Source organism: Nyctereutes procyonoides, unplaced genomic scaffold (assembly GCF_905146905.1).
Source record: "Nyctereutes procyonoides isolate TBG_1078 unplaced genomic scaffold, NYPRO_anot_genome, whole genome shotgun sequence".
Classification (NCBI taxonomy): domain Eukaryota; kingdom Metazoa; phylum Chordata; class Mammalia; order Carnivora; family Canidae; genus Nyctereutes; species Nyctereutes procyonoides.
The window spans coordinates 39637459-39773838 of NW_026575126.1; the positions used below are offsets into that span (position 1 = coordinate 39637459).

Genomic DNA, 136380 nt, shown 5'->3' on the forward strand with positions numbered 1-136380 from the left:
AATTGGCAAAGGGGGCACCTGGGTGGCTCAGTTGGTTAAGCGTCTATCTTTTTTTTTTTTTTTTAAGCGTCTGTCTTAGGCCCAGGCCATGATCTCAGAGTCCTGGGATTGAGTCCTGCATCAGGCTCCCTGTACAGAGGAGAGTCTGCTTCTCCCTCAACCCCCCCCACTTGTGATCTCTCTCTCTCTCTCATACGCTCCCCCCTCTCTAAAGTAAATAAATAGAATCTTTTAAAAAATAAAAATGAGCAAAGCATCAGAACAGACATTTCTCCAAGGAGGATACACAAGTGGTCAATAAGCACATGGAAAGATACTCCACCTGACTAGTCCTAAGGAGAATGCAAATCAAAACCACACTGGGATAGAATTTCACACCCAATAGGGTGGGTGGCTAGGCTCAAAGTGACACCAAGTGTTGATAAGGATGTGGAGAAATCGGAACCCTCGTACACTACTGCTGGGAAATTTGTGCTTTCTTAAAAGTTGAAACCATAGTTACCATATGAACCAGCCATTCCTCTCATCGGTGTCTCCACCTTAGGAAGGAAGAAGGAAGAATCAATCTCTACACAGAAACTAGTACATAGGGACGCCGGTGGCTCAGTGGTTGAGCGTCTGCCTTTGGCTCAGGGCATGGTCCTGGAGTCCCAGGATTGAGTCCCGCATCGGGTTCCCTTCGAGAAGCCAGCTTCTCCCTCTGTCTGTGTCTCTGCCTCTCTCTCTCTGTCTCTCATGAATAAACAAATAAAATCTTTAAAAAAGAAAGAAAGAAACACGTACATACATGTTTACAGCAGCAAGACTGATAATAACTGAAAGATAGAAACCACCCAAGCATCCCAGCAATAGGTGAAAGGATGCATAAGGTGGCATATCCATGCAGAACAAATTTCTCAGCCATCAAAAGGAACAAAGTTTCTTTTCTTTTTTAAAGATTTATTTACGGGCAGCCCAGGTGGCTCAGCGGTTTGGTGCCTCCTTCGGCCTGGGGCGTGATCCTGGAGACCCGGGATCAAGTCCCACATCGGGCTCCCTGCATGGGGCCTGCTTATCCCTCTGCCTGTGTCTCTGCCTGTCTCACTCTCTCTCTCTGTGTCTCTCATGAATAAATAAATAAAATATTTAAAAATATATAAAGATTTATTTATTTATTCACGAGAGACAGAGAGAAGTAGAGACATAAACAGGTTCCCAGCAGGGAGCCTGATGCGGGACTCATCCTGGATCCCAGGATCATGCCCTGAGCCAAAGGCAGATGCTCAACTGCTGGTGTTCCAGGAATGAAGTTCTGATTGATATCGCCACTCAGATGGATCAAAAATACTGTGCTAAGTGCAAGAAGCCAGATACAAAAGGTCACATGACTGTGACCATTTCCATGTGATTCTATTTATATGAAATCTCTAGAACAGGAAAACCCGGGGACGGATAGTAGATGAGGGGCTACCTAGGACTAGTGGGGATGGGGTTTGGGGATTGGGAAGTTCTGGCTAATGGGTAGAGGATTTCTATTTGAGGTAATGAAAATCTTCCAAAATTGGTTGTGGTGAAGGTGGAACAGTTCTGTGCATTGAGTTATTTATTTATTTATTTATTTATTTATTTATTTATTTATTATTGGGGTTCAATTTGCCAAAAGTCATCCACTTTAATGGGTGAATTGTATGTGAATTATTTCTCACTGGAACACTAAAGAGAATGGTAGAGTCCTCAATGAAGCAAAAATACCTTCAGACAGTAGTCTTTGTGAGCCAGTTGTGGAGGGGCCAACTGTTCCATGGGATCAGGGAGCCAGGCTTTCCCAGTTGAAGCCCAGAAATATTACAGGTAGGTGAAGCAGGAGCAGCTGTCTTCTGTCTTCCCATCTGGAATTTATAGATGGCTCAGGGAAGGGTCTGGACTCCTAGGTGTGCTTGATGGGCTCCTAGGGGGTGGGGAGACACCAGCCGAGGTCTAGTTAATGCAAGTGAGACTTTCACTGAGGAAATGTGCAATACAGTTCTGTCCTTCTGGTGGCCCCCTAGGAGCCCAGGTCCTCTTTGAGGGTATTAGGGGCTGAGTTGTGTCCCCCACAAACTCATATGTTGAAGTCCTTACCCCCAGCACCTCAGAATGCAACCTGATTTGAAGATAGGGTCTTTATAGAGGGAATCAAGGTAATGAGGCCATTGGATAGGCCCTAATCCAACAGGACTGGTGTCCCTATAAAAACGGGAGATTAGAGGACAGGCATGCATACAAGGACAAGGACTTGGACATGGAGACGGTTGTATGCGGGTCTGGGAGACAGGCCCTTCCCCCAAGGCCCTCAGAAGGGATACCTTGATTTCTACTTCCAGCCTCCAGAACTGGGAGAGAATACATTTCTGTATAGGAACCCAGAAGGAGGTACTTTGTTGTGCCAGCCCCGGGACACAATAGAGAGGGCAGACAGAGGCTGTGCTGAACTGGGAGGGGCTTTGGTCCCGGAGTGGGGTGAGGGAAGAGCAGAGGGTGAGCCTGGCTGTGTGAGAGGACCCCCAAGGGCCTGGCCAGGATCTGGAGGCCCCCTGCATGGGTGCCCGAGGGTTGCAGGACCATGACACCCCCCTACCTACCCCAGGCCTCAGGGGACCTCAGGATAGCCTGGTCAGCTGGGCCTAGGTCGACAGTAAGTCATCCTGAACCTCTCCTGGGGGCTTTACCCTGTCCCCTGGCAGATAGGCTCCCCTCCAGCCACCCCTGCAGGGACCCATGGGGCAGTCTGTTCAGGTACCTGGCCTGGTAGGCCCATGCTAGGTGGCTTGCAGCTCCTGCTATACCCTGGGCCAGTTGGTTCTTGGAAACTTCTCTGGACTTTGGAGCTGGGATACATTCCATTTCAAGTGACCCGGTCGGCATTCCCCAGGCCCTTGGCCCCCAACTGGATTACTTCATTTCACAGAGCTCAGCAGGCATCAAAATCTGCTTTCCCAAAGCCTAGACTTTCCCACCGCCCCTCGCCTGGCTCAGGCTGAGGATGAGGATGGGGAAGGCCTGTTCCCAGGCTCTGAGATCCCTGCCCTAGCTCAGAGTGAAGGGGCCACAGCAAGGGCCCGGGGCGCCCACCCCCACCCAGGCCCCTCAGTGTTCCTGTCTGACCTTTGCTTCCATCTCTGTGTGTCACACACACACACACACACACACACACACACACACAAACACTCACATCCCCATATCTTGCCTTTAGGACAGGCTCCACCCTCCCTAATCCCGCCCCCCTCCCTCCCACCTCCAACTTCTTAAAAGAGGGGCTCTCTCTAGAGCTCCAACCTTGTCTGGAGAAACAGCAAGAAGGTAACTGACTCAGTGGAGGCCGGGGAGGGAGCTGCAGCCAAAGGGACTTTCTGTGGGGGTAGCAGAGGGGCCGCTTCTCTTTTCCTAACATGTGTTCCTCCCCTTCAGGTCATAGCCCCTGGAGTCTTTTCCTAACATGTGTTCCTCCCCTTCAGGTCATAGCCCCTGGAGCCCTGAAAGATCAAACCATGCACTTGGCCAATGTAAGCTAGAGCGGCAGGCCGGGGTGGGGGGATGAGGGGGTGGGGGGTGGTATGTCTGGGTGATGGTGGTGGTAGGAGTGGGGGGGAGGGGGCGGGAGGGGAAGGGGGTCATGGGGGAACCACTTCCCTGTGGAGCATCCCTCCCTCCCACTGCGCTGGCCCCAGGCCTGCTGATCCCTCCACATGCACCTGGCTCTGTCCCATTCTCTGGGGCCAGTGGGGTATCCCACTGGGGAGGCAGGAGTCTGAGGCTCTCAACAGGGCCCCAGTCTCATAATGACCCTGACCTTGTTTGGTCGAATCTCTGCCCTCACCATCTGGAAATTCTAAGTAATTGTTGACAAAAAAAACTCAGTCTCATTTTGTTCTGAGTCATTCACTTTATACAGCAAGTCCTGATTGTGGGTGATTTTCTGTCTGGGGTGAGCTATGGGGGCAGCTCTGTGTGTGTGTCTTTGGTTGTGTGAGGGGCACTGAGAACAGCGCAAGCTATGGGACAAGCAGTTACTCTAGGAGTTAGACACCACATGTTTGTGGGGCAGCTGGAGGATGGAAGGTCCAGAGGGCCAGAAAAAGCACCAATCCCCAAAGACTCTATACCCTAGAAACCTGAGGGGTGGGGGGCAGTGTTATCCTGCAAGTTGGTTTTGGTTTCCTTTTAAGATTTTATTTATTTATTTATTCATGAGAGACACAGGGAGAGGCAGAGACACAGGCAGAGGGAGAAGCAGGCTCCATGCAGGGACCCCGATGCGGCACTCGATCCTGGGACCCCAGGATCACAACCTGAGCCCAAGGCAGACTGTCAATCACTGAGCCCCCCCAGGCACCCCATCCTGCAAAGTTTTCAAATTCCTCTCAGATGCCTGGACCCGCAGCCCAGGACTTGAATCAGCCTCTGTGTCTATTCCTTCCTTTCGGGGTGGCCTGTAGCCTCCCCTACACCCTACCGGTCTCCTGCTACCACAAGTTTGACCAGATGCTCCAGGCGTCTCCTGGCCTTGTGGCAATGGGATTAGGGAATGACCCCAGGCTCGGTGGCCAGGCCCAGTCTGGGAGGATGGATTGAAGAGCAAATTGTTCCCACCGGCCCCTTGGGTCCTTCTTTTGCCCCATTTCATGTGACAACGGGCTGACAGGATCACTGACTGAAAAAGCGTGTGGACAGATGCCTGGGGACAGATGCCTGGGGAAAGGTGTTTGCCCACGGCCTGCGTGTGGCACTGATTCCCCGGGGCCGCGGAAACCAGCACCGCGGTTCACCCTCAGGTAGAGCCTTTTTTAAAAAAAAGTCAGCAGTCAGGAAGAGCTGCTGGCCACAGGCGTGTCTCTGTCACCGCCTCGGAGGACCGGATGCCACCACCTGTCCTCACCTCCACCAACCGAAGGGACAGAGAGGGTCAGGTATCGGGGGCCCCGGTCCACCTTGCACTCTCCACAGCAATGTTCCTACCTCTGCGTGTGTGTGTACATGTGCTTGTGTATGACACACAGGGTGGGGGTGGCAAGGTCACACGAGCCTGGATGTCACTGTTACCCCACAGAGACGCAGAACTCCCATGGAAATTCTACGTATCCAATTGGTAAGAAGCTCTTCCCGACGTGTGGTTGGGGGAGTGAGGGGTGTTGGGGCCCTGCGGGTGGACCTGGGACCCTGAGGGAGAAGGACCAGGTCTCTCCCATCTCTGCCTCTCCTCTCCGCACAGCGCAGGGTGGTAGATGATTTCTGCGACCAAAATCGAGATCAACCAGAAGGACAAGAACAGGTGGGTCACCGTGCCCCCACTCCCGTGCTCCCTCTGATTTGGCGTGGGTGGCTGGTTTCACGGTGATGGTGAAGATGGGGAAGAGGACGTGCTGCCCCAGGCTTCCTCGTTCCTTCCGCCGCAGAGAAATACTCTCTCAGTTCACACCTGTGTGGCAGGTGTGTGTGCCCAGGTGAGGAATGCCGGGGCCCAGGGGGGCTTAAGAAGGCATCCGAGTCACTGGGCATATTGATGACAGGCAGAGATGCCAGATGCCTGTCCCCAGAGCCCCAGGGCTGGAGCCAGTTACTGGGGACCGGCGCACAGGGAACAGGCTGGGGCTTGGGGATCAAACGGTGTGGGAGAAGCTGGGAGGTTTTAACTGGTGTGGCTTCTCCCCAACAGGAGCAGTTAGCGCTGATGGAGCTGGAGGTGAGAGTTTTGGGCCTCGGCCTCCTACCAAAGCTTAGCCCCTGGGGTGGTGCTCAGCCATGTCATTGGGTCTGAGCTCCTAGCTCCCTGGGGACTCACCTGGACCCCTGGAGGCCCCAGAGGGACTGCAAGACCGCAGGGGCAGGAGCAGGGCTGCAGCCTCCCACCCGCCCCTCCCCAGGACAGCATCAATGAGGCCTTGATTAACACCATGGATCTGCACTACCAGAGCAATAGTGAGGTGAGCGGGATGTGCCCACCGCGGCCCTCCTTGCTTCCCCTCCCCGTCCCCACCTGTCCTGAGCAGGGGGTGAACGGATGCTCCCAGGATGGGAGGTGGCAACCTTCCTGCCCGGCCTCAGTTCCATGTGTGAGCTAGGCGTGGACACGGGCACGCACGAGCGCCGTGTTTTATGCCACGGAGAGGAATCCGGGCCTGAGTCCTCGCGCGTGTGGCGCTGTTGGCAGGAAAGCCACAGCCTCCATTGGCAGGCTTCCATCTCCCAGAGTCTCACAAAGATTGAGAGTCCTCAGCCAGGGCCACAAACTGGACCTGGGGCTGCAACCCCCAGGGGGACCCTGAACAGCCCCCACCCCACCCCTGCAGGAACCTGCCCTTCCTGAGACGCTGTGGATGGAATTGCGCTCCAGAGTCTGCAGATCCTCTGTCCCTGTTCTGGAAGGGGAGGGTCCAGAGGCCTGTGACCCCGAAGAGCTTTTGTGACAAAGCCCTGAGGTTCTTTCTAAGGCTGCTATGCTACCTGCACCAGAAGTGGCAGTTGGCACTGGCCTGGGTGCGGGAGGTGGCTGCTGGTGTGCAGACCTTTTGCAGGGCGGTGGAGGTCATTATGCAGTGTTCTGCAGGAGGTGTTGCAGGATTTCTACTATGGTGTGACACAGGTCTTCAGGAGCACCATGCAGGCCTGATTAAGGCCCCTGCTCCCCACCCCTGGCCAGCCTCCTGCTCCAGGTCTGACCCATTGCTCTGGCTCTAGTGTCTTAATAAAAGCTGCTCGAATCATGAAGCACCTGGGTGGCTCAGTGGTTGAGCATCTGCCTTTGGCTCAGAATCACAACCCCCCCTCCCCGGACTCCCGCATCAGGCTCCCTCCCTGCAGGGAGCCTGCTTCTCCCTCTGCCTATGTCTCTGCCTCTCTCTTTGTCTCTCATGAATAAATAAATAAATCTTTCAAAAAAAAGCAAGTTGGTTGAATCAAATCTCAAATCGGGTGCTTGTTGGGTTGGGACCAGGGGTCCCCAGTGGTTGGCATGGGGCCGGGGCATGTGTCACATGAACCTGAGCTGGGGTCTCTTGACCTCTCTAATCTGATCTATACATGGGACACTGGTTACAGCTGGTCATGGACTTGTGCTGAGGACTGGAAGGTTATGGCCTTGCTTGCTGCATAGTAGAGACCCTGAATCTGTTTCTGGAGCAGCAGGGAGCCCAGGCCTGAGGAGCTCTCAGTCCTCATCTCCTGCCCTGGGTCTTCATCCTTCCCCAGGCCACGGAAACTCCATTCACCTTCCAAGATCAGAGACTTTGGGTTGGGGGGCACAGAGAGGGAGGGAGGGGGAAGGAGGATGGACCCCTGGCTGGGCCCTGCAGAAAGGCAACCTAGGGCCTAGGGCAGGGCAAGAGGCCCACAGGCCACTCAGGCCTGTGGCCTAGTGTGGGCCTACAAATGCTGGAACTGGGGAGAGGAGGCCAGGGCTGGAGGGGTGCAGCCAACTCATCATTTCTTTTCTTTTCTTTTCTTTTTAAGATTTATTTATTTAGGGGATCCCTGGGTGGCGCAGCGGTTTGGCGCCTGCCTTTGGCCCAGGGCCCGATCCTGGAGACCCAGGATGGAATCCCACATCGGGCTCCCGGTGCATGGAGCCTGCTTCTCCCTCTGCCTGTGTCTCTGCCTCTCTCTCTCTCTCTGTGTGACTATCATAAAAAAAAAAAAAAAAAAAAAAAAAAAGATTTATTTACTTATTTTTGTTTGTTTTGTTTTTAATTTATTTATTCATGATAGTCACAGAGAGAGAGAGAGGCAGAGACACAGGCAGAAGGAGAAGCAGGCTCCATGCACCGGGAGCCCGACGTGGGATTCGATCCTGGGTCTCTAGGATCGGGCCCTGGGCCAAAGGCAGGCGCCAAACCACTGCGCCACCCAGTGATCCCGATTTATTTATTTATTAATGAGAGACACAAACTGAGGGAGAGAGGCAGAGACATAGGGAGAGGGAGAAGCAGGCTTCCCACAGGGACCCTGACGTGGGACTTGAACCCAGATCCTGGGATCACGACCTGAGTCGAAGGCAGGCGCCCAACCACTGAACCACCCAGGCATCCCTCTTTTCTTTCTTTTTTTAAAATATTTATTTATGAGCGCGGGAGATAGCACATACCCATGGCTGCAAGAGTGTGTGGGGAGGTGCAGAGAGAGTTTCTTTCTCATCTGCTGAGTTTGGAGCCCAAAGCAATTCTGGACTAGACTTCCTGAGATGATGACCTCATCTGAAACTGACTGAGCTTCAACGAGCCCCACCTCCCTTTCCCCAAGCTTCTCCATCCCCCACTGAATTCCTGCCTCTGGCCCTGCACATAGATTTTGCATTGAGACTGTCTGGCAGCAGCTGAGGTGCAGCTTGTGGGGGGGGGGGGCTCCAGGGCCCTAAGAACAACGGGCCAGGTGGGAAGGGGCTTGGGAGCCAGGGGCCTCAAGGTCTGGGGGCATTTCTGTGACTCAGCATCCCAATTCCCTGGGTCCCAATTCTCTGTCCGCCAGCTTCTTCAGACCCTTTGGATCATAGGAATAAACTCTTGATTCTTAGAAAAATCACCTCCCTGGAGGCCACCTGTGAGTGCAGCAGGAGGTAATGGCTAGACCATACATAACCTGATCATCTTCAAGGACCCTGGTTGCTCACAGACCCTGACCTGCAGGAAGAGGACGAGGGAGTACTTATTGACCATGGCCCTTTCTTTCCAAGTCAAAAGACCCCCCAATATGTGGGTTCCTGTTGACAGAGGCCCGTGCAAGCCTACATCTTCTTTTACTTTCAGGAGAAACTTCTGACAGCCTTTTACACAGGAAGGCCCATCTCATGCCTGGGTCCCCAGCTCCAAGGGGTCACCCAGTGCCAGGGCCTGATCCAGCACTTACTTCCCCTTGACCATGTCCTCTTCCTACTTGCTGTCAGCATCCAGGTTCTAGATCCTTGCCTTGCATTTTCAAGTGACCCTGTGTCAAACTGCCACTTCATCTTATGACTTCACACTGAACTCCCTTGACAAAACCCTCCTCCTGTGCTGAAGCCATCAGGGGCTTTTATGACCCCATGGCCCCATCAAGCTTACCATCATCTGGAGCCTAGACAGCTTCTAGGGTCTTCTAATTGATCTCCCTGGTTTTAGCTCTTTCAAGCCAAATCTATCTAGCACCAGGGTCAAAGCAATTTCATTGCAAAGTGAAGTAACTCACGGTCTAAAACCCTCCCCTCTTCCTATCACAAATATACTCTGACCTTGGCCTATAAGGCCCCCGTTTGTGTCATTGGGTTCCTACAGAGCTCCCCCATAGACAGTGTTCTTCAGCTGCCTGCTCAGTAGCTCAGGACGTTTGCACATACTGTTTGTTCCCTCTGCTGGGGGTGGCCTTCCCCCAGTTCTTCTCTGGCTGCCTCCCCCTTCTATTTCAGGCCTGTTCTCCTCAATAGCCCAGCACATTCCCTAGTACATAGTAGGTACTCAAGAAATAATAAAGCCTTCAAATGATCTGGGTCCTCCCAGTTCCTTACTCTCATTCTTTGTTGACTCAAAAAATTTCCTTCTCTGAGGTCTTCCATTAGTCTGATTTCCTCTATGACATCTGGTGACTTGCTCTACCCTATCTAACTTTCCTCCCAACCCCCAAAAGCATAGACCTTCCCCAGGCTCAGAGTTTCCCACTCAGTTGTGCCCAAGAACCATCTCTACTTTCCCAGATTTGGGGCCAAAGCTTCCCCAAGTCCTGTGAGCCCCTGTTGACAAGTTCACTTTATATTCGAAGCATCTGCTAAACAGCAGCTATGTGTTAGGTGGAGGGACAAAGACAACCTAGAAATAGAATATGGGTAAAAAGCCACAGACAGAAGCAAGAAGGGTGTGTGTGCATTCTGTAGTTGAGGGAGGCGGTTTTCTTTCCTGTAGCCTTTTTTAAAAAGATTTATTTGGATCCCAGGACCCTGGGATCATGCCCTGAGCCAAAGGTAGATGCTCAACCATTGAGCCACCCAGACACCCCTCTTTCCTGTAGTCTTAGAAGTGACATGATTTTAGGGATACCTAAAAAGGCAGACACTCAACTGCTGAGCCACCCAGGTGTCCTGAATAAAGTCTTTTCTTTTAAGGTTTTATTTATTTATTCATTCATGAAAGACAGAGAGGCAGAGACCTAGGCAGAGGGAGAAACAGGCTCCCTGAGGGGAGCCCGATGTGGGACTCAATCCCAGGACTCTGGGATCACGACCTGAGTCAAAGGCAGATGCTCAACCACTGGGCCACTCAGGCATCTCCAAATAAATAAAATCTTAAAAAAAAAAAAAAAGTCACATGATTTTAAACCTGTCTACTAGTCTGGAAAAAAATCTATCCTCTAGAGTGGAGAACAGGCCAAGATTGTCCGGTGGGTAGGAGGGGAAATTGGCCAAACCAGGTTTGGGTTTACAGGATTATGGGTTGTTAGGGCTCTCCAGCCCACGACCATACCTGGCCACCAGGCAGGTTTCATTTCATCTGCTAGCATCTTCACTTTGAACTGGTCATACCTCCATTCCAAAAACAAGGTTTCCCGCAATAAGCCAGGATCTGGGATGTTAATTTTATTCCATTTTAATTAATTTAAATTGCCACATATGACTAGAGGATACTGTATGGGACAGCACAGATTAGGGGCAGACTCCAGAGAAGGAAGAATTATAGGGTGGCATTCCTTGGCCTTACTCACAACTGGCTCTGACAGCTGGCACACCTGTCACACACCCCTGACTCTGGGCCTTTCTGGGTGTAGGGGTGGTGGTGGACTCCCTCCAGGCCTACTTCTTTTTTTTTTTTTTTTTAATTTATTTATGATAGTCACAGAGAGAGAGAGAGAGAGAGAGAGAGAGAGAGAGAGAGGCAGAGACACAGGCAGAGGGAGAAGCAGGCCCCATGCACCGGGAGCCCGACGTGGGACTCGATCCCGGGTCTCCAGGATCCCGCCCTGGGCCAAAGGCAGGCGCCAAACCGCTGCGCCACCCAGGGATCCCCGGGCCTACTTCTATCTTGAATACTATGGTAGGTGCTAGGGGTAGGGAAGGGGAAAAGGCATCCCTGTCACAGCGGTGACGGTAACAGCGTTTGGATGGATCTCGAAAAAATAAGAGTCATTTTTCAAGTAGGCTGTGTTACTCTAGGCACTTTGAGATGCACCCCCGGGGCCAGGGAGACATGCCTCCGGGGAAGAACCAGCCTACAGGGTTGGCGGAGCGGTGGCCCAGGACACCAGGGAGAGGTGCGCAGGGCAGGCCTGGCGGAACCCAGGCAAGGCTAGTACAGCGTCTCACGGGCGTGGGTTCTCAGGTGGCGCAGCAGGTGGGAGTTGCGGCTGAAGCTGCGGCCACACTGCGCGCACGAGTAGGGCCTGGCGCCGGTGTGCACCAGCATGTGGCGCAGCAGATTACAGCTGCGGCTGAAGCTCTTGCCGCACTCCCGGCACTCCTGGGGGGGCTCGGCCTGCCTGGACGCCGCCTCGGCGCCGGCGCCCCCGTGGGTGGCCAGGTGCCGCTGCAGGTGCGCATTGCGCCGGAAGCTGCGGCCGCAAGTCGGGCAGCTGTAGGGCCGCTCGCCCGTGTGGCTGCGGCGGTGGCGGGCCAGGTTGGAGCTGTTTCGGAAGCGGTAGCCGCAGGTGTCGCAGGCGTGGGGCTTCTCCCCGGTGTGGATGCGCTGGTGGCGCGCCAGGTGGGCGCTCTGGCTGAAACCCTCGCCGCACTCGCTGCAGCGGCAGGGCTTCTCACCCGTGTGGCTGCGCCGGTGGCGGGCGAGGTCCTGCGTCTGGCTGAAGGTCTTGCCGCACTGGGTGCAATGGTGGGGCCTCGGGCCACCGTGGGTCAGGAGGTGGCGTGCGAGACCCGCCCGCCGCACGAAGCGCTTCCCGCAGTGGGGGCAGCTGTAGGGCTTCTCGCCCGTGTGCACTCGCTGGTGGCAGACCAGCTGCGAGCTCTGGCTGAAGCTGCGGCCGCAGACCTGGCAGGCAAAGGGCCGCTCGCCCGTGTGCACGCGCCGGTGGGCCCCCAGGTGCTCGCTGCGCCGGAAGGCCTTGCCGCAGTCGCCGCACACATAGGGCCTGCGCTCGGGGCAGGGGCGCAGGCTGCCCGAGCACTCGGAGCACTGGTGGCCCTTGTCCTTGGCGTGGATCCGCAGGTGGCGCTTGAGGCTGGAGCGGCACTGGAAGGTTTGGCCACAGTGAGAGCACAGGACAACGGCCGGCTCGCGTGCTTCGGGCTTGGGCTCGGGGACGCGCGGGGACTCGCGGTCCCGGGCGTGTGCCAGCAGGTGCTGCATGAGGTGGGCGCGGCGCTGGAAGCCCTGCCCGCACTCCGCACACAGGAAGGCGGGCTCCGAGGTGTGCGTCTGCAGGTGTTTGTTCAGGTGTGAGCTCTGGCGGAAGCGGTGGCCGCAGAGGTGGCAGGCGTGTGGCCGCTCGTCCGTGTGCGTGCGCATGTGCAGCTTGAGGATGGAGCTGCGGCCGAAGCTCTTGCCACAGCACTGGCACGGGAAGGAGCGAGCGCTGGGGTGAGACCGCAGCTGGTGCGCCTCCAGGCGGGCCAGCTGTCGGAAGCTCACGCCGCAGTCCGTGCAGATGAATTTCATCTCTGGTTCCGACCTGGAGGTGCCCCCCACCACTTTGACTTCCAGAATGCCACTCTTGTCGGGAGGGGACCCTCCTTCACCGGTGCCACTCACTTCAGGGGCCGGCCCCAGCAGCTGACCATGGGGCTCTTCTGCTGCCCCAGGAACATCTGTCCCGGCCTCTGTTGAGATGCCAATGGGCCAGGCAACCCCTTTGGGCTCTTCTTTAAACTCCTCATCTGGGGTTCTGTTTTCAAACCCTAGGAAAGAAGCAGAAAACAGAGATGGGCAGGCCTATTCCTAGATGCTCCCAGGAATTGCCTTGAACCTCAAGGTATCAAAGCAGAAAGAAACCTGGGATCCTGCAAAGCTGGGAGGTGCACAGAAGGTGAGGGTTTAATAAACAGACAACAAAAAGTTTACTATAGTAACCACTTTTTTTTTTTTAAAGTAGGTTTCCTGCTCAGTGTGGAGCCTAAATGGGGGCTTGAACTCACTAGCCTGAGATCAAGACCTGAGCTGAGGTCAGGTGGAAGTTTAACCCACTGAGCCACCCAGGTGCCCCAATGACTATCCACTTTAAAAGCTCAAAGTTAGGGGCACCTGACTGGCTCAGTCACTTAAGTGTCTGCCTTCGGCTCATCTCCTGATCTCAGGGTCTTGGGATGAAGCCCCGGGTTGGGCTCTCGGCTCGGCGGGGAGACTGCTTCTCCCTCTCCCTCTGCCTGCTTTCCCCCCTGCTTGTGTTCCCTCTCTCAAATAAATAAATATTCAAAGTTAACAGGGTTGATGATTAATTCAGACACAATGAGCCTCTAAAATAAATGAATGAATGACTAATGAAGGAAGAAATGAATGAATCCACATCGAAATAGCCCATTTTTATTTTTATATATTTTTAAAGATTTTATTTATTTATTTGAGAGAAAGGCACAAGCGCATGAGTGCAGGAGGAAGGGGCAGAGGAAGAAGCGACTCCCCCCTGAGCAGAGGCTCTGAGATCGTGACCTGAGCTGAAGGCAGCTGCCTAACTGACTGAGCCACTCAGGTGCCCCCCAAATAGCCCATTTTTAGGCAAAGAGGCCAAAAAGTCAGGTGGGACCTGAGCTTCATTGACCACTCCTGAAACAGAAAGAGCGAGCAGTGGTTGTTAAGCCAGAAGGGCCTCTTACCCAGAGGGTGTGTGGGCCAGACCTTCTTTGCTGGGACATCTTCAAAGGTCAGAGACTCCTGTAACAAAAGGATGGGCAGAGACCCTCGGTGACAGAGAATGGGGCTCTATGACCCAAGGGGGATGAAGAGCTGTTAAGGTTTAAATTAAGGAAGACATGAATTTGCTACAACGCAGAGGCTGAGGGCAACTGGGGCATAAGAACCATCTGGGGTGAGGGTAGCAGTCCAGCTCACCAGCACAGCTGCCAGCTCCTGATCTCGAGAGTTTTCTTCCAGCCATAGGACAGGGCCCTGGGGGACTGTTAGCACTGAGGAGAAAGAGCTGTTAGAAGCCAGACTTACCCTCCACATGCCTCCAGCAGGGCACCTGCTGCCAGGGCCCCTAGGGGGACATTAGCTGCCTCCCATCCCTGTCAGAGAGGGAGGCTGCCTCCTTCTCACCCCACCCGCACATACTGGGCTTCCTAGCTCCCACCTTCCTAGGGTACCAGCTCCTCACCAGTCTCCTGCAGGACTTGGAATGTCATCTTGGGACCTGGGCTCAGGGGTTGCTTGGAACTAGGGGGGTGTCTCCAGGTCTCCAGCTCAGCAGGCTTGGAGGGCCGTGGCTGGGATGGCGGGGGTTCCTTTGGTGGCTCCAGGGCTGCAGTTCCTTCGGAGGGCACTTCCTTTTTGGGGCTGTGACTGGAGACCTGGGAAGAGCCTCCCTGTCCCTCCAGAGCAATGTCTGCACGGGGATAGTTCTTGCCAGTATTAAAACTAAAATCCTGTTCAAAATACATCTGTTAGATGACAGGCAGGCCAGGGGGATAATCCTCGTCCTACTGACTCCCAAGGGAAATGCGACCAAGGAAGGGTGGGAGTCAGAGGAGTTAAGAGGTTAGAAAGGAATTAGCAGAGGGAGGGAAATGGGGTGCACTGAGGTCCCCGTCTCCCTACCCGCCGTCCGGCCCTCCTGACCCCCACCTCTTACCAGGGGCGCCACGGTGGCGGGCTCCCTCTGGACGCCCTCCAGCAGCAGCACCACCTCCTCGCCGTCCCGGAGTTGCTGGCCCTGGAGCCGAGCCAGGAGGTGCGGGGGCAGCACGCTCAGGAACTGCTCCAGCACCAGCAGCTCCAAGATCTGCTTCTTGGTGTGCAGGGCCGGCCGCAGCCAGTGGTGGCACAGCTCGCGGAGCCGGCTCAGGGACGCCCTCGGGCCCATGTCCTCCTGGTACTGGAAGCATCTGAAGAGCTGGTGAGCCACCTCGGGCCGGGGCCTGGCCTGGGCGTGCTGGAGGTCCTCCTGCCCAGCGGTGTCCTCTTCTTCCAGTTTGACGGCTCCAAGCTGCTCTGGCTCCCGGGCAGCCGGGACGGGCTCCTCAGGCATCTTTCAGCTGGGGGATGGCTCACAGTAGCTGGTCCCTCTCGGGTGGCACCTGTGGTATAAGAAATGCCTAACGGTGTGACCTCCACGAGAATCCATTCTCCCATTGGTCAGAGGTAATGGTTCGGAGAGCAGGACGCTGACAGGCAGAGAACACTGTTCTGGCTCTACGTTCCCTCCTGCAGCACTTAGAACCCCACATTCACTCCCCCCCAGGGATCAAAACTGGCATTCCCGAGACAGGACCGTTTAGTTTCCCTGCCTCTTGATGCTGGGCCACGGGGAGTATGCGGCACCACCAAACGTGGGCCCTTGTACCAGCGGGCCATCGCCTGCGATCCAGCTCTACTTTCCCAGCTTCACACTGCCAGGGACGGGGGCATGGTGGGTGAGCGATGGAGTTTACGGTACAAATGTGTAACTAGGAGTAGTAATCCAGAGATTTAATGCACAATATGATGAATACAGGCAATAGTGTGCTGCAATTATGTGGTGTGATAAGTAGCACTCCACCAGCAGTCATACTATTATACATGAGTGTGTCAAAGTACCAGGCTGTGCATCTTTAAGGTACACAATGTTACACATCACATTTATTCAATTAAAAAAAAAGAGAGAGAATAGGGTCCTGGATGGCCTAGTCCGTTGAGCTTGAGCACCTGACTCTTGGTTTCGACTCAGGTGATGATCTGGGGGGTGGGTTGGAGGCTCTTCACTTGTCACAGAATTGGCTTGCGGTTCTCTTTCCCTTTCCCTCTGGCTCTCCCACTTGTGCTCTCTCTCGCTCGCTCGAATAAATACATAAATAATTAAAAACAAACAAGTGAAATGATCCGTTAAGGAAACAACAGAATAATTGCAAATACAGGACATTCCCTTAAAGGAACGGTTTCTTCCGTGTTGTTTTAAAATAGCGCATGTAGGGGGCGCATTGCTCCTGAGGAAACTAACAGCCACGCATCCAAATGAATGAACCTGGACTGACTGCAGCCTGACGTCTTTATTTTATTTTTTAACTTAAAAAAAAAAAAAAGATTTTATTCAATTCTTTGAGAGAGAGAGAGAGAGAGAGAGAGAGCATGAGCAGGGGAAGGGGCAAAGGGAGAAGCAGATTCAGGGAGCCCACTTTGGGGTTTGATTCCACCTCTCTGAGATCATGACCTGAGCCAAAATTAAGGGTTGGCAGCTTATCTGACTGAGCCACCCAGGCGCCCCCGTTGTGTTGCTCTTTCAATGTCTCTGGAAGTTTGAAATTTTGAAGATAATAGGTGTGCGTGTGTGGGTGAGGGCAGGGGGGTTCATGCATCTCATTTCTCCTTGACCAGACATCCTGACTCTCACTTTATGGCTCTAGAGATGGCGCTCAGCAGTCAAGGCCAAAGCCACCAGGTAGTCAGTGCACAGCTGAACACCCACCCAGGGTTCCAATCTCCTCACCAACTGGGGTCCCACCAGAGACAGAGGCCGTGATGAGCCAGAGAGCGGGGATGGGTGGGTGTGTCTCCACAGGAGAGACCAAGACGAAGGCTTACAACTTGCAGAGATCTGTGACTGCTCTGATCCTGAGGAGGCCTCTAGGGGGTTCACTCTTGGGAGCTGGGTGATGGGCAGTGGAGGCAATCATTTCTCTTTCTTTCCTAATTTTTTTCCTAAGATTTTGTTTATTTATTAAAGACACAGAGAGAAAGGCTGAGACACAGGCAGAGGGAGAAGCAGGCTCCATGCAGGGAGCCCAATGCAGGACTCAATCCCGGGTTTCCAGGATCATGGCCTGAACCAAAGGCAGATGCTCAGCCACTGAGCCACCCAGCTGTCCCTCTTCCCTAATTTTTTAAAAAAAGATTTTATTTATTGATTAGAGAGAGAGAGAGCACAAGCACGGGGAGCAGCAGAGGGAGAGAGAGAAGCAGACTCCCCCGCAGTGTAGGGAGCCCCATTCAGGGATCTATCCTAGGACATGCAGATCATGACCCGAGCTGAAGGCAGATGCTTTAACCGACTGAGCCACCCAGGCGTCCCTAAATTTTTTTTAAATTCTGGATTCTTCCTTGGTTTACCCCTCTGGAAGGTGTGGGGCTACTGTTTCCTTGTGGGACTGCCCACATCTACCAACAGGGAGATGCCTTGAGTTCAGCCTCACCCAGAGGACTCAGTTCCCTCCTTCAGCACAATCCAGTGGGCTTATGTCATTCTGAATAGGCCAGCACTTCTGCTCCAGAGTTTTGAGGCACTTTTATATTTTAATTTTGGTCAAAATTATTTTATAGAAACAAAAACCCAAGTTCCAACATCTGTCTGCCTTTCCCCACCCCTTTGCCTCAGGGCTACAAATGAACTTCTTCCAAATCTGACCCCTGACCCCCACGCATGGACAGTCCAAGCAGGGGCAAGGTTGGAAAGCCTCTGGCATCACTCTCCACCACGTAAAGGGGGGAAGGAGAGCAGGGCCGGGCCCCTGGAGGGCAACACATGGGTGTGCAGGACTGCTAGCAATTGCTGTTCTCATTACTACTGAGCAAGAACACACATGGCCACAGCCAACACAGCTATTTGGTCCCATCACTGACCCATTTTATATCTGAGGACACCAAGGCTCAGAGGTACAGGCAAATGCCTAAGGAGCTAACTCGGCCTTGGCAATGCAGCCAGGGAGAAGTCGGCCTGGCCAAGAGCTTTGTTGAGCCCCTTTGTGGCATTGCTGCGGGGCTAAGGGTTCCCTGAAGCTCCTGTTCATGCGGGGGCAGTGAGGTGTGGCAGAAAAGAGGAAATCGTGTTTTTTTTAAACCTGGCCAAGCAGTTCCTACCCCAAAGGAGGCGGATGATAGGGATGCTAAAGACCCAGGCTTTGGGGCAGTGGGTTAGCGCCGCCTTCGGCCCAGGATGTGATCCTGGAGACCCAGGATCGAGTCCTGCATCGGGCTCCTGGCCTGGAGCCTGCTTCTCCCTCTGCCTGTGTCTCTGCCTCTCTGTGTGTGTGTCTTTCATGAATAAATAAATAAAGTCTTAAAAAAAAAAAAACACCCAGGCTTCCATCACGGCCACCTGACCAGGCCAGCCCTCGTCTCTCCAGCCTCCCTCCCCCTTCCTGCTTCTCCATTCTCCTACCTAGCCTCCGAGCCAACGTTCTTTCCCGCATTTGGCATCTGGCCCCACACGGGGCACCTTCCACCCCTGGCACCTCTCTTCAGGGACTGCACCAGCAACCTGTCTCTTGCCGTCTACTGTCACTCTGCCACAATCATGGTTGGGTGTCTCTCTGCCCTTGGCAAGTAAGAACCGCATCTCGTTCAAAACTGTTCCCCTAGTACCTGGAGTGGCTTCAGTGTTTGTGAGTAGAAGTAATAAGACGAAAATGATAACGCCTACCTGGCAGGTGTGATGATTGAGGAAAGCATGCAAAAATGTCTGGTGCAGAGAAGCTCTCTGAGAAGTGTTCGAGTAAACGGGCTTTTTGTATCATTATGTTTTGGTGGCACGAGCAAAATAATAGAACCAATCACGGGTAATCAGTCACCTTATAATAACAGCTGGCAGGTAGGAGTGCAAGGATGTATGGGCTCTCTGCTCAGGGTTGCTTAATCCCACCCCAGCCCACATGGTAAATTATAACTTCTCCATTTGACAAGGGCAAAGACCACGCTCCAGAAGGATGGGTGACTTGCTCAAGGTCACACCAAGTAGAATCAAGATTTTCTTTAAGGTAAGAACACTGATCTTGACCTCTATGGAAAACCTCAGAGGCAGAAAAGGACCCAATTTCCTGCCCCACCCCTTGCCCCATGCAATTTGCCTAATTTTAGCCAGAAGATGACTGCATGAATCAGGAAAAAAATAAGATGCCAAATTCTAGCCCCCAGGCCTAGACACACATTCAAGGGTGCCCGGAACCTCCAGGTGAGGTCTTGCCAAAAGGTTTGAAAGAGACGGAATTTAGGGGAAGTTGGCCAGAGACTCTCTCCCTCCCCCCTCAGTCTTCAAGACAAAAGCTCTGTTCATATGCACATCTGTGGGGGGTGGGAGGCTCTTCAGCCTCCCTCCAGCGTACGACCAGCTTAATCTGGAGCAGAGAGGTGGGGAAGCAATGGCTGGACCTGCTAAAGGTTGAGGTGCTGCCACCAGACCCACCCAGACAGCAGGAGAGCCCAGAGCTGGGATCCTGGGCCAGGAGCCTCCCTTTCTCCCTGGACACAGCCGGCAAGAGATGGATTGGCTTGTTTTTGTTAACCAGGCTCCCTTCCCAGTGCCGGGGTGAGTCGATGAGACCGGCCGGTCCTCCCGGGGGCACATGGAACCTGCCTTTCCCTCCCCAGTGGGTACAGCAAACCCATGTTTCAAGAAGTCCCGCCACCCTCCTTGACGACCTCACCCCGCAGCTTTAGGGCCGCAGAGCTGGCTGGCACGGCCAGCTGGCATAGACCACCCACATCCCCCCGAGACTTTGTTTCCAGCTCCCTAATCCCCCATCCCATTGCTGAGGCCCAGGGTCCCTTTTTCCCTCCAAGCTGCTAGGAACTCCTTATGTCTCTCCTGGCAGCCTGCACCCCAGGCTTCCCTTCAACTCACCACTCGTGGTCCCCACTCCAGAGGTGGAAGTGCTAGGGGTTCTTTGAGGGCCCTAGGGCCAGAGCCAGCCTCTGCCAGACCGGGAAAGGACTCCGGGAAAATTAAACAGGAAGTTTCCTGCTCTAGTCCCGTCCAGGTAATGAAGGGGCTTCCTACAGTTAACCCTTAACCTTCCAGTTTGGGAGTGGGGTGGGGAGAGGGCGGGGCCAGAGAAATGAGGACGGAGTGGCTAATCTGGAATCTAGCCTTGGACCCCGCGAGTCTGACTACCCCTCCAGGTTAAGAACTGCCCGCCTCCTAATCAGGACTGGTCTTGTTCTCTTTGGGGGAGTCTGTCAGCCTGTGTTTTCTGGGGGACCAGAGCTGCCCTTTAAAAATGCTTATTAAACGGGCAGCCCGGGTGCCTCAGTGGTTTAGCCCCGCCTTCAGACCAGGGCATGATCCTGGAGTCCCGGGATCAAGTCCCACATCGGGCTCCCTGCAGGGAGCCTGCTTCTCCCTCTGCCCGTGTCTCTGCCTCTCTCTATGTGTCTCTCATGAATAAATAAATAAAATCTAATAAATAAATAAATAAAAATGCCTATTATGCGTTGGGGCTCTTTGCTAGGCATTTCATTCATGCGACAAATCTTTGCTGAGGTTAACAGGGGGAGCAGGTTCTGACCTCAGAGCGCTAACACGCATGTGTGTAGGAGCAGTCCCGGGTAAGAAGAGGACAGGACCACCCGATGGGGAAGAAGCGCACCATCAGCGCAACCTGAGATCTTCCTAAGAATCTCTCCAGGTGGCTTTTGTCCGGACTTTCCCAAAGACAAAGCAGGGGCTTCCGGGAGGGGAAGTGACCTCACCACTGGCCTTGAGCCCAGCTCGACCTCCAAAGTCAAGCCTTTCCCTTGCCTCTAAGGGTTCATGCTCTTTGCCGCGGGGCCGAGGGCACTTTCCTCCGGTTCAGAGCTCGCGAGCACCACCTGTCCTGGGGACCCGGGCCACCTGCTATGTGGCCCGGGGCTGGGCGTGGGCCGCCCCTCGGCGAGGCCCGTGGATCCGTCGGGGCCACACCCTGCGCCCGCTCTGGCTCCGCTGCTGGATCGTCGTCTTCCTGGGCTTATCTCGTCCCTTTATTGTCTAGCGTGAGCCTCACGGGAATACAAGCTGCTGCTCCGCGCCCTCCACACCTAGCGCAGGGCTGGCGTGTGTCAAGACGGACGAAATGGGCAATGGGCTGGGAGCAGGCCCGCGGGCCCCCGCGCTCGGAAGTGCGCAGCGGGCGCGCCCGGCACCCGGGGCTCCACCTCCCGGACTCTGCCCGCCACAGTCCCCACACCACTCCCACCCCCGGCAGTTACTGCGAAACCCCACCTACCGGCCCGGGCCTGGTAAGCCCACCCTAGGGTGGAGCCGGGACACCCCCATCTCCTGGGCGCCGCCGGGAGACCCCCCATCTCCTGGACGCAGCCCGGAGACCCCACCCCTTGGGCGGAGGCGCCTTCGGCGCTCCCAGATCTGGACTCCTCCCCACGGTCCCCGCCTCCGCCTCCGCCCCCCAGACCAACCTGCGCGGGGCTGGCTGTGGCCTCGGTGGACGTGGCCACGTGTGAGCCCTGGCAGCGGGGACTGCGCTGCGGGGAAGGGGGCCTGGGCGGCTAGGATGGGGAGAACTGGGCTCTCCGGTGAGGACAGGAGTCCGCACCGAGGGCCCGCTGGCTCAGAGCTGGGCGGGGAGGCTCCGCCTTCGGGTTAGCACGGATTTCCAGGCCTCTGACTCCGAAGTGATCCCCCTTTTCTGGAAATGTGTCAGAAAAGCAGAGACCAGCTGGAGCAAACCACCGGAAACAGCACCCGGGCAGAAGGGCCGGCGCCCGCACGGACGCCAGAGCAACACTAGCTTTGGGTGTTCGTCATCCCCAGCCGCTCCCAGTCCTCGGCTCGTCCCCGGCTCCCGGCCCACCGCCAGCCCGCGCCCTGCATTCCCTCGGGGAATGTTCGCTCCCCTCCCGAGCGCGGCCCGGCCCTGGCCCTGGGGACCCGGCGCGGAGCGGAGCGGACAGGTGCTGCCCCCGTGAAGCTTTATAGCTGGGCAGCGCGGGGCTACCAAGCTCGGATTCCTTTGGACTTCTATTGAGTAAAGTGACTTTGCTGAGAAAAGGGCTTAATGAACATTGAAGTCCTTCCATTCCTGCCTCCGCTCTCCCAGCGTTACCCCCTAACAGATGAAAATTCTTGTGAAGTTGCTGAATTGTTACTTATTTCCACCTAACAAGAAGATAAACCTCCAAAGGAGAGACTTGTAATAAAAAATCTATCTGTTTGGGGTATATATATTTCAATATCTCCTAAAATTATTTTGAAAAGGCACACAAACTATTCTAATTGTTACCTACCTTAGAATTCTTTTTTTTTTGAAGTAGCTGGTGTCTAAAAGGCAAAAAAAACGCACTATTTTTTGTTTTGATATAGTAATTCTTTTTTTTATTTTATTTTATTTTTTTTTTAATTTTTATTTATTTATGATAGTCACACACAGAGAGAGAGAGGCAGAGACACAGGCAGAGGGAGAAGCAGGCTCCATGCACAGGTGAGCCCGATGTGGGATTTGATCCCGGGTCTCCAGGATCGCTCCCTGGGCCAAAGGCAGGCGCCAAACCGCAGCGCCACCCAGGGATCCCTCTTTTTTTTATTTTAGTAATTCTTTTTTTAATTAAGTTTTTAATTTTAATTCCAGCATGGTTAACACTCCGTGTTATGTTAGTTTCAAGCGTTTAACAACTTTACTTATCAAATGTGAAGATGTCTAGTGTCAGCCAGTTAGAGCACCTGATGGGAATCTTCCTCTCATCTCTCATCTTCTCAGAGATTGCAAACGAAAGACAAATTTTCCTGTATTTTCTGTTTCCGTAGAATTCCCCCATTTAGGATAATTGACGGCAAAGGGAGAAATCCTCCTCCAGCTCAGGGAAAGACTACTATACAGATCTCTATTATCTGTTGTTAAATAGCCTCTGGTTATTCCAGCGGCTTAAATGCCTGTCTCTGAACCGCGTGTTAAGTAACATCCTCACCTGGAGCTGTAACCGCAGCATTTTCCTCTCGTGCTTGCAGTGAAGGATTGCAGGGTGTCGAGGGCACAGCCCTCACTGAGGACCAGCCCTGGGACAGAGGTGCTAGGGATGTTGAGAGGGGGACACGAGGTGAGCCTTGTGTCAAGCCCCATTATTTCTTTGGCGTCTGTAAAGTTGCACCCCCCATGCCTCTCTGGTCTGTCTCGCTGGCTCCAGAGGCCTGAGCAGTGGCAGCAGAGGCTTTGCTACTTGGCCCCATCCACGTGACTTCAACATCATTTAGTGGAATCCTTTTTCTGCTGCTCATGGCTCCCCCATGTGCGTTAGCCCTGCACCCAGACAGCTCACCCCTGCACCCATCCACAATCACATCTGCTCTCTTCCTTTGCCTTTCTTTTTCTTTTTCTTTTTTTTTTTTTAAGATTTTATTCATTTATGCATGAGAGACACACACAGAGAGAGAGAGAGAGGCAGAGACACAGGCAGAGGGAGGAGCAGGCTCCATGCAGGGGGCCCGATGTGGGACTGGGTCCCCGGTCTCCAGGATCACGCCCTGGGCTGAAGGCCGCGCTAAACCGCTGAACCACCCAGGCTGCCCTCTTTTTTTTTTTTTTCTTTTAATTAAATTATTTATTTATTTGAGACACAGAGAAAGAGCACAAGCAGAAGGAGGGCAGAGGGAGAGGGAGAAGCAGACTCTCCAACAAGCAGGGAACCCAGAGCAGGGCTTGAACCCAGGACCCAGGAACCAAGACCTGAGCCAAAGGCAGACAGTTCACCCACTGAGCCACCCAGGTACTCCCCCCACCCCCACTTCATTCTTTTTTTTAAATTTTTATTTATTTATGATAGTCACACACACACACACAGAGAGAGAGAGAGAGAAAGAGGCAGAGACACAGGCAGAGGGAGAAGCAGGTTCCATGCAGGGAGTCTGATGTGGGACTCAATCCTGGGACTCCAGGATCACACCCCAGGCTGAAGGCAGACGTTAAACCGCTGAGCCACCTGGGGATCCCCAGTAATAAATAATTAATACACCTCCCTTGCTGGTTTCTTTCTTTTTTTTTTTAAGATTTTATTTATTTATTCATAGAGACACAGAGAGAGAGGCAGAGACACAGGCAGAGGGACAAGCAGGCTCCATGCAGAGAGCCTGACATGGGACTCGATCCAGGGTCTCCGGTATCACGCCCTGGGCTGCAGGCGGCGCTAAACCGCTGCACCACCAGGGCTGCCCCCCTTGCTGGTTTCAAAGCGGCTGTGGCCTCCATAAGCATTCTCAGTGCCAATATCCCCATAATTTATATTTTGTGTCTCAATTCTGTCCATTTGATGTTGCTACCTGGATGTCTCCTAATTGCCCTGAAGTGTTCATGTTCAAGACCAAACAAATGCACCCACATAAATGCAAACTCCATGGCACCGTTTCTGTTGCCCTTTACCGCTTTGTCCCCAGTGCCCTGCTCGTACCAAATCCTCATTAAATGTGGGTCCAATGAATCTTCCACATGACATCTCCGTGTCTCTGGTAATTTGGTAAACATGGGACAATCTATTCAGTCAGTCAAGCCAGAAATTGGAATTAATCCTGGATCACCTCGCTTTACCTCATTCTCACATCTCATCAGTCTCCAAGTTCTGTAGGGTTTACCTCAATATTTTTCAAATCTGGGATCCCTGGGTGGCGCAGCGGTTTGGCGCCTGCCTTTGGCCCAGGGCGCGATCCGGGAGACCCGGGATCGAATCCCACGTCGGGCTCCCGGTGCATGGAGTCTGCTTCTCCCTCTGCCTGTGTCTCTGCCTCTCTCTCTCTCTGTGACTATCATAACTAAATAAAAAAAAAATCTAAAAAACAAGAAACTTTAAAAAAAAATATTTTTCAAATCTGCCTGTTTCTCTACTTCCACTGCTTGTCATCCAAGTCCAGGCCACCATTGTCACCCTCCTGGACCATTGCAATGGTCTGACTGGTTTCTCTTCATTTACTTTTTTAAAAAGAAAAGTTTTAGGTGTAACATACAGAAATGTACACAAACCAAAAATGAGGAGTGATGATTTTCCACCAAGCAAAGACAGCGCTTGCCTTCCCGGCCTACTCGGGTGCCCCCTTCTGGCCACTTCCCTCCCCCATAATTACCGACTTGACTTTCAACCATATAGCAAATACCTTTGGTCTAGTTTTGAACTTCATGTAAACGAAGTCACACAGTAGGATTTTTTAAAAGATTTTATTTATTTACTTGACAGAGCACAAGCAGGCAGAGCAGCAGGCAGAGGGAGAGGGAGAAGCTGACGCTCCCCTGGGCCCGACACGGGGTTCAAGCCCACGACTCTGGGATCATGACCTGAGCTACCCAAGTGCCCGCAACAGGATTTTTTTAAAGATCTTATTTATTTTTATTTTAAGATTTTTTAACTTATTTGAGAGAGTGAGCGAGCGCATGAGCTGCGGGGAAGGAGCAGATGGAGAGGGAGAAGCAGACTCCCCACTAAGAAAGCCTAATGTGAGCCTGGATCCTGGACCCCTGGATCATGACCTGAGCTAAAGGCAGACGCTTAAGCGACTGAGCCATCCAGGCACCCCTAAGATTTTATTTTTACATAATCTCTAAACCCAAGGTGGGGCTCAAACACACAACCCCAAAATCAAGAGTCACACACTGTACCCCCTGAGCCAGTCAGGCTCCCAAGGAATTCTTCATCTCACTTACTCCACAGTGGGATACTCAATCCACGTGCTGCTTGTTTCCTGAATGGTATTGCCTGTTGCATATTTGTTCACCCCACCTACCTAGACAGTGGGTGGTTTTCCGTTTGGGGCTACATCTAGCAGTTCTTGTACGTCTGGTGAGCGTGCATGTGAGTTACCGCAGGGTTTCTACCCAGGAGTGAATTACTATGTCACAGGATGTACTGTGGGTGTTCAGCTTCAGAATATTTGGCCCCACACTTGTCTAGAGAGCTTGTGCTGTTTCCCCTCCCACCATCTACAGACTCGTTTGGTGTATGTCTTGCCCTGGTCCTAGAAGCAGCCATTTCTCCAAGGGCCTGATTCTTACTACTAGTGATTCCCACCACCACACACACACACACACACACACACACACACACACACACACACACATACACACACTATAAAAATATTCACAAAGGGGGATCCCTGGGTGGCGCAGCAGTTTGGTGCCTGTCTTTGGCCCGGGGCACGATCCCAGAGACCCGGGATCGAGTCCCACATCGGGCTCCCGGTGTATGGAGCCTGCTTCTCCCTCTGCCTGTGTCTCTGCCTCTCTCTCTCTCTCTCTCTCTCTCTCTCTCTCTGTGACTATCATAAGTAAATTAAAAATATATATATTTTTTTAAAAAAATATTCACAAAGGGCCGTTATCAGTTAAGCAGCTGACTCTTGATCTCAGGGATGTAAGTTCAAGCTCTGCGTTGGGCTCCACGCCCAGTGTGGAGACAACTCAAATTTTTTTCACAAAAATTGATTTTTTCCTTTTTTTTTTTTCTTTTAAGATTTTACTTATTTAGGGATCCCTGGGTGGCGCAGTGGTTTGGCGCCTGCCTTTGGCCCAGGGCGCGATCCTGGTGACCCGGGATCGAATCCCACGTCAGGCTCCCGGTGCATGGAGCCTGCTTCTCCCTCTGCCTATGTCTCTGCCTCTCTCTCTCTCTGTGTGACTATCATAAATAATTTTTTTAAAAAAGATTTTATTTATTTATTCATGAGAGACACAGAGGGAGGTAGAGACATAGGCAGAGGGAGAAGCAGGCTCCTCACAGGGAGCCTGATGTGGGACTTGATCCCAGGACACTGGGATCATGGCCTGAGCCAAAGGTGGATGCTCAACCACTGAGCCACCCAGGCATCCCAAAAATTGAACTTTTCAAAGTATGAGATAAAGTAAAAACAAATGGAAACTCTACTTTTTTTTTTCACATTCAGTGAAGTAAAAAGAATATAAAAGATTCTGTGCGACACCACATGACAAGTAGAGGAGGGAGTCTGAGGCTGGTGGGTGGGGAAAGGAGACTGCTGCAGGACGAGGGCTGTAAGCATCAGCTGAAAAGGCCCTCAAGTATGGGTGCTGGGTGCCATCGCCGTTTGCTCCTGTGAGGGCCTCCGGTAAGGGTCCTCCGGCTGAACCAAGCAGAATGCCTTCTGAGTGCCCGTGTCACCACCGGCCACCTGCCTCAGCGTCTTAGGCTTGCATCAGTGAGGGAATGTAACCTGCAACTTTACCCAAGACTTGGGGACACTTTAGGTATGAGATAGTAGGAGGTGGCAGCGGCAACAAAGGGCATTTTGGGATGAGGACACTGTCCTGGTTTCCTAAAAATGCACCAATCTCTAAAGAAAAATTAACTTGATTTACTCTAATTTCCACACCGAAGGGCCAGCCGGAGTGAGTCTTGAGCTCTGGAGCCTGGTTTCACTAGAGTGACCCCTCCCTTCCTGTGCTGGGAACTGACTTAAGGTCCCAGGCAGAAACAGTGTTCTGGAAGTTGGGATGTAGGGGCTTGTGGACCCCAGCAGTCAATTCTTCTAGATTTGGGGGGATCTCTGGCCTTGGAGTCCACAGCTTGCCTGGCCAGGACTGAGGTTGCTAGCCCTGACAGAGCCGGAAGGAAGCGCTTGGTGTTGCTGCCTAGGAAGAAGCCTCATGCCCTTGTCTGGAGCTTGCCCAGGGCAGGAAAAGGCCATTTCTGCTGACTGTGTTGGGCAGGCTGCCCGGTGAGCCCCACAAGGCAATACGCCACAGCTTAAAAACAACAAGGCATCGCTTGAGTTTTACAGAACTCTCAGCACATAACCGCTCTGTCCAAACCAGCATTAAGAGACTGGACCAGACTCTAGAAAGGCCTCCAGCAGCAGGCGGCTAGGAGGACCCCAGCCCCCACTGAAATGCCTGCCTGATCAGGGAAGCTCAATGCTGCAGGAGAATTTAGGGTCTCATCCAGCCAACACCTGACCTGCCTTTCTTAGGGCATTTACAGAAAAGGGTTTATTATTGTAAGCATGTGTCTTACAGCCCAGAAGCATCTGCAGGGGGCCTCGGAGCCATTCCTTTGGAATGTTCCCATCGGGAAGGACCCGTCCTGTCTCCCTTCTCCTGACTTCCATACCTGCGGGTGGACACACCTGGCCCAGTCCCACCCACGCTGAGCCCCGGCTCTTTGTGATCCTCACGACTCTGACTCTGCTCTCCCCCTCACTCCTCCTCCCTGTAAAACCCCAGTCAGCTCTGCACAAACCAGAGCTCAGCTCTGTCCCCTGCTGTCAGCTGTTAGGGAATAAAGTCTGCTTTCACTGCTTCCACGAACGTCTGGTTACTTGGTTTTTGACGCAGCATGTTTTTTTAATTCTCCGTATGTTTTTATATTGAACAAGGTATATTGAACAAGGAACAAGGTCACAGAGGGGGCAGGTCAGCAGCTATATTTTCGTTGTGGGTTTTTTTATACTTTCATTTTTGAGACAAAATTCAGAACAGGTATATGATGAGATGAGCACTGGGTGTTTTTTTTTTAATTTTTTTTTATTTTTATTTATTTATGATAGTCACACACACACACACACACACACACACAGAGAGAGAGGCAGAGACACAGGCAGAGGGAGAAGCAGGCTCCATGCACCGGGAGCCCGACGTGGGACTCGATCCCGGGTCTCCGGGATCGCGCCCTGGGCCAAAGGCAGGCGCCAAACCGCTGTGCCACCCAGGGATCCCAGCACTGGGTGTTACATTCCATGTTGGCAAATTATAAAAAATATTAAAAAACTTTTTCAAAAGAAAAAAAATTTTCAGAACAGGTGAGTGTCAGGGAAGGAGGCCCAGCCCCGCCCGCTCTCCGGCAAAGGGCCCTGGCGCAGCCAGCCTCAGTTTCCCCGCGGGGTTCGCCGACTGGGGGGCTCGTGGCTATCGGCGCCGCGGTCTCCCCGCTCCGGCCGTCCTCGCGCACGATGCCCACGGGCGGGCGCCGCGAGAGAACCGGGAAACAGGAAGTTGAGATGGGGCAGCCGGACGGGAAACGCGGGCACACCGGCCCGGGGCAGGCGGCAGCAGGGCGACCCCCTCCTCGGCGGGGCCGTCCCTCGAGGGCGCGGGCGGGAGCGCGCAGGTAAGGGCCGCCGGGAGGAGCCAAGGACCGCCGGGTGGGCGGGGCCGTCGGGCGCCAGCCAATCACCGGCGTCTCCCGTGGGCGGGGCGGTGGCGTTGCCTGGGCGACGCGCTCCCGCGTCGGTGTTCCGCGGGCGCGGGGCTGGAAGGAGCCGACTCCCGGGCGCGGGGCTCAGGGGCGTCCGGCGGCAGCGAACGCTGGCTCCTGCGGCCGCCTGGCGTCAGGGTGGGAGGGCTCGGGTTCGCCGCTCAGCGGCCCTGGGAGTTCTTGTTATTTTCTTTAAAAAATTTGTTTTCCTGGGGCTCCACCGGATTTCCCTTTTTTTTCGTAGTCTGCTTTACATCTGCTCTGCTGTTTATTCGATTATTCCTGTTTTTCTTGGCCTCTCTCGCATTCCTGTATCTACCTACCCCTCTTCTCTTCCTAAGGCTAGCTCTGCTTTACCGTCTCCAGCCTGGCTGAACAGCCTTAATTAGTGCAAACTTTTTTTTTTCCTTTTTTAAACATTTTTTCCTTCTTCAGATGATTTCCTTTGTCTAGTTTTTCTTTTTTTTAAGATTGTATGTATTTATTCATGAGAGATGCAGAGAGGCGGACAGGACAAGCAGGCTGCATGCGGGGAGCGGGATATGAGACTCGATCCCCACTCTGGGATCACGCCCTGAGCTGAAGGCAGACGCTCAACCACTGAGCCAGCCAGGCGTCCCTCTAGTTTTTCTTATTCCGAGTGTTTTTGTAAGACCTGAGTTAGTTCTCAAGTCAATGTCTTAGTTCTCAAGTCAATGTCTCAAGTCAATGTCTGAAAGTAGATCATGATTTTTTTTTTTTTAAGATTTTATTTATTCTTCACGACACACAGAGAGAGGCAGAGGGAGAAGCAGGCTCCATGCCGGATCCGGGATCTCGCCCTGGGCCAAAGGCAGGTGCTAAACTGCTGAGCCAGCCAGGGATCCCAGATCATGATTTATTTACAGAATGTAACCTCTTCTTCTTCTTCTTTTTTTTAAGATTATTTACTTATCCTTCTTTTTTTTTAAGATTATTTACTTATCCTTCTTTTTTTAAGATTATTTATTCTTCTTTTTTAAGATTATTTATTCTTCTTTTTTAAGATTATTTATTTATTCATGAGAGACAGAGAGAGAGAGAGAGAGGCAGAGACACAGGCGGAGGGAGAAGCAGGCTCCACGAAAGGAGCCCGACATGGGACTGGATCCCGGGTCTCCAGGATCACACCTCGGGCTGCAGGCAGCACTAAACCGCTGCGCCACCGGGCTGCCCAAAGGTAATAATCTCTTCTTAAACTCAGCGAAGCCACCAGATTTGGGAGTTGGCATACGTTGAGTGTTTGCTCTGTCTAAAGCTCAGGGGGATCCCTGGGTTTAGTGGTTTAGTGCCTGCCTTGCACCCACGGAGCGATCCTGGAGTCTCTGGATGGAGTCCTGCATCAGGCTCCCTCTGGCTGTGTCTCTGCTTCTCTCTCCGTCTGTGTCTCTCATGAATAAATAAATAAAATCTTAAAAAAAAAATAAAGCTCAGACAGGCACTACCATCCATGGTAGTTTTCCTTGTGACAGTCTCCTGAGGTGAGTACATCCCTAAACTGGTGCCCTGTGAGCTAAACAGCAGGTGTTTTCTGCTGCAGTTCTATGGGGTTCTTAAATTTTATATTTGAATCATCAACATTTAAAAGTCAGGATACTTCACATATAAACCTAATTCTTCTCTTCCTTCTACTTCTTTTTCTTCTGGTTTCTTTTGAAAAATCTTCAAGAATTGACAATACTGAACCCCCAACTGCCCCCTTTGAACAAAAGATGATTTCTTGAAGCCCCTGAAGCTCCTCCATGAATACCATCTGGCACCCAAGCCACTGGTCATCTATGGTGCTACCTGCTTGCTGGAGGCGTTTTTGATCTATGCTTTCCCAGGGACCTTTCTGAAATCTTTTAGGGACTGCATTTCCCGCACAGTAAATGTGAAGACTCTTCCTCCTAGACCTGCTTGGTCCTAGAGCCAGCCCTGGAAGTATTTCCGCTCATCTCCAAGAAGAGGCTAAAGTCTGTCACATAGTAAGTGCTCAATAAATATTTTCTGAGTAGTTAAATCAATGTTGAGACTCCATTGGTCTAGTTTTTTTTTTCAAGAGAATATTAAATCGTTTATTGATTACACATGATAATGGACGATACACAAGCTTTAATCCCATCTATAATTTTATCTGATACCATAATTCGATTTAGATATATTGCATAGGATGTGTCAAGAATCATAATAACCAAATAAACTCCAGGACTTTGCTTGGGTGACCCTTTTTTTTTATTTTTTAAATTTTTTTTTAATTTTTATTTATTTATGATAGTCACACACAGAGAGAGAGAGAGGCAGAGACATAGGCAGAGGGAGAAGCAGGCTCCATGCACCAGGAGCCTGATGTGGGATTCGATCCCGGGTCTCCAGGATCGGGCCCTGGGCCAAAAGCAGGCGCCAAACCGCTGCGCCACCCAGGGATCCCCTTGGGTGACCCTTTTAACGATGAACTCCAGGTCACAACACATTAACTGTCAATTCAACCACACCAAGGTTTGTGGAGACAATGGCTTCTGTGCCCAAGCAGGTTGCAAATAAATTTTGAGTGGAACCTGGCATCACCCTGATGGAATTCTAACTTCACACTGTTGGGGTAGTTTACCAAGATGGCTTCAGAGTAGACTAACTTTACACAGCACATTTAAAAAAAGACACATTTATTCAGCGTCATGATCAGACTGTTATATTTAGCAGTCAATTTAGCACCATTTAGCATGGGTGCAAAAAAAAAATCTACATTAAAACCCTTTGTTGGAATGCTTTACACTTTCCATAGAACAGAAACTAAAATAACCTGTTATACAATTAGTCACAAATACAGTCCTCGAGTTTTTTGCCCATACACATGAGTATTGTCTAAAACATGTCTTCTTTGTAGCAGCTAGGCCCTGCCACCACTGTGCTTGGCTGAGTTCACAAAGCTGTTGTAACCTGTAGCTTCCCTGTCACTTCTCTGGCTCTCCTCTCCTGCTAAGCTTTGTTTCCTGGCAGTAATTAAAACCTTCTGCCACTGCCATAGCTGCTGCTGCTGCTGGAACCGCCATAGCCACCTTGGTTTTTGGTTTGGCAAAGTATTGGCCTCCACCACCATAGGGGCCAGAGCTTCTGCCTCCAAAATTTCCTCCTTTCATGGGTCCAAAATTTGAGGATTGATTGTTGTAATTGCCAAAATCGTTATAGCTTCTGCCACCTCCAAAGTTGCTTCCGTCATTACCAAATCTGTTATAGCTATCCCCACTGTCACCGTATCCACCACCACCTCGACTGCCACCGAAGCCACCTCGACCACTGAAGTTCCCTCCACGACCAAAGTTGTCATTCCCACCAAAACCACCTCCATGACCACCACCAAAGTTTCCAGAACCACTTCGGCCTCTTTGGCTGGACAAAGCACTAGCCATCTCTTGCTTCAATAGGGCTTTCCTTACTTCACAGTTGTGGCCATTCACAGTATGGTATTTTTGAATGACAATCTTGTCTACAGAGTCGTGGTCGTCAAAGGTCACAAAAGCAAAACCTGTCTTTTTGCCACTGCCTCGGTCAGTCATGATCTCAATCACTTCAATTTTCCCATACTGTTCAAAATAATCTCTTAGATGATGTTCTTCAGTGTCTTCTTTAATGCCACCGACAAAAATCTTTTTCACAGTTAAGTGGGCACCTGGTCTTTGAGAATCTTCTCGGGAGACAGCCCTCTTTGGTTCCACGACTCTTCCGTCCACCTTGTGCGGCTGCGCGTTCATGGCCACGGCCACCTCCTCCACGGTGGCGTACGTGACGAACCCAAAGCCTCTGGAGCGCTTGGTGTTGGGGTCTATCATTACCACACAGTCCGTAAGCGTCCCCCATTGCTCAAAATGGCTCCTCAGACTCTCATCGGTTGTTTTGAAGCTCAAACCTCCGATGAAGAGCTTCCGCAGCTGCTCGGGCTCTTTGGGAGACTCTGACTTAGACATGATGGCAGTGGGAGGGGAGACTTTAACGATGCTTACTCGGTGGCGTCCAGGGGCAGAAAGCCATTTGGTCTAGTTTAGGTGACCCCGTGGTGGGATCTAAACTGCTGGGCTTCCCCCACTGTCCCTGAAAGTAGCCCCTTTTGTGTGGTAGAGAAACATTTGCCCAAGAATCAGGACACACACACTTTTTTGAGACTCAGATCCTCCTGGAACTGCTGTGGCTGAAATGGCCTATGTCAGGAATGAATTCCCTTACTCTGGACGTTGGTCATGCTCCTCGTTGATGGAGAACCATTCGCAGGCTGAGTAGTTGATCTTTTTCCACAGCCCCCTGGGACTTCTCAGTTTGTAGCTCTCTGGCTTGACAATAGTATTTTTTAATTTTTTTTAATTTTTATTTATTTATGATAGTCACACACACACACACACACAGAGAGAGAGAGAGACAGAGACACAGGCAGAGGGAGAAGCAGGCTCCATGCACCAGGAGCCCGATGTGGGATTCGATTCCGGGTCCCCAGGATCGGGCCCCGGGCCAAAGGCAGGTGCCAAACCGCTGCACCACCCAGGGATCCCTGGCTTGACGATAGTATTGACTGTATTGACTTTTGCTACAACTTTGGACATACCTCTTTACCTTGAGGATTAAAACGCCTGGAAATACTGACCAGAGACAAACTCCAAGGCTCTCATTTTTTAAAAGTATTTATTTAGTCAGGAGAGACATATATAGAGAGGCAGAGACACAGGCAGAGGGAGAAGCAGGCTCTCTGTGGGGAGCCCGATATGGCACTTGATCCCAGGACCCCGGGCTCATGACCTGAGCTCAACCACTGAGCCACCCAGGTCTTCCCCCAGGCTCATATGTTTTATTCCTCAAACTGACAGTAGCATAGATCAGAATCCTAAAAGATGTTTAACTCCAAAAGCAGAGTCACAAATTCAAAATGCTTCAGGGGTAAAGTGGGGACCAAATGCAGCAACGTGAGAGCAGATCCTGCACGTGGGGAATATGAGTCCAGGGTTGCCCGGTGTTCTGATTTTTCAAGAAAATCAATTTTATGAGAACTTTACTAATTTTTAAAAATATTTTATTTAGGGATCTCCAAGTGGCTCAGTGGTTTAGAGCCTGCCTTTGGCCCAGGGCGTCATCATGGAATCCTGGGATCAAGTCCCATGTAAGGGGCTCCCTGCATGGAGCCTGCTTCTCCCTCTGCCTGTGTCTCTGCCTCTCTGTGTCTCTCATGAATAAATAAATAAAATCTTAAATATTTTACTTATTTGTTTGACAGAAAGAGCCAGAGAGCACAAGTGCGGGTGGAGGATGGCAGAGGGAGAGGGAGAAGCAGGCTCCCCTCTCGACAGGGAGCTCAATACCAGGACGCTGAGATCATGATCTGAGCCAAAGGCAAATGCTTAACCAACTGGGGAGAGGAGGTCTAGAACAATCCGCGTGGTGCTGTGTCTTTTCAAGGTGTGGGGCCTGGGGCTGGGGGTAGGAGAACTCCATGCCAGTATTGGGGAGAGCCCAGAGGACCGGCTCATCGGCCTGGGGGCCTTAAGTGAAATCCAGGAACGTCTCCACGGAGACACCAGAAGCCCTGTGTGTCCAGGAGCATCGTGCCCCCTTCCCGGGCGGTGCCCTTCCTCCTGTGAGGACGGCTTCGAGGCCCTCTTTGGAAGTCAAATGTCAGAATCCTTCCACAGAATTTATTTTCCCGTTTTGTTGTCCCTGCTTTGCTGGTGCCACAAGTGAACGCCAGGTAGAGCGACCGTGAGCTGGCGGTGCGGACCTCGGGCTCGCCCCTTGGCCGAGGCAGGTGCAGCCGGGCCGGGGCCTCCAGACCCCGGAACCCTTGAAGCCGGGACCCTGTAGGCTGCAGCTGCGTGGGGAACGGGATCTGGGAGGGACTTCCTGTTGTCCCTAATCCCAGTCTCCACCTGGCTCCCCGGCCCGGTGCAGGCTGAGGAGTCTCCCTTCCTGGGGGCGGGGGCCCCGCCGACCAAGCTGCCCCCTCCGCCTCCACCTCGGTGAGAGGGCCACCGGGCGGGGGGCGTGTGGATCCCGAGATCCACGCGCGTGGCCGGCTGGCAGGAGGGGCCGGGGTCAGAGGTGGAAGGCTTCAGGCTGGTGGGGAGGGAGGGGGGCTGGACCCAGGTTCAGGAAGGGGAGGGCACGGCCAGGCCCGTGAGCGGACGTGAGCGGCGGACCTGGCGGGAGGTTGCCGCCGCGGGCTGCTCTGTTTCTGGAGCCCAGGTGGGGCTGGGCCAGGCGGAGCGCAGGGTGCGTGTGTCCTGGGCCTGGGAGACAGTGGGGCCTCGATTCTCCAGCTGAGCCGCCTGTGACGGCTGCGGACACGCGCAGCACCCGTTTTGTGGGATCTCTGCAGACCTTTCGGGTCCAGCCCTGGCTCTCCCTAACGGGGCTGCTCTGAGAAGCAGAGTTCTGACTTAAGTGATAAAGGGGACAAAGCAAGATAGCATTCTGTCCAGTGAGGAACCAAAAAACCTCAGAGAGAGTGAGCGAGGTCACTGGAAGGCATCAGGGAGGCTTTATTTCTAATCGGGACCAAGGATGGGTCTGGTCCTGCGTGGGCATCTTCACGGTGCTTTTCGAGGTGCCCAAGAGAGGCTGGCTGATTTCTTCCTCTTCTTCCAGGCTTCTGGCCAGAAGCTGGAGACGGCTTGGCCAACAAGAGGGAGAAACGACCCAGCCGTGCTTTCTACCTCTGATAGAAATGTCTGCAGACGGCAGAGGCACCCGGGCCACCCAGGACAAGGAGAGAGCCCGAGAGGTATGGACGGGGCGCTGGGTGAGGGATGCATGCCCCGGAAGGAATTGGAGCAGGAACAGATTTTCAAGACAAGGTTTCTAGGCCAGTGGGAGAGTTAGGCTCACCTGGGTGCAGGGCTGGTGGATGGGCTTGTGGGAGGTGTTGAAGAGCTGGTGGTATGACAGGAAATGCCTTCCACCTGGGAATTGACAGCTATCAAACTGCTTTGCTTTGCCTGGTGAGCCAAAGGCTACCAGAAATAGCAAGGAGGTACGTGGGGGTCCTCCTGGTGAGGGTGCTCTCTGAACAGTGCCCAGAGCACACGGGGAAGCCCCCGTCTACCCTCCCTTCTGCCTAGGACCACCCCCTCCCCTCTCTCTGGGTCTCAGCACCTAGGCCTTCCCATACCTGTTGCCCACGGGTGTGATTACAAACTGCGTGGGGACCAGGGCCACTGGCCTTGGAATCAAAGGAATATGAATCAGCTGCAGCCAGGTGTGTGACCTTGGGCAAGTCCCCTGGCCTCTGGGAACCAGGTGTGTCATGTATAAAATGTCTATCATACATCTGCTGTTCTCACCTGTCTCATCCAGGAGGTTGGGAGGCTCCGAGAAGTTAATTATTGTAACACATAAAATAACATGCACAGCCCCTAGAACCTAGGTTAGAGAAACCTATGGCACCTCAACTAGTATTTCCAGGGGCTGTAAGTTCAAACACACATCAAGTGCAGGTCTTCCCCGACTTACAATGGGGTTACAACCAGAAGTCAAGAATGCATCTAACACGCTAACCTACTGAGCATCACAGCTTCATCTCGCCTACTCAGACGTGCTCAGGACACTTACAGCAGCCTGCGGCTGGGCAAAATCACCTCACACAAAATCTATTCTATAAAAGAGCGCTGAGCATCTCATGGAATATACTGGACGCCATACTGAGAGAGAAAAACAGAATGGCAGGAGAGACAGCCCTGGTCAGTCTGCTGGTCGCTGACGCTCATGACCGCGGGGCTGACAGAGCTGTGGCACCTGCCGCCTGGCAGCCCCAGGGACAACCGAGCCACACACCGCCAGCCCGGCAGAGGAGACTGTTGCAAAGTTTGAAGTACGGTTTCTAATGAGTGTGTGTCACTTCCATGCCATCGTGAAGTTGAAAGCCGGTTATGTTGGGCCGTTGTAAGTCAGGGACCGTGTGTCTTAGTTGTCCTGTATCCATACCATAGAGGCACAAAGGGGTGTCCACACTGTTTCCTTTCCCTTCCGTGATGCCTTTGTAGACTGACGGCTTCAGAGTCCCTGACATTCTTTGCTGCTGTTTGGTTCTGTCAGCTTACACGGTAGCATGGTAATGATTACTGGCACCACTTTGTTTATCCAGAATGTTCCAGTGCGCAGCTCTTTGTCACAGCTTATCTGTGCGCGAGGCAGAGCAGCTGGGTTTCGGAGGCTGTCTGGCCCAAGGGGCTCCCAGGCACTCCAGCTCCTGGTCTAGGGTCCTTCCCTTGGAGACCCTGCTGTAGACGGAGCTCAGGGGGCTGGACAGAGATGCCTGGCCAGTCCCTGTGCTGTGGATGGCAGTGAGGCGTCCCCAGGGGCCTCCCCGTGCAAAGGAAGTGACTTTCCCCAAACTGAAGAGGTTTGTGGGAAGGCAGTGCCCACTCCAGGTTCAGCAGCGAGTGAGGGGCTGGCCTGGATTTGAGTCCTGGTTGCCTGAGTCTGTCCCGGGGACCTGGAGCTGAGGCTGCTGTGAGGATGCAAGGACCAGGGGGGAGGACCCTGGAAGTGCCCTTGTGCTGGGTGGGTGGTGCCAGACATGAGCCAGGAGGTTTTCCTTCCATCAGACCAAGGTGGGCGCAGGTCCGGGCACGGTTAGTGGTACCCTTGGGCTTTCTTCTTTTTTCTACAAACCCCAAAACTCCCACTTCTGAGACCAAATTGAATCAGCCTGGAAATGGCCCAAGGCCACATGCTACCTCCCTGTCATCTTCAAGAAATGGTGGCCCTGGAGTTGACTTGTGAGTTACCTTGAGTTCCAGTCCCTGCCGAGCACTCGCAGGCCCTGTGATCTTCGGCCGTTGTCTCATCTCTGAGCCTGAGTGTGTCAGTTTCCTGTGTCTGTGTAACAACCAGAATTTATTCCCTTAGTTCTGGAGGCCAGAAACCCCAAATCAAGGTGTTGGCAGGGCCTCCTCCCAAGACTCTAGGGGAGGACCCTTCTTCCTCTCAGCATCTGGTGGCTCCAGGTGTCCCTTGGCTTCACCCCAGCTCTGCTGCCATCTTCACGTGGCTTTTTCTGTGTTTCTGTGTCTTTTCCTCTTATAAGGACACTAGTCATTGGGTTTAGGGTCCGGTCTAAATGCAGGATGATTTCATTTCTAGATCATTAACTAATTACATCAGCAAAGACCTTTCCAAATAAGGTAACATTCTGAGGTTTTGAGCAGACATGAAATTTGGGGGGACTCCATTCAATACATGGCACTTGTTTTCCTCAATGTTTTCTTTTTTTTAATTAAAAAAAATATTTTTTTACAGATTTGGGAGAGCATGAGCAGGGTAGGTGGGTGGGGGAGCAGAGGGAGAGGGAGAAGCAGATCCCTTGCTGAGCAGGGACTCCCATGTAGGACTTGATCCCGGGACCCTGGGGATCACGACCTGAGCCGAAGGCAGACACCTAACTCAACTGAGCCACTCAGGCACCCGGTTTCCTCAATGTAAAAGAATAACAGTCCACACTTCTGTGGGAGGCACGAGGCTGGAATTGAGAAGGAGCATCTGCTCTGTGGGCACCTGGCCAGCCTGCCCCTGGCCTGGCCTTGAGCCTTCTTGCCCTCCCCTGCTGCCCCAGCTTGTGGAGGTGAACTAGAGATGTGTGGGTCCCCAGGACCAGCAGAAGGAAGCAAGGCCATTCCTTCAAGCTGTGCCTTGTATTTGGGTGTGTGTGGCCACCCTGGGTGTTGGCCCCAGGACCTCAGGTGGGGAGCTAGGCTGTGTCTCCTATTCTCTGCCCAGGTGCTAATGGGGGCTGTCATTCCTAGGTTCCAGGTCATGGGCATCCTTGTCAAGAAATGCTCTCTGAGTCAGAGGAGACGGTGCCTTTGGGAGCTGCTTGGGACTCAACCCATATCAAGATGGAGCCAGAAGAGCCCCACCCTGAGGGTGCATTGCAGGGGGACGGGGTACCAGGAGTGCCAAGCTGGATGTCCCTAAGCCAGGGCTCTAAGGAGAAAACTCTTTTCCTGCCTAGTGGAGGTGAGGAGAGGGATGGAGAGGGACGTTTCAAGAGGCACTTTCTCGGGTGGCAGCTGTGGGGAAAGGCAGAGGCTCGCAGCATAGGTGGAGAGGGCACGAGCTCTCTGGCCATGGAGATGCCTGGATGTCCACCCACCTGCCCCTCAGAGGCCGCTCCCGGACAGCCTCAGAGCCTGCTGACCCTTTTCTTGGGTCAGGTCGGGGGTGGAGTTTGAAGCAGCTGTGGTGTCCCTGGTGAGCCAGGCCCGAGTCCCCTCAGGGGAGCAGCGGGGCCCAGCAGGATGAGGTGGCCTCCCTGAGGACCTCTCTCCTCTCTCAGCCCTCCCCTCCCCCCAGATCCCTGTGCTTTCTCGGGAGGAGAGGACCAGGGACCGGCAGATGGCTGCGGCACTCCTCAGCGCCTGGTCCCAGGTGAGTGTCCCTGCTCCGGTGTGAGGCTGGAGCAGGAGCAGAGGGGTGTGGGGGAAAAGCATCTCCGGCTGTGGATCACCCTGTGGATACTTGTCTGGGTCTGAGCGCCGGGCCCGAGGGAGGGGCCAGAGGGGAATGTGCTCAGAGAGCCTGAGCTTTGCCTGCGGTGCCCAGAAAGGACCCTTGGCTTTGTCTCTGGTCGTCTGTGGTACACAGCTGCCTGGGCGGCTGTCCTGTTTCACCCTCGGACGTGACGACAGGCCTCACTCTTGGTCCGCAGCGGGTTGGGGGCCAGGGGGCTCCCCTCATCCTGGAGCCATCGCGCCCCATCAGGGTGTCCCGACATGTCCTGGAGAGTGGGCATTTTGTGTGGTTTCAGATGCCAGTGACCTTTGAGGATGTGGCTCTGTACCTCTCCCGGGAGGAGTGGGGGCGGCTGGACCACACGCAGCAGAGCTTCTACAGGGACGTCCTGCAGAAGAGGAATGGGCTGGCCTTGGGTAAGGGCCCGAGAGGTGCTGGCGGTGGCCACCTCCTGAGGCCCGAAGCCAGAGGGAGGCCGTGGCTCCGTCATCTCCTCCTCGCCTTCCGGGGCTTAAGCTCCTTCTCATTGTTCATCTGGGCCACTCTGTTCTGTGCTGACATGGGAACCACCAGCCAGGGGTGGCTGCTCAGCACTAGAAATGTGGCTGGAGCTACCAAGTTTATATTTTATTTTGTTCTAATTGGCTCAAGTTTGAATTGCAATAGCCCCATGTGGCTAGTGGCCGCTGCGTCCGGCAGTGCTGACCTAGAGGTCCTGCTCCTCGGTCCCACCGTCCTGCTCCTCAGAGCCCCACCTGAGAGGCGTCTGTCCAGAGAGCAGGGGCTGCCTGCCGGGGCTGGGGGGTACTGGTGCCAGCTAATGTCCCCAGGCCCCCGGATCCTGAGCTGTCACATCCACCCCGAGGGGCCTTGTTTCTCGTGGTAAGTAAAGTCCCAGCACCTTGACTCCTCAGTTTCAGACTCTGGTTGTGTTGGCAGAATTTAGGAAGTCTTATGGACAACTGCTGGTGCTAATTCCTTCATTGCCATTCATTTACACGTCCCGTCTGTGTCCGTCTGTACACACCAGGGGCACACTTGCTAGCCCAGGGGAGCCGGGGGCTGGTCACTCCACCCTTGACTTCGGGGGTGGGCCTCAGAGTCAGGGCAGTTCACTCCTTTAATTATTTGCTCACCACCCATTGTTAGCATTCCCCAGGGCACAGGCCAGCAGGTCTAGGCAAGTCCTGGGAAATTAGAGGGAACTTAGCACCCATTTGCAGCCCGACAGCAAGCCTCACAAATGCCCTAAACTCACTGCTGGGTCCAGCGTATTCTTTCCCTCCCACAGGGCGTGGGTCAGGGCATGGAACCTGGGCCCTGCTGCTCTCTTGCTGACTAGACCAGAATCCCCAAGCCCTGGCCCCAGGGGACTTGGCCAGTGGGCCATTTGTCCTTGACTTCGGGGTGGTCTGCACCCCCAGCCTCTTACCCCAAACCCCCTTCGCTGGGCTTCCTCCACCCACTGTCCCTCCTCCAGGAGTCCTTTTTGCTCGTGGTCTGGGAAGATGCAGGTCTGGGAGACATTGCTGGGCCCGCTGCCAGGGGCCCGTGTGACGGAAGGGGGTTTGTTGGCAGCTGACCTCACCAGCCCTCTCCCTTTACTCCTGGTGCTCGCTCAGGGAAACAAGATGGAGCCCCTTAGGAGACTGTGTCTGGCAGTCAGCCTGCAGTGTGCTTCCTAGAGAGGGGTGGACACCTGACCCCAAGTGAAGTAGCTCATATAGTTTTACCCCATGTTTGCAGAGCTGTCTCCCCATTTTTCCCTCTTCAAGTGGCGTTTCCTGGGGGTGGTGGGCGTTTCCTGCTGTACAGCATCTCCTGTCTCTTTTTGGCCAGGATTTCCCTTCAGCAGACCTTTCTGGACCTCCCAAGGACAGGGCAAGGGTGAGGCCTCGAGCTCATGCCAGCGGATGGGAGATGAGGAGGAAGAGAAGACAGGTACGTGCAGAGGTGGCAGGTGGGTGGGTGCCATGGCATGGGGGTGCTGTGGGGTGCCCCTTGTCAGCATGGCTGTTTCGCCTGGGGCACAGACACGTGGTCCTGCCAGGCGCAGGGCTGCCAGCTTCCTGTCCTCTGCAGGGAGTGGCTTTTACTTCTGGGATCCTCGCTCTTATCTCCATTTCCAGAATTACCCTGGGTCCCTCACGAAAGTCTCTCTCTCGCTGGAAACCCTCTCTCTCCAGGAGCCATTGAGGTGGGGAAGGAGGAGCCGGCCCTGTCCCTGGCAGCCTTTGGGGAGGTGAAGTCTTTCAGAAGCAGGGTGGGGAGAGCCCAGGGGGATGTCCTGCAGTGCGGGCAGCAAGTAGGCAGCGGCCAGAGCTCCAGGCCAGCCAAAGACGATGGGCAGCCAGGTCCCCCAGAGGAGAGACAGGCAAAACCAGCCCCGCCTGACACCAGCCTCACAAAAGCCCAGGAGGGCCGCCTCCCAGAGAAACCCCGAGAGAGGCGGATGGGCACCCCTGAGAGCAGTGAGGAGGGCCTGACCCCCGACGGTGACGCCAACAAGAAGACTTACAAGTGCGAGCAGTGCGGCAAGGGCTTCAGCTGGCACTCCCACCTGGTCACCCACCGGCGCACACACACGGGCGAGAAGCCGTATGCCTGCACAGACTGCGGCAAGCGCTTTGGCCGCAGCTCACACCTCATCCAGCACCAGATCATCCACACGGGTGAGAAGCCCTATACCTGCCCCTCCTGCTGGAAGAGCTTCAGTCACCATTCGACGCTGATCCAGCACCAGCGCATCCACACGGGTGAGAAGCCCTACGTGTGCGACCGCTGTGCCAAGCGCTTCACCCGCCGCTCGGACCTGGTCACCCACCAGGGCACCCACACGGGCGCCAAGCCCCACAAGTGCCCCATCTGCAGCAAGTGCTTCACGCAGAGCTCGGCCCTGGTCACCCATCAGCGCACCCACACCGGGGTCAAGCCCTACCCGTGCCCTGAGTGCGGCAAGTGCTTCAGCCAGCGCTCCAACCTCATTGCTCACAACCGCACGCACACGGGCGAGAAGCCCTACCACTGCCTCGACTGTGGCAAGAGCTTCAGCCACAGCTCACACCTCACGGCCCACCAGCGCACCCATCGTGGCGTCCGGCCCTACTCCTGCCCTCTCTGTGGCAAGAGCTTCAGTCGGCGCTCCAACCTGCACCGGCACGAGAAGATCCACACAACAGGGCCCAAGGCCCTGGCCATGCTGATGCTGGGGGCAGCGGGGGCTCTGGCTGCACCCCCGCCTGCTCCCACTTAGGAGGCCGGGAGGGGGGGCCAGCATGGGGGAGGCACAAGGGCAGTGTGAGAGGGGGTGTGGGAAGGGAGTGGGAGGTGCTGGCATGGGGTGGGGCATGGCAACACAGGAGCTAGGGTGAGGCGCAGGCTCACGAGGTACGAATTAAAGGCCTTGGAATTCCCACCACCGTTCATGCTCTGTCTCCTGGGGCCCTGGTGGTGAGTCCAACTTGGGGGGCTCCTGGGGCAGCCGTGTCAGCATGGCTGAGGCATCCCTTAGTCACCGCTTGGGGGTTGATACTCTCCTTTCCAGGCCTGACCTGACTTGGGGCCATTCCAGAGCATCTGTATCACAAGCAGACGCTTCTGGGCAAAGAGGTTTCCAAACCTGAAGCCAACCAGCCACTTCTGAGGCCATGGATCCCCCTGGAAGGGCAGTCCAGTGCTGCGGCCATCAGTCTCCGTCCCTGGGCATTGCCTGAGCCCAGGACCCTCTGTTGGCTCTTCTGTTTGGGAGCTGGAGCAGGGCTGAGCCCTCCCCGTCTCCTGTCACAGGCACTGGGAGCCTATTTTGTGACTGGACATTTTCTATGTATTTCCAATGGAGCCCGGCCGTAACCCAGTGAGGATTCCTCCCTTACCAGGGACCGCCGTCCCTTCTGGTGCCTTCTGAGGCTGCTGCCACCTCCCTCTGCTACTTCTCACCACTTTGTACATGTCCTTTATAATTTGCCCTACCTGTCCCTGTCTGGATCTTTTAGCCTTTCGCTTTTTGACCTCTGTAGCTATTTTCCTTTTTTTTTTTTTAATTTTTATTTATTTATGATAGTCACACACACACAGAGAGAGAGAGAGGGAGAGAGAGAGAGAGAGGCAGAGACATAGCCAGAGGGAGAAGCAGGCTCCATGCACTCGGAGCCCGACGTGGGATTCGATCCCGGGTCTCCAGGATCGCGCCCTGGGCCAAAGGCAGGCACTAAACCGCTGCGCCACCCAGGGATCCCCTGTAGCTATTTTCCATTCTCTTTTTTTTCCCCCTGGGGAGGAATGGGCTCAGCCTGCTTATTTTATTTTATTTTAATTTTATTATTATTATTTATTTATGATAGTCATACAGAGAGAGAGAGAGGCAGAGACATAGGCAGAGGGAGAAGCAGGCTCCATGCACCGGGAGCCCGACGTGGGACTCGATCCCGGGTCTCCAGGATCGCGCCCTGGGCCAAAGGCAGGCGTCAAACCGCTGCGCCACCCAGGGATCCCATTAGCCTGCTTATTATCCAGGATTTGCAGCTCAAATTTCAGTTCTGACACCAACTGACCTTGGGGACATCTGCATGAGGGAGGCCGTTGAAACTCCACCTGCCTCCCTGGATCAGGGGGCCCGCGGGGTGGCTCAAACAAGGGAAGGGATCGACAATAGTAATAGCTGACAGTCGAGCAGCTGCCCTGCCGGGCGTGTGGCCAACTGCTGTGGATATGTCACTTCTGATCTCCACAATGCTGAGCAGTGGACTCCATCCCGGTCCTATAGATGAGGAAACAGCTGAGAGGCCCAATAACTTAGCCAACAACCAGACAGCTGGAAGGTGGGTGCAGGTCCAGGAATTTCATGGTGTCAATCCCCCAGATTCCATGCACTCAGACAACTATTATGAGGTAGGGCTGTCTAAAAAGGGCGCAACAGGCCGTAGACTCAACCTTCAGGGGGGCTGGACTCCGCTGGAGATGGCGTCGGGGAGCAGGTCATCAGCCAGGTGCCAGAAAGCTGCTGACTAGCGGGAGCCCAGGCAGAACTTGGTTGTGTCTGGGAGGTCTCCCTGGGATCTAGGGTTGGGTTGCTGGCAGGACTGAGTGAATTAGATGGCTCTTTCTTGAAGAGGTGAGAAAGAAAGCTGTTTCCTCCCTTTCAGCTTGTCTTCATGGCTCCCATCACTCAGAAATGGGATTTCTCTGCTTGGCTCCGTGTAAGGGGCTGAGGGGGACTTGATCACATAAAGCAAGCCTGCTGCTCTTCGGAGCTTGAGATGAAAGAGGTGGGAAAGACACTTGTTAAAACGGTACCGGGAACTTTGGTACTTGGTGCAAGCTTAGCACAGAGCACTTACTTGCACAATGGGTGTTTGCTTCCTTGGTCTTTCTGGCCACTGTGCCAGGTCTTAAACCACTTAGAGACCTGTGGAGTGAGCCAGGGGATCATTTAAAGACTCCACTCTGGCCCCTGAGAAACTCAGAGACCTGGAAAAACTGTTTCCCCTTCTCATGGCACCAGAGGAACATGATTCCGAGGGCCCCGTGAGTCTCAGTCCACCTGTCTCTAGAGGCCCATCAAGAGGTCACCATTCTGGGACAGAGCGGGCGAGAACGTTTTAGGAGTGGTACTTGACAGTTTAGAAAATGTCTAACAAGAGAAACCAAGACTGCAGAGGTAGTGGAGGTGTCGTGGAAAGGCCTGGCGAGGCTGACGGCTGTTCGTGACCTGGCTGGGCGGGGGACGCCCGGGAAGGGCTCGGCGTCTCTGGCCTGCTTCCTCCGGGCTTCTGGGCCTCGGGGAGCCCCACCCGGATGCTCACCGTTCGCCTGCCCGGGAGGGCAGAGGTGGGACTAGCCCCTCGGAGTGCCCACCCTCTCGGAGCGGCCCCAAGGCACGGCCCAGGACTGCCCTCCCCGGGCCGGGGTTGTCTCCCCAGCTAGGGGCGACTCCGCGGATAGCACGGCCGGGACGGGGGCGGAAGAGCTGGTTTGGAGGGCCAACCTCGCTGAGTGGCCTCGCAGTGCGGAGGGTGGGTTTCCGGAAGCCCCGCCCACCAGCGTTGCCCTTAGCCAATCGGGTGTCTGGGCGGGGTGAGGGGCGGACGTTCCCTTCTCTCCTCTCCCACGCAGCGCGGTTGCCCGGCAACGTCCGAACTCTTCGACGCTCCCCTTTATGCGCTCAGCCGAGCGGCAGTTGCCGGGGGGACCCACCAGCGGGAGCTGGACTCCCTCACAGCCGGCCCTGGGCCTACCACAGAGATGCCGAACCTCCCGCATTCCTAGAGAGGGCGCGGGCGGAGGCCCCGGCCGGAGCCGCTTCCGGCTTCCAGCTCCCAGCTCGGGTGTCTCGCGGCTGGCGGGAGGCCGGGCCCGGCCACCAGCTGCGGCCTCTGCCCTGGAGCTCGGGGGCTCGGGGACATCTGCCGCCGGCGCCCTGGCACCTTCCGAGGCCAGGGCAGGGAGCGGGGGGAGGTAAAAGGGGGGGGATAAAGGGCGGGAAACGTTAGGTGGAGGCTTCGCTGCATTCACTTCTTCACTCATTCACTTCGCTGCATTCACTCCTTCGCTTTTCTTTAATTTTTTAAATTTATGATAGTCACACACAGAGAGAGGCAGAGACACAGGCAGAGGGAGAAGCAGGCTCCATGCACCGGGAGCCGGACGTGGGATTCGATTCCCGGTCTCCAGGATCGCGCCCTGGGCCAAAGGCAGGCGCCAAACCGCTGCGCCACCCAGGGACAGGGAGTCCCTCCTTCGCTTTTCAAATACAAAATGAATGCCTGCGTTCCAGGTTCTTTGCTAAACGTCGAGGAATATGCGATGCCAGAGCCAGACGGGATCTCTGCCCGCACGGGGTTCCGGCCTAGTGAGGGAGACCACCGAGCCCGTGAGTGGCACAAACACTGCTCTCAAGTAGTGACAGGTACCTGAAGGAACGGAGCGGGGAGGCAATGGAGCCTGTTAGGAGCGGACTGTCAGAGGACCCCGCTCAAGGCGGGAGCATTAAGCCGGGACTTGGAGAATGACAAGAGGCCATTTTACAAGGATTTGGGGACAACCTTCCAAGCAAGGGGGGCAGAATGAATAAAGACCCTGCCACGAGGAAGAGACTGATGTGCCAGGAGCTAAAATGACACCTCCGGTGGGAGGGAAGGGGGGAGGTGACCTAGGCCACTTGCCAGGGGCTATGGTCTGGGGTTTCTCCTTGGTGTACGGCAGAGGATGGAGGAAGGGAGGTTATGAGAATGCTCCAACTTCCCTCATCCTCATGCTCCTCCGCCAGCCTGTGATGTGTGGCCTGCACCTCTGTCACCTCCTGGAGCACCCCAGGTTTTCTGTTCTCAACTGACAAAGGTTGAGGCTAGTCGTGAAGATTAATACCACAACCCGATAGGCCACTGACCAGAACAATTTGGGCTCAAATCTTCACGGGAAAGTGGAAAAATGCTTGGAAGGCCTAAATTCTGCAGCCTCTCATGCCCATTGGGATGCTCCTGTGGGCATGTCCCTGTGACAGGTTCCTGGCAATGCGTAACTCCCTGGGACGAACTGCTCTTTATTGAGCACTTCCTATGTGTTAAGAGTTCTGGGCTAAGTGGTCTACATGTCTTCCTCATTTATTTAATCCTTTTTTTTTTTTAAGATTTTATTTGAGAGAGAGTACGAGAGCACGAGTGAGGGGGAGAAGAACAGGGTGAGGGAAAAGCAGACACCTCGCTGAGCAGGGAGCCTGATGTGTGGCTCCATCCCAGGACTCTGAGATCATGATGAGCTGAAGGCTGATGCTTAACCAACTGAGCCACCACCCAGGCACCCCTCATTTATTTAATCCTTATAACAACCCTGAGAGACAGTGGATCACTTAGGATTCAATTCAACTATGAATAACAGAGATCCAAAATAGGATCTTAACCAAGGTGTAAGTGCATTTCTCAAGATAATATGTGCAGGTGGGCTGGAAGTAGGCAGCTTTATGTCAGGACTGGTATGGCAGGCCTATCCTACAAAGTCAACAGACCCCCAGGCTCTTCCTAGCCTACTGCTCCACCACCATTAAAGCACCATCCTATGATCCCAACCAAAGAAGATTTAACCACACATGCTGATTTTTAACATTTTAGTTAAATGGGAATGCTATGTACACTTTTATATTAAGAAATTTGGGGATCCCTGGGTGGTGCAGTGGTTTAGCGCCTGCCTTTGGCCCAGGGCGTGATCCTGGAGACCCGGGATTGAATCCCACGTCGGGCTCTCGGTGCATGGAGCCTGCTTCTCCCTCTGCCTATGTTTCTGCCTCTCTCTCTCTGTGTGTGTGTGACTATCATAAATAAAAAAAATTTAAAAAAGAAATTTGAAGTTGTAGATGAACGGGATGATTTCCTAGAAAAACAAAAAAACTATCAAAATTTAGTCAGGAAGACATGGAAGTCCCGTGGGAGAAATTATAAAAAAATATATTTTTATGTCCTATTCTTTTTTTTTAAAGATTTTATTTATTTACTCATGAGAGACACACAGAGAGAGAGAAAGAGAGAGAGAGGCAGTGACACAGGCAGAGGGAGAAGCAGGCTCCATGTAGGGAGCCCGATGTGGGACTCAACCCTTGGTCTCCAGGATCACGCCCTGGCAGAAGGCAGCGCTAAACCACTGAGCCACCCAGGCTGCCCTTATGTTCTATTCTTTTGTTTTGTTTTGTTTTTCCTTATGTTCTATTCTTAATGAAAAAACAAAAGACAAAACCTCATAGGCAGTAATGCTAGTGTGTACATTGGTTGTAATGGAAGTCTGAAATAACAGTGGCTTAAACGTGGTATCTATTTCTCACATCACTGCCTGCATATAAACCTGGAGCTAGTTTGGTGGCTTCACAATCATCAGGAATCCAGTACTTTCTCTCTTACTGCTTTGATACCTCGGTGTTACTCATCTGCATGGTCCCTGCCACAATGTCCAAATTCCTGCTAGCAGGTAGGGAAAAAAGAATAGGAAGCAGGACCCATCCTTTTCTATGTAAGATATATACATCATGTCTGGTCACATCTCATTGCCTTCAATTCAATTACATGACCATACTTAGCTGCAGAGAAGCCTGGGAAAATATGCTCCTTATTCTGAATCACCATGTGCCCATTGAAAAATTCTTACTGTAGAAGGAGAAAACTGATATTGGGGGAACAGCTGGTAGTCTTTTTGCTGCAAATGGGAATAGATGCTCCTTAATACAGGCAATAGATATATATCAGAGAAAAACAATGGGCAACTGTAGACCATTAAAATATTTTCATTAACCAAGACAGTGATGCCTTCTGTTCTCAATTTTTAACATTGTTTAGAGAGTTCTGGACTAAGAAAAATAATGAGTATAAATCCTGGAAATGAGTATAAGTTTCCCAGAAAGGAAATTTTGACTTTTTCATTATTTACAGATTATAGTTCCTAGTTAGAAAAATAAACTAAAATGCTTTCAGAAAGAAAAGAAAATGGGTGCCTGGGTGGCTCAGTCAGTTGAACATCTGCTTTCTTTCTGCTCAGGTCATGATCCCAAGGTCCTGGGATGGAGTCCCACGTTGGGCTCCCTGCTCAGCGGGGAGTCTGCTTTTCCCTCCTCCCTACTCGTGCTCTCTTTGTCTCTGTCTCTCAAATATATAAATAAAAATCTTTTTTAAAAAAGTGTTATTGGGTGGTCAATGTAATTGTTGTATACAAGTAATTTGCCCTATACCAGCAGTACCCAGTAAAATATATGGTAAGTGTACCAGCTATTAATTTGTTTCTCAGCACCCAATATATTTTTTTGTCTGGTTTTGTGATATTAGAGCTTGTAGACCTCCTTAGCTCGCCAACTTGATGTTAGCCTTTGCCAATAGAGGGCGATGGAAGAACACTAAGTCTACACCTAGAAGAAGGGACTTTTTTCAGGTTCCTTTTCCCTTGTGCAGTTTTCCACGGGGCCGGTAGAGGGAGGGGAGGGAGCCCAGAAACATTCACTCCAGCAGTCTTCACAGAACAGTTTTGACACAAGCCCTCCAGTAAATTGTTCAAGCAAATGTTGGAAGGCGGGTGTTTGTATAAATGATCTACAAATACATAAAAAAAGGAAACAATATAAATGTCCAAGAGTAAGGAACTTTAAATAAAATATGGCACTTCCATGCTATGGAAACTATGCGGTCTGCAAAACAGCTACCTTTTATTTATACACGGTGCTATGGAAAGCAATCCTTGATAGACTTTTGAATCATCAACAAAACACTTACATAGAAATATTCCAGACTTACATTAGAAATATCCATAGATGTAGGAGTGTAAGAACAGATTAAAACAATGCTCACTTCTTTTTTTTTTTTAAATGAGCAGGGTTTTTTGTTTGTTTTTAATTCATGAGAGACACACAGAGAGAGAGGGAAGAGACACACGCAGAGGGAGAAGCAGGCTCCATGCAGGGAGTCCGATGTGGGACTTGATCCCAGGACTCCAGGATCAGGCCCCAAGCCAAAGGCAGACGCTCAACCGCTGAGCCACCCAGGGATCCCCAACAATGATTACTTTTTAAAAATTTATTTATTTATGATAGTCACAGAGAGAGAGAGAGAGAGAGGCAGAGACACAGGCAGAGGGAGAAGCAGGCTCCATGCACCGGGAGCCCAACGTGGGATTCAATCCCGGGTCTCCAGGATCGCACCCTGGGCCAAAGGCAGGCGCCAAACCGCTGCGCCACCCAGGGATCCCCAATGCTCACTTCTGAATGGCCTTATTAGAAATATTTTTTACCTCCAGTTTTCTTTGCCTTCAGTCCATAAATACTGCGCCAGGCACAAATCCAGGTGCTAGGAGTAGGGCAGTGAAAACACTGACCTCACGGAGCTTATAGTCCAGTACTAGGGGACAAATCTTACACAAGGATGTCAGGTAATGATGGAGAAATAAGGCACAAGCATGACGGGGGTGCTGTTTACATAGGGTTAGCGAAAACCAATTGGAGGGAGCGACGTTTGAGCAGATCGAGGGTGTTAGCCTTGTGGGTATAGACAGCTTCATCATTTTCCACAGTTTACTCATTTTTTTTTCTCCACTAGGCATGCAATGCTTGCATAATCAACAAATCACGAGAGCTCTTGGTTTCAGGAACGGATCCGGAGTCTCAGATCCGCAGGCAGAGAGGCAGAGTGTGGGTGCAGGTAAAAATGCCTGGGAAGGAGAACTCAGAGCTGCCCAGCCGCAGGGACCCCGCAGTCCCGCAGACGAGGCTGCCGGTGGGAGAGCGGGGTGCGCCCCGGGGTCAGGGAATCCGCGGGCCGTGTCCTGCCGCACGACCCCGGCCAGCGCTGCGCTCGGCGGCGTAGAAGGGAGGCTCCGCGACCCTCACTGCACTGCATTTCCCAGGAAGCTCCGCGCCCCGCTAGGAGCCGCTAGGGACTTCGGCGAGGGCGGGACCTAAGAGGCTAGAAAGGAGTCTCCGGGCCCGAGCCGCGCCAGCCTCTGGCCTTCCTCCCTCCACCCATTCGAGACAAGAGCGGGTGGCAGAAGGCAGGGTCCGCTTTCAGCGGATCTCTTCCGGCGGATCGGGTAGTCTACTCGTGGCTGGGCCAGACACCGTCTCGACCCACTCGGCCAACCTCGGCTTGGCCTTTTCGCCTGTCACCCGCCAGGAAGGCGGAGAAATCTGAAAGATCGAAGTCCAGACGCAGAACTCAGCTCGGGGTCACAGGTGTGGATGCGCGGGGAGCCGCTGCCTCCTGATTGGCCAACTCTGGGGATTCTCCTCGTTCATTGGCTATTCCTCGGACTTAGTGGGCAGCGGCCTTCTGGGGCGTGTAGCGCGAGTGCTGGCTGCGGCGCATGCGCCGTGCTGTTTCCCGGCGAGCCCCGCGCGAACTTCCGGCGCAGGGACCTGGTGGCGGAACCAGAACGCCTGGGCGGCTGTGGGCGGTGTGTATCCCGGGGGCGGGACCGGCGACGCGGGCCGCCGAGCTCTGCTCTCGAGCGCGGGGCTCCGGGCGTCCGCAGACGGCGCCCGGAGACAGAGGCCGGAGGGGGCGCGCGCTGCTGGGAAGCGCCGCGGGTGGGGCGCCTGCGCTCGCCCAGCCCGCCCGCCGCCGCCTCTCAGCTGCGCGCAGGCGAGGCTGCTGGGGTCTGAGCGCGGGGCTCCGGCCAGGTCCGCCGTCCCGCCCGCCGCGTCCTGCCGAGCGACCCTGGTGAGTCCCTGGCCCTCCGAGCGGAGCCTTCTCCTCGGTCACTGGAGGATGAGAACGGAGCGCGTACCTTTCGGGGGTGTTGTGAGGCGTGGAAGAATAAAGTAAAGCAGGCGCTTAGCGCGTGGGAGAGGACTGCAAACCAACCCGGTGCCTCACCCGGGTACCTGTTAACCTGGAGCGCGTCCACCCCGTGGAGTCTCCCAGAGCGGCCAATGAAGAAGCATTGTTAGGCAGAAAAGCAAGATACAAAATAGTGCGTGCAGGAGGACCTCATTTACGTAAAACACACAAAAACACTTGGTTTTCCCCGTTTCTGTAGATAAGTTTTCAGTAAATGGACAGGGAAAAAGTCCAGGAGGTCACATGTCCTACTGTTCACGGGAGGTTGCAACTGCATTTGGAAGGGGGTTTCTATTTTACGTGTTTCTGTATTGTTTAAATCCTCTCACCTTATTAAAATTATAATGCTCTATGTCACCTTTTGTTGGAAAAAAAGAGCAATTAAAGGGAATTTCAAAATACACACTTTTCAGGACTATTGTAAGGAGTAGCAACGTAGGGTATAAGTATGTCATTCATACCTACCTGTGGATAAATGGCTTAGCTGGTGTCTGTGAGCTCTTTGCTGACACCCCAGGGCCAAGATGTGTTTTGGAATTCTGAAATTTTCAAACTTGAAGAAGCTAATACAGCACACGTGGCATATCGAGTGACCCCACCAGCAGAATCTGCAGCAGTTCTCAGTAATCAAATGTATTAATTAAATTTTTTATTGAAGTGTAGCGCACATACAGAAATACACATAGTAAGTATAGCTCGGTGAATATTTCCAAACAGAAGAAACACATAAAGGTTTTTGCTGTGAACCATATGAACATGAAATTAAATGAGATAAGTGGAGATCATAAATATGCTCACATCAGTAGGCCAGGGAGTAAATATGCCTACATCAGGAGGCCAGGGAGTAAAAACCTGGGAGTTTTGGATTTCAGAGCTGAGGATAAAGGGCTGTAGCTGGTGTGGGTAAAGAGCTTGTCATAGGAGTGAGGCATTACGGGAGAGCCTAAAAAGACTTCAGGGCCAGGAAAGGACAGGAGCAGACTGGCTGGTGTTTGCTCATGTACTGCCCCCCTCCTGCTTTTTGCTCTTTCCCCAGGAATGCGTGTCCAGATGCCCACCCGGCGGCCACAGGGGATCCCTCTGGGAGACTGAAGGACTGGCTCCCAGGCCCGGTGAGGCCAAGCAGTCCTGAGCTTTAGGCCAGGGGAATGGCAGCCCCCCCGGAGTCTCAGGAGGAGGCTCCTGGGGAGGGAGCAGGTCTGCTGATCGTGAAGGTGGAAGATTCTTCCTGGGAGCAGGACTCTGTCCAGCAAGAAGACAGCAGGGATTCTGAGGCCTGCCGCCAGCGCTTTCGGCATTTCTGCTATAGGGACGTGGGTGGGCCCCACGAGGCCTTCAGCCAGCTCTGGGAGCTCTGCTGCCGCTGGCTGCGGCCGGAGCTTCACACCAAGGAGCAGATCCTGGAGCTGCTGGTGCTGGAGCAGTTCCTGAGCGTGCTGCCTGGAGATGTCCAGGACTGGGTGCGGGAGCGGAGTCCGGGGAGCGGCGAGGAGGCCGTCGCCCTGGTGGAGGTCCTGCAGAAGCAGCCAGTGAAAGCCCAGCGGCAGGTGAGGAGCCCCTCCCACACCCGGTGGCACCTGGGCGGCACCTGACTGAGGAGCGGTGGCTGTCTCCATAAACAAGTCCTCCAGGGATGGTGGGATGCAGGGCCACAAGGAGCATCAACAGGAGCACATCATGACAGGTGTTGCCTTTCTGAGTGACCCTGTCCAAGTGACTCTGGTTTCTTTTTGGAAAGGCTTTGGAGGGTGGCAGCAGGACCAAAGTAGGCGTGCTCCAGAAAGGCACTTTTAGCGCCACACAGCTTCTGCAAATATTTTTTTTATGTTCTGCTGTAGACCAGGCCCTGGGGATACAATGATATGTGTAATGACAGCAGCAGACTGGGTGTGAGAAGGTAGCTGTCCACGGGAACCCTGTTCTCGGTGGGGCATTGGATTCTTGACACTTGGGGGGGGGTGCTAACGAGCGGCTGGCTGGCGTGTGGAGGTCTGCCTTTGGCATGGAGGTCTGTCCCCACACCCTCTTACTAAGTGGCTCTGTGATTTTGGCCTTTGGGATCTGTTCCTGCCTCATGCTTGATCAGGGACTATCCTTGGGCACACGGCACTGCCTGGTGTCACATTCTCGGGATTTTTCTGGGACCCCATGTTCTCCTTCCCCACCCCCCTACATCCTGAGGGATGTGTCCTGTGTCTCCTTCCCAGGGATTAAGCTCTGTCTCCCCCATCTGGTCTCGGTGCTGATGAGCATGTTGTGGTTCCTGCACAGGAAGTGCCCTCAGAGGAGGTGGAACCTGAGGCTACAGTCCAGGGATCCCAGGCCAAGGGGCTTCCCATGAAGGTGGGGGCACGAAGCTGGCCACCTGTACCTTGGGAGCAGCACAGCCCTGGTGGTGAGTAAGCTTGTAGGCCACAATCGCTGGGCGGAGGCCTGGTTCCTTCCTGGGCGCGTTGCCCTGTAGTAGGAAGGCCATGTGTGTTCTAAGAAGCCTAGGAATGTGTATGTGTGTGTATGTGTGAGGTCTCACTCCTGGCCTGGGCTGGCCTCTGTGAGGCTCTGTTCTTTTCCCTCAGCCCTGCTTCCTGCTCTTAAAGAGGGGAGTGCCAGAGGGCCAACAGATACCTGCTTTGCCTCCAAGGTCCACGTGAGTTACAGTCCACTTGTCCCCTCCGAGGCCCTCGGAGCTGTTGAGTCCCACAAATGGACCTTGTCTTTTCATCAAGAAAAGTGCCTTTTCCACCCACCCTGGTCCTGCCTGAACCCATCCTGGTCTCCATCCCAGCCCCCTTCCCACCCATGGCTGCCTGGGGGAGTCCAGAGTGGCAGTCCTGAGCCAGGTCATTGTTTTTTTTAACCTCATTCTAGGGATCTGTGACATTTGGAGACATTCCTTTCTATTTCTCCCGGGAAGAATGGGGATCTCTGGACCCTGCCCAGAGGGAACTCTTCTGGGACATAAAGCGAGAGAACTCCCGGAATGTCACCCTGGGTAAGCAGTGGGTGCAGACAGGACCCTTGGGGGTCCCAGTGACAGAGGGTGGGCTCAGGCAGGCCGTACACCGAGTCTTCCTACCCCCTCCTTAGGTGGCTCAGAAGTGGGCTTTCACTGGGTCTTTTCAAGAGCCCTGGATGATTTTTCTTTGGGTTAATGTTTGTTTGTCTTTGCCCATAAGTGTGTGTTACCATATCATGGGCGCTTGCAACGTGCCAGCACTGTGCTGAGCTCGCAAACGGGCATCTTCTTGTGATTCTCACAACCTGCTGCATAGAAGGGTTGTCCCCGTTCACAGACGAGAGATCAGAAACTTAGAGGGGTCAGTGGACACTGGAGGGGCTGAGCTAGGACTCTGTCTAGACAGTGGTTGTGAGGAGAGGTGCTGACAGTGAGAACACCTGCTGTCTGTGCGCCGAGGCCTGGGCCCTGCTCTTCGGAGGCCACTCCACGCTAGAGCCTCTCTGAGCACCCATTTGGAGATTGTCTCATTTAATCTGCATGACCCAGTGGGAGGGCTAGGATCCTTCCCTGTCCAAATCTGCCCTTGAGTTTAGGGGACAAGAGCTTGTGGGGTGAGAACAGCCACAGAGGCTGAACCCATGTGGGTTCTCAGTTTTGTGTAAGAATAACTGGGAGTTTGGCTACTTTACGAACTACCTGAACGTGTTCCGCTTTGGACTTTGAATAGCCAGGGTTCAGAGGGTGGGACATTGGGTGCCACTGTGGCCCCGCCATGGGTGTGGTAGGGTTAGGTATATCCTTAGTGCCTGTGGAGCAGGATCAGCCCAGCTGGACCCCTTGCCACTGCCTCTGAAGTGGTGCTCTGCTGGCATTTTATCACATCCCTGTTTTACGGATAAGGAAACTGAGGCTGGGGTGTGTGCAGCTCAGGGCTTTCGGAACCTGAGTCTTTTTTCTGCCTCGCCCCAGCTCTGGTCCCAGAACCCAGTGGAACTGAAGAGGCCAACCCCTCTCGGCTTGCAGGTTTGGGGCTCAAGAGCCAAGGCCAGCAGGCTGGGCTGGAGGAGACAGTGGCATCTGCAGGCCAGGCCGGCAGCAGCAGCAGTGGCGGTGGGCGCGGGGATGTGACTGTGTCCTGGAGCCCCAAGGAGCAGCCGGAGGTCTGGGAGGGTGAAGCCCGGTCAGGGGCGCCCCTGGCCTGTGCTGCGGGGGCACGGAGGGGGCGGCCGCCGACCCGCCGGCGACAGCTGCGGGACCTGGCAGCGGAGAAGCCACACAGCTGCGGCCAGTGTGGCAAGCGCTTCCGCTGGGGCTCGGACCTGGCGCGCCACCAGCGCACACACACGGGCGAAAAGCCGCACAAGTGCCAGGAGTGCGGGAAGAGCTTCCGCAGCTCCTCGGACCTGGTGCGCCACCAGGGCGTGCACACGGGCCAGAAGCCCTTCTCCTGCTCGCAGTGCGGCAAGAGCTTCAGCCGCAGCGCCTACCTGGCCGACCACCAGCGCATCCACACGGGCGAGAAGCCCTTTGGCTGCAGCGAGTGTGGCAAGAGCTTCTCGCTGCGCTCCTACCTGCTGGACCACCGGCGGGTGCACACGGGCGAGCGGCCCTTCGGCTGCGGCGAGTGCGACAAGAGCTTCAAGCAGCGCGCCCACCTCATCGCCCACCAGAGCCTGCACGCCAAGATGGCCCAGCCTGTGGGCTGAGGGCTGGCAAGGGCCCTGCGGCCCACGGGGGTGCTAGGCTAGGCTGGGGTCACCTCAGGGTGCCGCGGCCGCTGGCTTCCATCCCGGCTGCCTTCCCGCCTGCACCCGTGCCTGGCACACACTCCAGAGTGGAAAGCCCCAACCACCTCGTGGCCATTCCTCTTCTGGCTTCATGAAGCCCCAGCACATTCCTAGCCCATGGCCTCTGCGTGGGAGGAAGGCTGGGGCACCAGGTTGGGGTGAGGACTCTGGCAGGACTGGGGTCCCCTGCCCCCAGCCTTGCTTGGCTCCTCTGTTCCCTGCCCGCCCTATGGGCTGAGTCCGTGGGCCTGGCCCTCTGCCCTGCCAAGCTGTGCCTTCCGGTGGGTGTAGAGGACGGGCCTTGACCTGCAGGATGCTGCTGGGCCCTGGGAGGGACAGCCCATCTCTGTGAGGATCTGGGTCCTGGGTGTGGCCACAGGGGCTTTCCGGCCACATCCCCTCCCATTTCCAGGCCATGACCACTTTGCCCCGTCTGGAGACGTGGAAACTGCCTAACTCTGCTCTTAGCTGACTTGCCCCCAAGTTAGTCCCAAAGAGCAGCCCCCTACTGATCTGGTGACGGTGGTGGTGGCTCTGGGGACTGGAGTCCGACACCGAAGACCAAGGGCAGGGCTGGCAGAGGCTGGCTGCTCCCTGAGGCTCCTCTCTCCAGAGGTGTGGGGTTTGTGATATTTAACACTAGCACTCTGTCAGCGGTTAGTCGTTGGTTCCTTAAGCACTGCATTCCACGGTGCCCTCTGCGTTGCCGGCAGAGTGGCATTCCCAGGGACAGACCACAGGCTCTCCTGAGGAGCTCCGCCCTGCTGGTCTCAAAAGGGCAGCAGAGGACTTTGAATAAATATGGAAACTTCCTCTGGGCTGTGCTGTTGTTTATGTGGTTGCTGGGCCAGGGCCCTGGCATTCAGACCTCTCTGCCTCCTGGTTCAGTAGTCCTGGTGGCACTGGTGCTGGGTGGTCACCAGGTGGAGCCACATTCTTGGCTTCCAGGTTGGCTGGGTCCGAAGGACAGCCCGGAGTCTTAGGACTCTCATCTGCCTGTGTCAGCCAATGCCTGCCCGGGCTGGGGCAGCCCATACCACCCCAGCAGGGCAGTGGGGAGCTGAGCAGGCCTGCGCCAGGCCACCCCCTTTCTCCTTGTTGGTGCCGTGAAGAAACAGGCTTGGGTGTGGGGTGACTGGCTGGGGGCAGTATGCTCTTGCTGTTCACGGGGATCCAGAACTCTAAGCTGGTGCTTGTGCTCAGATCCCTCCGTGGAAGAGGACTGCTGGGTCAGCGTGGGCCCTGCCCCATACCCCACACAGCCTTTGACCTCTGACCCCCACCCGGCCGAGGCCCCAGCCTAGAGCCTGCACAGAACTGGTGGGTGCATGGGCACAGTTTGCCTGGTAGTGGCCTCTGCAGGCCGCCTACAGGGTGGTGGGGGCAGACTGACACAGAATGTTCTGTCCCTTGGTCTGTGTGCCAGCCCCGCTGGCCCCAGGGCCCTTCCTCAGCCAGCCCCCCATTTAACACTTGCTTCATCCTGAGCTCCCTTCGATGGGTCTCATTTCCGGAATGAAACAGCTGGGGTCCCATTGTGGACAGGTGACTCCAGTTGGGGGTTTCCGCCTCAGAGGCAGCACCCTTCACCGCCCCTCGTACCTGTAAGCGCCAGGCTGCAGTGTGCACAGGTGTGGGTGCTGTGCATGAGTGGGTAGGGGATGGGAACAGGGACTTTTGGTGCTGGTGGCCGGCTCAGAAGGGAGACACTGCTGTATAACTAGATCAGATAGGAGGTGGGCCAGGAACTAAGAATAGGATTGGGCATAGGCTCCTGGCTCAGGTGGGGGCGTGCCGATGTCAGCCAGGAAGTAGCCCGCTGGAGCCAGAACAGGGCAGGGACAGGGGCAGTGGGGCCCAAGACCCAGGCTTCCAGGGAAGGAGCAGAGTCCAGCTCGGCTCATAAACAGAGCTGATAGGACAGGGCTCAGGGAAACGGCAAGTACTGGGACCCGGGGCATTGGTGCTGGGGTCAGGGGTTAAGCTCTGTGCTCAGAGGAAGCCCCCACCCGGCCCCCATGGCCTTCCTGGTGGCTGGGACCCTGCAGGTGGCCTCGCTGTTGGCAGATACCCGACAGAGTCTGGAAAGAAAGGTAGTAGGAGGCCCCACGTGGCCCCGCCCACTCCTGGCTCTCAGGGGAGCCCCTCCGCAGCCCACTCTGGCCTTGCCTCCCCAGGGGAAGTACAGCTTGCAGGGTCCCAGGGTGGCCCTGACGCTCAGCACCCCTGAGGTGTCAGCCTCTACCGTGGCTGTCCTGGAAGCCGTGTTCCGGACCCTAGGCTTCGAGCGCTGCCAGAGGACCGAGGCCTCTGTCCAGGTGGGTCCTCACCTGTCTCCCACCCATCCACCCTCAGCCCGCACCCACCTCGAGCCCCACCCTCGGGCTTCCCTGGACTCAGCCCTGGCCTTTGCTCTTGCCCTAGGGCTTCCTCGGGGAGCTGGCTGGGTTCCGGGAGCAGCTGGACGGCCTCGGGGGCCCTGTGGGCTGTGCCCTAGTGGCTCTGCTGGCCCCCCGTGGGCAGCTGGGGCAGCCCCAGCAGCTGGTCCGGGAGCTGAGCCACTGTAGGGCCCTGTGGGGCCGCCCCAAGGTTTTCCTGCTGCTCTCGAGTGCTCCTGGGGGTGAGTGGCCCAGGGAGACTGGGGATGGGACGGCGCGAAGCAGGGCGGGGGCGGCGGGGGCCACCAGCTGCCTCCGGCCCACGTGCTGGTCCCCCCGCAGGTGCCCCGGAGCGCGGAGCCTTCCTCACGGGCCTGAGCCGGCTCTGTGGCCGCTGTCGGCGCTGGTCCCTGCTGCAGCTGCTGACGGAGGTGGGGGCCCAGACGGGACGTCCCTGGGTCGGGGGCCGGCCGGCCCCTTGCCCTGGCTCTGCTGTGCTCTCCTGAGCCTGTTCGGCAGATTCCCGTGCCCCCCCCACAACCCACTCAGGATCCCCCAGACCCTCCACACTGCTCCTCAGCTCCGTGCCTTGCCCATGCTGCTCCGTCTGTTTGGCCCGCCCTCCTGTTGTCTCGGCCAGCCCCACACATTCCCTTCCAGGCTGCCAGTGATGCCCGTCCTTGGGCTCCCCGAGTCAACGCTTGTGCTTTGGCCCACCCTGTTCACACTCACACAGGCAGGGACCGTCCCGTCGGACTGCAGGTGAACGGTCCAGCTCTGGTCTGGGCTGGAGGCCCAGAGGTCTCACTGGGCAGTCGGGTAGCCACTGGTGAGCCCGGGTGAAGGGTGGGCCCTGGCTCCACCCCACAGCTTTCCACAGCCTGCTGCCCTCCGCAGGGGGAACCTGCCCTGTGAGCCTCCCCAGACAGGCCCCAGCTGCTCTAGGGAGCGCCCCTGCTCTGGGCACACTGATCCCGAGGGTGGCGAGTGGCGTGGTTAATGGCATGGCCACTGGCCACTTCAGGCCGTCCATGTGCAGGGAAGCCCATGACATTGAACCTGAGAAGGACACCCTTCATGCTCTCCCCTTCTTTTGTCTGTCTTCTCCCTACAATCTGGACTCAAGAGAGACTGGTAGCCATGAGCTAGCCAAGCTGTTCCCTGGATCTGGTGGCCTGTTCCCTCCCCAAACTGCACCTCCATGGAGCAGCCCCCCAGGGGTTCTCTGGTCTCCCCCCAGGTCTTCTACAGGACAGCTGAAGAGTCAGAGGCCACCTACTGCCCAGTCTTTCGGAGCTCCTTGCGGGGCACACTGTGCCTGGGGGATGTGGAACCCTGGGAGCCGCAGGTGAGGGGGACAGGGTGGGGTGAACCATGTGACAGCAGTTGCAAGTGGGAAAAAGGCTCAGGGAGACCTGAGATGGGGGACATGAGGTGCTGGGAGGCTCTCAGACCACTCTGAATGCTCCTTGTCTGTAGCCGGAACCCAGCCCCAGGGCTCAGTATGACCTGTCCGGGACCAGGGCCGTCCTCCTCCTGTCGGTGATCCGCAACCGGCCCGGGGCCCAGCACGATGTGGAGGCACTGGGGAGCCTGTGCCAGGCCCTGAACTTCAAGATCACCCTAAGGACAAACCCTACAGCCCAGGTGAGGTGAAGGCCAGAGCTCTGGTGGTGCTCTGGAGGAAGGGCACCCCCCACCACAGGCCTGGAGCTACTCTCGGGGCCTCTTCCCCCACCATCTGGCTTCCATCCTCTCTGCTGCATGCGGTGGGGCTCACCTCCCTGCCTCTGGAAGCCTGCTCTCCCAGAAACACTGGCTGTTGCTCCACTCCTTGGGCCAGGCCCCAGCTGGACCCTCCAGCTTTTCCTGGGAAGGTCTCAGCTTCCTTCCCAGACACCTGTCAGCTGTTTGCTTTCCCCTCATGCCTTTTCACTTTTTGGAGCATTTTCCCTGCCCTGGCCCAGCCGCCAGAGGCTAGATCCACATGTCACCCCCAATTAGGCCATGCCAGCTCTCCTCTGCGGGCCTGAGGCTGGCAGGCGGTGGGAAGTAGGGTAGGCAGGGACTGGAGAAGCCTCCTTGGAGGGCCCTCAGGCCCTGGGGAGGCAGGAGCCTTGGCCTAGGCCTCAATTTCGTCCCCACCCCAGGCTTTCCAAGAGGAGATGGTGCAGTTCCGAGAGTGCCTGGATGCCCTCAGCGCCCCGGTGAGCTGTGCCCTAGTGGCCCTGATGGCCCACGGGGGGCCCCAGGGGCAGCTGCTGGGGGCTGATGGCCAGGAGGTACAGCCAGAGGCACTGGTGCAGGAGCTGAACCGCTGCAGGGCCTTGTGGGGCTGCCCCAAGATCTTCCTGCTTCAGGCCTGCCGTGGGGGTGAGTGGGGCCCGGGGCCTCCCTCCTGCCTCCTCCTGCCCTAGCTGTACACACGCAGCCCTCAGCCTCCCAGGATTTGCTGTCCACCTTCTTCGGGAAGCCTCATCGTTGGCACTTTACCTGCCCCGTCTCCTAGCCTGTCCTAGAAGTCAAGTCCACCAGCTTGAGCTTTACCCGCAGCACATGCTAATCCATGCTCTGAGTGCTTCCAGCCTGGCAGGCCTGCCCTGGAGCCCTGGGGGCTGGGCTGTGCACACCTGGGAGCACCCCCAGGTATCTGCTGAGCAGTACACACCTGCGTGTCCCCCACTTCCAGGGCATAGGGATGCCGGCGTGGGGCCCACAGCTCTCTCCTGGTTTCGGCGCTGGCTGCAGGCATCACCGACCACCCCGTCACACGCCGATGTCCTTGAGATCTATGCTGATGCCCAAGGTGGGGTGTGCCTTCCTCTGGAGCCTGGGCTTGGGAGGCCTTGGTGGGAGGGCTGTCTGGCGTACTTTTCCAGTGCTCTGACCTGGGGTCCTGCCACTACCTGCATCCTCTTTGCCAAGAGGCTGGGAAGGAAAACCTTCCTACACTGCGAGGGCCTTTGAAAATCGAGGGCTTCTGGCCCTACTTGAGCCTTGAAACAACCCTGGAGGAGGAGGGTGATACAGCTTTTCTAGGGTCACACAGCTGGTAGGGGACAGAGCTGGATTTGAGTTCTGATTTGCCTCTTCTGCTCTGGGCTCGTTCCACTGACTGCCCTGTGGGCCCCTGAGTCAGACTTGGGGGCACCCCTGGGGCTGATAGAGCCCCAGGATGCTGGGTAAATGCAGTGGATCCTTCTTGCAGGCAGCGCCTCCCGGGGCCCCACTGCCGGGAGCTCTGACCAAGCAGACATCCTGATGGTCTATGCAGCTGCCAAGGGTAAGGGGACAGCTCACCAAGGAAGCCTGCTACCTAGGGCCCTGCATCCTGGCTGGACACGGGGAGGGGCTTTAGGGGCAGCCAGGGCTGGGCAGGGGGGCACAGAGGCAGCAGCCCAGTTGCAGTTCAGCCATCCTCCTTCCACGTTTATCATTTATAATCATAGTAACCACGGGGAGCTCATAGGGGCGGCCTGTGCCAAGCATCAGAATTTCCATGGGGGATCTGCCTCAGGCCCTGCTCAGCCCTTGGCACAGGGGCTTCACAGCGGGCATGTGCCCTGTGCATTCGGACTGTGTACTCCCTAAATAGCCAGCAGGAAGTCGTTCTAGACGCAAGAAGTTCCCGCTCTTTGTGCAGTCCCCTTGCCTGACCCCTGGGGTCCTGCCTGCCGGGCCCCCTCCCGCCCCTCTGCCCTCTTTGCACCGAAAGAGTCGCTGGGGCCTGGAAGGCAGCCGCAGGGGCCCAAGTCTGACGCTCTGCCCCATCCTCTGGCCTAGGCTGCGTAGCCTATCGCGACGAGAAGGGCTCGGACTTTATCCAGACTCTGGCCGAGGTCCTCAGAGCTGACCCTGGGGGGGACCTCCTGGAGCTGCTGACCGAGGTGGGCTGGGGCTAGGGGCAGGGACCTGGGGAGAGGGGTGGGTGGGATTCTGCCCTGTGCTGGGCCGGGGCTCTGATCACCTCCTACTCGCCTGTTGGTGGGCCAGACGCAGGTCACGCTGCGCACCCAGCGCTCCCGCACTGGCCAGGTGACAGCCACAGCAGTTCCCAGGGCACACACTCCCGGGGGAGGAGGAGTCCCCCCCTCCAGGGCCACTCAGGGCTGCAGTCAGGAGCAGTGACCCAGCAGGCTCCACAGTAAGAGTGGGTGGGATTCCCTGGTTCCTGCAGGAGGATGTGACTGGCTTGCTTGAATAATTTCATGGCCTGGCAGGGAACTGAACCCCAGAGACTGAGGACAGTGGAGTGTGGCTGGTCGGACTGGGGGGGAACCAACCGGCTGGGCGGCCTCTCCTGCCATTTGGGGGGCACATCTGACAGGAAGGAGCAGGGCGCGCACGGGGAGGGCCGATCACGGCAAGGCAGCACTTGAAATGTTAGGCCTTACCATCCCCGGGGCCCCAGGCTGGGTGCCAAGGGACCCGGGAGTCCTGGGCACAGGCTGGGTGCGGTCCTCGCAGGTCAACCGGCGGGTGTGCGAACTGGACGTGCTGGGTCCCGACTGCCCGGAGCGCCGCAAGGCTTGCCTGGAGATCCGCAGCTCGCTGCGGCGGCCGCTCTGCCTGCGGGCCTGACTGCGCGCGCTGCTCCCCGGGGGGACGCGGGGTGGGGTGCAAAGGGCTCGGCGCTCCGTCTAGGTGCTCCGTCTGGGTGCACTGGCGCTCCTGCGAGGGGCGGAGGGACGGGGGAAGCCCGCACGGGCTGGGCTGGACGTCCCGAGAGCGGGCAGCCGGGGCCCACAGCTCCGCCTCTGCTCACGCACCCACTCGCGCCAGCGCCGGGCCGTGGAAATGCGGGAGATGCGCCGCTCAGCGTCGCGTCTGGGGCCACAAGACTGGCCCGAGCACTGCCCACCGAGGGCTGCTGCGATGCGGGGCGGCGGGGGCGGCAGGAGCAGTGGGCAGCCCCTGACCCGGCGCGCCCAGGGCCACGCGGGGGAAGCGCTCGCAGCGTCCCGAGAGCGCAGTGGGGGCCTGCGCGGCTTCACCCGGGCTCGAACTCGCAGCGCAGGTCGGGAGGGCGGTCCTCGCCCCGCCCGCGAGCTCATTTCCGCGCAGGCCCGGCTCGTGGCCTCGCCCACCAGGGCCCGAGGGGCGGAGCTCCTGGCCGGTACGCAGGAGCCTGCAGCAGCTTTGTGAGAGAAGCTGTGAGAGCGTCAGTGGTGGGGCCGCGTGGCCTAATGGATAAGGCGTCTGATTCCGGATCAGAAGATTGAGGGTTCGAGTCCCTTCGTGGTCGCTGCAGTGATCGTTTTTTCCAAACCCTCGACTTTAAATTTTCCCTGCGTCGGGACCCTGCCCCCCGCGGAACCTCAGGAAGCTCGGGCGGTGCGCCCCGCCCCGCGGCACCGGAAAGCGGCTCCGCGTGTCCAGGCTCGGGGCTCCGGAGCTAGGCCCGGCCTGCACCCCGGAGCCCCCGCGGGCGTGGCGGGGCCAACGCCGGCCGGAGCCCGAAGGCACCCTCAGCAAGTGCAGGAGCCCCTCGGGGACCGGCTGCAGGACAGTGCAGACGACCGGAGCTGTGACAGACCAGGGGGGGATGGACTGCTGCGAGGGGCGGGGGGAGTTGTCCCATGGGCTCAGGGGACAGGTGCATTTCAAAATATAATAGTTGTGACAAAAAGGTTTTGGAAATAGTGGTGGTGGTTGGATGATTTTGTGCATGTAACTGTTGCCACTGAATACGTACACTTAAAAATGGCTTAATTGGTCTATTTAGCGTTATATATGTATTTTTAGATATATAACATTATATATCTATTTTTATATTTTTTAACATAAAAGATATTTTAAAATATCTAAGATTACTTCGATTTCTTGCAATGATAGTGCCCAGAATTGTGTTACCATTTTACCTGGGAAAAGTGTCTTTACCTGAGGAACCGAGTTCTCGCCAAGAGACTCTGGCTAAGCCAGGTGACCTAGGTGATGTGACCGCCGAGGGGCGGCAGCCGGGGCGCACATTTCTGGAAGGTGGGCGCCGGTGACCTGGGGCCCTACGGGGTCCTACTTTATCGTTTTTGTGATGCTTCAGCGTCATTAAGTCATTGAGGTAAACGTTCCGGAGATGGGAAGAGCACGCTGGGTTCTCTCCCCGAGGAGACCCCTGCGCCGGGCGCGTAGCCCGAAGACCTTAGGCCGCTGGGCTCTGTTAAAACCGCGGACACCTGGGCGCAGGTGACACCTCCTGTCTCCGGGGCAGTGTAGGGAGGAGCACAAGGACAGGGATGGCACTTTGCCCAGGCGCCGACCTGGTACCCCTCTTCTCGCCCACATTTTGCAGAGCCAACTCCTCGCTAAATTATCACCCGGAGTCTCCTACACGGAGAAGGAACGGCTCGCCCAGGATTTGAACCCCCGGTTCTCGCACCCTAAGCGAGGATCACACCCTAGTCCACGAGCTGAGCTGATACCTGTGGACCGAGTTCCCTGGGCTCCATCTGCGCGTGCGCGGTCTCTCCGGGGTCCGAGGATGCTCTAGGGGCGCCTAGTCCCGAGCGTCGGCGGGACGCGGGTGCGGAGACCCCGGGATGGAGCCGGGAAGGAGACGGGAAGGAGCCGGGAAGCTGTGTGGAACCGGTGGGAACCACGGGGAGGTGATGGAGAGACTGCTCTAGAACCATCGCAGAGCCTCTTCTGCCGGCCCCGGTGGCCTAATGGATAAGGCATTGGCCTCCTAAGCCAGGGATTGTGGGTTCGAGTCCCACCCGGGGTACAGAAGGTTAAATTTTAGACCTCCCCCAAGGAAAGAAAGCCAAGTTAAGGGTTTCCTGGAGATTTTCCAGATGCAGTCCTAAACTATTAAACTGTTTCGCCTTATTTTCTAATAAGGGGTGCACGTTTCCAGCTTTCAGAAAGGAATACTGGCATCATTCACATTTTAAAAATAACCATTCATTCTACTTGATGACAAAAAGGAATAATTGTTCATTTTTCCAGGTGTGTTCATTTTACCAGGGTTCCATATACTTTTAAAAGTTCTTACCTTTTATAAACAGACCCAATTATTTAAAGATTAAATTGTATGACAGCTGTTTTGCTTTAATACAATGGGCTGGGGGCTGACAATGGTTATTCTTATTCTTATTCTTATTCTTCTTATTCTTATTCTTATTCTTATTCTTATTCTTATTCTTATTCTTATTCTTATTCTTTTAAGATTTTATTTATCCATTCATAGAGACCAGAGAGAGAAGCAGAGGGAGAAGCAGGCTCCATGCAGGGAGCCCTACACGGGTCTCCAGGATCACACCCCGGGCTGCAGGCAGCGCCAAACTGCTGCAACACCAGGGCTGCCCTGACAATGGTTATTAATACAGTATTGGAATACTTGCAAGTTGTTCTGAAACAAGATCACCACACACAGAGAAAAGGCAACTATTTGAAGGGATGGATGTGTTAACTTGATGGTGGTAAATATTTCACAAATGCCTATGTGTATCAAATCATCACATTGTACACCTTCAATATATATTTTTATTTGTCAATTATATTTCAATAACTAGGGAAAATATAATGGGTGGAGTGGAGATATAGACAAAACAAGGGTATTTGTGAGTCGATAATGCCTTAAGCAGGGGGACACGAGGACACGTTATACTATTTCTCTGCTTTAGTGCATGTTTGAAATAGTCCAAATAAAGCTTTCTCTTTTTTTAATCCATAGAATCCCTGTCTTCATTCTAGAGGTAAAAGTCTCCCAAACTACAGGACATGGTGTGGAGTAATATCAGAAGCCTCCTCTACCACGTGCCCATAGAGGGGAAGACCACTGGAGTTTTGTCCTATACACAAATAAAAACAGTTTTCTTTTGCCTTTAAAAACTGGCGCTGGCCTTACTTCTCCCACTTTCCCAAATATCCGGGGCCCCGTTACTCCACTGGAATCAACAGCCTCATCTCAATGCAGCGTCTCCCACCGTCATGGGCCACCCGAGGAGAATGGGGACCACAGAGCTCTCCAGGATGCTGGTGTTCCCCTTGCCAATGTTTCTCAATGTCTTATTGAACAGAATGTCCTCTGGGCACTGTCAGTGGGCAGTGGGGGTGTACATCGTGTGTGATGGATCCACTCCAGCATTCCCATTGCACTAAGTCTTTGGCTTCCTTCCTCTACTTGAGGCCAGGGACATTCTCACATCTCAGTCTCAGTAAACATAAGCTACCGCTGAGTTCAAAGCTCAGCCAACCAACCAAGAAACACAGCAGAGCCACATTCAGCGGCACACACACAATAGCGTGTGAAATACAGGATTTCTGCGAAGTGCTCCCAGGTCAATAAATTCACCAGAAGCAAAATTGTATCTCATCCTCCTTACTCCAACATGCTTAGATTCATTCCCACATATATTTCCTGGGTTTCTACTGGCATAAGTGAGCAACACATGCATAATTCAGTGATGTGTTTGATCTTTAGCAACATCAGCCCTGCAGCCATAAGATTATTCTATGGTGGCCATGAAATGTCCCTGGGCCTCTGACCATGACTTAGGCTGCAAGTTTAAAGGAAAAAAAGTTTATTTTTTTTTATTTTTAAAGATTTATTTATTCATGATAGACATAGAGAGAGAGAGGCAGAGAGAGAAGCAGGCTCCATGCAGGGAGCCTGAAGTGGGACTTGGTCCCGGGACTCCAGGATTGCGCCCTGGGCCGAAGGCAGGCGCCAAACTGCTGAGCCACCCAGGGATCCCCCAAAAGAAGGAAAGTTTAAAGGAAAAGGTCTTGTCATTTCCTGTCAGTGAGCAAACCAGTGCTCCAGAAGAATTCATTCCAGGCCACAGTCCCGGTAGTCGCCTTTATTGCCTCAACAGTCTAGGACAGCAGCCAGCAGCCACGTGGTCACTGCTTCTTCATAACCAACCAGGTGATACGGGCTCGATCATGATGCCCCCGTGTGCCATGAGTGACCAGCGTCCCATTTCCCATGGGCAAGGAGCTCAGCTGGGTTCAAGCCCAAACTCATTACCAAATCAAGGTCCAGGCAGTGGACGCCTCCGTGAGAAAACCCATCCGTGGGTATTGCTGGTCAAAGGGTACAAACTTTCCGTTGTAAGATGAAAAAGTTGTGGGGATCTAATACCCGGCAAGGTGGTGATAGTAATAGGGTAGCAGATGCCTGAAAGTTTCCAAGGGAATAACTTCTAGGGCAGCCCTGGTGGTGCAGTGGTTTAGCACCGCCTGCAGCCTGGGGTGTGATCCTGGAGACCCAGGATCGGGTCCCACGTTGGGCTCCCTGCATGGAGCCTGCTTCTCCCTCTGCCTGTGTCTCTGCCCCCCTCTCTCTCTGTGTCTCTCATGAATGAATAAATAAATAAATTCTAAAAAAAAAAAACCAAAGTTTTTAAAATTTATTTATTTATTTATGAAAGTGAGAGAATGAGCGAGCACAAGCAGGGGTAAGGGATAGAGAGAAGGGGAGAAGTGGACTCTCCCACTGAGCAGAGAGCGGACTTGGGGCTCCATCCCAGGACCCTGGGATCATGACCTGAGCCAAAGGCAGACACTTAACTGACTGAACCACCCAGGCATAGAGTTTTAAAAACATTTTTTTTAAAAGGGGTTTTTAAAAGATTTTATTTTGGGGAGAATCCCTGTATGGCTCAATGGTTTGGTGCCTGCCATCAGCCCGGGACATGATCCTGGGGACCTGGGATCAAGTCCTATGTCAGGCTGCTTCTCCCTCTGCCTGCGTCTCTGCCTCTCTCTCTGTGTCTCTTATGAATAAATAAATAAAAACCTTAAAAAATTTTTTTTTGAATTTTCAAGCCATTACCAAACATGGGTCTCAAACTCACAACCCTGAGATGGAGAGTCACATGTTCCACTGACTGAGCCAGCCGGGTTCCCTCTGCTCATTTTTAAAGTAGATTATTTATTTTTGGGGGTGTTGAGTTTTTTAAGTTTTAAATATATTTTGGATACTAACCCTTTATCAATCATGTCATTTGCCAACATCTTCCATTCCATGGGTTTATTGCTTTCTTCACTGTGCAGAAGTTTTTGTTTTTTCATTTTTTGTTTTGATGTAGTCTCAATAATTTATTTTTGCTTTTGTTTCCCTTGCTTCTGGAGACATCTAGAAAGATGTTGCTACGGCTGATGTCAAAGAAATTACTGCCTATGTTCTCTAGGATTTTGATGGTTTCATATCTCACACTTAGGTCTGTAATCCACTTTGAATTTATTTTTGTGTATGGTGTAGGAAAGTGGTCCACAGTTTCATTCTTTTGCATGTAGCTGACCAGTTTTACCAGCACCATTTGTCAAAGAGACGGTCTTTTTTCCGTTGGATATTCTTTCCTGCTTTATGAAAGATTAATTGATCATATAATTGTAGGTTTATTTGGGACACCTGGCTGTCTCAGTCAGAAGAGCATGCAACTCTTGATCTTGAACCCCACCTTGGTGGTAGAGATTATTTGAATATTTTAACTGGGTTTTCTGGGATCCCTGGGTGGCGCAGCGGTTTAGCGCCTGCCTTTGGCCCAGGGCGCGATCCTGGAGACCCGGGATCGAATCCCACGTCGGGCTCCTGGTGCATAGAGCCTGCTTCTCCCTCTGCCTGTGTCTCTGCCTCTCTCTCTCTCTCTCTCTCTCTCTCTGTGACTATCATAAAGAAATAAAAATTAAAAAAAAACCTGGGTTTTCTATTCTGTTCCACTGATCTATGTGTCTGTTTTTGTGCCAGTACCATATTGTTTTGTAATATAATTAAAGTCTGGAATCATGATGCTTCCAGCTTTGCTCTTCTTTTTCAGGATTGTCTGGCTAGGGGTGCCGGGGTGGCTGAGTCTGTTAAGCATCTGACTGTTGATTTTGGTTCAGGTCAAGCCACCATCGGGCTCCGCGCTGATCGTGGGGTCCGCTTGGGATTCTCTCTCTCCCTCTGCCCCCCCTCCCCACTTGTGCACTCTCTAAATGAATAAATAAATCTTAAAAAAAAAAGATTGCTCTGGTTCTTCAGAGTCTTTTATGGCTTCATACATATTTTAGAATTGTTTGTTCTAGTTCTGTGAAAAAAAATGCTGTTGGTATTTTGATAGAGGTTGCATTAAATGTGTAGATTGCTTTGGGCAGTACAGACATTTTAACAATATTTGTCCTTCCAATCATTAGCATGGACTATCTTTCCATTTCTTTGTGTCATCTTCAGTTTCTTTCATCAGTGTTTTATAGTTTTCAGAGGATGGGTCTTGGTTAGGTTGTTGTTGAGCATCTTTAACGCATCTTTCATGCACTGAAATGAAAGAATGACATGCTCACATTGACTAATCACCAATTCAAAGCATTTCGGCAGCGCGGAAAGCATCCCACATGTGCTGCAGCTGAAAGGCCAACAAAGCTGAAGACCAGGCTTGGCTCCTCAGTGTAGAAATACCAAATGTTGAGAAAAAGTGGAATTGTCACCCTCGGCAAATCTCTCCTGCCAATGTCAGGGGCTGGGAGGGAAGAAGCGGGACCCAGAGATTTGGAATGGGGCTGGGTGGGAAGATGTGTGGAGAAGCAGGAAGTGTCTGGGCCTGCACATGTGGCCGAGGCCTCCACCCTCCTTGCCTGAAGGCTGGAATGAACCTCAGGTGAGACAGACACTTTATGAGACAATGTGTCATGTCTTCAGGACCTGCTGCTACTTCTCCTCCAGGCCACCCGGCCCAGAAATGAGGTTCCATCTCACCTGAGAAAGTACTGGCACTGCTTGGAAGGGGGGCAGCTACACCGGAAACTGTAGCACCTGGATGTCGTGTCAGCAGTAACCCGTCCTGAATCGGGGTGGGGAGAATAAAAAGCTGGGAAAAGGAAAGATGATCTGCACGGGACTCTTCCTTGACACAGGCCTTAACCCCCTGGCAAGGGTCCCTCAAGCTGGTTATGATACACAGTCAGCACGGCTTCATGAGCTGAAGGAGAATCACCAGAAATGCCACAGCAATCTGTGGAGAAAGGAATCAGAAGGACGGAGACACAGGCAAGCTGGAGCTGTCCTACATCATCAGACCAAACGCCCACTGCTGACTGTGTCTTGGCAGAGCCTGGAGGAAATGCCTTTACCAAGGAAATAACACCTGTGCAGTGGAGGGGAGGCCCCAGCATCTTTGAGAAGCTTGGGAGTGACTGTTCTCTGGTCCAGCAGGTACTCTGACATATCCAAGGTACAAGGTAAGCTCGTGTACCTTGCATCCCCTCTTATTAAGAAAGAAGCCTAGCACTTGGTAAGACCCCACAATGGTTAACTTCTGTCAACTTGGGCAGGCTATGGTGCCCAAATGTTTGGTCAAACTCTCGAGTCCAGATGTTGCCATAAGGTATTTTTTACATGCAGTTAACATTTACTTTTTTATTTCCTTAAAGATTTCATTTAAGGGATCCCTGGGTGGCTCAGTGGGTTAGCACCTGCCTTTGGCCTAGGGTGTGATCCTGGAGACCCGGGATCGAGTCCCACGTCAGGTTCCCTGCATGGAGCCTGCTTCTCCCTCTGCCTGTGTCTCTGTGTCTCTCATGAATAAATAAATAAAATCTTAAAAAAAAAATCTATGGCCCCTACACACTGGCATTGACAGCCATGAACATCATCAGGAAGCAGGGCCAGGTCTATTAAAATTTTTTTATTTATTTGAGAGTACATGGTGCAGGAGAAGGGGCAGAGAGAGTCCCAAGTGGATTCTGCCCTAAGCCAGAGACACACGGAGCCCCATGCAGGGCTCAATATCCTAACCCTGAGATCAGGATTTGAGCTGAAACCAAGAATCAGTTGCTTAAGTGAGTGGGCCCACCCAGGGGCCCCAAGTACAGTCTCTTGGATGGGTAGGGAGCCCTGGCCCAGATACCAAGAGGTACCTGCCAGGTGCCTCCTCACTCCCTAGCCCACTCCCACCCCTGGAAGCATGGGTTTTTTTGGCGTGGAGCCAGGACCTAGAGAGGCTGGATGCTAGAGCCGCACATGCACCTGGAGGACTGGACCCCTGGAAACCCAGATTACCCAGAGGACCTGACACCCTGACTCACGGATGCAGAGCCTCAGGATCCGGGTGGTTAAGCCTTCAGGCTCTCCTACCCTTCCACAGAAAAGAACCCACACTTCCCTCTCTGCTTGCTTCTCCCGGAGCGGACAGTCTAACCTGCACTTAGAGTATCCCACCATACTCATTTTCTTTGTATTTTAGAAAGGGGAGAGATGGCACAGGGCTGAACAGGCCAGGGAGGGAAGCCTGTGTGGTGGGTTGGGGGTGGGTGGGGGCACTTTATTGGAGGAGGTGGGGGTGGGGGAGGGAGAGCACCCCCGGTTATAAATGGGGCCCCACTAGGTCCCCCCTCGGGGCCAGAGTTAAGAAGGTTCCAACTTTAGCTGAAAATCCACTTCAAGTCGTCTTCTGTAGCTCTCTCCTTCAGTCCCTAGAGCTGGGACTTAACCTCGTAAGTACTGGGTTGGAGTCCTGCCTTGGGTGATATTCTTGGGTTGGCTGGGTTAACCCACGCTCAGATCTTGAGAACTTTAAGTTCCTAGTATGGGGGCTCTTCGGAGAGGCTCCCGACCTCTGCGTGTACTGCATCTGGAACTTTTGAATAAATTTCAACTTTTCAAAATGACAAAACATATATGATAAAATAGCAATGAGGAAAGCAAGTCGCCTTGCCTTGGGGAGATCGGAGGCTGGCTCCCTGGGACCAGCAACAGATTCCGCTTTCCGAGGGTTTTAATCAGTACAGATCCAACCCCCTGTTTCTCGTAAGGTCAGCCGGACAAAAGCTGCGCCCAACGTGGGGCTCGAACCCACGACCCTGAGATTAAGAGTCTCATGCTCTACCGACTGAGCTAGCCGGGCAGGCAGTAGCCCCGCTCCGCGGGTGACTAGGGCACTGGGGGCGTTGCCGGCGGTCGTGGGGACGGGCCTGGTCCTGCGCGCTGCCCCCGGGACTGGATCGCCGGATTCGGGGTCCTTTCAGCAGGGAGCGAGGGGCCACTGTTTGCCGCCCCGCCCCGTCCCGTCGGCCTGGAGGTGGCCTCGAGGCACGCGAGCGGCGTAGCGTAGGGGAGATGGGCAGCCTTCCGCGTCCGGAGCACCCCTCCCTTCCGAGGGGACGAGACGCAAACCTGGAGGATGCCGGGGCCCGGGCACGGGGCCACGCGGGGGGGGGGGGACCCTCCTCCGCGGGGGGCGGGGCCCCCGCTTAGCGCCAGAGGAAGAGCTGGGAGCGTTTGGGCAGAAGTGAGCCCCGACCCCAGTTCTGACCCCTGCATCGGGGTGCCACCGTGGCGAGGGACTTGGGGAGCCAAGCCCAGGTCAGGGGGGCCCAATCGAGGACGGGAGCCCCGGGGTCCTTCCGCGAGATGAGGGGGGCTGGGCCGCGCTGGCCGCGGGGGAGGCAGCAGAGCCTCGTCTCAGGGTCCTGGGAGTTGGGTCCCACGTTGCGTGGGATCGACCATGAGACACCCCCGTGTCACCCGGGCCACCAGGCTCCCCCCGCGGGAGGGCCTCTCGTCTGGGGGCGCGGGGCGCTGTGAGGGCCTCGGCCCGCCGGCCGCCGCTCTCCCTCCCGGCAGGTCCCGGCTGCGCTGCGCACCCCTACACTGCCCCCACCCACACACACACTTACCGAGGGACCGGGAGGCCAGGGCTCCTGGGAGCGGAGCGCGGAGCCGGGGGCACAGGTCTCCACCGACACCTGTCCCCAGGCAGTGCCGGAGCGGCTCGTTGGTCTAGGGGTATGATTCTCGCTTTGGGTGCGAGAGGTCCCGGGTTCAAATCCCGGACGAGCCCACTTTTTTGGGGAGGTCCGGGACCGGAGCAAAGTTGGTCCCCCACACGTGGGTCTGCCCCCAGAGCAGGAGACCTGGCCCGTGTGGGTGCGGGCGACCACCAGGTAAGCCAGCGTCAGGGGGCACCCCAACTTCTGGGCGGTTTTTTTTTGTTTGTTTTTGCTTTGGGGTGTGAAAGGTCATGCTTGCAAACGCGGGGCTACCGGAAGGGGCTCCCACAGACAAGGAAGGAAACCACAGCGGAAATTCAGCATGGGGAGGGGCCAGGCCTAGAGTCGGGGTCCCACAGATGCCCCAGCCACGGGGGTGGGGGGGGCAGTGTTTCGGGAGGTTTTATGATCTTCGGGTGTGGCGAGCTCAGCAGCCGTGGAGAGGATGGTTTGTTACAGCTCCGAAGCAGAGGAGTGCGCCTGACCCCCGGGGTGGGGGTGCGGGGTGCGAGGTGGGCGGGGCACAGGGGAGGCACCTGGTATTGCGACGGAAGCCGAGGAAGTTCACATAAAATGTGGGGGAGAGCTTTTCTTGCGGTTTCAGGGGAGAGACAGGCGAGGCTGAGCGAGCAGGTTGGGACCTGCCCGTCTGAACGAATTCAGCGCCTCCGGGACCTACTGCTGTCCCTGCTTGTGTTTCCTGGCCTGGGGGTGACCCTGGCAGGTGGATAGTGACGCCCAGCTGAGAGGTGGTTGGGGGCTGTGGACTCCACAATGTTTGGTTTGCACTTAAAAATGCCCCGTTTAGGAGGATCTGCTGTCTCTAGGAATTGGGCAACCCTGGGAGGGAAAATCTCTCCAGCGTCAGCAAGGCCCCATTTTCAAAGTATCAGAGTATAGAAAATAAAAGGCTAATACAGGCAGGGCCGGAGGCTTTGGTGGAAATTTCAGGGGCCTGTAGTCCCGGAAGAGCTTCCTTATCTCAGTCCCAGAGTGAAGCCCGGCCTGGGGGTTATGGCACAGGTGCAGACAGGTGGGCCTCCTTTCTCACCTAAACAGCCCCTGGTTTCCTCACTTAAGCCCCAGGGTGGTGATGCTGGGTGCCCCTTTGATGCCTCCTGATTCTGGAGTCTCTGAGGGGAGCAGGTCTGCGCAGGACCTGGGGCCCACTGGGATGTGAGGGGGGGGAGCGGTGAGAGGCAATTGAGGTAATTAAGCTCCCTGGCCAGCACCTTCTTCTCCTGTGATGAAAACGTTTTAAGACTCTCATCCCTTAAAAGGGAACCACTTCCGCTTCCACCAGCAGGTTAGTTCCTCTCCAAAATCCTTTTCTGAATTAATAACATCTCTCCTTCAGGGTCTGCCCCAATCTGGACACCCAGCGCTGGATTTAGCTTTTTTAGCTTTTTTTTTTTTTAAGATTTTATTGATTTTGGGGATCCCTGGGTGGCTCAGCGGTTTAGCGCCTGCCTTTGGCCGCAGGGGAGATCCTGGAGTCCCGGGATTGAGTCCCGGGAACGAGTCCCTGTATGGAGCCTGCTTCTCCCTCTGCCTGTGTCTCTGCCTCTCTCTCTCTCTCTCTCTCTCTCTCTCTCTTTATTATGAATAAATAAATAAATCTTTAATTTTTTATTGATTTATTTTAAAGGGAGAGAGAGAGTGAGCAGGGAGAGGAGCAGAGGCAGAGGGAGAAGCAGACTCCCCGCTGAGCAGGGGGCCTGGCTGACCGACTGCAGCAGACCCAGATCCCAGCTGAACCCCAGGGGCTGGATCAGGTCTGGACCCCAAGGCCAGGTGTGCTCAGTGGACAAGGAGGCACCTTGACCCCAGTGATGGACAGTGGCAAGGCAGGGTGTCTCCCTTGAGGGCTACCCAAATTTTTATTTTTTTATTTAGATTTTATTTATTTATTCATAGAGAGAGAGAGGCAGAGACACAGGCAGAGAGAGAAGCAGGCTTCACACATGGAGCCTGACGTGAGACTCCATCCCAGGTCTCCAGGATCACGACCCTGGCTGAAGGCGGAGCTAAACCGCTGGGCCACCGGGGCTGCCCACTACCCAAATTTTTAAATGTCCTTTTTCACATTTAAACGGCCACCATCCCTTAGGGTCCCTTCTGACTGTGCCTGTGCTGGGATGTGCATCTTGGAGTCTAGGAGGCAGATTCCTCGGCAGAAGTGGGGTGACACTCAGGTCAGAGCAGTGGGTCCCTCCAGTGTATGGCTCGGGAGGGGTGGGGTCCTATGGGAGAGGGTATGATCTTGTCCTGGGCAGTGTGTGTGTGGGGGTGTCCAAACCCTGTTCTCAGCTTCATTCCACAGCCCAGCCCTTAACCTGATGACAGAAGGAGGACCTGGGGGAGCTTTCACAAGCTGATTGTCTCAGTTTTCCACAGGTGAGAGAAGAGCAGCAGAGCAGCCACCCCAAAATCCGGACTGGGGACTTGCTGACTTGGGGTGTTAGTGTGTGGCAATGCTGACCATCCCCTCTCACCATTCTCCTCTTGTCCATAGAGACCTGAATCAAATCCTTCCCCAACACTCCCAGGAAAGGGGACGGGCCCCAACCAGGGAGGCCAGAGCCAAGAGGTGTGGCTCGGTGGTCTAGGGGTATGATTTTGGATTAGTGTGCAGGAGGTCTCAGGGTCAAATCCTAGACAAACCCTCCTTTTGAGAGCGTTTGGCAGTGGTGGTGTTGCATTCCCCAGGACACGCAGTCACACCCACCCAGGTTGTCACCCTCACCTACTCATAGTGGTCTGGTGCCCTCTGTCCTGAGGGGTGTCCTCCCATTGAGTGATGATCATGCCCTGGAATCCCAGGTGCACCCTCACCCCCAAAGGGACAATTTGGTAAAAGTTGAGCTTTTCACGACTGTGCATGTGGGATCCTGCAGTGATGTTCTTTCTCTGTGAGATAATAGTAGGGGCTCCTTCCCTTGACTGAACCCAAGAGAAGACTGGGATGGGTGGCTTTTCTCACATAGCTAGGTCCAGATCCTTTTCTAAGGTTACTTAGCTCAAAGAGGAAGTTGAGGAATACGGAGGCTGGAGAACCCAGTGTAAGGGGGGGATGTCATTCATCGCCTCTGGTGGCTTTGGCAAGGTATGGGGTGACAGGCTGCTCCTCCTCACCCCCTGCGCTGTTGCTGAGTTTAAGAGGTTGTGCCTAAACCAAACATGCCAGGAATGGCTCAGACGTCCCAGAGGTTTGAGTGGTTCCTGGTTTAAAAGGACGCCCAACGTGGGGCTCAAACCCACAACCCTGAGATTAAGGGTCTCACGCTCTACCGACTGAGCTAGCCAGGCAGACACAGCCAGGTTCCGGCAGCTGAGTCTCAGAATTTGATTGGCTTCCGCAACCAAATGGCCGGGCAGATCAGGTCCTGGGGACAGTGGGGCCGCGACCACCTCTGGAGTCCCCTCCCAGCACCCTGCCTGTCGGAACTGCTCAGTGGGAAGCGGGGCCCCAACGGGCGGAGGCGGAGGTGTCACCCTGACCCACAGACAGACGGGCTCCGCGGCCACCGGGGACACTGCAGGGCAGACAGGACGCAGAACGGATCCGGGCCAGCTGCCCCGCCACCCAGGACGTGCAACATGGGGATGGCGAAGTGCAGCGGGACCCATCCTCCCTTACTTGTAATCAAGCAAACCTGTGTACTTATAATCATTGTTGGACCCACCAGATTCCACTTGGTCGCATGAAAACTCCAATACACTTCCTTGGAATTATCTAAAATCAATTTGTTTTTATTTATAATTTTATTTTTTTAAATATTTTATTTATTTATTAATGAGAAACTCACAGAGAGAGGCAGAGACACAGGCAGGGAGAAGCAGGCTCCATGCAGGTGGCTTTGGGTTGGAGCAGCCCCCACTGCACCCCTGGTCCTGGCCTGGCTCTCTAGAGCAAGGAGGAACCTCAGGTAAACAGGCAGGACCTAGCAGATCACCTCCCTCCCCTACCCCGAACTCTGGGGATGGTTGGCCTCAGTGAATCTGCTCAGGATCCACTGAAATTTCAGACTCCACTGACTGCCAGGTGGGCGCCAGCTGCCTCCTGAATACAGATGCAGGGAGGAGTGAGGAGGTCGCAGGGAATCTGGACACAGCCCAGGGGTGTGTGCGTGGCCCTGGGGGTATTTTATTTATTTATTTTTATTTTTTCCCCTAGGGGTATTTTAAAACCAAAGGACTTCATTTGTAGAGATATTTGCCCCCACCCTCCCCACACCCCACAAAAGTGCAAAGCTTTTACAAGCGAGGCAATATTATATGTGCTTTAAAATTTAAAAAGTGGAGGAAGGTGGGTTTTAATATTTTTTTTTGAATTTTTATTTATTTACGATAGGCACACAGTGAGAGAGAGAGAGAGAGAGAGAGAGAGAGGCAGAGAGAGAAGCAGGCTCCACGCACCGGGAGCCCGTCGTGGGACTCGATCCTGGGTCTCTAGGATCGCGCCCTGAGCCAAAGGCAGGCGCCAAACCGCTGCGCCACCCAGGGATCCCAGGAAGGTGGGTTTTAAAAATGCACAGAGATGAAGCAGGCTGTGCATGTGCGGGGGCAGACAGATTTTGAGAACTCAGTGTCTGCTTAGTGTCGCTGTGAACCTAAAATTGCTCTAAAAAATGAAGTCTGAGGACGTCTCTGTGGCTCAGCAGGTGAGCGTCTGCCTTTAGCTCAGGGCATGATCCTCGATCAGGGATCAAGTCCCACATCAGGCTCCCCGCATGGAGCCTGCTTCTCTGTGTCTCTCATGAATAAATAAATAAAATGTTTTTTAAAAATTTTCTTATTGAAAATAAAGTCTGTTTTTAAAAAATACTTAAACAGTCGTACCTGGTTGGCTCAGTTGGTAGAGCATGTGACTCTGGATCTCAGGATTGTAAGTTTAAGCCCTGTGTTGGGCATGGAGGCTACTTAAGAATAATCATTAAAAATATACAAATAAATTTCTACTACTATTTCTTCCAATACATTTAGACCTGTCCTTTTGGGTCTCTAGCGACTCCAACATTAGATTTTTTTTAAAAATTGTTTTTTTCCGACATTAGATATTTTATTAAAGCCCCACAAATCCTTGAGGCACCTTCCTTCCTTCCTTTCCTCCTTCCCTCCTTCCTTTCTCTTTCTCTTCCTTCCTTTCCTCCCAAGTCTATTTTCCATTTCTTTCAGGTTGGGTCATTTTTGTCGTTCTACCTTCACATTCACTGATTCTTTCTTCCCTTCCGTCCACGTGTTTGTTGTTCAGCCATTAGGCTTTCCATTTCAGTTCTTGCATTCCTCAGCTCTAAGTTTTCCATGTGGTTTCTCTTTATATCTTCTATATCTCTGAGACTTTCAACTTTTACGTTTGTTTCAAGCAGGTTCTTTAAAGCTCTTTCAAACATTTTTAGGACAGTGGCTTTCCCACCTGTCCCCTCCTTTTCAGACAGCTCCAGAATCTTTGTCTTTCAATCACCTTTCCTCTTTCAAGTTGAGATTTTCCTGGTTCTTACTATGACCAGTGATTTTCAGTTGCATCTTGGACATTTTCGGTTTTATGCTTTGAAACTCTGGCTCTTATTTACCTCTTCTGACTTAGAGGACTCCTGACAGTGCCCCCCCTGTGAGGGGAGAAGAGGACTCTCCTTTCGGTTTGGAGGGGGGCAGGAGCAGATACACAAGGTGGGGCCTCCTGTTTGCTGGGCAGGAATTTGAGTTCAGGCTCCCCATCAGGCCTCTGCTGTCACCCCTGACTGGGGGGAAGTGGGGCACCCTATCGACAAGGAGAAGGTTGGGGCGACATTAGACATTAAAGCAGAGCGTCCCGGTGTGAGCTGGCCACTGGGCCACAGGCTGAAATGGGCCAGCAGTTTTTGTTCGTTCAGGTCACAGGAGGGGAAAAGGGAGGTGACAACCTGGGGTTGAAGTCAAAGTGTCCATTTCGAGCTGGCCCTGCCCGGTGGCCTGACTTGTCCCCTTCTGCAGGGGGACGGCGGGGAAGGGTGTGTGTGTTGGGTGTCCCGGGGGCTCCCTGAACCCGCCCTGGTCATGCCCACAGGAGGCTGCCAGAGTCTGGCTCGCCCCGGATCGTAGCAGGGGGGCTCCCCGGCCTGGGCCCCCGGCCACTCCCGCGGGAGAGGGTCGCGGGCCCGAGCCCCGCAGGACCAGCTCAGCGCTCCCCTGGCGGCCAGGCCGGGAAAACCACCTGGGAGCGCAGGGGCTGCAGGGGGTGCGCGGGGCGGGGGGCCCAGGCTCGGGCTGTGCGGTCGGCTGTGATCCGGCTGCTCCTGGAGGTCTCTCTGCAGGCCTCGGCTCCCTCAACTCAACGTGGAGCTCAAATCCGGGCCTCAGCGATTCAGAAACTCGGGTCGAACTCTGGCCCTTCCAAGCGGGGTAGCCGGCTGAGCTGAACGGGCAGTGGCACATCCGGCCGATTTGGTTCCTGCAGGAGGCCCTGGGCTGGTTCCCGAACTTGCACGGGGCCCCAGGAGAGTTTGCGAGAAGGAAAAAGTTAGGGATCGTCGAGGATTTGAACCTGGAACCTCTCGCACCCTAAGCGAGAATCATACCCCTGACCAACGAGCCGCCCTCGGGGAGAGTCTACTTCTACTTATTTCTAGTTCCCTACTGGTCCGGGTTAACCGCCTCACGTTCCCACGCCCTGGTGCGCTGCCTCCCACTGCTCTGGCGCCGGCGGCAGTCAGGCCTGGGTCACCCGCCCCCAGGCAGGTTGCAACCTCTTTTTGCAGCACTTACCTTTGATACTTAGAGTACCAGGGAGGTAGGGACACTTCTCGCCTTCGCCCGGCTAGCTCAGTCGGTAGAGCATGAGACTCTTAATCTCAGGGTCGTGGGTTCGAGCCCCACGTTGGGCGTGTGGTTTTGATGGATAAAGAGGCCTTAAGATATCGGAATGCGAGGGAAATATCATTTCCAGAGGCTTTTCACAATCTAGGCCAGTGGCAGATACTTCCAGGGGAACTTCTGCATCGCACCTTCTGGGTGGTTGAGTGAAGCAATGTAAATATTTGGGTTCTCCAGTCTGGCGGGAGAAGACTATCATCTTGTAGATTAGTCACTGCGCCCCCACGTTTGACTGGGAAACAGGATTCAGTCCCAGAGTTCGAAGTGTGCGTGTGTTGGGGGTGATGGGAGGGTGCTCCACTCACCAGGTCCTGGATGGGGCTCCCAAGCAGAGCCCCCCATCCCCACCCTGTGCCTGAGGAGGGACTGCTCAGAATTCCCCCCAACCCCCACCCCAGCCTGGAGGTCAGTGGCCTTGCATTTGGATGGCGTCTCAAATTGGCTCCACTCTCCTGGGTGAAAGGGAAATGGAGGCAAGGAGTTTTGTTTTCCATTTTGGGGGAGAGGGAGAAGGAGGGTATAGGTTTCCCATCAGATGATTTTCTGTTCTTTTGCAATGGTTTATACTGTTAGAGTCCCGGCTCAGTGTCCGACAGGACTGGGTTTTCTCTCTGTGTTGGTGGGAACCAAGGCTCCTCTAGAAGAGACACCGCAGGCTGATTCGCCCCTCCCCTGGGCCCCTGGAACTCCAGGTCCCCAGCTGGAGGACCCGGTCCCCTCTTGTCAGAAGGCCCCACATGTCTCCCTTCGGGGCACCTTTAGTCTCAGGAATCTTTCCTTATGTCCTTAGCATAAAAGAAAGCTTGGTTTACTAGGTAGGTCCATACAACGTAGTCACTTTTTGGAAAAAAAGTCTTGCCGACTCAGTACCTCTGTAGTTTTGCATGGCTGCCATAGCAAGTGACCCCAATCTGAGTGACTTAAAACCAACATAAATATATTTTCTCACACTTCTGGAAACCAAAGTCTAAAGTCAAGGTGCCAGCTGGCCACCTTTTCTACTCTGTCTAAAGGCTCTAGGGAAGAACCCTTCCTTGCCTCTTCCAGCTTCCGGTGGCCAGGGCCATCTTTGGCTTAAGGACCCATCACTCCAGTCCCATATAGCTTTCTTCCTTCCATCAGCCTCTGTGTTTCACATAATCACATAATCTTTTTATAAAGACACCAACTATTAGGGCGGGGCCCACCTTGTTTGAGGATGACCTCACCTTCACTAATTCTGCGTGCAAAGACCCTACCTTCTGGGGCCTTTGGCTCCACGGCCGGTGGCTCTGTGGTTGAGCATCTGCCTTTGGCTCAGGTCATGATCCCAGGGTCCTGGGATTGAATCCAGCATCAGGCTCCCCCTCCCCAGCAGGGAGCCTGCTGCTGCCTCTGCCTATGTCTCTGCCCCTCTCTGTGTCTCTCATGAATAAGTAAATTTTAAAAATTAAAAAAAAACCAGCCTAACTTCTGAGGTTCTGAGTGGCCGTGAATTAGGAGAACACCATTCAACCCTGTACATTAAATTTTTTTTTCAGGGAAAAAAGGTAATTTTATATTCTTTTTAATTTAAAAAATTTTTGCTTAAGTAATCTCTGCATCCAATGTGGGGCTCAAACTCACAACTCCAGGATCAAGAGTCAGATGCTCTATTGATTGAGCCAGCCAGGCACCCCAACATTCTTTCTAAATAACAATTATATTTTACTGGGATATGTGCCCAGGTAGGGCCTGTACTGCCTCTCTAGGCTTAGAATCAGTTTGCATAGTGCTATTGTCGGTTCCTATTTCACATTGATTTTTTTGCACTGCTTGCACGGATACTGCAGAAAAACCCAGCTTTGCAAAAACAGCAATCGTCAAACATTGAAATCCAACTGCCTTTAGCTAGTAGTTCACAGAATATGGTGTCTGATGGATACTGAGTATTGCTGTTTCTCTCGAAACTTTAAAATATCCCTGGGAATTTTAAAATACTCTAAAGGTGCCTCCAGACACAGACTGGAAACCACAGAACAAAGCCAAAAGCATCACCTTGAGTATAGAGGTTGAGCGCTTTAGGAACAGAAGTAGCTGGCATCACATAAGCGAGAGCTTATGCTGGTGGTTCCTTGGGCAGAGGTTTGGGGGTGGTTGTTTTGGAAGTGGCTGCACCCTGAGCCCAGTCTCACCTGAGGATCCTGTCAATGTCTGAGTAACACCTTGACCCAGGCCAACCTTTTAGCCTTCCCCAATCTGAGGTGTCAAGATCCCAGGCCTGCTGGAGGTATCCCTCCCTTGTGATCTGAAAAGACACCACAGCTAGGCCCGACACTGCCTACTTCAGCAAAGGAGGCCTCTTAGGATTGAATTCAGGACCTCTCACATCTAAAACAAGAAAAACATTCAGGATGCCTGGGTGGCTCAGTGGTTGAGTGTCTGCCTTTGGTTCAGGGCGTGATCCTGGGGTCCCGGAATTGAGTCCCGCGTCAGGCTCCCTGCGAGGAGCCTGCTTCTCCTTCTGCCTGTCATCCTCTCTCTCTCATGAATAAATAAAGTCTTTATGTATATATATATTTATTTATTCACGAGAGACACACAGAGACACAGGCAGAGGGAGAAGCAGGCTCCATGCCAGGAGCCCAACACGGGACTCGATCCCAGGTCCCCAGGATCACACCCTGGGCCAAAGGCAGCGCTAAACCTCTGGGCCACCCGAGCTGCCCATAAATAAAGTCTTTTTAAAAAAATGCTTAGGCCAAAAAAAAAGTCCCTTTGGTTGGTGGTCTTTGGTGGCTCTAACTTATTTCCCTCACCCATCTGGCATATGGACTCGATATCCCCTCGTGGGTGAGACAGGCTTGGCCAGGGAGGAGTATGCCCTCATATCTGGAGTTGGGGATGCCAACTCTGGAACTTGTTTTAAGACCCCTGGAGATGCTCCTAGGGCTGGGCACCCTGTGCCCTGCAGCTTCCCTCCTGTCCTGAGCCAAGCCTGTCTCACCCAGAACACTGGGAAAGCAGACATACCATCTGTCTTTGCTCCATCCCTTGCCCCATGCCCCATGCCAGAGGGCAGGGATGACGGTAGGGATGGGGAGTCAGGGACGCTGGGACAGTCTAAGCAGAGGACAAGTGAAGGTCCAGGCCAGCTCTGCAGACTGGAAGGTCTTTTACTCACTGTCAGGTATAACCATGAGTCTATGTGTCCTAGTTCCTACCTGGCCTTGGGTGGACCTTGGTCCCCTTTGCAGGTAACAAGCTACCCGGAGAAGAAAAAGTATTAGAGAGAGGGCTCATCCGGGATTTGAACCTGGGACCTCTCGCTCCCAGAGTGAGAATCATATCCCTAGACCAACAAGCCAAACTGACTACACCTGTGCTCTTGATTCTGTCCACTTGCCCCCCCCCTCACTCAGGGGCAGCAGTGTCCCAGATGCCCATCCCAAGGCGGGAGGACTCAGCTCACTTACCCGCCCCGCCCCCAGGAACTTGGGCCGTGGAGCTGGGGGCACCTCCAGGACCACGTGGGAGCTCCCCGGGGGGCCTCAAAGTCGAGACTAGGGCGGCCCCGCCCTCCCCACTCACCAGCCCCTCACCAGCCCGGGCGTATCTCTTCCGCTAACAGAGGGGAGGGGGACGGGGATCCGGGGCAGTCCCGGGCCTCCTGTTCTAGGCCAAGCCCGTCCTCCTCTGGGCTCTGTCCCCAAAGCCCCTGTGTGGCTCTGGGTCCCCCGAAGTCGCAGTGTCTGTCCCGGCGCTGGGCACTGGCCGGCACCAGTGCGCTAGGGGGATCCTCTGGGCGCTAGGGGGTCCTCTGGGTCTCCCGCTTCACGCCCGCTGCCGCCCCAAGGTGTGGGGTGGAGGTAGGGGGCACCGGGGGAGGAGATTGGGGGTTTGAAAGTGAGACTCCTCGGGGTGTGGGCGAGAGCTCTGGGGGGCCCGGGGGCACTGCTGCCCTCCACGCCACGCAAAAGGCGCCGCGTATGGCCTCGCCAGGACCTTAACCCCCGTGCCCCTGTCCTCCCAGGCTGCAAGAGGGCGCTCGCCTGCTGTGTGCCACGGGAGGAGAGGGGAGCCGGGGAGGGGGCCGCCTGGGTTCCCACCCGGGAGCTGGGAGGGAAGAGGGCACCCCCGGCTTCTGCTGGATCCCGTCCCAGGGACGGTGGAGTCTCCGGGCCTCGGGGCCACCCAGGAAGCGGCTGCCCAGTGCTGCGGGGCCCCTGGGCCTCCTTCTTTCTGACCCTCTGGGTCAGTGTGCCTCCCTTTCTCCCCCATGGATTTCGGACCAGGCGGTCGTCCTCCCCCCGCCCCCCCGCCTCGCCCCGCCCGCCTCGCTGCTTTCAATCCTGAGGTTCTCAGTTTCTTTCTTTCTTTTTTTAAAGATTTTATTTATCCATCCATAGACACAGAGAGAGGCAGAGACACAGGCAGGCTCTACGCTGGGAGCCCGACGTGGGACTCGACCCCAGGTCTCCAAGATCACACCCTGGGCTGCAGGCGGCGCCAAACCGCTGCGCCACCCGGGACGCCCGGTTCTCAGTTTCAGGCAAAGGAATCATGTTGGAGACAGTACGGGGGGGGGGGGGGGGGCGCTTTTGCCCCCCCCCCCCCCACCGCTTCCCCTTCCCTTCCCTGGAGGGTAGGGCTGGTGTGCCCGGCTAGCTCAGTCGGTAGAGCGTGAGACTCTTAATCTCGGGGTCGTGGGTTTGAGCCCCACGCTGGGTGTGAAGCTTTTACAAGCCTCGGTGAATAGGATTAATGGTTTCAGGTGCTTAGGCCCTAACCCTAGGGCAAGCGGTTAGCACAACTCAGATTTCAGGGCCTGATTGTGGCGGGCCCAAAGACCACACCCCTGGGCTGGACCAGCAACTTCTGGAAGACTCACAGCCTCATGCAGGGAGAAGGTGAGACACTAGAGTTGCTCATGAAAGGTCTAAGCCTAGTCCTTTCCACACAGATTGTGGACCTGAGTTGCATTTGCATTATGAGGTTTTGGTGTGTTTTTCCTCCCTGGAGGCACAGCAGGAATAGCATAGCTCTGGGAAGTCAGTCCTGCAATTCAGGGTTCTCACATGCCACACTCAGATGCCCTTCTACCCCAACCCACAGGTGAGCGTGTTTCCTAACTATTTTGAAGAGACGAGGGCTGCCCAGTTGCCTTGGACCCCTGGGGTGGACGGGTCTTGGATCTGACTCCTTGGACCTTCCCAGAGTGGGTACAGATGTAAATTAAATATAAAGGGGTGACATTCTCCTGATCCTGGGCTTCTGAGTTCATTGGAGATGCAGGGGCTGAAGGCTCCCCTCTCCCCAGCCCCCTCCCAAGTGCAAGGAATTCAATCCTGTGAAAATTACCTTGAGTTTCAGTCACAGACCGAAGACAGCCTGCCAGCCCCCAACGCAGTCTTTCCCAGCTAGGACCAAGGGTGGGGCTCTGGTTTTTCCCAGGCGGTGGGGAAGGATGGAGAGAGGGGCAGGGGTGGAGCTATGGAGGTGCGAGACACGCCAGCCCTCATGCTCAGGGTCAGAGAACAGAGTCCACAGGTGCAGGGAACAGGAGGTTTTGCACCTATGGGGGTCTGTTTGCCCAGCCCTAGATCTGGAGAAGAAACCTGGAGCCCTTCCTTTAGCACAAGTTTCAAAACTTCCTCCCCCATCCCAGGAGACCCAGTCCTAGAGTGGCAGGTGTCCAGGGTGGCTGGGCAGCTGGGAGGTCCAGAGAAGGAAGAAGGCTCTGTTCACCTGAAGCTGGGTCAACGTGGAGAGAACACCTCCAATCTACTCCACCGGCCCCAGCTACCTCGGGGGGGGGGGGGGGTGGCGGGGGGGGAGCACTGAACTCTAGATCCACTGCTTTTGAAAGGAAGATGAGGGCTCTAGAAGCTCACGGGGCTTCATCATAACCTCCTTGGTAGATTCAGAAAGGAGAGAAGAGTGAGTCTCATCTTTGCTTGGGGCCTAGAGTTTTTATTGACAACGGTGGTTCCAGGCACGTGTTTTCTCAGGCATCCAGGGGCACAGGGGAGTTAGGTGTTCTCCTAAGTCACTTATACCCTGAAGCCAGGGGTCCTGATGAATCAGTGGTCTCGGAAAACATTCATGATGACTCCCACCTACCAGTTCTTAGATGTTATCTGTTGTGCTGGAAGGATCCAAGGAAATCATTAATTCCTTGACCTTTGCAAGGAGGACAAACGTTATCTGTCCTATGAGGCGGGGGTGCAGATCCTACAGCAAGAACACAAACAGGAAAAGGAGTGAAAAAAGCAGTTTTCACGGAGTCCCTTTAGCGCCTTTGTCTCACAGCCATCCAGGTGGAAGTTTCCTTTATGTGACAGCTCCATCCAGTATAGTCTCTACCTATAACTCACCAATGACCCTGTGTCACAGGAGTACAGGGGGAATGGACCTGGTGGTCTCTTGTGTCCTTGGCCTCTGAGAGCTGCAGAGCCAGGGTTGAGCTGGGGGCCAGGGTACCCTCTTCTGTCTCAAATTAGCAAGCCTGGGCATTTCGCAGGGAGAACGGGCCATCACTCCCACAGCTTGATTGTTCTAACTTCTTTTAAAAAGATTGGAGCAGTGAGGCGCCTGGGTGGCTCAGTTAAGGGCCTCCCTTTGGCTCAGGTCATGATCCCAGGGTCCTGGGCTGGAGCCCCGCATCAGGCTCCTGGCTCAGCAGGGAGCCTGCTTCTCCCTCTCCCCCTCTACTTGTACTCTCTCTCTAATAAATAAATAAAAATAAAATCTTTAAAAAGATCGGAGCAGTAACATAAGGGCTGAGCTGGATTTATTCCAGGAAAGCAAGGTTGGTTTTATGTGCAAGAAAATCTATCAAAGTAGTCAGTCATATTGATGGAATGAAAAAGAAAAGTCATAAATATTTGTAAAAACGCTTGATGCAATTCACAGCTGTATTAACCACGGTTTGTATTCTCCGCATTCTAGGACGGTTTGACATCTTGGGGGCCGCGCTAGCTAGGGAGAGACTGCCCCTCCTCGGCTGGCTAATTCCCAGAGATCGTAAAAACAATTTGCCTGCTAATAGGCCTTTTATATGCAAACCAGCCAATTGTGAGTCCACTCTCACCCATCCTCCTCCTTGTCTGACACACTGGCCAGTATTTCCCGGGTCCTAAGTCACCCAGGGTCAGACACCAGACAACTAGGCACAGCCCCTATGTCCCATATCCCACTGAATTATCCTAACTAGCCAATCCTAAACTGTTTACCCTGCCTTGACTTGCCTTTCTCACGGAAACAATTTGCCCAGAACTGCGGGAGGCTCCCAAGGGGGTCGTCGCCCGCCCTTGGGGGCTTGGGGATCCACAGGAAGAAGCAGACCCCGCTCCGGGCCCTTCCTTCCCCGCACCCAGACTGGCAGCCTTGAGCTGGGCGCCTGAAACCGAGCCACCATCTCCCCCACCGTGCCTCCTCCCGGGGATTGGAGGGCCGCGGCGGCTGGTGCCATCCGCTTGCTCTGCCCCGCTCGCCAGCCACCGTCCCCAGGCCCCAAGGCAGGCACCGCCTGAGGCCTTGGGTCCTCTCGCAGAGCGGGCGCTCCTTCCGCTGGGGGTGCAGGGGTGCTCTGGCGCCTCCGTCCTCGTCTTCCTCTCCCCTACAGTTGGCTTCCCACTCCCCTGGGGGCAGGAGTCATCCCCAGTCCGGCTCCGCGGATCCGGCATCCTGGGCCTGGGCGGCTGTGCCCCCGCCCACCTAGGGCCGCGGGGCCTCCCCAGGGCCACCCCAGCGCTCAGCCCCCCGCCTGGCTCCCAGGACCCGCTCAGCCCACCCGGGAACGAGCCCGGTCACGCGCGTGCAAACAGTTGTGAAGCAACCGTCGGTAACCACCCTCACGTGCCAGGCTCGTTGGTCTAGGGGTATGATTCTCGCTTCGGGTGCGAGAGGTCCCGGGTTCAAATCCCGGACGAGCCCGCGGTGTGCGCCCCTCCTCTCTGCTATTTTACGCGCCGGACCGCACGTGGGGTGCGGGCTCCGGGCCCTTATGTATTCTGGGGGTCCTCCGGCCCACCGAGTGAGGTGTGCTCCTGTAAGTGTAAATGCACATTGGGTTTGAAGGTTTTTACAAGAAAAGTAAGATGTCTTACTACATGCTGAAGTTATAATTTGAATATTTTGCTTGTCTCAAAGATATTATGACAATTAATTTTACCTGTTTCTTTTTACTCATTGTTATTATTTTTTAATGTGCTAGTGGAAAATGTTAAGCGACAGATGTGGCTTGTATCTGTGGCCTGCAATAATGGCCTGCTGGGCCTGGGGCATGACTCTTTGTGGGGTTAGAGGCCCTGGGTCCAAACGCTGACCAAGCTCATGATTAGAAAAACGTCCCTTCGGGTTTGGGGACCACAGCACGGAGGGGAGGGGGTGCCCGGGGCGTGGCATCCTCCCAGCCCCGGGTCTGGGCTCTGGGCTGAGGACAAGATGCCTAGCCAGGCAGGCCTTACTTTCACCATCTGTTAAACAGGGATGGTTCTAACTTTGATTTATTTAAAAGATCGTTTCTGCTGCTGATTTGTAATGCAACTTTTTCACAAATCAAGAGTCTGGGAAAAAGAAAAAAAGAGTCTAAGTATATGTTGTTCTGATACTTCACCGCTTTGTTCCACGTCTGTTTACCCTTGTGCCCAAACCAGTTTAGCTTTAGGGGTAAGTCTTGATATCCAGGAGTGTTAGTCTCTCAAATTTGTTTTGGTTATTATTGACCCTTTGCACTTTCATGTAAGTGTGAGAATCAGCTTGTCAGTTTACACAAAAATAGTGATTGGGATTTCAACTGTTTTAGCATCGATTCTGTAGATCAGTTCTGGGTGACTTGACATCATTACAATATTGGGTCTTTCAACTCATAAACATGATGTATCCCTTGTTTATTAAAGGATTCTTTAACTTCTCAGAATAGTGTTTAATGCTTTATTTAAAAAAAAGAAAAAAAGATTTTATTTATTTATGAGAGACACACAGAGAGGCAGAGACACGGACAGAGGGAGAAGCAGGCTCCATGCAGGAGCCTGATGCAGGACTCAATCCTGGAACCCCAGAATCAAAGGCAGATGCTCAACCACTGAGCCACAGGTGACTTAGTGTTTTATGCTTTTCTAAGGTAGATTTTGTACATTATTCATTAGAATTTTTGCTAGGTATGTGATATTGTTGATACTATTGTAAATTATATGTTTGGATATTATTTTCCCTTTTTTGCAGATATACAAAAATACAATCAATGTTTATGTACTAATCTTGAATTCAGTGACACTGTGAAAACTTACATATTATTTCTAATCTATAGAATTTTCTATATATTCAGGCATGCCTTCTATGGATAATGGCAGTAGTACTTCCCCTCCTGGGCAGCCTAGGTGGCTCAGTGGTTTCGCACTGGCTTCAGCCCAGGGTATGATCCTGGAGACCTGGGACTGAATCCTGTGTCGCATGGAGCTTGCTTTTCCCTCTGCCTCTCTCTCTCTCTCTCTCTCTCTCTCTCTCTGTCTCATGAATAAATAAAATCCTTTAAAAAATTGCTTCCCATCCTTATCTATACTTTTTAATTACTTTTCTTGTCTTATTGCACTAACTAGAACCTCCAATAAAATAGAAATGTGATAAAAGGCATTCTTGTTTTGTTCCAGAATTCAGAGAGAAGCTTCCAAAATTCTTCTATTAAATATGTTTGTTGCCTTTTGTTTTAAGAGTTACTACTTGATAGTACTGTTGCTGTGTAACACTGCCAAACTTAGTGGTGTAGAACCACATATTTTGGGACAGTTGGGTGGCTCAGTTCGGGAGCTTCAGACTCTGCCTTTGCTTGGTTGGTGGTCTTAGGGTTGTGATCTCAGAGTCCTGGGATCAAGCACCTTGTTGGGCTCCCTGCTCAGTGGGGAGCCTGCTTCTCCCTCTGCTGCTACCCCTGCTTGTTCTCTCTCTCTCTGTCTCTCTCTCTCTCTCTGTCTCTTTCTCTCTCTGTCAAATAAGTAAAATAAAATAAAGCAGTATGTTTTTATGCTTAGGAATTCTGTAGGTCAGGAATTCAACAGGGAATAGCAGGTATAACCTGTATCTGTTCAATTGGAATTTGTCTGCGAAGACTTGAAGTCTAACAGCATCAGTAGACTCCTTTACTCACATGGTTGTCATCTGAGCAGCTCAGCTGGGACAGTGGAATGAAGCATCTACATATGATTTGATTTCTACATGTAGCTTGGGCTTCCTCATAGCATGGAATCTCCAGGCTAATTGAATTTCTTACCTGTCAACTTTGGAACTCTCAAGTGCCTGTTCTACTGGACAAAATGGAACCTGTGTCTCTCTTTATGACTCACCCTTGGCGCTTCTACATTTTCACTTCTGCTATAGGTTTATTGGGTGAAGAAATCACTGAGTCTCCAGGGGAAGGGATACAGACCTCACCCCTTGGTGGAAAGAGTGTTAAAGAATTTGTGATCATTAAAAAAAATAGCTTTATTAAATATAAATGATATGTAATAGCCTACGCACATTAAAGTCCACAGTTTTGTAAGTTTTGACATTTGTGTGCACCTACGCCATTACCACAGTCAAGGCAATGAACATATTCATCACCTCCAAAAGTTTTCTTTTTTTTTTAAATTTATGACAGTCACACACACAGAGAGAGAGAGAGAGACACAGGCAGAGGGAGAAGCAGGCTCCATGCATCGGGAGCCCGATGTGGGAATCGATCCCGGGTCTCCAGGATCGCGCCCTGGGCCAAATGCAGGCGCCAAACCGCTGCGCCACCCAGGGATCCCCTCCAAAAGTTTTCTTATGGTTCTTTGTTGTCTCCCCTCCTACCTCTCAACACCAGCTTGCTCAGGTGGTTTGTTTGTTTGTTTTTGTTTGTTTGTTTTTGTTGTTTGTTTTGGTTTTATAATCGAGAGAGTACATTCGGTTTGTCAAATGCTTTTACGGCATGTACCAAGATGATCATACGCTCTTTCTTTTTTTTAGTCATAAAATGTACATTGGTTTTTAAATGCACACATCCAAAAAAAATAAATGCACACATTCTAGATTGATGGGTGTGTGGTTTTTTTTTTAAAGATTTATTTATTTATGATAGACATAGAGAGAGAGAGAGGCAGAGACACAGGAGGAGGGAGAAGCAGGCTTCATGCCAGAAGCCCGACGGGACTCCATCGGGGTTCCAGGATCTCGCCCCAGGCCAAAGGCAGGCGCCAAACCACTGAGTCACCCAGGGATCCCCTCTTTTTTCTTTTTTTTTAGATGTCAGAACTTGATTTTTTTTTTAAGATTTTATTTATTTATTCATGAGAGAGAGAGTCAGAGACACAGGCAAAGGGAGAAGCAGGCTCCACGCAGGGAGCCGGTCGTGGGACCCGACCCCAGAACTCCAGGATCACGCCTGGGGCTGAAGGCAGATGCCAAAACCACTGAGCCACCCGGACTTCCCCAGGTGTCAGAACTTTAAAAATACTGCTCCTCTGTCTCCTAGCTTACCTTACTTTTGAGGAGAAATCTGCTTTTATTCTTACCATTGTTCCTCCGTATGTAATGTATCCCATTTGGCCGCTCTTAGGATTTTTCTCTTTATCACTCATTTTAAGCAATTTGATTATGATATGTCCGGGTGTGGTTCCCTTCATGTTTCTAGGGAATCGCCGAGTAAATCAGCCAAGAGCAGAGCCGAGGGCCCACCCCCAGTTCCCTTCCGGGCCTACGCGGGCTGTGGCCCTGGGGACCTCACTGGAGCCGCGCGGCGCCTGCTGTGTGCGGAGGGTGCAACCCCTGCCCCACCCCCGCCCTCGCGCCTCCCGGGCTGGGCTGGTGCGCCCCGGGAACCAGCGACCTGCGCGCCCTCCGGCGTGGGACTCTGTTCAGGGCGAAAGGAACCAGGGCAGAGGCCCAGCGTGGGCGTCTCTGGCCTCCCGCAGCGGTCAAGGGCTTTGCCGTGTGGACCGGAGAACAGAGGATCCTCCCTTGTCCCCACGAGGGGACCCAGTAGCTCACAGAAGCACCAAATCTAAGGTGTCAGCATCCGCAACTGGGGGGATTGACTAACTCAGCAGCCATCGGAAAATCCAACGTCCCAGGTGGGGCTCAGTTCTACGCACTTGAGACTAAGGGTTTCACCGACCTGGCTGGGAAAGCTTCAGCAACCCCACACCTAATCAGAGATTTCTGGAGGTGCCAAAAAGTTCGGGGCGAAGTCAGGACTTAAGGCAGGCCTGGCCTGGCCTGGAATCTACCCCTCCAGGCACCCAGCGACTCAGTGCAGCCGGAAAGGTCTGGGGGTGCCGACAGGTGGCCCCAGGACCTCCTATCCTGCACCTCCCCCACCTCATCATCCCAGACAGGAGTGAGCAAATCTGCTGCTATGGGAGGGAGGGGCTGGTGTGGACACAGATGCATGGGGCCTGGCGTGGGCTGCGGGGGGGGGGGGCACCAAAAAGAATTGTGCCTTGCATCTTTTGGGTGGTGGACCTGGTCCACTCCATGGATGGGCTCTATGGCTGACTTGTGACCGAAGTGGTCCCCAGGCCTGAGGGAGGGAAAGACAAAGCGCCCTCCCCCAAAAAACTTGATTCATGTAAGTCATTAATTGGACAATAATTGGGAGTTCCAGCGTTCTGATTTCTGTCAGGATGATGCACTCCATGCTTCTTCTGAAATACCAGAGGTCAGGGCAGCCCGGGTGGCTCAGCGGTTTAGCGCCTGCCTTCTGCCCAGAGTGTGATCCTGGAGACCCAAGATTGAGTCCTGTGTGGGGGCTCCCCACATGGAGCCTGCTTCTCTCTCTGCCTGTGTCTCTGCCCCCCCCACCACGTCTATCATGAGTAAATAAATAAAATCTTTTTTAAAAAGTGAAATATCAAAGATCAAATCACGTTTCCGCTTGCTTTTTGTGGCCACCAAGGTCCAGCCCTGCAGTGGGCACCTGCATCTGTGGGACTTCTGCATGCTCGATGCCCCAAGCCACCCCATCAGTGAGGCTTAGGGACACAGCTCTGCTAGGGGACACTACAGCCTGGTCCTGGTTCAACAGGCAAGGCTGTTGGTTGAAGAATTTCCCCCAGGGTCCGGTTGTCTCGTTTCTCAATGAAGAGAGTCACCAGTGGTGGATCCCCCTCCTCTAAGGAGTTGTGGGGTTTTAGGGAAGGGAGTCTAGGATTCTGCTCTTGGGATTTTTATTCTGAGACCCCAGAAGGCTCAGAATTTGAAGGTATGTGTGGCCATCCTCTTCTAGATGTTTCTGTTTTTCTTGCATTTGGACATAGATTGGGAGGAAGATCTGCCAGGTATGGTCCATGGGCCTTTCTCCCATATCCATTAACTCTGTTCCTGGCCCCCAACCAAACCTCCAAAGTGCTACAAAAGTCACCCCTCCCACACAAATTCCAGGGATTAGGACCACCCCACATCCCTTTACCGGGAAGCCACAGGAATTAAACCAAAGGGCTAATGGGTGGTGGCCTAGAAAAAGTTCTGCCCTCAACTCCACCCATCAGCACCCAGACCGGCTGAGGGCAGGGTGTGCTTTCCGCTCTGAGACGCCCCTCACCCCCAGCTCGCTCTGGTGGGCTCCCTCCCCAATGCCCACCCAGGCCCTTCTTTTCTCACCTTCACTGGCATAAAGAAACACCCACGCCCCAACCTCGGGGGCCTTAGGAGGTGCAGCTCTCTGGGGTGGCTGACAACAGTCTGACAACAGAAGCCACCTGGCACCAGGGTGCCAAAACAGAACCACCGTACCCCGGGTGGGACTCGAACCCACAATCCCTGGCTTAGGAGGCCAGTGCCTTCTCCATTAGGCCACCGGGGCGCGCCCCTGGGGCGCAGGCTTCGCGGTCAGGACCGCCCCCTCGCACTAGCCGGGAGCGGGTGGGCAGCGCCACGGGCCTCGCGCGCCCCGGCTGCGAGGGGCCGCGCTTCAGCGGGGTGGGTGCTCCGGCCGTTGGGGTGCGGCTGCTTCGTTGAGGGCCGGGAGCAGGTGGAGAGTCGTGGCCCCACCCCCGCGCCCCCGCCGCCCCGCCTGGTCCCCGCCGCGCCCCCACGGAAGCCTCAGTGCGTGTGCATCTCCGGGACTGGACCGCGGACCCCGAGCAACGAGCAATCTCGCCTCCCCTTCGTGGTATGGGTGGGGGGCCTCCCCCCGGGCCCCCCCTCAGCGGCGAGGAGGGCGGGCATCCGTCTCTTTGGTTTAAGGTGTGGTGCTTGTGGGCGTCCCCAAGGGTCCCGATTCTGTCGGGTCCAGGTGGGGACAAGCCGGGAAGGGTCTCCCCTTTATAGCGCCCACAGGAGAGGGAGTCGCTGCGGGAGAAGTGCCCCTCACTCCGCGTCGCGCGGAGGGGGCAGAGGGACCCTGGTGGGAAGGACCCCAGGACCTGCGGACAGGACCAGGTGGGGGCAGAAGTGGGAACCTCCGCCTCGCCCGCGGACGGCGCGGCCCCTTGTCCCACCGCCACGTGCGGACTCGGCGAGCGCAGACCACGGCCGCCGCCGCCAGCACGCCAGGCCCGAGGTCGGAGGCGGAGGCTCGGTTCCTCCGCTGCGGAGGCCCGGGCGCGGCGTCTACAGTGGGAGGATTGGAACCCGGCCCCAGGCCTGTCCTCGGGTCACACCCCAGAGCCTCTGCAACCAGGCCGCCTGAGGCCTCACAACAAAGCCAGAGCGCCCAGGGCACTCCCCTAGCGCCTGGCTAGCTCAGTCGGTAGAGCATGAGACTCTTAATCTCAGGGTCGTGGGTTCGAGCCCCATGTTGGGTGAAGCTGGCGTTTTGAGCTTCAGAGAAAACAAACGTCCTGGTTGCTCACTCTATAAGGAGAAGAAAACATGGCTCTTGGGTGTAGCTCCTACCTTCAAGGGAGACATTCTGAGGCACTTCTTGGGAGTTCCATACTTTAGGGATGGTGGCAGCTTAAGCATAGGAAGGTAGAGCCAAGCCTAGAGCAGCAGGCCCATATAGGTCTAGGTTTTTCTCCTAAAGACTGTGTCTCCCTGACTCACTCATAGGCATGAGTCTCCTTTGGGTCAGTCAGGACATTCCGTGGGGCCTCCAACTGTCACACTAAATGAGATGGACATCCTACCCGTCTATGAGTAGGTGATAAGGTTGTCATGCCACAGGGTAGGCCTAGATAGGGCTGTTGGAGGGGGAAGCATAGAACTTGCACCTGGGAACCCAGGGTTACAGGACTAGGCTTCACTATTTTCCAGCTGGACTCCACAGATCTGGACCCACAAGACCCAGCCTCTCAAGGACATCAGTTTATCCCTCTATAAAGTGGGGATAATCACAGCTCATGACTCAAAAGTTTGTTTGGGTTATTAAATTACTTATATTTTTTGTAAAGCATTTAGAACAGAACCTTGAGACTGAAGCATTCAGTCCTGTCGAGCTTTCAGCCTGCTTGCCCTCCCCAGCCCACCTTCCTGAACCAGGCAGCTCTGGGCTGGTAGAAGCCCACGTGTTCAGGGGCCCCCTCTCAATTCTCTCCTCCCCTGTCTCTCCTGCCTCCCCACTTCACACTCCTCCTGACCCCTCTGGCAGGAACCTGAACAGTCTCTTGTCCCAAGTTGGCAGACCCTGGCTTTGCACCACTCCTGGGAAGGAGCTGAATCCCAAGGGCTCAGTGTTGGAGCTCAGTGTTGGAGTTCAACAAATTATTTTGAGGGAATGAGGGTGGAATCAAGGGGTCAGGCCTGTTTTGCACACCTCCCCCCCCCAGAAAGGGGCTCAGCTTTCCATACTCCTGGAGTGACCTCAAGCTGACTGATACACCCTCCTCCTGCAGCCTCAGGGCGGTGCTGGGACTTGTGGGCATCAACAGGTGAGCCTTGGATTTCATCAAGGCACAGAGAAGGACTGGACACCAACCTGGCACCTCGAACCGTCAGAGGTCTCAGCCTGCAGCTGACCTTTGGGGTCAGGGTCGAGGGTGATGAATGAGGCTGGAAATGTCCGCAGTCTGATCCAGATCCTGGCATTGGTCACATTTGATTCTCAGCTTTAATGCAGAGATTCAGTGAAAACACACATATGGTCCCAGGTTGGCTCAGGTGGTACCATACTCTTATTCTCAGCCTCATGGCCTTGAGCCTCACATCCATTAGATCTTTTTATGCCAGTTGTGGTCCATGAAAGCATTGAGGATTCCCGCCCCCATGGGTTGTTTTTCTGCTCCCAGCCATACACTCCTGCCTAAAGAGTGCCCTGCTGGGGGCACCGTGTGAGATGTAATAAAAGCAGATTCCTGCTCACCCAGGAAGCCATGCTTGGGTCCTGTCCTCAGAGCATTTGCCCCTTGTACCAGGATTGGCCTCCCATGGGTACTTCGGACTCCCGATGCGGAGAGCATGGAAAGTAGCGGTTCAAGCACCCATACCCAGGACAGGTAGGGACAGCAAGGACCAGTGCTCTTTAAGGGCGACGATGCATGGGCTTCTACGCTCCTTGTTAGCAAAGTCCCTGAGAAGAATCCCACAAGGTTTTTTCTCCTCGGGGAGGGAAAACAGCAGGCTGTCCCTAATTAAAACACCAGGAAGTCTGAAAACCTAGGCTCCTGGGGATTTGATCCGCTGGTGTTCTAAGCGAGGAGTATCCCCTGGAAACTCCTTCAGCTGCCAACCTCTCCTCGCTCAGCGACGCTGTCCACGCTCCAGTCCTCAGGCGTCGCAATGGGAGAGAGTTTGACTCCGGTATCACTCAAGTAGAGGGTCCCAATTCCCAACGTTCAGTACTTGGGGGAATTTCGTCTTTGTCCTGTCTGCCCGCCCCGGGCCAATGTAAAGGGCTTCAGCCCAGGAGGAATGGCACTGCGGGGGGGGGGGGGTGGGCAGAGCATCGCTCCCCGTAGGTGACCGGGCCGGGTCCCCGCAGTTCGCCCTGGCTGCTGCGGCGGTTCCCTTTGCTTCCCTGGACCCAGCGAGGGCAGGAGACCAGCCCCTCCTGCGCGCTGCTGCGATCGGGACGTGCGATCGGTACGTGCGATCGGGAAGCGGTTTGGAGAGCTGCGAGGCGCTGTCCCCAGGGCCGGCTCGGGGCCCACGCGGAGCCCGCGGAGGCCGGTGGCTGAGCTAGCAGCAGCTGCGACCCCGCGACCCCACGACCCGCTTCCCAGGTGCACACATTAACAACTGAGCTATCGAGCTTATCGCGGCATTTCCGCTTGCATCAGCTGCAGGAGGAGGCGGAGCTGAAGCGTGGCGGCTCGTTGGTCTAGGGGTATGATTCTCGCTTTGGGTGCGAGAGGTCCCGGGTTCAAATCCCGGACGAGCCCTCCCCATCTTTTCCCTTCCAGGCCCTTCCATCTCAGGCTCCAGATGGCTCTTCCCGGGGTGGGGGGATAGGGGGGGACATAGGGCGCCCAGAGGCGCACACAGTATGTATCGCCTGAGCCTGGGGTCCCGGGTACGAGACCACTCCGGGAAGTAGGAGGAGAGTGCTCAAGGGCTCGTGCATCGTTGGTTGCCCTAGGGGTACAGGTCCTCTTAGCTTAAGGGGATCCCCGAGTAAGTCCTGGGTTAGCCCTACAGTTATTACTTAAATTGCCTTTTTTGCGTGTGAGGAGGGGGACGGGAGGAGGAGGGGGAGGGGAGGGGGGAGGGAGGAGAAACCCAGGATTCTGCGGGCAGACCTCCAGTTCCCCGGCGCCTTCCCAGATGAGCGCAAGGAAATTCGCGCCCTGGATCCGAAGGGATGGTGGTCAGGCAGCACAAAGCGAACCCGCTTGCCCAGATCTGCGGGATCCCCGTGGGTTGGGACACGCCTGGACACGGGGAAGGATAGAGAGACAGCACAGTGCCCAGAACCCGACCCCCGAGCCCTGGACGCAGTCCTCTGCCCAGAGGGCGCAGTCCTGTCCTCTCCACGACCCGACGACCGAAGACCCGCCTCCTGCCCCTGCTGAGCGGAGGGGCGCATCCCTGAGCCGTCCGGGTGCGGGGTCCTGGTGGCCTGATTCACCTCCCTCCGGAGGCCAGCCCCTCCCGTCCGAGGCACCTGGCGCGGGACCGCTGGCTTAGCATAACGAAGCGACTCAGCGGCAGCCTCCTGGGCTGTAGGCCCACGTCGGAAACTGGGTTTCTTGGTTTGATCTTGCCGGCGGCGGGAGAGGGGAGGGGAGAGGGGAGGAGGGGAGGAGAGGAGAGGGGAGGGGAGAGGGGAGGAGGGGAGGAGAGGAGAGGGGAGGGGAGAGGAGGGGAGAAGAGGGGAGGAGAGGGGAGGGGAGGGGAGGGGACGGGCGCGGGAGAGGGGAGCGCAGCCGGGAGGGGCGGGGCGCGGCGGGGCGGGGGGCAGAGGCGAATGGAGCTGCTTCTTCCCTGCACTCCGCACGCGTTCAGTCAGCACCCACTGGGTGCCCACCGTGGGGTTGCAGCGTTTTCCACAGCGGCTTCCCAGCGACCTCGGCTCAAGCGCCCTCCGGGTGCCGCCCCGCTCGGAGCCGTCCACCTGCGCCCCGACCCGGAGGTCCCCGCCGCGGCCGGGAGCAGCGCCTGCAGTGCGCACGGACGCCTCCCGGGCTGGCCGCCCTTTGCGGCCCGGGGCCAGCGCGCAGCTGCAGCGCCGAGGCCTGAGTACCGCCTCCCTCCACGCCCGCGGGTTCTCTACTAGCCTGAAACCCGAGTCCCCTCCCCGCGCGGCTCTGTGGGGCCCACCCCGGATGCCACCACGGTCACAAAGAGGAGCCTGGAGCCCACGTCCAGCAGGGCTCGTTGGTCTAGGGGTATGATTCTCGCTTAGGGTGCGAGAGGTCCCGGGTTCAAATCCCGGACGAGCCCTCATTTTTGTCTCCCGGATGCGGGTGCTTCAGAGATCTGGCCTGAGACCTCTGCGCCAGACGGCGAAGCTCGACCCCGCGGAAGGTAACTCCGAAAAGGCCTCAGGCTGGCTGAGGGCCGCCCACCACTGCGTTTAAACTCTAACTGGGGCCCAGGCGCCAGAGCCCTGTCTCTGGATACTCTGTCAGTCGGAGTTCGAGGCACGGAGGAAGAGGCTTTCCTTCTGTGCATTCTAGGAGCGCATTCTTCCCCAGGCTGACGCCTTTGGGGCGGCAAGTCTGGGCCCCTAGCCGGGTTCCGGCTCAGGAGTCTGGGAGCTCGAGGAGAGGCCAGAGACTTTGGGCGTTTGCAGCCTGGCGAGGGGTGGGGGGGGGGCGGATACGAAGCCCGGCACTCCTCACCTGGGCGTGGCCTTCTGGGGCTCCCCCAGCCCTGCCGGGGCCCAGACTCCCAGCGCCTACCCCCTGGGGGGAGGTCCTTCTGCCCTTTCCTGCGGCTCTCGCTGTGTTGGACTGGGGTCACCTTCACGGCGCGAGAAGCGGACCGGGTCCCGCCAACACCGGGAAATTTGAAAATCTAAGCATTATGAAGAATAGCGGACATGCTGGCCTGAGGTTATGATCTCATGTAGTTCTATCCCCACTCCTTGTCCCATCAGCCCAAATGTTAAACAGATGTTAACGCTTTAAAACTGTGTTAGAGAATATCTCATACATGGGACTAAGCTTTGGGAGCTCTACAAGGGTGGACGTCTGTTCTGCAGAACCTTGAGGCTGCGATGCCTCCAGGCACCGAATTCCTATAAAACACTCCCTCAGGGGCAGCCCTGGTGGCGCAGCGGTTTAGCGCCGCCTGTAGCCCGGGGTGTGATCCTGGAGACCTGGAATCGAGCCCCGCATCGGGCTTCCTGCATGGAGCCTGCTTCTCCCTCTGCCTCTGTCTCTGCCTCTCTCTCGCTCTCTCTGACTGAATAAATAAATAAATCTTAAACACACACACACACACACACACACACACACACACACACACAAAACACTTCCTCAGTACCTGGGGCTGAGCGGAAAGTGGGACTCAGGTGAGAAACACTAACTCCTCCAGCCTTTCCGCCCTTGTCAGGCACCTGGGCCCAGGGAAAGTCCTGTGGAGTCGCCAGTACTTGCCAGCAGATGTCTTCAGCATGTGTGGAAAGAAGAGTGCCAAGGTGTGCCAAAAGCATCTGCATCCTACAGGATCTGAAGGATGGTTATACAGGAGAGAAGGAATCAAAAGAATGTGGTGGTGGAGAGGACCATGGTGTTGCACAACTGTTAGTGGCCTGGTCTTCCTTTTTGTTTAGGATGGTGAGATTGAAAGTGTGCCATGAACTGAGGATCATGAATAACCCAATCCTGTGTAGTTGAGGACCATTTTTTGGGAAAAAGCCCTCAAGTAGCAGATTTAATTTGAATGGTAAATTAAATGAATGGTATAGTAAGTCCTTGATCCCCTGGCAGAAGGAAACAATTGTCTGTGGAAAAATATACTTTTATTCTAGGTCTCAGAATTCCCTACACAAAGAAATTTACAAGGAAAATGGGCAACTCGCATAACAAACAAAAACAAGGAAATAAGGCACCATGAGCAATAATCAAAGAACAAAAAGCAATGGAAATAAGATTGCTAAGATTTCAGATGCTAAGATTATTAGACGCAGACTATAACAGGCCTTACTATGCATAAATAAATGAAGACTAATTAAAACATCTTTGAGAACAGAAGCTATGGAAAATGCTCTAAAAATGCAAAATATCTAAATTCTTCTAAAAATAAAAAGACAAAAAACTGAAACAAAATTCAATAGATGTATGTAACAGTTAAAAAAGATGGAGAGAGGGGATCCCTGGGTGGCGCAGCGGTTTGGCGCCTGCCTTTGGCCCAGGGCGCGATCTGGAGACCCGGGATCGAATCCCACGTCGGGCTCCCGGTGCATGGAGCCTGCTTCTCCCTCTGCCTGTGTCTCTGCCTCTCTCTCTCTCTCTGTGACTATCATAAAATAAATAAAAATTAAAAAAAAAAAAAAAAGATGGAGAGAAAGTAAACTAAAAAGAGGTCAAAATAAATAATACAAAACTAAACAAAATCCTAAAACATCCCAATATGATTGTAAATTAAACAACACACTTGTAAAAATTCTGGGAGTTAAGAAAGAAATTACAAAGGGATTTAGAAATATTTTTAAATGATGATGAAAATACTGTATACCAAGGTATAGCTAAAGCCATAGTTAGAGGGAAATTGATAGCCTTAGATACATATAATAAAAAGTTTGAAAAGAAAAAAAAAGTTTGAAAAGTAATGTCAAGTAGTTAGGAAAATAACAGCAAAAATAAACTCAAAGAAGTTAGAACAAGGAAAAAATAATAAGACATGAAATTAATAAAGTAGAAAACAAGCATACTATAGAGATTCATGATATCCTGAAGGCAGATCTTGGAAAAAGCTAGAGTTATTGATAAAACTCTGCAAAAACTGATAAAGAAAGGAAGAAATACACAACACATATTAGGGATAAGAATGACTTCACAGTCACTGCATAACTTACATGATAGAAACATATGCTAAATAACTGTGAAAATTTAGAGAAATATATGTAATTTTTAAAATTAAAAAATGCCTTAATGATATCAAAATGGAGTAAAAATGTAAATGATCTTAAAACTAATAAAAAAAGTGAATCACTAATCAAAAACTACCCTCCAAGGAAGATTCTTGACTTCGATGGCTGCAGTGGAGCATGCTACCAAGCATTCAAGAAACAAAATTTTTATTTGTATTTTACATAAAATCTTTCACAGAAGAACAGGGCACCCCACAACACATTTTAGGAGGCCAGCAGACCCCTGGGTAGCTCAGTAGGTTGAGCATCTGACACTTGATCTCAGGGTTGTGAGTTCAAGCACCCTGCTGGGCATGGAGCCTACATTAGGAGATAAAAAACCAGGGGATCCCTGGGTGGCTCAGCGGTTTAGCACCTGCCTTCAGCCCAGGGCGTGATCCTGGAGTCCCGGGTTCAAGTTGTGCATCAGGCTCCCTACATGGAGCCTGCTTCTCCCTCTGCCTGTGTCTCTACCTGTCTCTCTGAGTCTCTCATAAGTAAAATCTCTTAAAAAAGAGAAAAAACCAAGGACAAAATGAAAAAAAATTTAAAACCACATAATCTATAATCTCACTCATGAAAATAGATGTAAAATTTTAAAATATTAGCAAACCAAATCTTAGGACATATAGGAAGGATAATGTACCGCGGCCCAGTCGAGTTTATCCTAGCGAGTGCAAAGTTGATCTGACATTAGAAAATCTATTAATGTCTGCAGCAAATCCAAGGAGATGTATTCAATATAACCTCACTTCCATTCGTGATTTTTTTTTTGTCCATTGAGGCATTTTATTTACACATATGAATTACATCCCTAGAAAAAGAATCCCAGGATTTTCCCTGTGTTTTCGTTTTGCTTCTTCATGGTCCGTGATGCCAGCTGAGATTGTCAGTATAATGAAACCAAACTGGCGGGATGGGAGCAGGTTATTCTGCCATTTTTCTAGATCTTTCAGTTGTGCATCAAATCTGGGGCTGATCATTCCACACTGTTTAACCTGCTTGTGAGGTTCACAACAATTTTCCCAGCTCTGTGATCATCAATGATTTCAAATTCACCAATGTAACCATGCTTCATCATCACAGTGAGAAATCGGCTGATGACTTTGGAGCATGACCTAATAAGAACCACGAGAGAGGCGTTTGGCTCTCTTTTCAGCTTTGTTAATGCTCTTGAGAGCATCTGCAGAGACGGGGGGGGGGGGGGCGGGAGGGGCCATTCATTATTTTTAAGATGCTTAATAAACTACCCAAAGTAGATAATACCCATAACTTGCCAAAATTATCTACAAATTCCTACAGCAAACTTCATCCTTGATTGTGAAACCTTGACATTTTCTTTGAGGTTGGAGATGCAACAAGGATGCTGATGCTCTCTCCTATCGAACGTTTTATCAGACAAAGGAGGTTACTCACGCATTGTTGGTGGGTGCTTAAGACCGTCCAACCACTCTGGAAAACACTATGATGGTTTCTTTAAAAACTGAACACGTAACTACCATGTGACCCTTTGGGTAATCTTTGGGTTGCACCTTCGGGTATCTTTCCCAGAAAAAAACCTATACTCTGATGTTTACAGCCCCAAACTGGAAATAATCCGGATGTCCGTCACAGGGTCAAGAGGTAAAGTAACTGGTGCATCTTGCCCTAGCCTTCTCCCCTGCACGGCTGGCTCTGTCCCCACTGCACCTAGCTGCCCTGGATGCTCCTCACTGCACCTGACACTAGGTTTGGTGCGGGGCCACCGGGCCCAGGCCGGTTCCCCAGCTAGAGGCCGTGGGGAGGTGAGGGCAGTCCCCTTGCTGCAGCGGGGGACTCCGGTGGGACCCTATTGAGCCGCCCCCGGTACTTCAGGTCCAATCCATCATTTAGCCTAGTTCCCGTCACTTTCAGATCAGTACATCATCTACACCCTTGGCCCAAGGGTCCCCGGCTAGCTCAGTCGGTAGAGCATGAGACTCTTAATCTCAGGGTCGTGGGTTCAAGCCCCACGTTGGGCGGCTTGTTTTCTTGCTTTGCAGCGCTTAACTCGGCAGGAGGCAATTAGGGGGCAGTGTGGATGCACCACAGGGGGGCAGCCTTCTACGCAAGGCTTCCCAGTGACCTAGAATTGAAAGACAGGCGACGCCGCCGGGGGTGGGGACACGCGACCGGGCGGCCCTCGCTGGCTTTTGCCCGAGGGTCACCAGCGGGCTCACTGCTGCGAGGAGCGTCTGCGAAGTGACCGCGCGTTGCCGCGGGGACGCACGGAGAGTCTGCCGGGCTGGGGGCTGGGGGCTGGGGGCTGGTTGTTGCGTGAGCGCTGGGGCCTCCAGAATAGGGGGCGTCAGGGGCTGCTCCCCACCCTGTGGGCTACTTCCGCGCCCGCCGGCGCCTGAGCTCTGCCTTCCCTTGCGGGTCTAAAGTCCCAATCCCCCTTCCCGCGTCACTTCCTTGATCCCATTCATCCCAGTCCCCGGGGCGCCACGAAGTCATAAGGAGAGCTGGAGAAAGCTGCCCCTGCGGCTCGTTGGTCTAGGGGTATGATTCTCGCTTAGGGTGCGAGAGGTCCCGGGTTCAAATCCCGGACGAGCCCTTCTTTTGTACGTAGACTTCATGTTAGAAATTGAAACCGCCCGCGGGCCTCAGCTTTTGCTTGACCAGACAGGACAAGGCACGAGAGGATGAGAAGAGAAACTTTAAAAGCGTCCAGCTTGTTCCGGCTGCTTTAAAAACTTTAAGCAGGAAAAAAAAAAAAGTAATAAAAGTAAAAATTTAAAGCTGGAGGCCCAGGGCTGCCGCGGTGCAGGCATTCCGGAAGAGGGCGCTCCCCGGGGCAGTGCAGGGCTGGAGGTTGGGGAAGGGGAGTCCCAGAGAAGCAGCTCTCCCCCGCAGTCACCCCTTTGTGGGTTCAAGGCCAGCCATTCCCCAGAGGCGCTCAAAGGCCCCCTGCTAAGCACCCAGGAATTTACACACCGAAGTGCTGGCGGTGACTGTACTTGGACGGAGCGCCCGGCCCTCCTCCCTTCTCCCCCCACCTCCTCTTTCCTTATTCCCGTCCCCCTGACCTGGGCGCTCCAGGCCTGGGGTCCGAGTGCGCTCAGGACTACGGTCCTGTGCCCCTGTCAGAACGTCAGACTGTGAGGTCCAGGAGATGGGAGGTCCAGGTAGGGCTTGACTTTGACCCCTAAAGAGTCTCTATCCTTGAGAGCTGCTTTCCGCAAAGGGTGCAGTGTCCCGGCTCTCCGGGCACCCGGGGCCGGGCCGTAGCTCGGGCGGAAGTCCTTTCTTCCAGAACCCACGCGGGCCCCGAGGCTGCCTGTAGAGTTAGATTTCCTGGGGGCAACCATCTCTGCTCTAAAGGCTTCTTTTTTCCCCCCTCTGTAAGCCGTTTTGTTTTGTTTTGTTTTGTTTTGAAAAAAAAAAAATGGTAACAGCTTTAAGGAAATTACTACAAAAAAAAGGAAAAAAAAAAAAAACATTCCAGGAGGGACTCGTGGTTTCCAGTAACACAAATGGGCGGGATTTGGGGGAACCAACCGTTTAGCTAGAAACAACGGAAAATGTTGGATATTCAAAACAAACAAGCACACTTAAAAGCGGCGAAGAGCTTTCGGGAGAGGGAAAAAAAAAATCCTGGCTACATTTAAAGGGAGGCGGAAAAGCAGAGGGGCGCGTGGATCCCCAAGCCACGGTCGCATCGGGGGCATTTGCCAATCTCCGAAACGTGCGAGACGAAGGCAAAGCTCGGGATCCGCTCCTGGGTTCCCCTTGAATCTGTGTCCCCGAAAGGCGAGCGTGCACAGAAATACACCCGTCCTACCCCCACGGGCCTCCAGCTACTTTTGGAAGGCGTGTTGCCTCGGGCCTCCTGCTCTCACGCCTTCGGCTAAAATGCAAATAATTTTTAAAAAGAGGCGGAGATTCCGAGCAGTCCAGCCCCCCCACCCCCCAAGGACCCCACGTCTACAGCGTCCTAGTTTGTCTCGGTGCCGGAGACGCGTGTCCCCTCCCTCCCAGGCCGGCCCTCCCTGCCTGCCGCTTCCCCCTGTGGGCCTGTGGGCCGATCGCCAGGACAGGCGGCGCGAAGGACACTAGAAGACGCGGCAACTAATGCAAAGTGTGCTCTCTGATTCGGCTCTGGATTTTTTTTTTTTTTAAGCCATAAAGCGCGGTTTGGGAGGAAATTCGAATATGGACCGTACGTTCGATAATCGTGTGGCACGAATGACAAAGGATAAATTTGGATGCAGGCTCTGAGGTCCCGGGAGTTCTTAGGGGGATGGGGAGGGAATCTTAGGAGGCTTGGGATTCTGCTGATTGATTGATTGATTGATTGATTGATTTTTTTAACCCTTGGATAAATTACAAACCTCCGTGAATACAGGCGGAGGTGTTTGAAGGAAATTGCAGGGAGCGTGTCCCCGACCCCCGAGGCTCCAGCTTCGGGCCGCCCCGCCGCGCGCGGTGAGGTCCGGGTCTCAGCCTCCTCGCACTCGAGCCCCGAGAGGCGCGGTCCAGGATAGGATCCTCCCGCCCCCCGCGGCTCCGGCCTGGGCCGAAGGGCTCCGACTTTGGCCTGCGGGGGGGCGTCCGGGGGCCTGCCGGGGTGGTCTCCCCGCACCGCCCCCCACCCCCAGCCCTGCGCTCGGTGGGGTCCTTGGTCAAGCGAGGTCTGGGGAGGCCCGGGCGCTTATCAGTGGCGCAGCTGGGGGGCCCGGCCGGATGCTCCACCGACTGATCCAGCCGGAGTCCCTCACTGCTCTCCGAATCCATCCATCCCAAGGAGAAGCGAGCCCGTTTCCGAGCAGGGGATCCCTTCTGGAGGAAACAAAAGAGCCAGACTCCGCGGAGCCGGCACGGGAAGGAGCGGCAGGGGCGCAGGCGGAGGCAGGAGACTGCGCGGTCTGCGCGGGGAGGGGCTGCTGTTTGGTTCACGACTGTTCTGAAAGCTTGAATGCGCGCCGCAGAGTCTGGTCTTGAGTAAGTACCCAAACCAATCTCTGCAACACTTTCTAGCCACTGAGCAAGCAGCCTGGCAGCTGCCCCAGTGGCCTAATGGATAAGGCACTGGCCTCCTAAGCCAGGGATTGTGGGTTCGAGTCCCACCTGGGGTAATAGGAAGGACATACCCTTTAGGTGTGTCAGGAAGTTTTAGATTACAGGGTGGGAAAAACCCACCCACCGGAAAGGGAGGAAAAAACCTGGTGGAACTCAAAGAAAGGCTCTTATAAGATCTGTAAAGAAACAGCGGGAAGTTTCTCTTCTACCCAATCAGTAGGGAAAGAGGAATGTGCTCTAACATCCACACTTTGATAAAAATCTGTCTTAGAAGTACTGACGGCTACAAGGAAAACTGGCTAATGAACGTACTAAGAGTGTCTGCTGTAAAGCTCCACTGTGTAGGTGTGTGTGTGTGTTCCGAATTTTGTAAAAATGGTAACTCTCAAGCCACAGTTGTTTTAGCAGGAGTGCCCAAAACGGAGGTGGGTGTAAAAGGCTGTGAACACTCAGGGCCACGCAGGCAAGGGAAGAAAATAGAAACTAGCAAAATGCAAAGTATGAAGTTCAAAAGGTAAACAGAAAATGTGGAAAACAGATGTTGCACCTATGATACATGAATGTCAGAACTGAATGGGCGTTTGGAGAGAATCAAAGGTGACACCAGCCAATGATAACGTTGACTTGATCTGGGTTAAGATCGCGGACGGTGAGATCCCTGGGTGGCGCAGCGGTTTAGCGCCTGCCTTCGGCCCAGGGCATGATCCTGGGGTCCCAGAATCGAGTCCCACATTGGGCTCCTACATGGAGCCTGCTTCTCCCTCCTCCTGTGTCTCTGCCTCTCTCTTTGTGTCTCTCATGAATTAGAAAAAAAAAAAAAAGATTGTGGGTGATTTTCTGCCTGGAGTTCTGTTGTTTCAACATAGTTGCTTCTGGGACTTTTTAAAATTCCCTCAGGGCCTCATTATTCGAGTCTTGGTGTCAGTCCAGGATTTTGGTGTCCAGCAAATGCTGTTTTTGACAGGCGTGTAACTCGGCACTCTGGGTGACCCAAAGGTCCTGTGTCCTCAGAAATGCCATGTGAGGCTTGTGTTCTTGCTCAGGTGCATGGGGTCCAGAATCAAATCTCAGAGCAGCCACCTCCAGTGCTTTTTTGTTTTTTCTTTTTAGTTAAAAAATATCTTATTTATTTGTGAGAGAGAGAGAGAGAGAGAGAGAGAGAGAGAGAATGAGCAGGAGTAGGGGCAGAGGGAGAGGGAGAAGCAGACTCCCCGCTGAGCAGAGAGCTCTACATGAGGCTCCATCCCATACCCTGAGATCATCACCTGAGCAGAAGGCAGGCGCTTAACCAACTGAGCCATCCAGGTGCCCCCTTTTTTCCTTTTAATAAGAAATGGGGCAGCCCCGGTGGCTCAGCGGTTTAGTGTCGTCTTCAGCCCAGGGCGTGATCCTGGAGACTCAGGATCGAGTCCTACGTTGGGCTCCCTGCATGGAGCCTGCTTCTCCCTCTGCCTGTGCCTCTGCCTCTCTCTGTGTGTCTTTCATGATTAAATAAATAAAATAAAAAAAATAACAAAAGTGAGCAGCGCTGGTATCAAAACAGAGGAGAGAGGGCCAATCGCCCCTGATAAGACGCATAATGCATTTCATGCTCGGGTTAAATGTCAGTGTGGCCTGTTAAGTTGCAGGCATCAAGCTTGGTGAGGAAGAAAATAAAAATGAAAAGGAGCAACTTCCCTTGATCCAGAATCTGACTCCTTTTCTTCTTCTATCTTAAACAATCCATGTTGTTAATTGCTGTATTGCCAATAGGTGCTTATAGTAGGTGTTCAATAAACATTTGAATGACTGAATGACTCATAGGCCAGTGGTTTGGGGTATGCTGGGGCACCTTTGGGACCTACAACTTATGGGAAGACACAAGGTCCCAGCTAGGGAGGCTGCTGGGTGGGTTTTGTGATTGAGACCCTGCTCCAGGACCCTGACCACAAAGTCCCTGAGCCACTTGCTGACCAGGAGACCTGGATCAAATCCTCGGTGTGTGTGTTTCTCCTTCAGCCAACAGTTAGCGGTGCTCCAGCTCTATCCTGGTGGTCATGCCAACGGTGCATTTACACTCTTTTCTGACTAGAAGTGGCAGCTGTGTGCTGACACCTAGCTCAGTCAATAGACTGATTCTTAATCCCAGCGTTGTGAGTTCAAGTCCCAGAGTGGGCATAGGATTGCCTTTCTTCTTGTGCACTAGGCAGAAGAGAAGAATGAGAAAGCTGACATTCCTTAAATACATGCCCATTAGATGTCCTTGGGTGAAACTTCTTAAAAGTTAGCAAGACTCAGGGGCACCTGGGTGGCTCAGTGGTTGAGCATCTGCCTTTGGCTCAGGTCACGATCCTGGAGCCCTACAGGGAGCCTGCTTCTCCCTCTGCCTGTGTGTCTCTGCCTTTCTCTGTGTGTCTCTCATACATACATACATACATAAAATATTTTTTAAAAGTTAGCAAGACTCAGAAACATGATGTGCATAGGACTGTATCATTTTATTTTTTATTTGTTTATGACCAACACAGAGAGAGAGAGAGAGGCAGAGACACAGGCAGAGGGAGGAGGTGGCTCCATGCAGGGGGCCCGACGTGGGACTCAATCCCGGGTCTCCAGGACCACACCCTGGGCTGAAGGTGATGCTAAACCGCTGTGCCACCCGGGCTGCCCAGGACTGTATCATTTTAATTAGATGTAGTGTATTCTCAATCTTGGCACTTTTGACATCATAAACCAGATCATTTCCTGTTGTATGGGGCCATCCTGAACACAGCGGAATGTTTAACAGCACCCTTGGGCTTTATCTTCTAGATGCCAGTTTCTCCATAGTTGTGACAACTAAGAGTGTCTCCATATGTCCAGTGTCTCATGGTTGTGAGCTACTTGTCCAGAGAATCAAGCCCATAAATATTGTTGCAAATAGTTCTCATTTGAGATCTGACAGGAGAGCTAGCTTGGCACAGGTCCAAGTGGCAGAGCAGGGTGGCCTGCCATGGCCAACCTAGAAAGCAGCCTAGTGGTGTCAGGAAATGGGCTATGTACAGAGGGCTGAAAAAATAAGTTAATATATTGAGGCTAATGGGAACCAGTTTTCTCACTGGTGGAACTGGAAAAAAGGAAGGCTTCAGTAAGTCCTATGGTGTTGTATAGGATTGGGGGTATTAGTAATGGTATTTGATAACTTGGTAAAGGTGTGTCACTGGGGAAGATGGTTTATGGTAGTGACTTTATAAAAGCAATTTAAAAAATATTTTATTTATTTACTTGACAGAAAGAGAGAGAGAACACAAGCAGGGAAAGTTGCAAGCAGAGGGAGAGACAGAGAAGGCTCCCCACTGAGCATGGAACTGAATGCGGGGTTCGAACTCAGGACTCTTAGATCATGACCTGAGCTGAAAGCAGACACTTAACCAATTGAGTCACCCAGGTGCCCCTATAAAAGCAATTCTTATGTTTTATTTTACCCTTGAAATTAGAAGTATGGGACACCTAGGTGCCTTAGACAGTTAAGCATCTGCCTTTGGCTCAGGTCATGATCCTGGGGTCCTGGGACTGTCTTGCATGGGGTTCCTTGCTCAGCAGGGAGCCTGCTTCTCCCTCTGCCTGCCACTCCCCCTGCTTGTGCTCTCTCTCTCTCAACCTGACAAATAAATAATTAAAATCTTTAAAAAATGAAATTAGTAACCTATAAAGTGATATAATTTGATACTATATGAATGTCCTGTTCCCCAACAACTTACTACATACTGCTTTAACATTGTTTCATAATCATTGTCTCAATAATTTATTTCACTGGGAGTTAAAAATGAAGGTTTCCTAGTTCTATCATTTTTCTGTATTTCTTGACTGGCATTATTCTGTAAAAGAAAAGTTTTTCACAAAAAATGACCCCAAGGTGACCTTCAGACTGTTTTTAAAAAACAGGGTACATGCTAAATTCTTTCCCTTTATTTATATTCACCTTAGTTATGGCAAATAACCTTAATTTTTATACTATTATTACTGATTCACAGATTTTAATATATTTGATGTCTTGTAATCACTTATGGTTATTATTCTATTGATACTCAAATTGTTTCAAATTTGGCCAGTGGGAGAGCCTTTAAATTATCATGTATGGATTGGTGATCCATTTGAAGGTCATTTGTAGGTTAGAAATGTCCTCGTTGAACTTTGAGTATTTTCTTATTTACTGGCACACATATAATGTCCTAGACTCACCTTACTTTATTCTTGCCCAGACTTGGAATCAGCCCTGTCTCTATGGAATCCTATTTCTTTTTAATAGAAAATGGTGTTTAGAAACCAATATCTGAGTACTAGGGGTGTTCACTGATACTGGGTTGTCAATGATTGCAGATTTTGTTTCTTGTTTAGTTCACTTTAACTTTTATTTTTTAAAAAGATTTTATTTATTAGAAGGAGAAAGAGAGAGAGAGAGAGAGAGAGAGAGAGAGAGAGAGTAATCAGGGGGAGGGGTAAAGGGACAGGGAGAGAATCTCAGCAGACTACTTGCTGACCATAGGGCCTGAGGTTGGGCTTGGTCCCGCCACACTGAGATCATTACCTGAACTGAAATCAAGAATCTGAAACTTAACCAACTAGGCCATCCAGGTGCCCCAGTTCACCTTAACTTTAAAAACAGCTTACTGGGGGTCCCTTGGTTGCTCAGCGGTTTAGTGCCTGCCTTCGGCCCAGGGCATGATCCTGGGGTCAAGGATCGAGTCCCACATCAGGCTCCCTGCACGGAGCCTGCTTCTCCCTCTGCCTGTGTGTCTGCCTCTCTCTCTCTGTGTCTCTCATGATTAAATAAATAAAATCTTAAAAAAAATAAAACAGCTTACTAATTTATCCTTTTTTCTTAAGTGTTCCTTCTCCAGGGATCCCTGGGTGGCGCAGCGGTTTGGCGCCTGCCTTTGGCCCAGGGCGCGATCCTGGAGACCCGGGATCGAATCCCACGTCGGGCTCCCGATGCATGGAGCCTGTTTCTCCCTCTGCCTGTGTCTCTGCCTCTCGTTCTCTCTCTGTGACTATCATAAATAAAAAAAAAAAGTGTTCCTTCTCCAATCCTTTGTTTAACTCAGCTGATGGAGCAACTAGTGGATCATAGTAACTAGATTTTTTTGTTCAAGGACATTCCTTCCCATTTCCATTCTTTGGATCTGTTTGGGGAAACTCCTCCTCTCCTCCATTCAGTCCTGATGATAATGTACATCACTGGATTATCACATGGAATGCATTGGGTGTATGATCTAGGATGACCAGAACACCCCACTCTCCCATACAAAGTGGTTGGTTCAGATTTGGGTGTGGATCCAAGAAGGAATGATCACAGCCTTGGCTGGAGTTAATAAATAAACACTGGGGCAGCCGCAGTGGTGCAGTGGTTTAGTGCCACCTGCAGCCTGGGGTGTGATCCTGGAGACCAGGGATCGAGTCCCACATCGGGCTTCCTGCATGGGGCCTGCTTCTCTCTGCCTGTGTCTCTGCCTCTCTCGCTCTCTCTGATTGAATAAATAAATAAATATTTAAAATAAATAAAAAAACAAACAAACAAACACTGTTAGGGGCACCTGGCTGGCTCAGGCGATAAAGCATGGCCAGGGATTGCTAGTCCGGGAGGATGTGAGTTTGGAGGTGCTGGTGGCCACCCTGTCTGCCACATGGAGAGAAATAGTCTGTAGAATGAAGTCAAACAGAAACAAATAAAATAGAGAGATGAGAAATACAGGTCCTGGCACCATTATTTGGGCCCTTGCATGTAGCCCTGCCCGAAACTTACAAGAACTTTGGACTTTGCAATTACATCCAGCAATAGATTCTACTTCTCCTAAGCTGTTAGGAGTTGGTTTTTCATCACTTGCAAACAATTTTTTTAGTAATTCGGGAACTACTTTCCCCCTCATCCACAGGTCCTTGATAATGAACTTTGTGAAGTGTTCTTGGCCTGTTTTGGGGATAGAATGTGCAGAACTTGATATCTGATATGAGTCTGATGGAGGTATGAGGACTCATTATAGCCCTGAGGATCTTATCTTGAGTTACTAGGAGCAGATGAATATTTATTGAGATTTCATAATCAGAATGCAGAATACATTGTTCAGGGCAGCCGGGGTGACTCAGCAGTTTAGCGCGGTCTTCATCCCAGGGCTATGGGAGACCTGGGATCGAGTCCTGGAGACCTGGGATCGAGTCCCACGTCCCACGTCGGGCTCCCTGCATGGAGCCTGCTTCTCCCTCTGCCTGTGTCTCTGCCTCTCTCTCTCTCCTCTCTGTGTATCTCACGAATAAATTAACAAAATCTTTAAATAAATACATTAGGGATCCCTGGGTGGCGCAGTGGTTTGGCGCCTGCTTTTGGCCCAGGGCGCGATCCTGGAGACCTGGGATCGAATCCCACGTCGGGCTCCCGGTGCATGGAGCCTGCTTCTCCCTCTGCCTGTGTCTCTGCCTCTCTCTCTCACTGTGTGCCTATCATAAATAAATAAAAATTAAAAAAAAATAAGTAAAATAAATAAATACATTATTCATAAATAACTCAAAGTGAAAGATCGGTTAGAGTAACACTCTGATTTCCAGAGACTTTTTTTAAAATTTTTATTTATTTATGATAGTCACACACACAGAGAGAGAGAGAGAGAGAGGCAGAGACATAGGCAGAGGGAGAAGCAGGCTCCATGCACCGGGAGCCCGACGTGGGATTCGATCCCAGGTCTCCAGGATCGCGCCCTGGGCCAAAAGCAGGCGCTAAACTGCTGCGCCACCCAGGGATCCCTCCAGAAGACATTTTTAAATTTTTTTTTAAAGATTTTATTTATTTATTCATGAGAGACACACAGAGAGAGAGGCAGAGACAAGGCAGAAGGAGAAGCAGGCTCTCTATGGGGGAACCCGATGCGGGACCCGGTCAGGACCTCGGGATTATGCCCTGGGCAGAAGGCAGACACTCAACCGTTGAGCCACCCAGCGATCCCCAGAAGACATTAAAAAAAATTTTTTTTTAATTACTTAGAGAGAGAGAGAGAGATACAGACAGAGACAGAGAGATACAGAGAGTTCACATGAGCAGGGGGAGGAGCAGAGGGAAAGGGAGAGGCAGATTCTCTGCTGAGCAGGAAGTCCAATGCCTGATGTAGGGCTCAATCCTGGAACTCCAGAATCGTGACCTGAGCTGAAGACAGACGCTTAACTGACAACCACCCAGGCGCCCTCAGAAGACATTTTTTTTTTAGTGATTCAGATGCCATTTCTGGCCCAGGTGTATGGTTTTTATGAGTAACCCTTTCATACTATCAACTCAGGAAAGTAAAACTTTACAGTGCATAAGATCAAAAGATTCATGGGCACCTTAAAGCCAGATCTTGTCTTCAGTACTATGGAGTGGTAACTATTGGACTTAGAAATTCTATGTTCAAAAAAAAAAAAAAAAAGAAATTCTATGTTCCTCATTGGCATCCATGTTATACTAATTTATAAATGGACTCAACAATAGTTCCTATTCTACTTCATTTACCCCCAAATTAAAATATAGAATAAAAAACTTATCAACTTATGAAATGAAAATGAAAATGACTATTGCCCTATGAACACAAGATAGTATTTCCAAATGATTTTTATCTAGAACATAGATAATTGAGTAGAGAGTGAAGGATGTGAATCCCTTCAGCCTTCGTGTAGTGGACATGGTCTCTAAGCCCAGTGCATTGATGAGAGTAGGGGTCATGAGATGATTTATATAAATTACCTAACTTAATCTGCACAACTGTACAAAATGAATATTATTCTGTGAAGGTTGATAGATTTCTCGAGGTTGTACAACTGGTAATAATGGATCTGAGAATTAAGTGTACATCTGTGTGAATCCAAAGTTTATTCTTTTAATTCCTATAGAGCATCATATATATTTCCTAACAAGGACACCATTCCAGCTTGGGTGGGGATAAAATATAGGATTGTGAGTTTTCTCTAGTAGAAAAAATGATTTCCCCTAAAAGATTGCATCATTTGCAATATTGCCAAGCCCTAAAGCTGCAATAATGTAACTTAGATAACAGGTCTTTATCATCAGTGTTGGATCCAAAACAGCCCAAGGAGAAGGGACAATTAATTACTTGCTGTTTGTCTCTAATGAGGCTCTTAGGGACTATGGCCCTAGTGGCCATGGAGACTCTTGTAAAGAGCTGGCTCTCTGATTCCCTCAAACCTCCTTCCTGTACCAAGGCTTGAGTCTGTGTACTCCCACCCTTGTTCAAGCAGATTTATCATGAAAACCTGAAAGACAAGTCCCTTTTGCTCAAATCAACAATCTCTGGCCAGGTCTGGAAAAGTGAAGCAAACTTTGGATTTCTGGTGACTGTAATGAATGTCGTTCTTTCCAGGTAAGAGTCAGATCAGTGAGACTATCAATAGCTGATTGTTAAGATAAACCTTTGTGGAGGGTACTCCTCACTACATCTTTTTTTAAAATGGAACCAAAGAAACAGTTCTGAGATCATCAACCGTCCTTGCAATGACCAGTCATGACCATATATGTCCTGTATGTTTATGAGACCTGAATGAGACCTGAGCTGTGGGGAAAACTAGTTGGCCAAGTTCATGCCCATAATTCTGTGTCATTTCCATTTCCATTTTACAAGTTAGATGGAGGGAGCTCAGTGGACACAACCAAGAAGGGCTGGCTCAGAGCTCTGTAAAGTGCACATTATCATACTGACTGATCACTGATATCATCCTCAGAGCAAATATGTTAGGAATGTGTAATGTGTCCAGATTAGAGACACTGGAAATCAAAAATGTCCTGTAAGGCAACACCACTAATTATAACCATGACATCAATATCCTTTATTAGGATGTGTGCTTACTATATGTCAGTCTCTTTGGTAACCACTTACATGTGTTCTCCAGTGCTCGTTATAAATATTAACCTCTCTATTAATATTCTTATGTCTATCGTGATTTATGACACTATTCTAAAAAAATATTTTATTTATTTGAGAGGGAGAACAAGTAGGGAGGAGAGGGAGAAGCAGGCTTCCTGGGATCAGGGAGCCCAATGTAGGGCTTGATCCCAGGACCCCAGGATTACACTGAGGCAAAAGCAGATGCTTAACCAACTGAGCCACCCAGGTGCCCCAAATTATGACACTATTTAAAGATATAAGGTCATGATAGAAAGTTTAAACATACAAAGAATTTATGGATAAAACCATTGTCACAATCTTTCAATGTCCTTCCAGAGGCATGGCTTTCATTTTCTTGATGGAAGAATGAATGATGGCACAGAAAAGGCCATCACTGGCCAAAGCACACGGGGAGCAAGGTTCTAGTGCCTCACCTATGTCACACAGCCTATCTCCTTCCAGTCTTCTTAGTTGCTCTGCTTTAACCATCGTTTTCCAGGCTTTTGGATTGTCCCTGCTTTGTCTGCCTCTTGGCTCAGGCTTCCAGCCCCATGAGAGGGGCAAACCAGTCAAGTGTCTCCGAGTTCCTCCTCCTCGGGCTCTCCAGGCAGCCCCAGCAGCAGCAACTTCTCTTTGTGCTCTTCCTGAGCATGTACCTGGCCACCATCCTGGGAAACCTGCTCATCCTCCTGGCCATCAGCGTGGACTCCCGCCTGCACATCCCCATGTACTTCTTCCTCAGCAACCTGTCCTTTGTGGACATCTGCTTCTCCTCCACCACTGTCCCCAAGATGCTGACCAACCACCTACTTGGCACTCAGACCATCTCCTTCTCTGGCTGTCTCACACAGATGTACTTTGTATTCATGTTCGTGGACATGGACAATTTCCTCCTGGCTGTGATGGCCTATGACCGCTTTGTAGCCATATGCCACCCCTTACACTACTCAACAAAGATGACCCACCAGCTCTGTGCCCTGCTGGTTGCTGGGTCATGGGTCATTGCCAACCTGAATGTCCTACTGCATACCCTGCTGATGGCTCAACTCTCATTTTGTGGGTACAATGCCATCCCCCACTTCTTCTGTGATGTGACGCCTCTCCTGAAACTCTCCTGCTCTGACACACACCTCAATGAGGTGATGATTCTGACCGAGGGCTCTCTGATCATGATCACTCCCTTTATTTGCATCCTGGCCTCATATATCCACATTACCTGTGCTATCCTGAGAGTCCCATCCACAAAGGGAAGATGGAAAGCCTTCTCCACCTGTGGCTCCCACCTGGCTGTGGTTTCTCTCTTCTATGGCACCATCATTGCTGTGTATTTCAACCCTTTGTCTTCACACTCTTCTGAGAAGGACACCACAGCTACTGTGATGTACACAGTGGTGACTCCCATGCTGAACCCCTTCATCTACAGCCTGAGGAACAGGGACTTGAAAGGGGCTCTACAAAAAATGATGAGGAGAAAGTCATGCTCTTAGTGATGCAAGTATAACAGACCTATTATTTTCAGGCATATTAATCTTCACCAACTCGCTGAAATGTAGCAATCAAGGGGTCTGCAAAGAACTGAGAATAAATACTGTCAATAGACAATTATGAATGAACTTAGACTTAAGTACAACCCCACTCCTTTAAATAGGTAATCTTATTTGTTTCTAATTACTGTATTTAAACCTACTTTGCATAAAGGTCAAGTTTTTCCTTTCTAAGTGATCACTCTGAAAATTTACATGTAACAATTTTTTTTCACTTCCTTTTTGGAAATACTCTGATTCTAAGGCAGTGTTTTTCAATCTTGGATACATGACAGTATCACCTGGGGAGGTTTGACAACATATAGGTGGATGCTGGCCAATTAAATTTTGACCAGTTAAACTAGAATTTCTGGAATGGGATGCAGGCATTGGCATTTTTTCCTCTTTAAGGTCCCTGGGGCTTCTAAGGTAATTTCTGAATTGACATGCTGCTTTGGATGTACTTTATGATTGCTCATTATGAAGAGTGAGCCTAGAAACCCTAAGATTTGATGTCTAATGGAGGTAAACAATAGAGGTGAAAAAGTCACTGAATTTCTCTGTGGGCTCAAGTGTCCCTCTGCTGACAGGGCAGGTCCTTTGGCTGAATTCACAATCCTAAGCCTCATATGAAATCCAAAGAACACCTCTTAATTTTTAGTGCTCTTATTTGTCCACTTGGGCTGCTCTAACAAAAATACCATACACTGGGTAGCTTAAACAACAAATATTTATTTCTCACAGTTCTGGAGGCTGGCAGTGCCAGATCAAGGTGCCAGCAGATTCAGTGTCTGATGAGAGCCTTCTTACTGGTTCTTCTTTCTGTGTCCTCAAGTGGTGAAAGGAGGGAGCTCTCTGGGGTCTCTTTTATGAGGGCACTATTTCCTTCATGAGGGCTCTCCCACTCATGATGTAGTCACCTCCCAAAGATCCCACCTCCAAATACTATACATCGCGGGTTATGTTTCAACCTATTAATTTTTTTGGAAGGGCACACAAACAATCTGTGGCAGTTTTTCATCATTCAATTTGATTGCCTTGCTTTATGGGGGTATATTTAGCATAAGGCATTTCCTTGATTTTGGAGAAACAGTTTAACATTTGCTATTTCATCTGTTCAGAATGCCTTGTCCTTCTCCCTGAGGGAAACCTTTTCTGAACCTTCAAGATCCAAGGCAATATTTCCCCTATGAAGCCTTTGATGATTTCTCTATGCTGAGATTCTCATTCCCTCTCCCGAGTTCCCACAGAGAACTCTTCTTTGAGTTATATATGTGATACTGTGTAGTCCGGTTATTGTTGCTTCCTCTTCTCTTTCTTCTTTGCCCTTAGGCATTCTAAAGATTGTTAGATGTTCAAGGATTACACACATAAACTATTCACCTTGGGCGCCCATAAAAAGTTTGGCTCCTGATACATATTACACATGCAAACCATTAATACTGAACAGGGGATGGGATCCCTGGGTGGTGCAGCGGTTTAGCGCCTGCCTTTGGCTCAGGGCGCGATCCTGGAGACCTGGGGTCGAATCCCACGTCGGGCTCCCAGTGCATGGAGCCTGCTTCTCCCTCTGCCTATATCTCTGTCTCTCTGTGTGACTATCATAAATAAATAAAAAATTTTAAAAAATACTGAATAGGGGAACAAAAAGCATGTGCTTCTGGAGACCCCAACCTGAGAGATATTTTAACTTTTTTAAAAAATATTTTATTTATTCATTCATTCAAGAGAGAATGAAAGAGCTCACAAGAGGACAAGCAGGGAGAGTGGCAGAGGGAGAGGGAAAAGCAGACTCCCCGTTGAGCAGGGAGCCCAAAGGGGGCTTAATCCCAGAACCCTCAGACCCTGGACCACGACCTGAGCAGAAGGCACTCAACCAACTGAGCCACCCAGGTGCCCTCTGAGAGTTCTTTTTAATAGTAACAACAATAGAAAGAAAACAACGGAATATAACAGGGGTACCTGGGTAGGGCACCCGGCGTTGGGCTTTGCTTAGTATAAGTAAACTCATCAGTAATGTTTTCAGAATCTTCTTTACTTACCTCTGTTTCAACTGAAAGAATTGCCGTATTTGATAATTTCTCTTGATAAGTGAATAATATTAACTTCCAGCTTACCTTGTCTTTAAAATTCTTATATTTTGGTATAAGATTTTTTAAAAAAAGATTTTACTTATTTATTCATGAGAGATACAGAAACATAGGCAGAGGGAGAAGCAGGGTCCACGCAGGGAGCCCGACGTGGGACTCCATCCCAGGACTCCGGGATCACGCCCTGAGCCAAAGGCAGATGCTCAACCGCTGAGCCACCCAGGCGTCCTTGGTATATGATTTTTTGCATTAATTCTCACTTTAAAAAACACTGCGCTAAAATATTCTTTACTTTGATTTCTAAGCATTTGGGGTCCCTTTACATTTCGCACTCCCACCTCCCAGCGCGTGGGTGTCGGGGTCTCCGCCAGGGGACCTCCCCAGGCTAGGCGGCCCCACACAGGCGCAGCGCGGAAAAGGCGGGTCAGGCGGTATCACTTCCGGGAAGCGCTGTACCCGCCCTCAAACGGAACCAATCAGAGACTGCGTCGCCCCCCCCTCCGTACTCTGGCCCAATTAGGTATGGGGCGGGGCCTCCGCTGGGCGCCGGCTCCGCGAGGAGGTGCGGCTTAGGTTTTCAGAGCGCGGCGGGCTGCGAACTCTCTCGTGGGTTGGGCTTTCTGCGTTGGCGTAAGTGGCTCTGAATCTTTTCCCCCCGAAACGGCGTAAAGTCGGGCTCTGGGGTAGGTGCCCGGAAAACCTGGGCAACGGGCGGGTCCCAGAGCCCGGCACTGCACCTGCCTCGGTCCCTAGGGCTCCGCCCCACCGTCCTCCCCAGTTAGGATGGGGCACAGGGGTTCAGGATGCCTATCTCCTGCTTCCACAGGCTGAGACCGTTGGAGGTTAAGGCCTGACTTCCAGTTCGCATATCCTTTCCAAAGGCGAGTTTGAGGAGCCAGCAGCGGAAAAACGGGCGTCTCTTTACTCGGAGGACCAGGCATAGCCTGGGTGCTAATTAGAAATGCATAACCTCGGGCCGCATCTCAGACTTTCCGAATCCGAACCTTCGCTTTAACCGCACGCCCAGGTGATTTCCGTATGTATCACTTGTCACTTAACCAAGATGATATCATGAAAGTGGTGTGATACAGGTAGAAACCTTTGAGAGCATAGGTACCTGGGAGTGAGCGGAAGCGCTCAGAAGAGGAAAGTAATATACACAAAGAGACACTAATCAACGTGAGGTTTAAAGACTGGAGGTTGTACATTAGGGGTGAATGCATCTATGCCATCTGCATCCCACAAACATCATTTCCAGGCAAGGAACTGACTTTATTTTTTTATTTTTATTTTTTTATTTTTATTATTTTTTTTTAGGAACTGACTTTATAATGTGAGTCGCCTGGACGACTCAGTCAGTTAAGCATCTGACTGTTGATTCCGCTCGGGTCACGATCTCAGTCAGGGTCCGGGGGTGGAGCGCCAGTTTGGGGTCCCTGTTCAGTAGAGACTTGGCTTAGATTCTCTCGGTCTCTCACCCTCTGCCCCTCCCCCTCCTCTTGTGCTCACGTGCTCGTTCGCTTTCGCTGTCTCTCAAATAAATAAATCCCTAATAGAAGGAATGTGATAACTAGTTGCCGAGATGGCTCCCAGTGATCCTGGTATTGTGTAATCCTTTCCCACATTGACTTGGGCTGATTTTGTCTTAATCCATTCAGGCTGCTGTAACAAAATACCATAGACTGTGTAGTTATAAGCAAGAGAAATGTATTTTTTTCACCATTCTGGAGGCTGGAAAATCCAGGATCAAGATGTTGGCACATTTGGTGTCTGGTGAGAGCCTATTTTCTGGTTCATAGATGGCGATCTTTTCAGTGTAATCTCACATAGTGGAAAGGACAAGGGAGCTTCCTCAGGCCTTCTGTTGTAAGTGCACTAATACCCTTAGTGAGAGTTTTGCCCTCATGACCGGATCGCCTTCCCGAGGCCCTGCCTCCTACTGTCCACCTTGGGCATTAGAGTTTCAACATGAATTTTGTGTGAACATAACCATTCTGTCCATGTAACTGTGTAAACAGATTGTTGTGGAACTGTGGAAATGTTGTGCGGAACATGTAAAAATGTTGTGTGACTGTAGGAACTCCATCATAAAAGATATTGCACCTTCCACCTTGCTTTCTTGAATCACTTGCTCTGGGAAACTAGTTAGCTCTATGGAGAAGTTGATGTGAGGAATTGAGGCTTTCTTGCCACAAGTAGTGTGAGGGTACCATCTTGGAAGCCCATCCTCCAGCCACAGTCAAGCATTCAGATGACTGAGTCTCTGTGACAACTTATCTGCAGTCTCATGACAAGTCCTGACTAGAAACATTCATCTAAACCATTACCAGGGGATGCCTGGGTGGCTGAGCAGTTGAGCGTCAGCCTTTGGCTCAGGGTGTGATCCCAGAGTCCCAGGATCGAGTCCCATATGGGGCTCACTGCATGGAGCCTGCTTCTCCTTCTTCCTATATTTCTGCCTCTCTCTGTGTGTGTCTCTCATGAATAAATAAAATCTTTAAAAAAAATACTCAGTTTGGGCATGAGTTGAGGTTACCCTGTGAGGTTAGGGTGCTGTTTTACAGGATGCAATGTCAATTTCAGGGGCACCTGGGTGGCTCAGTTGGTTAAGTGTTTGCCTTGGGCTTGGGTCATGATCCCAGGGTCCTGGGATCGAGCCCCATATCTGGCTCCTTACTCAGGGTAGCCTGCTTCCCCCTTTCCCTTTGCCTATCTCCCTGCTTGTGCCCCCCCATCAAATAGATACATTAAATCTATTTTAAAAAAACAACATAAGTTTCATACCAGTGGACAGTATCTGCTGAACTTTCTACCAACCAGGAATTAAAAAAATATTTTATTTATTTACTCATGAGCGACACAGAGAGAGAGAGAGAGAGGCAGAGACATGGGCAGAGTGAGAAGCAGCTCCCAGCAAGGAGCCCGATGAGAGACTTGATCCCAGAAGCCCGGGTTCATGCCCTGAGCTGAAGGCAGACGCTCAACCAGAGCCACCCAGGCGTCCCTATGGGGCAAGGAAACGAGAGGTAGGAGTGGGCATTACTTTTTATAATACCTAATAATCTACTTACAAAATTTTACTTCGTATCCCAATGATACTGGGCTCTGCAGAGGAGACTTGCTGGTCAATTTGGGTTCAATTTGGTGCTGGATAAACCGACCAAAAAAGAGATTCTAATATTGTTATGACTTTGAATATGACTAAAAAATAGTTTTGCTGTTACACACTAGTAGCAGAGAGGATTATGGATGGAAAGATCTCCTGGAATGGATTCTGGAATGACCACATCCTCTGATGGCAGCTAATGAAAGACTACAATAATATTATATGGCAAGGTTGTAAGGAGGTCAGATCTCTCCGACATGAAATTTTGGGTTAACTATATCAGATTTAAAAAAAACTTGAACATGGAGCACCTGGGTGGCTTAGTGGTTGAGCTGAGTCTGCCTTCAGCTCAGGGTGTGGTCCTGGAGTCCCGGGATTGAGTCCCACATCGGGCTCCCCTCGGGGAGCCTGCTTCTCCCTCTGCCTGTATCTCTGCCTCTCTCTGTCTCTCATGAATGAATAAATAAATAAAATCTTTCAAAAATAAAAAATAAAAAACTTGAACAGCCGAGATGCTGGCTAAAGACAATGGGAACATGGATTAGATTGTGGATAAGGAAAATTATTAATAACAACTAAGGGTTCATGGCTACCTGTGGATATGAAGACTACAATATGCAGTCATAGTTTCCTCTTTGCTTTGTTACATGTATATTTCTGTATTTTTGCACTCTAGCTTTCTTCTTCTTTTCTCTACTTTGTCCCTCTGTTTTACATACACATAGGATATGTAGTTATTGGTTATCTTTCAAGTTTCATTCAGAAGTAATAGAATGTCATGATGGGAACATGATTAGAGTAACTGAGATCCTTGTTATGGACCTGGATAGAGTAACTGATGGGCTTGAGTTGTTCCCATATTGTGAGAAGTATAGTTGAATTATATTAGGCTAGATAGTGTGTCTTCTACTGAAGCATAAATTAGTAAGAGGGGTATGTGTTAATGTTGTGTGTAACTGGAGAGGTGGATTCTAGTGGGCATTTTTTTTAAGATTTTGTTTATTAATGAGACACACACACACACACACACACACACACACACACACACACACAGGCAGAGACACAGGCAGAGAAGCAGGCTCCATGGAGAGAGCCTGATGTGGGACTCGATCCCCGGTCTCCAGGATCAGGCCCTGGGCTGAAGGCGGCACTAAACCGCTGAGCCACCCAGGCTGCCCCTAGTGGGCATTTATGATGCCTTTTGGCTTCCCAACTTCTGTACCCCTTCTAAGGCTTAGGTAATTTCCTATCTAATTTTCATTGAGAAAAAAAGCCAACTTCTTCCTCCCTAACAGGAAACCCAGAAGAATTTATTTCCCAGCCCCTCTTGCAGCTAAGACATGGGCATACGACTACCCATCAGACACCTGAATCCACTTCAGAGGGGGAGACCAGGAGGACCTTTTCTAGCAATGATAGCCATTGCAGCAAGATGAACTACCAAGTGCTGCTGATGGCATCCTATGTCCAGCAATAGCTGTGTTAGGCCATGAACTATGACATTGAGGCTTGATGGCAGCAGAAATAGTGATATGCTTATCAAACCAGTTCTGTGATGTGATTTGGGCCATTACCATTGGTGTGTGACCTTCTTAGCATGGTTCTCCACTTGCTCAGTGGTTTTGAAGGGTATCCATCATCATTTTCAAGAAATACTTTTCTGCTTAACTCAGTAAGACTTGATTTTTGTTATTTGCAATTAAGAATTGTTAGTAAGACCACGATATAGCCAATCATCAGAAAAGTACATGAACCATGAACTGAACACCCATTAGTACTCTGTCCAACTCATTTCTACTTCTCTATGTTTGAATTTTTTGCTCTTCTCTTTAGGCTTTGTTTCTCCATCAATGAGGCAGTCAGGAGAGAGTTGCAAGCTTCTGGATTAACATATTCAGGCCAAGTCCCCCCTCCCCCAGCTACTTCTAGAAGAAAGAAAGAGGGAGGGAGGGATGGAAAGAAAAAAGAAAGGAAAAACTTGAGAATCACCCACTTGTCTTTAGCCTCAGTTCCAGGTTCCCTAATCCGACCATGACTCCTCCCTAGGCAGGAGGTGTTGGAGTATAAATCGGGCTCCGGAATTCCATACCCCTATGACTGTGAATTAGAGGACCATTCTCACAAAACAGTGATCCATTGTGAGCCAGGAAGATACCGCAAAAGAATCTACTCTAGGAACCTGCAGTTTCTCTCTCTTTTTTTTTTAAGATTTTATTTATTTATTCATGAGACACACACAGAGAAAGAGAGAGAGAAAGAGAGGGGGGCAGAGAGAGAAGCAGGCTCCATGCAGGCAGCCTGACACGGGACTTGATCCTGGGGACTCCAGGATCACGCCCTGGGCCGAAGGCAGGTACTAATCTGCTGAGCCATCCAAAACAGTTTCTCAATCATGGCATGCTATGCTCTCCTTGATAGATATCTTCCCTACTGCCACCTTCCAATTACAGGCAGATTATCCTTTACACCATTTTTTTTTAAAGATTTTATTTATTTATTCACGAGAGACACAGAGAGAGGCAGAGACACAGGCAGAGGGAGAAGCAGCCTCCCTGGAGGGAGCCGGATGCGGGACTCCATCCTGAGACTATCCTGGACTCTAGGATCTCACCCTGAGCGAAAGGCAGATGTCCAACTGCTGAGCCACCCAGGTGTCCATACACCAAATGTTTTTAAGGATTTAGTGCAAGTGTGTAATGCCACCCCCCACCCTGCATCCCTATCTGTAAATGCATCACTAACTGTATAGAGTAAGTGACCAGATAAGAAAGAAAAAAAGAACAGGACTCCTGGGTAGCTCAGTGGCTGAGCATCTGCCTTTGACTCAGGTCCTGATCCCAGGGTCCTGGGACAGAGTCCTGCATCGGGCTCCCCACAGAGAGCCTGCTTCTCCCTCTGCCTGTGTCTCTGCCTCTCTCTCTGTGTCTCTCATAAATAAATAAAATCTAAAAAAAGAAAGAAAAAGGGAATTCATTAAGGTAACACTGCAATAATTTGTTTCTGAGGTAAGAAAATAAGACAAATCTTTTAACAATTGAATTTTCAAATCTATAAATATAAGCCCAGATCAGCAAAGTGATGCAATTTGAGATCTCAGTGAATTTTCTCTGTGTCTCATCTCTACCCAGATTGCTTTATCTGAACTAGGGGTTAGATACTTATACTTTGTCATTATTGTTCGGTCCACAGGGGCCAAGAAATAGGTGGGACAGTTACTTTCTGCTTGTCTCTAACGAGGCTCTCAGGGAATCTGGTCCCAGTGGCCATGGAAGCCACTGTAAATACCTGTATCTAATTTCCCCAAACATCCTTCTCCACAGAAGGGCTCAGGCCATGAACTTCTGCTTCTCACTCATTGAGGATCTACCAATATCTCTAATAGTCTCCAGACTTTACAGTAAAGAAAAGCATTGGTTGGTTCCCCAAAGGTGAAGAGCCCTTGATATCAACAATACCAATTTCTTCCAGGTAAGATTGGAACAGATTAATATAAATATATTTATAATATATATTATATATAAATATAATATATATTATATATATTAATGGGGTAAATTATTTATATATATATATATATATATAGTTATTAATAGGGGAAGTTCTTTGAAGAACCTCCTTTGTTACATCTTCCAGATCCAGGGAATGATAGAGTCCTGAACCCATCAGCTGGAGCTTGAGATACACTCAGTAATAACTGTTTTACTTGTCCCGGTGAGCCGTTTGTTTTTGTATTTTGTTTGTTTTTGTATTTGATAAAATTTTCAAGATTAGTCCAGTGGGACCAGTGTCATGTCAGACTAGGAGTTTGACGTTGAGGTTATAGAGACTAGGGGTGGATCCTGACAGAGAAATTCTACTATGGGTTTTATTAACATGACTACATAGCTAGAGTTTGGATTGTTGTACCCAAAGTCATAGCTTCTAGGTTTCTGAGCTCTGCTTCTGTTCTGCATCTGTGTCCAGTCCATGAGAGGGGCAAACCAGTCAAGTGTCTCCGAGTTCCTCCTCCTCGGGCTCTCCAGGCAGCCCCAGCAGCAGCAACTTCTCTTTGTGCTCTTCCTGAGCATGTACCTGGCCACCATCCTGGGAAACCTGCTCATCCTCCTGGCCATCAGCGTGGACTCCCGCCTGCACATCCCCATGTGCTTCTTCCTCAGCAACCTGTCCTTTGTGGACATCTGCTTCTCCTCCACCACTGTTCCCAAGATGCTGACCAACCACTTACTTGGCACTCAGACCATCTCCTTCTCTGGCTGTCTCACACAGATGTACTTTGTATTCATGTTCGTGGACATGGACCATTTCCTCCTGGCTGTGATGGCCTATGACCACTTTGTAGCCATATGCCACCCCTTAACACTACTCAACAAAGATGACCCACCAGCTCTGTGCCTTGCTGGTTGCTGGGTCGTGGGTCATTGCCAACCTGGATGTCCTACTGCATACCCTGCTGATGGCTCAACTCTCATTCTGTAGAGACAATGCCATCCCCCACTTCTTCTGTGATGCGATGCCCCTCCTGAAACTCTCCTGCTGACACACACCTCCTGCTGAGGTGATGATTCTTTTTGAAGCAGGGTTGATCATGATCACTCCCTTTATTTGCATCCTGGCTTCATATATCCGCAATACCTGTGCTATCCTGAGAGTCCCATCCACAAAGGGAAGATGGAAAGCCTTCTCCACCTGTGGCTCCCACCTGGCTGTGGTTTCTCTCTTCTATGGTACCATCATTGCTGTGTATTTCAATCCTTTATCCTCCCACTTAGCTGAGACAGATATAGCAGCTGCTGTAATGTTCAGTGTGGTGACTCCCATGCTGAACCCCTTCATCTACAGCCTGAGAAACAAGGACATAAAAGGGGCTCTTGGAAAAGTGCTTGCTATGAAATTTTTTCTACTTGGTAATGAAATGGGCTAAGAAAATCTTGGAGGGAACTAATTAGATCATGTATTTTTTTTTCTATTGTGCAAAACTTAGTTATTGTCATTGGTAAGAGAATAATTCTATTATGAGAATTATTATCATTATGGGAATTGGGAGGTCAAACTTGATCTATTTGCTTTGGGATAAAGATGGAAAGAGAGATCCTATACCAAATAACCTGTTACAATTGTCAGTGACCTCCAGCCCAAACCCACAATGAACATACATCTTGTTGAATAATTCTGGTTTATTAGGCTCACCAAGGAGAATACATACCATGGGCAATAGTGAGGCATGTTAGCATGTTAGTAGGAAGGGACTAAAAAAAAAAAAAAAAAAGGGAAGGGACTAGACAGGACTTACTAAAAGACTTAAGTTTGCGTGAGGTGAATTTAGTGAGGATATAAGGAATTGAGTCTGTGCTCTGGATTACATACTATCACGTAGTGGTGACGATTCTGATTGAGTATTCTGAAAATATTTTATCTAGGAGGGGCTTCTGGGTGGCTGATTAAGTTAAGCATCTGATTCTTGATTTCTGCTCAGTTCCTGATCTCAGGATGGTGAGATCAAGCCCTGTGTCGGGCTCTGCACTCCATAGGGGGTCTCCTTGAGACTCTCATTTCTCTCTCCCTCTGTACCTTCCCCCTCACCTTGCCGCGCTGCTTACACACACACACTCTCTCTCTCAAAAAAATTTAAAAAATACTTTAGGAGGGAAGAGTAGATTAAGGCCAAAGCTTTGATTAGTGAAGAAGTACCAGTGACTCATATCAGACAGTGTAGGGGAAGGAGTTTGGTCATCTCTGTGGCTTGGACAGTGTTCATATTTTTGTGTTCAGACATAATTATAGTCTCTTTTTGCCCCGATCCTTAACAGTCACAGAGTAGCCTTGTGTGGTACTGATATTCTGCGTGTTCATCAGGAGAGCACCAACCTGGCTGTGGTTAGGGCTGTGAATTCACCTAGCTGTGAATACCAGGAAACTCCTGGGTGTCAGGGCTGATTTCTCTTTCTCACGACAGAGACACAGAGATAGGATCACATCTTACTGGAGGGCCAGAGTGGTGTTGGGGCTGGAAAGAGAAGTGTTCTTTTTTTTTTTTTTTTTTTTTTTTTAAAGGAATCTTTTTTTTTTTTTTTTTTTTTTTTTTTTTTTTTTTTAATTTACGATAGTCATACAGAGAGAGAGAGAGAGGCAGAGACACAGGCAGAGTGAGAAGCAGGCTCCATGCACCGGGAGCCCGACGTGGGATTCGATCCCGGGTCTCCAGGATCGCGCCCTGGGTCAAAGGCAGGCGCCAAACCGCTGCGCCACCCAGGGATCCCGAGAAGTGTTCTTTTAGGGCTCCCAAGAACCCTCAATTTTGCCATGCATTAAAGCTAATTATTTTTTATCTTACCTGAGCTTTCTGTGTCACATAGCATTAAAACAGGAATATGGGTAAGTTAAATAAGAAATATCTTCCAGGGATCCCTGGGTGGTGCAGCGGTTTAACGCCTACCTTTGGCCCAGGGCACGATTCTGGAGACCCGGGATCGAATCCCACGTCGGGCTCCTGGTGCATGGAGCCTGCTTCTCCCTCTGCCTAACTCTGCCTCTCTCTCTCTCTCTCTCTCTGTGTGTGTAACTATCATAAATAAATAAAAATAAAAAAAAAGAAATATCTTCCAGAATCTCAGTCATGTCAATCAACATCTTTTTTTCCACCCTGCCTTCAATTTATGTCAGTACACTAAGATATTTTACATAATTTATATCTTGGTTTTCTACAATACTTCTTATAATAAAGCTTTTCTAAATTGCCATGTAATCTCCATAATTTTATTTTACTGGACTTCTATATTTCCACAAGTTGTTCTAGGAAAATATGCTGACTAGTAAGTCAGCTTGTAAAATAAAACACAGGGCAGCCCCAGTGGTTTAGCGCTGTCTTCAGCCCAGGGCATGATCCTGGAGACCTGGGATGGAGTCCCACATCAGGCTCCCTGCACGGAGCCTGCTTCTCCCTCTGCCTGTGTGTCTGCCTCTCTCTCTTAAATAAATAAATAAATAAATAAATAAATAAATAAATAAATAAATAAATAAAGTAAGTAAGTAAGTAAGTAAGTAAGTAAATAAATAATATCTTAAAATAAAAATAAAACATAAAGGGGTTGCCTGGGTGGCTCAGTGGTTGAGCGTGCCTTTGACTCAGGGTGTGATCCTGGAGTTCCAGGATCGAGTCCCACATTGAGCTCCCTGTGAGGGGACTGCTTCTCCCTCTGCCTATGTCTCTGCCTCTCTCTCTGTCTCTCATGGACAAATAAATAAAATCTTTAAAAAACTAAAACAAAACATAAGGGAAATATATTTAAAAGTATGAGAAAATTAATTTCAAAAATGATTGTAGAACATAAAAATCTGACCAATGTATGAAACAACTGGTTAAAACATGAACAGAATGCCCTGGATTTTGAGGAACAAAGAAGAAAATAGGATAGTGTCCCTTAATTTCAGAGAGATAGGTAAAATGACATCTTGTACCAAAACAGAATTCAGAATCAGAGTATGTTTCTGAGTTTAATTTTTTTTAAAATTTTATTTATGATAGTCACACAGAGAGAGAGAGAGAGAGAGGCAGAGACATAGGCAGAGGGAGAAGCAGGCTCCATGCACCGGGAGCCCGACGTGGGATTTGATCCCGGGTTTCCAGGATTGCGCCCTGGGCCAAAGGCAGGCGCCAAACCGCTGCGCCACCCAGGGATCCCTGTTTCTGAGTTTAATGTGAGATTTTTATGTTTATCATATTTATGTATTGATATGTTTGCCTAATGGAATAAATGGCAGCATTTCAATTTTTAGTCTTTATATCCAAAAACTCTTCATAATAATATGGAAAATACCTGTTCCTTGAATTTTGGTGGTTTTTTTCTTTTTTAAGATTTTATTTATTTATTCGTGAGAGACAGAGAGAGAGAGAGAGAGAGAGAGAGAGAGAGAGAGAGGCAGAGACACAGGCAGAGGGAGAAGCAGGCTCCATGCAGGGAGCCTGACGTGGGACTTGATCCCAGGTCTCCAGAATCACACCCCAGGCCAAAGGCAGCACTAAACCGCTGAGCCACCAGGGCTGCCCTGTTCCTTAAATTTTGAAAGAAACCATCCGCTTGGGGCACCTGGGTGGCTCAGTCCATTAAGCCTCTGCCTTCAGCTCAGATCATGATCCCAGGGTTCTGGAATTGAGCCCCATGTTGGGCTCTCTGCTCAGCAGGGAGCCTGCTTCTCCTTCTCCCTCTGCCCTTCCCCCTCCTGTGTGCTCACTCTCAAATAAATAAATAGATTAAATAAATAAATCAATCTTTAAAAAACCCACTAGGTTTTGTTTCATGTAATTTGGTGCTCTGTTGTTAGGTGCATATATGTTTATAATTGTATTTATTCCTGTTTTATCCTTTTATCAATATAAAATTTATGGGCATAGACTGTTCATAATGTTAATCTTAAAACTATCATTTACCAGCAAAAGTGGGTTTATTTGGGAATAGGAGTGAATTGCAATTTGGGACATGCAAGGAATGGCAAAACCATAGGCAATCCGGGAAAACAAAGCAGAAGACTGCTCTTTTATAGAGAAAGGTGGGGAGTTTGGGAGGAGCTGTTATAAGCAGAGAGTAAACTGGGAGTTCCATTGTGTTGTGCTTCCTCATTGGCTGAGTTGTGACTCTCTGTCATTGTCTGGGTTTGCTGGGCCAGTAGTAAATCTTTCTTCTCCTGCTGAGGTAGTCAAGTAGTATCTACTCACAAGGCATCTCTTTCTGTTGGGTTTGTAATTGATGAGGAGTGGTAGGGTGTGAGAGCTTCTCCTCCTGGACTCCTTACTCCTTTTATTTATTTATTTTTTTTCCTTACTCCTTTTAAAGTGAAGTTTCCTGGAGTGCCTGGGTGGTACAGTCATTTGAGTGTTGGATTCTTGATCTCAGAGTCCTGAGTTCAAGCCCTGTGTTGGGCTGCACTCTGGGCATAGAGCCTACTTAAGAAAAAAAGTGAAGTTTCCTTTTATTAATTTTCACAATATTCTTTTAGTATTCTTTTCATATCCAAAGGATTCATAGTAATGACCCCTTTTTCATTTCTGACAGTATTTGTGCTGCTTGTCTTTTTTTATTGGTTAGCTTGGCTAAGGGTTTATCAATTGTATTGATCTTTTCAAAGAACCTGCTTCTGATTTTGTTGGTTCCCTCTATTGACTTCCTGTTTTTAATTTCATTGATTTCTATTCTATTTTTTATTATGGGTTTTCTTCTCTTCACTTTGGATTTAATTTTCTGTGCTTTTGTGGATATCAAGATAGAAACTAAAATTATTGATTTTAGATCTTTTTAAATATATGCATCCAGTGCTATAAATTTCCCTCTGAGCATTGCTTTCACTGCATCCCACAAGTTTTGATAAGTTGTATTTCCATTTTCATTTAGTTCAAAATGTTTTTAACTTTCTGGAGTTCTATTCTTTGACCTGTTATTTAGAAGTGTGTTGTTAAATCTCCATAATATTTTGGTATTTTCCAGTTATCTGTTATTAATTTCTAGTTTAGTTTCACTGTGATCTGAGAGCATACTCTTTCATGGCCTTGATGTGGTCCATCTTGGTGATATTTCACATGCACTTGAGAAGAATGTATGTTCTGCTAGTATTGGATGAAATAATCTATAAATGTTCAGTGAAGTGTCAGAATTGAAAGTGAAATTGGAATGGGCTCAAGAAAGAATGGAAAGAGGATGAGACTCACCCTGCCAACTAAGATAAAAGTTTTATTTCTTATTAGCTATATAATATTCATTTTGGTTGCTTGATTTTCAGTATTATAATATCCTATTTTTTTTTGTATTGAGAAGATAAATTGGTGGGCCACAGTAATAATTTTAACACTGCCACAATAGATGGATGCTATTTTTCCCCTTTTGCCAAGCCAAACATTTACACACACACACACACACACACACACACACACACACACAGAGTTCATTTAATAGACCCAAAATGACATTTTGTTCATTAAATGTATGATTCTTAGATTACTAGTAAGCCTGAAGATTGTTTCATACCTCCTGTAGCCATTTATCTAAAAATTATCTGTTCATGTCTTATTGGACTATCTCCTTGCTGTCCTTCCTCCCCTATCTCATCCATCTGGTCTCAGTTTAAAGGCCATTTCCCCAGAGTCCTCTCTGGAAAGTCCACCTTTAACACTCTTCTAGAATCCTTTCCTTCCTAGCACTTGTCAATGTGGGGCTGTGTATGTATTTTTGATTGTAAAGATTTTCTATCCCCCTCCTCCCCCACCTCCCACTCTAAGAAACTCCATGGGTGTGTTGCTTCCCTTTATAGCTCAGGACCTTGTTATACATCTTTAGGGGATGTATACCTTTGATTTGTAGTTGCTACTGGAATTGGATATCTGGTCTTTAAGATGTTCTAACTGGCCCTTGCTGCTCTATTGGAAAACTATCCGTGTACGCTTACTGTTCTTCATTAACTGGTTGTCAGCTCCTTATTGAGCACCTCTTTGAGGTGCTGTCCCTGGGCATCTTGGCTCTGAGCTCAAGGGCAGGGGTGAGAAACATTCATTCTGTTCCAGATCCTCCAGGGTCCAGGGGTAGGTGCAGGGAAGTCAGGCAGCCCAGGGCACAGATGGCACCTGTGAGGAGGGGTTTGTGTCATGAAGTATCACACGTGGACAGGCCTCAAGGACTGTGTGGTCAAACCCTTGCATAAGGGACAGAACAGACCCCACCCTCTTCAGTTACTGCCTAGCAGCCAATTACCCTTTGTTTCTAGGCATGATAACCAGGCAGACACCAGCCAGTCTTCTCAAGAAATAAAAGAATAACATTGCTGGCAGCCAATTTTGTCCTTGGTTTTTAAAGGGTACTGTAGGCTTGAAATACAAAGTCAATAAAGGCCACACACACAAAAACTATCCTTTAAGTGTTTGAATTAGGGCTCAGGATTGAACTATATCATCAAATGTCCTTCTTTTAGTATGCTTTGAACCAAAACAAAGCTTAGAACATGTTTAAAAAATAACAAAAAAGGAGAAACAAAACTATTATTTGTAGATGGTATAATTTGGACCACAAATTATACCAGAACTGAGAAATTACTGAAAATTAACAACATTCAATGGAGGTGGCTAATTTCACATATATAATTAAAAATAATTCCTATGTAAGAATAGTAATCAACTAGAAAAATGCAAGTAAAAAACTATTTACAATTACAAAACTGTACAGAACTTACATGAAGAAAATTAGAAAAATTTATTCAAGAATATGATACTTTTTAATAAATGGAAAGGCATGTTTCTGATGGGAAACAAAATTTATAAAGGTAGCAAGTTTTCCCAATAGTTTATAGGATTAACTTATTTCAATCAAAATACCAATGTAAAACTTTAAGAAACCTAAAAGAAAAGGAGAAATTGATAAAAAAAAATCTTTAAAATAACACACCACAGGATCGGTTCCGTGAAGGCACCGCTGGCCCTGCCTCTGGGCAGACAAGTCAGGAAAGTCTGGGTATGAGGTGATAGAGAACAAATAGCCATGGCAATGAAGACACTGGAATCTCATCTCTTTGAGATCTCATCTCTTTGAGGGGCAATGAGAGCAAGCCACTGGAGACAAGTGATAAAAATAAAACACTTTGCTTGTGAGGTAGTGACCACCCATTGCCAAGGGTCTGGTGACTGCTTCAAGGGAAATTAAGCACATGGTAAGGTTATTGACCAGTCATGGGTCTAAGCCAAGGTCTTCCTTCTCTTCAGGCTCTTAGATTTCCTTTGTAGCCAGGTTTTCTTCTTGGCTCATCAGACCGACAGGATTCTGAAGAGCTTTTCCAGTATTGGGTCTGGGTGGCTGGGCCTGAGTGATCCAAACTTCTTTTGGCAATGGAAAGGCATGAGAGAGCTGTCTGAGCAATAGCTGGGCAAAATAGAGTAAGAACAGTAGACATTTATGTTGTGAAAAGTATTCATGTGAAAGTTACTTTTCACTACAAAATGCAAATGTTGAGATCAACTGTTAATTTAGATCACATAAAAATGACAGACTTTGACATTCAAATGCTGTATTTTCCTATATTCCAAAGTAAACAATCCCTTTCAACACTTAAGCTTTAACAGGGTATTCTTAGAAGGTTAAGTGAATTGCTAATAGAAGCTGTTGGCATAACAAATCAGTAGTTTTGTTCTTTTAGGGGAACACTGTTCCAGATAAGGACCTTTGCATTATTTTTTTCTCAAGTGTGAATTCCTATGTGTGTGTGTGGGGTGGGGTGGGGATGGATACACTTTCCGTACACGAGTCACTCTGTTCACCTTGCAGGTGAGTGGCCTCCAGACTCATGTTTGAAGCCTTTTTTGGGAAAGGAAATCTGTGGCCTACACACTGTTGTATAAGTTCACAAAAGAAAGCTCCTTAATCCAGAAAGTGTGGATGCTGAGGTATAGCCCTTGAGGATGTTTTCCCCTGTGAATTTTCTAAAAATTTGAGGTTTCAGCCAAGATGGGTATTTGTCCAATTTTGGCTATAATGAGGTTTTCACATATCTGTAATCTTTTCAGACAGCCTGGGAATTCAGAATTCCTTATAAAACATTTCGGGTTGAGGCAGGATCATCAGACCTTTCTTGATCCCATTTCTGCTTTCCAGTCTTACATGCTGAGTGGGTTTTTTCATGCCGGGTACAGTTGGACAGCCGACCAAATCTTCTCCCACATTTTTTGCAACTATACGGCCTCACAGCCTCATGACTCTGCATATGAAGCACAAATTGTTTGTTCCCTGGGAAGGTTTTCCCACATTCTAGACACTTAAACATCTTCTCTCTTATATGGATTCCTTCATGGCGACTCCGATGAGAGTTTTGACGAAAGTGCTTCCCACAATGAGAACATGAATAAGGTTTCTCTCCTGTATGGATTCGTTCATGTTTATTAAGGTTTGTTTTATGATTGAAGCTTTTCCCACAATGACTACAGTCATAGGGTTTTTCTCCAGTGTGAATCCTCTGGTGAGAAATAAGGTAAGAACTATCATTAAACTGTTTCCCACACAGTGGGCAAGTGTACCATCTTCTTGTTCTCCGATTTCGGGTAAGTGCAATCACATTGATATCTACATATTTTGAGAGTTCCTCTAGTGGAGTGTCATTTTCAATGGTAACTAGAAGATTTCTAATTTTCCTTTGCTTTGGAAAAGATGTATTTAGTCTTTCTTTATGGAAATATGGAGACTGCTCAGAGACCACAGAACAATCTACTTCATTACAATCAGAAGCCTTTTCTCTATGATTTTCATTCTCTACAGTTTCCTTCTGAAGATCTTCACTCTCAGGATTAACATCATTGACTGTGGAAACAAAGAGAATTTAATAACTTTTGAGGGATGTTATACCACTCAGGAAAAAACAAGTTAAATTTCTCATCAAACAGCAGTGTGGAATATATGACTGATAAATCTATGAATATGAGCACACAGTCTTTTTTTTTTTTTTTTTAACAAAATGAGTGGGACTACACTGAAAGATTTCATGTTTTCCTTTCTGACATAGGCACTAATTACTCACCAAGTACATACTCATATTCTGTGTAAAGCACTGAGCTTAGGACCATGGAATGAAGGACATAAATACTAAAAGGTACCACTCATTCTCTTTAGAAGGCTAGTAAGTGAACAGTAAGATGAGTTACTTCTAGGTTTTTACTACATTAAATATTACGATATATAATTAGATACTACTATAATATCCTATATAGGGAAAAACTGGAAACGATTCAAATGACTAAAAATAACGAAGGCATATCACATTCACTCAGTGGATGATTATATGGGCATTAAAGTGATTACCACAAGTGACAAAACTAAACTATGGTAGAAATAAGTGTGGTTTCTTTAGGGGAGGAATGGGAGTTATTGGGCAGTGGGCACAAGAGGGACTTCTCGGGTGCTAGGAATAGTCCATTTGAGTGGTTAGACAAATGTACACATTTTGTGAAAATATGAGGTTGTACACTTATGATTTG

The 136380-nt window shown here is 51.8% G+C and overlaps 8 protein-coding genes, 15 non-coding genes and 2 pseudogenes across 29 annotated transcripts in view; 18 read left to right on the plus strand and 7 right to left on the minus strand.

Annotated features, from left to right (window-relative positions):
- Positions 1 to 10845: 10845 nt before the first annotated feature.
- ZSCAN10 (zinc finger and SCAN domain containing 10) lies at positions 10846 to 21106 on the minus strand. The gene is made up of 6 exons (XM_055340801.1): positions 21023 to 21106; positions 14704 to 15148; positions 14230 to 14497; positions 13965 to 14038; positions 13730 to 13787; positions 10846 to 12817 (listed from the first exon to the last, which is right to left on the minus strand). The coding sequence occupies exons 2-6, from the start codon at positions 15097 to 15099 to the stop codon at positions 11256 to 11258; spliced, it is 2358 nt and encodes a 785-aa protein (XP_055196776.1). The 5' UTR covers positions 15100 to 15148; positions 21023 to 21106; the 3' UTR covers positions 10846 to 11255.
- Positions 21107 to 31854: 10748 nt separating this feature from the next.
- Positions 31855 to 32890, minus strand: LOC129519973 (heterogeneous nuclear ribonucleoprotein A1-like; annotated as a pseudogene).
- A 1930-nt stretch (positions 32891 to 34820) lies between these two features.
- Positions 34821 to 42703, plus strand: ZNF205 (zinc finger protein 205). Of its 4 annotated transcripts, none has more exons than XM_055341339.1 (7): positions 34821 to 34921; positions 35550 to 35685; positions 38705 to 38918; positions 39238 to 39329; positions 39709 to 39829; positions 41253 to 41354; positions 41543 to 42703. In XM_055341339.1, exons 2-7 carry the CDS (start codon positions 35629 to 35631, stop codon positions 42664 to 42666), a joined length of 1710 nt encoding a protein of 569 aa, XP_055197314.1. In that variant the 5' UTR covers positions 34821 to 34921; positions 35550 to 35628; the 3' UTR covers positions 42667 to 42703. The 4 variants fall into 4 exon arrangements, with proteins under 4 accessions (XP_055197314.1, XP_055197317.1, XP_055197315.1 ...); XM_055341342.1 differs by having other exon boundaries at positions 41600 to 42703; XM_055341340.1 differs by lacking the exon at positions 34821 to 34921 and adding an exon at positions 35111 to 35174.
- An 8567-nt stretch (positions 42704 to 51270) lies between these two features.
- On the plus strand, positions 51271 to 57267 carry ZNF213 (zinc finger protein 213). Of its 2 annotated transcripts, none has more exons than XM_055340862.1 (6): positions 51271 to 51589; positions 52746 to 53256; positions 53981 to 54104; positions 54286 to 54356; positions 54578 to 54701; positions 55638 to 57267. In XM_055340862.1, the coding sequence occupies exons 2-6, from the start codon at positions 52858 to 52860 to the stop codon at positions 56372 to 56374; spliced, it is 1455 nt and encodes a 484-aa protein (XP_055196837.1). In that variant the 5' UTR covers positions 51271 to 51589; positions 52746 to 52857; the 3' UTR covers positions 56375 to 57267. The 2 variants fall into 2 exon arrangements, with proteins under 2 accessions (XP_055196837.1, XP_055196838.1); XM_055340863.1 differs by having other exon boundaries at positions 55692 to 57267.
- A 1206-nt stretch (positions 57268 to 58473) lies between these two features.
- LOC129519996 (uncharacterized) lies at positions 58474 to 59599 on the plus strand. Its single transcript, XM_055340864.1, has 2 exons — positions 58474 to 58773; positions 58880 to 59599. The coding sequence occupies exons 1-2, from the start codon at positions 58474 to 58476 to the stop codon at positions 59597 to 59599; spliced, it is 1020 nt and encodes a 339-aa protein (XP_055196839.1).
- Positions 59600 to 60971: 1372 nt separating this feature from the next.
- LOC129519997 (putative caspase-16) lies at positions 60972 to 63414 on the plus strand. Of its 2 annotated transcripts, XM_055340866.1 has the most exons (5): positions 60972 to 61206; positions 61523 to 61639; positions 62042 to 62116; positions 62617 to 62720; positions 63301 to 63414. In XM_055340866.1, the coding sequence occupies exons 1-5, from the start codon at positions 60999 to 61001 to the stop codon at positions 63412 to 63414; spliced, it is 618 nt and encodes a 205-aa protein (XP_055196841.1). In that variant the 5' UTR covers positions 60972 to 60998. The 2 variants fall into 2 exon arrangements, with proteins under 2 accessions (XP_055196841.1, XP_055196840.1); XM_055340865.1 differs by lacking the exon at positions 63301 to 63414 and having other exon boundaries at positions 62042 to 62698.
- A 591-nt stretch (positions 63415 to 64005) lies between these two features.
- Positions 64006 to 64078, plus strand: TRNAR-CCG (transfer RNA arginine (anticodon CCG)). Its single transcript has one exon. It is a non-coding gene; the product is annotated as a tRNA-Arg (tRNA).
- Positions 64079 to 65481: 1403 nt separating this feature from the next.
- TRNAR-CCU (transfer RNA arginine (anticodon CCU)) lies at positions 65482 to 65554 on the plus strand. Its single transcript has one exon. It is a non-coding gene; the product is annotated as a tRNA-Arg (tRNA).
- Positions 65555 to 72586: 7032 nt separating this feature from the next.
- On the minus strand, positions 72587 to 72659 carry TRNAK-CUU (transfer RNA lysine (anticodon CUU)). Its single transcript has one exon. It is a non-coding gene; the product is annotated as a tRNA-Lys (tRNA).
- Positions 72660 to 73523: 864 nt separating this feature from the next.
- Positions 73524 to 73595, plus strand: TRNAP-UGG (transfer RNA proline (anticodon UGG)). The gene has a single exon. It is a non-coding gene; the product is annotated as a tRNA-Pro (tRNA).
- Positions 73596 to 76760: 3165 nt separating this feature from the next.
- TRNAK-CUU (transfer RNA lysine (anticodon CUU)) lies at positions 76761 to 76833 on the minus strand. Its single transcript has one exon. It is a non-coding gene; the product is annotated as a tRNA-Lys (tRNA).
- Positions 76834 to 80314: 3481 nt separating this feature from the next.
- Positions 80315 to 80387, plus strand: TRNAK-CUU (transfer RNA lysine (anticodon CUU)). Its single transcript has one exon. It is a non-coding gene; the product is annotated as a tRNA-Lys (tRNA).
- A 4605-nt stretch (positions 80388 to 84992) lies between these two features.
- TRNAK-CUU (transfer RNA lysine (anticodon CUU)) lies at positions 84993 to 85065 on the plus strand. The gene has a single exon. It is a non-coding gene; the product is annotated as a tRNA-Lys (tRNA).
- A 3135-nt stretch (positions 85066 to 88200) lies between these two features.
- Positions 88201 to 88272, plus strand: TRNAP-CGG (transfer RNA proline (anticodon CGG)). The gene has a single exon. It is a non-coding gene; the product is annotated as a tRNA-Pro (tRNA).
- Positions 88273 to 94083: 5811 nt separating this feature from the next.
- On the minus strand, positions 94084 to 94156 carry TRNAR-CCU (transfer RNA arginine (anticodon CCU)). Its single transcript has one exon. It is a non-coding gene; the product is annotated as a tRNA-Arg (tRNA).
- Positions 94157 to 95026: 870 nt separating this feature from the next.
- TRNAK-CUU (transfer RNA lysine (anticodon CUU)) lies at positions 95027 to 95099 on the plus strand. The gene has a single exon. It is a non-coding gene; the product is annotated as a tRNA-Lys (tRNA).
- A 2442-nt stretch (positions 95100 to 97541) lies between these two features.
- TRNAP-UGG (transfer RNA proline (anticodon UGG)) lies at positions 97542 to 97613 on the plus strand. Its single transcript has one exon. It is a non-coding gene; the product is annotated as a tRNA-Pro (tRNA).
- A 1429-nt stretch (positions 97614 to 99042) lies between these two features.
- Positions 99043 to 99114, plus strand: TRNAP-AGG (transfer RNA proline (anticodon AGG)). Its single transcript has one exon. It is a non-coding gene; the product is annotated as a tRNA-Pro (tRNA).
- Positions 99115 to 102563: 3449 nt separating this feature from the next.
- Positions 102564 to 106504, minus strand: LOC129519836 (40S ribosomal protein S15a-like; annotated as a pseudogene).
- On the plus strand, positions 103677 to 103749 carry TRNAK-CUU (transfer RNA lysine (anticodon CUU)). Its single transcript has one exon. It is a non-coding gene; the product is annotated as a tRNA-Lys (tRNA).
- On the plus strand, positions 104253 to 104324 carry TRNAP-AGG (transfer RNA proline (anticodon AGG)). Its single transcript has one exon. It is a non-coding gene; the product is annotated as a tRNA-Pro (tRNA).
- LOC129519926 (olfactory receptor 1F1) lies at positions 106472 to 117309 on the plus strand. The gene is made up of 2 exons (XM_055340753.1): positions 106472 to 106711; positions 116168 to 117309. The coding sequence occupies exons 1-2, from the start codon at positions 106686 to 106688 to the stop codon at positions 117153 to 117155; spliced, it is 1014 nt and encodes a 337-aa protein (XP_055196728.1). The 5' UTR covers positions 106472 to 106685; the 3' UTR covers positions 117156 to 117309.
- TRNAR-CCU (transfer RNA arginine (anticodon CCU)) lies at positions 106773 to 106845 on the plus strand. Its single transcript has one exon. It is a non-coding gene; the product is annotated as a tRNA-Arg (tRNA).
- A 4921-nt stretch (positions 117310 to 122230) lies between the features above and the next one.
- Positions 122231 to 128389, plus strand: LOC129519769 (olfactory receptor 1F1-like). Its single transcript, XM_055340631.1, is given in 5 exon segments — positions 122231 to 122307; positions 125708 to 125855; positions 126021 to 126098; positions 126351 to 126743; positions 126745 to 128389. Coding segments are annotated over 2 exon segments (954 nt in total). The 5' UTR covers positions 122231 to 122307; positions 125708 to 125855; positions 126021 to 126098; positions 126351 to 126353; the 3' UTR covers positions 127309 to 128389.
- A 5258-nt stretch (positions 128390 to 133647) lies between these two features.
- ZNF200 (zinc finger protein 200) overlaps positions 133648 to 136380 on the minus strand; it is a 15093-nt gene continuing 12360 nt past the window's right edge. For both annotated transcript variants that reach the window (XM_055339562.1, XM_055339563.1), the window contains exon 5: positions 133648 to 135706. In XM_055339562.1, the coding sequence (XP_055195537.1) occupies positions 134943 to 135706 (764 nt within the window). In that variant the 3' untranslated portion in view covers positions 133648 to 134942. The remainder of the gene's footprint in view (positions 135707 to 136380) is intronic.

What these genes read in the sequence shown, in the direction of transcription:
- ZSCAN10 (XM_055340801.1), bottom strand. Translation starts at nt 15,099, where the DNA reads ATGCCTGAGGAGCCCGTCCCGGCTGCCCGGGAGCCAGAGCAGCTTGGA. An exon ending in CCAAGTCCTGCAGGAGACTG is followed by an intron (nt 14,039 to 14,229) that starts GTGAGGAGCTGG and finishes CTTTCTCCTCAG; the next exon opens with TGCTAACAGTCCCCCAGGGC. An exon ending in AGGAGCTGGCAGCTGTGCTG is followed by an intron (nt 13,788 to 13,964) that starts GTGAGCTGGACT and finishes CTTTTGTTACAG; the next exon opens with GAGTCTCTGACCTTTGAAGA.
- ZNF205 (XM_055341339.1), top strand. Translation starts at nt 35,629, where the DNA reads ATGTCTGCAGACGGCAGAGGCACCCGGGCCACCCAGGACAAGGAGAGA. An exon ending in TCCTCAGCGCCTGGTCCCAG is followed by an intron (nt 39,330 to 39,708) that starts GTGAGTGTCCCT and finishes GTGTGGTTTCAG; the next exon opens with ATGCCAGTGACCTTTGAGGA. An exon ending in TGAGGAGGAAGAGAAGACAG is followed by an intron (nt 41,355 to 41,542) that starts GTACGTGCAGAG and finishes CTCCATTTCCAG; the next exon opens with AATTACCCTGGGTCCCTCAC.
- ZNF213 (XM_055340862.1), top strand. Translation starts at nt 52,858, where the DNA reads ATGGCAGCCCCCCCGGAGTCTCAGGAGGAGGCTCCTGGGGAGGGAGCA. An exon ending in CAGTGAAAGCCCAGCGGCAG is followed by an intron (nt 53,257 to 53,980) that starts GTGAGGAGCCCC and finishes GTTCCTGCACAG; the next exon opens with GAAGTGCCCTCAGAGGAGGT. An exon ending in GCTTTGCCTCCAAGGTCCAC is followed by an intron (nt 54,357 to 54,577) that starts GTGAGTTACAGT and finishes ACCTCATTCTAG; the next exon opens with GGATCTGTGACATTTGGAGA.
- LOC129519996 (XM_055340864.1), top strand. Translation starts at nt 58,474, where the DNA reads ATGGCCTTCCTGGTGGCTGGGACCCTGCAGGTGGCCTCGCTGTTGGCA. An exon ending in GGACCGAGGCCTCTGTCCAG is followed by an intron (nt 58,774 to 58,879) that starts GTGGGTCCTCAC and finishes CTCTTGCCCTAG; the next exon opens with GGCTTCCTCGGGGAGCTGGC.
- LOC129519997 (XM_055340865.1), top strand. Translation starts at nt 60,999, where the DNA reads ATGGTGCAGTTCCGAGAGTGCCTGGATGCCCTCAGCGCCCCGGTGAGC. An exon ending in GCTTCAGGCCTGCCGTGGGG is followed by an intron (nt 61,207 to 61,522) that starts GTGAGTGGGGCC and finishes CCCCACTTCCAG; the next exon opens with GGCATAGGGATGCCGGCGTG. An exon ending in GATCTATGCTGATGCCCAAG is followed by an intron (nt 61,640 to 62,041) that starts GTGGGGTGTGCC and finishes TCCTTCTTGCAG; the next exon opens with GCAGCGCCTCCCGGGGCCCC.
- LOC129519926 (XM_055340753.1), top strand. Translation starts at nt 106,686, where the DNA reads ATGCGCGCCGCAGAGTCTGGTCTTGA. An exon ending in GCCGCAGAGTCTGGTCTTGA is followed by an intron (nt 106,712 to 116,167) that starts GTAAGTACCCAA and finishes ATCGTTTTCCAG; the next exon opens with GCTTTTGGATTGTCCCTGCT.